Consider the following 113,085-nt stretch of genomic DNA (forward strand, 5'->3'; position numbering starts at 1 on the left):
TCTCAGGACAGATGAGGGGGATTACATCTGGGTGGCTGCCTCCTCACCAGAGAGCTTCACCTCTTTTCTGTTACCCAGCTTCATCCACCTTGCCATAAGAGTCAACAAGATTCAAAGTCATTCAATCATAATTCCCCGACTTCTGGTTGGAGTTTTTGACCCAAGCTGATTCAATCAGAGTACTCCTCCAGGACTTTTAAAGATTAAAGCTGGAATATATAATCTTTCCTTGTTGAAGTAATAAAGGTAGAAAAATGCAAATCTAGGGCCACTAGTGATCATGTCTTCATTATGGTGGGACCCATGATGGGCCACTGAATATACCATCAGATCAGAACCGATGCATTGACACTGACTCTCCCAAATGCCACTAGTATGGCTCACAGCTGAATCTTTCTCTGGACAAGGGAGCTGCCTTGTCCTTGGTTATCCAGCCAGCCACATCCAATAATTAGTTAATATAGAATTATAAAGACCTGATTCCTCTGCTTCAATTTGGGAACCCCTTGAAGAGCTATCCCAGCTCCAGAGATCCCAATGGGATGGGATGACACAATTGTGAGGGCACTGTAGCCCAACTTTTCCCTCCTTCCCCACTTGCTTCCTTCATTCTCTCAGAGCTGTTGTTCAAGCAGATCTCCATCTGAGATTCTGTTTCCCCAGGGAAACTAATCTGTGTCATTATGGAGGAATTTCATCTGCTGAAGGAGGAAAGGGGGCTAAGCAGAGACTATAGAGATGAGAGACACCCATATGGAATCCTGACATCACTTATGGTTCCCCAGTTCTCCTCTTCTCTTAAATCTTCTGATTGTGCATAATTATAGAGTTCTAAATAACTCACCACCCTTACAATGTGATGCTTAGACCTGAATATAGTTGTCCAAGGCTGGACCGACTAGACTAGCATATGGGAAGATTTTATACCCATTGAACTTCTTAATTTAGCTGGACATTAGATGAGCTTTTTAAAAGCCCCAAAATCCTATTGGTTTATTGGAACCTGTTCAACAAAGACTCCTACATTTCCTTCTGTTGAGCCAGCTACCTCTCCCTGCATCCGAACATCATTTACTCATTCTTAAAGAACTGCCTACACTTTATGGCTGGCAGTATTTCTTAGCTTTTTAAACACATGCACCAAATATGAGCAAAGATCTGGAAGAAGCTGAAGGGTTGGGGAGGGAGGAGGTTGTGTTTTGCAGTTTATAGTGTAAAAACAATAAGTTATATGGAACCCAATTTTTCCAAAACTGCACACACTGTTTAACCATCCTATGTTCAACCCCCTTAAAAATTGTAGAAGATATCTCTTTTATGACAGCTTGGAGTTCTTATAGTTCTTATTTAGAACTTTAAAGCAGAGCTAATATGTGTAGGGCACATAACAAAAGTTCCAGAGATATTCCCTTTGCCAGTAATGCAGCTAGGTCTGAAAGTTCTATCCTCTGGTGACTAAGTTCCAATGAGAAAAATTGAAGTGGTAACAAACTTGAGCAAGTTTATTTTCTTTAATTTCTAACCATAAAATGTATGGATCTGTATGGGACTTTGAAGATCAGCTAGTGCCAGACTGGCAACACGCCCCACTCTCCTGATGCTTCCCCTCCTCCAGAGCCCTTGGCAGACATTGCTATGGCACCCAGCATTCTCCTCATAGAACTCCAGTGCTGCTCCTTCCAAGGGCCTTCTTCCCAAGGGTCCAAATGATGTTCCGCATCAGACAACCATTTACCAGTTAATTGGTCTGGAAAACTAGACAAACTTTATTAGCTTTTTTTGCCCCGATCACCCCCCTACTCTCCTAAAGGGGTGAAATCGTTGACCTAAATTTATATAATGCTTATTCATCAAGCTTAAACTCCTGATTCCCAAATCAGTGCTCTTTCTTTTTTTCCCTTAATTGAAATTTATCCACTAATTTCGACCATTATATGCCCACAGACTGGTCAGTTATGCGGAATTCTGGACCGAACTTCAACCAGCTTGTCCTCCATTACCGAATGAGTATAGCTATTGCTCATGCTGCTTACGACAGATATAGGAACATAAAGGCCATCTGAAGGAAGAGAGGTGGTCAAGCTGGGCTCCAGTAACCATGGGGTTGTAGACGCTTCAATAATAATAATAAAACGCTATAACAAATAAAAACATGTCCTGCACCCAATGACTCACAGCTCTAAGCTAATCCCACAATGGCCACACCTCAGTATTAAAAACATGAGAGAGAGGGAGAAATACATTTCCATGTATGTCTATCTGTTTGGTAACCACAACAACCAGCCACAGATGGGAAGTGACTCCCTAACAAATAATTTTGTGTGAAGTTAAGACCATCCCACTGGCTCCTGAACTGTCACCTGGGGCCTGGAAGAAACAAGTGGCCCTAAGGCTATTTAGGCTCCTTTAAAAATGCTAATCCTCTCCAGTGCCAGCACAATTCTTTTTGTGGTTAGAGGATGGCAGCACTATAGGTGGGATGGAAAACAACCAGCTAGCATGAGGTACCCTAGGAACCAGTCCGAAATTACAGGGTGATGCGTCAGGATCCGGGAAATAATGGATGTGGTGAGTGGGTCATTCTTTCTCCTTGGCACTAGAGAACACACCTGGAACTCCAGCCTCCATCCTCGAGGGTCTGAATGCCAAAGCAAAATGAACTTTAGAGACACCAGACACAATCACACCACTTAATAGATTATTAGAATCAGGACCAGAGAGGGAAGAGACCCAGCCAAGGTCACACAGCAATTATGACTGATGTTTCCAAAAATAGATTATTGCAGAAGTAAAACAAAACTGGAAACATGTAAACATCAGGAGCAATAATAAACTGAAATAATTCATTCAGTGAAACACCACTTGGTCTTGAAGGAAGAGAGGTTGTCAATTTGGGCTCCAGAGCTGCTCACCACAGGATGGAGAGATTCCATCTCCCACCTACATCCACAGCCCTACCCCACCATTGGGTCTCCCTTTTTCCATCTCTGACTCTTTTTTTTTTTTTTTTGATAGTCATGTTACATTTATTACTCAGTTGATAATCGTGTTACAGTAGAAATCGTGTTTCATTTACTCCTCTGAACATGACCTTGAAAGGTTTGCAGATAAAGGTGCATGAAAGAACCCCAAACTTACAGATTCCCAAAAATGTGATTAGGCAAAATAACAAGATAGACATTGAGAGTGGGAGGCCTTGTTCAGTTTCTTGCATCCATTCTGTTACTCTTACTAAAGCAAAACGCTAGCTATAAAGTGACTCACTTTGGGAAACAGACTTTGTGACTCAATTCTGATCTCCAAACACTAGACTGATCACCTCATGACTTAAGGAGGTTTCACTCATCTGTCAACAAGCTGAATGAGAAGGAATCCCTTTGCATAAAAGATAAATAGGCAGTTTATCCATCAGTGATAAGTAGTATGAAATAAAAGACAATGTAATTTTTAAATTCAGTACACATTAAACTAGGATCGATGTCAGACATACTGTCTTCTCATATCCTCATAACAACCCCACTGGTAAAGATGATTATTCAATGTATCTAGAAGCTAAGGGTCAGAGATGGTACGTAACTGGAAATGAAGTTTGGAAGAGGTTAGGTGACTTGTCTGAGTGGGCAGAGTCAGGATTGGAAGCCAAGTTTTCCTGGTTTCCTCTGCGCCATACCCTTGCTTCCCAAATCCACACCCCTCTGCAGCTTTTTCACATGGCCAAGGTGACACAGCAGAGGTGAGCTGTCACTCTCCTATCTCAAAGGCACTCCTATCTCCTACCTGTTATGTAATCACCACAACAGCTCTGTGGAGGGTTGGCAGAGAATGTGTCAGATAAACAACAACGAAAACCAACAGATTTCACAAGTAAAAATCCCATGTGAGGCAAACACTTCTGCATAGGAGCCTCAGTCTTCCTCATCTGTAATATGGGGATAATAAGAGTGTCTACCTTATAGGTTTGCTCTAAGGATGAAGTGAGATAATGTAAGTGAAAAGCACTTTGTATAAACTGCTAAGTGTCATTTGACAAAAAGAGAATGAGAGAGATGGCAAAAGGACAAGCAAAATGCTGACCCAATGAACTGGGTCTAGTGTAAAATCATTGCTTGCTTCACAGCAAGAAATAATAGTGACATATTATATCTGCATAATGCCTATAGTTTTATAGCTTATACAGAGTTTTTTAGAATACAATTCTCTTCAAATCAATAGCCAATAGCCATGATTTGAACCTTTTCTAAAAAAGATGAATTTGGTATAGCCATTTACATTGTGAAGCTATACTGTATGTGTGAGGTAAGTTGTGGCAGTCTAGGTTAGAAATTATATGTAATTCTAACAAAATTCTTCTGAAATAGGTACTGCTTCACAGCTAGTGAGAGGAGAAGCTGAGCTTTGAACTTAGGCCTGGCCTGACTCTCAGGAACCCACGATGCACACCACTTTCTCAGAGCACCACAACTCTGCACCCTGAACAGGAAACAGCCACATGTAGCCTGAGGCTTGGGACATAAAACCTCCTTCCCAGAACTTGAAAGAGTTGCCCTGGCGAGGAGGACATGATCCTTTCCCTGGGTCTCCAGGGCTCATCTCACACGACTTTCTCTGGCCCCTGTGAGTAGCTCCCCATGCTGCTCTGAGTCAGGCTTCTTGGTTCTCATTTTTCTTCCTAACATATTTTCCCACAGGGTTTTCCTGAACTTCTTCTTTCCTGAAATTCTCACCTCACCCTGAAGGACCCTGCCACCTCCTTTCTCCCTAACCCCACTTCCCAATTTTCCTCTAAGCCTGTGATTCCTTCTGTGAGGTAGCTGGAGAGGGCGGCCCTAATCTCTCTCCTGAATGTGTGGTTGCCCTCCCCAGCCTTGGACAAGGAGGCAGCATAAAGGCTTAGGGAGTGGGCCTTCTAGATTGACTCCCTGGGTACAAATCCAGGCTCTGCTCTTAGGGCTGTGTGACCATGAGCAAACAAGTTGGCCTTTATATAAGCTTCAGAGAGACACGTGTGGAGGAACCGCCATGGAGGTTAGAGGAGATTATGCTTTGACAAGGGCATATTACAGAGCAGCTAGTACTGGTGGCTTTGCTTGCATGACTGGTTCCATCATTGATGTTACCCTTCTACCACCCCATCTCCAGTCTCTGGGACGCCATCTTTTCTTCAGCCAAATTTTCCTCTTACTCATCCATTTCAACCTCCTTCAAGAACCCAGTCCCAGGACTCTTCTTCCTGTCCATGGCATAATCTAATTCCTCTTCCACCCCACCCACCTCCTTGTAGACCCTTCATCTTTGTTACTGACACCTCCACCCCTGGCAGCCAAGGCAGGACATCAATCTGTCTGTCTTTTCCTATGCCTCTATGCCAACCCATTATAGTCACCGTGGTCTTTGGACTTTTCCTAAATGGCCTCCCTGGCTTCACCTTTCCTTGCCATATGTAATTGTCCTCCCTATTGTTCACCCCACAGCCTTCCTCATCATACCACTCCCTTCCCAAACTTACTCCTTGGTTCTTCTGTTCCCCATCCATGGAGAGGCCTTTTCTCTTTCTGCAGGGAAGGGAGTCGTCCTTCAAAACATGACTTATCCAGGTGCCTCTCATCATTTCCAGTCAGTTTTCAGTTTTCATTGTCTGCCCAGTTTTCAAATTATATTATTATATGTTTATGGTTTGCCCCAAATGAAATTACAAACATCTCAAGGGCATATCTCACATGTCTGTGTATCTCCTTACAAGTCCTAATAGAAAGCCAGATACAGAAAATGCCTCTGAAAACATGCATTGATCGATTGATTAAAAAATCAGTCTGCAAGCCTTAGAAAAAAGAAGTTATCTGTGTTGAGAATTATGTTAGCTAACAGTCGCTCAGTTCTTGCTATGTCCTAGGCAATCGACTCAGTAAGGAGAAAATAAAATGAAATAGTATCTACCATTGTGTCAAACATCTTACGTGCGTAGTTCATTTAATCTTCACCATAGCTATATGCAGGAAGCACTATCATTATGCCCTTTTTGTAGTGTCAGTTATTAAAGCAATTAGCTCTGTGGGAGAAGAACATAAACAGAGGCTCATTTATTCCACTAAGTCATGCAAACAACCAGAATTTGAACCTTGATGAAACATCTTTTTTTCACTTATGCAATAAATATTTCTTGAATTCCTGCCATGTGCCAGGCGTTCTTCCAAGCTCCAGAGTTACGATAGTGAAAAAGTGAAACACATTCCCTTCCCTCTTGGGTCTTACTTTCTGGTGAGGGAGGCAAACAAGAAATAAGTAATCTAATGAATCTACAACATAATGTGGGTAGGGCAAACACTATGAAATAAAAGCAGCAGCATGTGGGATCAGAAAGTGGGTAGTGGAGAAGTGAGGGCTTCAGGTCCAGAGGTCCAGGAAGACCTCACTGGGCAGGTGATAAGTGAAAGACCTGAGTGAGGAGAGAGGTGAGCCATGGGAGGATGTGGTCAAAGAGCATCTCCTGTGAAAGAGAGAGCACGTGAAAAGACCCTGCAGCAGGAATTAGCTTGGCATCTTTGAGGAAGGCAGAAATGTTACCAAGGGGTGAAGCAGCAGAAAATTATGCTGAGGAGGTAGAAGGGGTGGCTCACTGGACCCTAAGGGTCTGTCTCTTTTTGCATATTTCAAGAAGCCCTTGGCAAGTTCTGAGCAGAGAAATGATATATGTAACTTGTGCTTTTAAAATATTACTGTCTAGCCAATTGTTACACAGAGCTATCCATGATAGACCAAGTGGTTTCTGAAATAACTAAAGTTTTGTCGCTAGTCATGGTTCATCTGGGGTGATTTCATTAAGGGGCAAATGTGGTTCTGAGACAAAAGAAGACAGTTTGGCTCCCAAGAAGGGGGAAGCCATTCTTGAAGATGGTAAATACATGTGTGATGATGAATGCAGAAGTCAGGAAGTTGTGTAAGGTATCATTCCCAAAGTTTATTCTATTAACATTTATTTCAAGGTGTGTGAATAAATGTTACACAATAAAAGGTTGACTCAGCATGGGAAATGCTCTGTTTAACAAAGGTAACCAGATCTCTTTACTGGAGGGCTTCTCAGAGTCTTCAGGATGATTCTCCTTAAGACAAGACTGAAGTTGGCAAAATTCCCCAACATTATTTGACCACAGGACCCTTTTCACATAAAACACACATTGGGAAATCCCAGTGTAAGGATTTCCTCCTAAAACCAACTAAGACTGTTCAGAGATGAAAACAGGGATGTAATGAGTAATAGTATTAGACCTTGAAGTCAGGGATGGGGCATTTTTTTGTTATTATGAAGCCAATATAAACTTACAAGTTTGACAAAATTCATAACAGATAATTACCTGAGAAGGTCACTTTTGCTGACCTGTTTAGAACTGTAGGATAAAATAGAGGTCTCCAAACATTCTAGGGATTTTGTAAGATGACTCATTTACAGTGTAGAAAGGAAATACTATGATATATACATTGTTTCAAAAATAATAAATTAATATTCTAATATTTACATGGATTACATGGATTAAAAGTGACATATGAATATGATTTATAAATATATATATTTGGCTTGGATGTTCAAAAATGTTATAAGCAGGGATGCATGATGAAGAAAAGCCTGGAGACTGCTGGATTAGATAACCCATAGAAGGAAGTGTCTAGTGCATGCACCAAGGCTGTGGTTGTGGAAAGGTAGAGAAAGGAATAAGATCAAGAACCTGATGGAGTGGGATTTAGAGAAAAGAGTGTTGGGAAGGTGGAGGTGACATCAGCAGCAACTATGAAAAATGGCTGTGGAGTGGAATGAATGATGAGGCCAGGAACTCTGGAGATGGGTTTTCACAAAGTGCATATGATTGTGTAACCACCACCATCATGAGTTGGGTAACCACCACAAAGAGTTTTAAGAGTTTTAAGGACAGCAGTGACACAGCACATTTTTCATTTTAGAACTATCCTCCTGACTACATTATGGATAATGGATCAGAAGAGGCCAAGAATAAAGATAGGAATGGAAGATAGCAGTGGCCTGGACTGGAGTAGTAGGATTGGACATGGAGGAAAGTGAATACCTGTGAGAAACACAGGAGTTGTAAAATCTATGGACCTTAGAAACCATTGCCTCTTAAGGCTTCTAACACATAAACATGGGTCAAATCTGAGTGACCCTCTGATCATCTGAGATTTTTAGCAAAGACTTAAAACCCCTAATTAGGTGGAACACAATATTAAATATCACCAATAATGCGTACTTCCTGACTGTAGCTCTTTTTTTGTAACCTGCTCTGGCCAGGAGTCACTCTGTTAGTCTTAACAACAGTGCTAGTTATAACTGAACCTGAGAGAGTTACATAATTTTGAGGCTATATCATGAAATTGGGCTCAGAATGAAAGATTTCCTGAAAAAAAGTGATGAAGATGGGTGTGCTTAAACAAACTTTCTGTGTGCATTTGAGAAATTTGGATCATTTTCAATAGTTATTTACCAACTGTGGGCCCTCTTGAGGAATTAGTGCCATTAGTACTAATTCCACAGCCTGCTATGTTCATTTCTTAAGCCTTCCTTCTCATCATTTTGTTCTTTGCTCAAAGGTCTTCTCTTCAGAGTGGCTTTTCCTGACCATCTTGTACAAAATAGTAACCATCTTATACCTGTCATTCTCAATCCTTCATCTTGCTTTTTTTTAGCATTGTCATGAAGAGTAAATGAATTAATACCTGTAAGGCATTTGGAGCCTAATGTTTAATAAATACTTATTAAATGGACAGTGTTACTAACAAAGCTTATAATAATAATATCCTTCATGATTGGCCCCCATATTAGTTTGCTAGTTCGTATTCATTGCTGTCATAATAAAGTACCGCAAACTAGGTCACTTCAATGACGAGTTGATGGCTTGACAGTTCTGGAGGCTAGAAGTCTGAGATTCAAGGTGTCATAAGGATTGGTTCCTTCTGAGGGCTGCTAGGAAGAATCTAATCTGTTCCATGTCTTTCTTCTAGCTTCTGGTATAATTTGCTGGCAATATCTAGTGTTCCTTAGTCTGTAGTACTTCACTCTGACCTTTGTCTTTGTCTTCTCATGATCTTCTCCCTGTGTGTATCTATCTCCAAATTTCCCCCTTTTTATAAGGACACAAGTTACACTGGGTCTGGAGCCCACCCTATTCCAGATATGACCTCATTTTAACCAATCACATCTACAACAACTTTATTTCCGTGTAAGGTCACATTCTGAGGTACTAGGGGCTCCGATTTTAACACATAAATTTAGTGGGGCAGGGGGGTATCTAATTCAACCTGTAATATGCCCTGACAGGTGTCTTTATCATGTCTGCCCATAGTATCTCTTCCATCAACCTCAAATACCCACCAATTTGTTTGGCAAAGTAATTCCTACTTGTCTCTCAGGTTTAAGTTAGATCTTACTTTCTCAGGGAAGTCCTCCTTAATATTTTGCCATTTTACCATTTTAGATTTCGGTCTCATACTCTCCCAATGCCCCCATGTACTTACACCCCTCCTAACACTTTTTACTTTGCTCTATACTTGCCTATTTACTAACCTGTCTACCCACAAGGCTTCAAGCACCTTGTACCTAAGAACTGTTTAATATTGTGTTCCATAACCCAGATGCATCTCAAGTAAATATTTGTTGAATAAATAAATGTTAATGCCTCTTCCCATATTCTAGACATCACTAATTTTGATTCTATGAATGTTTAGAAGTAGAATACTACAAAAATTAGAGAGTAAAAGTTTTTAAGTAACACATCATTAGAGTTTACTTTGAAGATGAAAAACCATGCTAGGTATTTCAAATAAAAGGTATTAAGTACAGGGAATTCATCACACAGTTGTTGGAAGTTTATACAAACAAAAATAAAATGATGAGGAAATTTAGATATGAGTAACTGCAGAAAGTAGTTACCACCTACAGCATTGAGATAACAGAAAGGAAATGGAAAGGCTACCAAAAACTAACATTTATAGGAGGGTCCCATGCCTGTCTGATGCTTATACCTCAGGAAGAGGAGAAACCATGTGGCTGGAACTCAGACTTCTTAGTTGGGAAATACCCACAGCTTATAGTGGGGATGCCAAAAGGAACTAAAGATAGAACACTAACTCTCCTTTGCTGCCAGAAGGAAACAACAAGATACCCAGCAAGAAAACCTATGAAATGTAGTTAGTAGACTTCCAGCACTAGCATCATAGAACAGAGATAGGAAGGTGGTATTGAAGATGAGATGCAACAGGTACATAACCAGCACAAGTAAAGAACCTGATATAAAGGTATACTGATTTCATGTAATTAGGAAACAATGCTGCTGCTGGTTTTCTAACTTTATATATGTCACTGGTTGACCATGTCCTTGTCTTTCTTTCTCTGAGCTTTGGATTCTCCATCCATGGAAGGGGGAAAGAGCTACACGATCAAAGGGCCTTTCCAAGTAGGAGCTGGGATTTGACAGAAGCACCAGGGAGTTGCTGAGGACTTCTGAATGATGTTACTCTAGAGGCTCCTATCTCAGGCTTTAGCCATTCAACAAAATAGGGCATTTCCTGTTTCCAGTTTTGCAGCTACTGTTTACGTGCTCCAATAAAGGCAGAGGAAGGAAGCCAGGGATGAATTTCTTCAATGTGGTGACTGTCTTGGCCAAACTGATTCCAAAATGTGCCATTAAGAGGAATGTTTCACTGAACTTGGAGCAGTAAATGGAAAAATAACCAAAATGATGGAGGGAGGAGGGGTGAAGGGAAGGAGGAGCAAGTTGGGAGGCAAGTAGAGAGAGCATGTGATTTTCACCACAAACAGATCCTAAATTTACCATGCATCGGATTCACAGCAGCATTGTATTCTCCAGTTCTCTTTTCCTGGCATTGCCTCTCTGCCTTTCAACAGGCATGGCTCTTTTGAAAGTTCGTTATAATTCACAGAGATGGGGTTCAAATCTCTATTCAGCCACACTCAAGCTGGGAGACCTAAAACAGGCATTTATTTTCGCCTCCTGTCAGCCTCTATTTCCTCCCTTGCAATTCTGCCTGCTTCTAAAGACCATGAAGATTAAATGAGCTAATATATGTGGAAGTGCTTCCTCAATCTGGGTGCTATTCATAAAAGTGTAGTCATTTTTTGAAAATGTATTAGGCATTAAAATACAGTTATAAAAATGAGCATAGTTATGAGTTTTGCACTTGTTTGTATGTCATACTTCAACAAAATAGTTACAAAAAAGGTAAAACTATAAGAAGAAGTAAACGACCATTTAAATTTATTTAACTTACGAACTAATGGTAGTAACGTGATAAGTGACTGACTTGGATAATAGAGACAATAGTAAGAGTAAATATATAAGCAGAGCAAAGCGCTCCATATTTTACATCCACGGCTAAAATTCTGCAGGTATCGCCTTTCTTTAAATTCTAGCTTTGCAAAATAAACCTATGGTTATAGTAGAAAATTTGGGATCTATAGGAAAGCAAAATAAAGAGAGTAAAAATAACCATAATTTCAGCCCACATACAAAAAAAAAAGTAATCTGTGAATTGTAAGTGCTACTCAACTAGCTGTTTCTTTATTCGTTTCCTCCTCCTCTCGTTCTTGACATGCTCAGAAGTCGAGAATTCTTATGAGCCAGATGGGGCAGCAACGCAGGGGCCTGCAGAAGGCAGGAGGGTAGCACAAACAAATGGAACCATGGGATGAGTCACCACAAATGCAATGATAAATGACAGCTGCCCACTCAGTCTGAAAGCCGGGGGACTTCAGGGAGAGGCGGAGATGGCAAACTCCAAGCCATGTGCCTCAAGGGAGCAGACTTTTCTCTGCTGCAACTTACTCTTTTCATATTTCCAGTATGGCTGGGTCATTGACATTACTGAGAGAAACTGGTAATCTGGAACGCTATGTAAAAATACTCAAATTTTAAACGTTAAAGCCTAATTAATTTTTCACACTCTGCAGCCACACCAAAGACATCTATAGGCCAGATGTGGGCTGTGAATGCCAGTTTGCAAACACTGCTAATGACAAAGGCAGTGTGGCCGGGCGGGCAGAGTTCATTGAAGGTCTTAGGCTGGGAAACCACAGGAGCAGGTTTGTAGTTCAGAGAATTCCTGGGGTAGCTGGTATGAAGGAGGGACTGGAGCAGGGAGAGACTGGAGGTGATGTAAATATAATTCTTTCAGTAAGTGATGGTTGGTGCCTCAACTAGAGCGAAAGAAAGAACCTGGAGTGAGAGAGGAAGGAATGTGGTGTTGGAGAGATGACACAGGGAGGGGCTAGGAGTCCAAGGGGGTGCCCATGCAGCAGTTTCCCCTGTAGCCCTGGGGACCCACAATTCAAGTTTGAAGAACAAACTTGTTTTTATAACAGACAACCAGAAATGAGAAATTGCTTAGTATTGGGGAGGCTTCTCCCAAAGCAGCAAAAACATGAAACAAGTCACGGATTATAGAGCTTGAGGGCAGGGCCCTGGAGGTGCTGAGCACAGAAGGAAATGTGGGCTGAGCGGCTTCAACCAGAGGTCAATGGAACAGAAGGGAACCAATGTGAGGTCAAGTCCTATTCCTTGAAGGGATTGCTAATGCTTAGTCTGAGGAAGAAGAAACATAAGGAAAATGGAGCTTGCTTGCGAAGATTACTTATTGAGCATCAACACATTCAGGAGTTCCAGCTGGTGTTAGATCTGGGGATAGAATGACAAACAACAGCAAATAAAGTCTATGTTGTTTCTGCCCCAAGGGAGTGTTTTGAAAAATATATTAATAGAATGATCTCACAAATAAAGGCAAAGGTGCAAGGCTGAGATAAGTGCTGGGAAGAAGAAGGGCTCCGTGTTCGGAGAGTATGTCCCAGAGGGTGGGGACATAGACTTCCAGAGGAAATGACAGTAACATTGAGAGCTAAGAGATGAGCAAGCCTGTATGAGATAAACAGAGGGGAAGGAAGGACTTTTAGACATTAGGAATAGCATGTGCAAATACCTGACTCACAGGAAGGGCTGAGAAGGCCAGCATGGCTGCCACACACTGTGAGAGACATGCAGGGCTGTCTCCAGAGGCCCATGGGCTGTGGGACAGAGGAGGGATGGAGCTTGTTCTGTGCGGTCCACAAATGCATCCATTAGGGGTACTGCAGGCACAGTTATTCTCAGAGACTTACGATGGAAGTGCTTGGAGTTTCTTTATTTTTACTTCATGAAAATAAGTAGCTGGCATTTATTCATTTTCACCGTGTACCAAGCCCTGTCTAATTAGTTGTTTCATGAATCCATGCAATAGTCTCAGGTGGTAAGTGCTCCCCTTATCTACTGCTATGTAATGAACAATCTTGGCAGAGCTGGGGGCTGGAGTAGGTTGGGTGGGAGGATCTCTCTCCATGCATGGTTAGTTTGGGCTTCTTCATAGCATGGAGGTCTCTGGATAGTATACTTTCTACATAGTGGAGGTCTTTCCCCAAAGAAAGCAGTTCTGGTGAGACAGGCAGAAGTTGCCAGTCCCCTAAAAGCCTAGCTCCGTAACTGGCAGCATCACTTTCACTGAATTCACTGGACATAGCAGTAACACATCAGACCAGGTTCAAGGAGGTGGAAGAATAAACTTCACTTCTTGATTAGGCAATGGCGTGTGCAACAGGATAGAAGGCTATCTTGGAGGATGGCTATCTTGGAGATAAGCCTTTATACTATCCTCATTCTACAGATGAAAGGGATCAAGGCTAATAGACAAACTTTCCCAAGATCATAAAGTCAGCAGCAAGTGGCAGAACTGGGATGCAAGTCCAGGTCTATCTGATTCCAATACATTCTGTCTTTAGTTACTGTCATGTTCCTTTCACAGAATAGGATGGGGCCATGAGAAAAGCCCTCAGCTAAGAGTTCTGGGTTCTGATCCATGCACTGACTCCAATTTGTGTGTGACAATTATAAGCCACTTCCCACCTGTGGGCCTCAGGCTTCTCATTTGTGCAGGAAGAATCGGGACCCTTGGTCTTGCATGGCAGCCCCAGCTTTAGGATTCTGGGGTTTTGAGGGTCTGTGCTGCATCCTCAGGGCTTGTTGGTCACTGACCGGCTGCTTCACCCAACATGTCAGCTGAGTGAAGCACATCAGCATGTCAGCTCCCTGCAAAGGGCAGGGTTGTCTGTTCTTTTTTCCCTTCCCTCTTAGCAACGCTCTGCTTCGCTCCTGTGGCTGTTCTGTTTACCCAGTCTCTCCTGCACTTTCCAATAACCAGTAAGCAGCAGCTGAGGTCTCTCCCCACTCAACAGGCTCCCCTGAGTGACTGATTTTAATCTTGACTCTGAACCTCACAGAGGCTGAGACCAACATCTTTTTATGAGATAGCGCATATCAGTATTTTCTGAGCTTTGCAAATAATTGGTAGCCCAAGAGCGTATTGAAGGAACATTCATATAAACAAAACAAAACATTCAGTGTTCTTGTTTTGTTCAAACCAGCAAACTATACACACGACTGCAAATCACTGAGGACAGCAGTTGTGTCTGAATTATTCACCATTGTATCAACAGCACCTTCCAACATGACTAACCCAGAAGAGGTAATCAAACCGTTACACTTTGTGGTTGCATCAGCAAAATTTATTTAAATCCCTGACATTTGAGTCCTTAAATATCAATTTTATGGTTCAATTCGCCCATGAAAATATTTGAGCACAATTTTTCTCTTTTGTCTATTCTATTATAGTTACCGATAATTTTTCTCCTTATTGGTTTTTGTGAATCTAATATTGTTTTTCCCTAGGAATATCCCCTTTTCCACTTAAGCAGCTGAAATTTAAGCTTGCCTTTAGGCCTTTTACTCTTCTTCTCTGGCTCAGCTAAAAGGTAAAAAAAAAAAAAAAAAAAAAAAAATCAGTAACAGAGATTGAGAATCAGAAATCATAAATTCTAGACCTGTTTCTCCTACTACTTCTGTGATACTTCTCAAATTCTTTCCTCACTAAGGACCTGTTTCCCTGTTTGCATTGAGAAAGGGTTGGTATGTCAGTGGATATTTTTCAGCAGTGGAAAATTTGCACAAACACAAATTTATGCAGAAGCAGCATACAGAAAGCAGCCAGAAGTGAAGCAGCACTGGCTAGAATGGGGACAAAGGCCTCCCACCCTGCTTGGTATCTGGCTGCCTTTGGGGCCCCTCTGCCAAAGTGGGGCTCTGCCAAGCAAGGTAATCCCTCAGGGCACTCCAACTCTGATACAGAATGATTTATAGCCCTGTTAATCCACCGGACGGTCAAAAAGGCCCATATCAGCAGACATACAGAGAGACATGCACTCGCACACACTCAGGACAAAAAATAAGCCCCAGAAACTGCTTGAGCAAGCTCGGGCTTTTCTCTACCAACTTCCTCATTTGTTCAAGTTTTTGCCATCTTTGTTTTCATTCTCTGGTTTCTTCTCACATCCTTCCTCTTTTCCCCTCCAAGTTACTAAAAACTTCTAACAGTTTCTACTTTTACTTCTTTGCTGTTATCTGTTGCACATCCCTGCCCCACCCCCATTCTCAGTTGCTGTAGTCACAGAATTATTACTGAGCTTGTTAACTTTTGCTTCAGTTGCTTCTCAATTTCTCCACCCAAAAAAAAAAAAAAAAAGAAGGAAGTGAAGGAAAGGACTCTTGTGCCATGACACCATATTTTAGAAATCTGTGGAGATTAGTGTTGGTTTTCAGTTTTGTTTTTACTAAATTGCACTTTTAAGTAGTTGTTATGGTAAAAACTCAAACAAAACAGGTGGATACCAAAATGAAAGTAAAAGTAGATTGTCTGGGCCGCTGCACAGGTCCCATGTCCCAGTCCCTGGTCCCCTGTGTTATATATACATTGTTAACTGCTTCTACTTTCAAAAATATGTTTGCGAATATAGACACATGTGTTACTTATATTAAAAGGTGATATTTTATGTAGTTTTGTTTCAACCTTTTTTTTTTTTTTGAGATGGAGTTTCATTCTTGTTACCCAGGCTGGAGTGCAATGGCGCAATCTCAGCTCACCGCAACCTCCACTTCCTGGATTCAGGCAATTCTCCCGCCTCAGCCTCCTGAGTAGCTGGGATTACAGGCACGTGCCACCGTGCGCAGCTAATTTTTTGTATTTTTAGTAGAGACGGGGTTTCACCATGTTGACCAGGATGGTCTTGATCTCTTGACCTCATGATCCACCTGCCTCGGCCTCCCAAAGTGCTGGGATTACAGGCTTGAGCCACCGCGCCCGGCCCTGTTTCAACCTTTTTTACTTCATGTCTAGGAGATCTTTATGTATCAGCACATGTATCTGGCTCATTCTTTGAACTACAGCATAAAATTTCATTGTACCTTAGACTAATTTACTGAATTTATATACATATATTCCTATGGTGAGCATTTATGTTGGGTATATGCCACATACAATGGATTATTTACACAAATGGAAACATGCTACTCACACTTGTACAATTCGCTTTTTTACTTCTTGACGTATTTTAGATATTGCTTCAGATGAGCTGGTACAGAGCTACCTTTCTAAAAAATAATAGGCTTCCAGCCTGGACAGTATGGTGAAAACACATCTCCACAAAAAATACAAAATTAGCCGGATGCAGTGGTCCCAGCTACTCAGGAGGCTGAGGTGGGAGGATCGCTTAAGCTTGGAGGCAAAGTTGTAATGAGTCAAGATCGTGCCACTGCACTCCAACCTGGTGACAGAATGAGACCTTGTCTCAAATAATAATAATAATAGACTTATTTTTTAAAGCACAGGTTCGCAGTAAAACTGGGTAGAAAGTACAGAGATTTTCCATATACTCACTGCCCTCACACACACACAGCCTTCCCGACTATCAGCATTCCACACCAGAGAGGTACATTTGTTAGAACTGATAAACTTATGCAGAAAAAATCATAATCACCCAAACTCCACAGTTTATGTTAAGGTTCATTCTTGATGTACATACCAAGGGTTTTGACAAATGCATAGGGACATATCTTATATCTAACATTATGATATCCTATAGAATAGTTTCACTGCCCTAAAAATAATTTAGCTGACTTTCTGCTCTCCATGTACTCATCCTTCCCTCTCCCCAGGCCCAGGAAACCACTGATCTTTTTAATGTATCCATGGTTTTGCCTCTTCTGGAATGTTATATACACTCATGTGCCAATTAGTGACTTGGATACATTCTGGGAAATGCATCATTAGTCAATTTCATCATTGTGCAAACATCATAGAGTGTACTTAAACAAACCTAGATGGTATGGTGGTGTAGCCTACTGCACACCTGAGCTGTGTGCTACAGCCTATTGCTCTAGACTATAAACCTGTACAGCTTGTTACTGTCCTGAATACCATAGGCAACTGCAACACAATGGTATTTGTGTAGCTAACATAGAAAAGCTACAGTAAAAATATGGTATAAAATATAACAAATGAAACATCTTTATAGGGCACATAGCATCAGTGGTGCTGGCAGGAGTGGAAGTTGCTCTGGGTGAGTCAATGACTAAGTGGTTAGTGAGTGTAAAGACCTAGGACATTATCATACACTACTATAGACAGTCTAAATAATGTATGCTTAGGCTATACTGGATTTATAAATAAAATAATTTTCCTCTCTTCAACAATAAACTTAGATTAGTATAAGGTTTTTACTTTACAAACAATTTCTTTTACTCTTTTCTAGTAACAGCTTGAAACAATAATATAGCAGAAGAAAATTTTTTCTCCCCTTATATCCTTATTCTATGAGCTTTTACCTATTTTAATGATTTTTTTTTTATTTTTTACTTTTTACATTTTGTTGTTGTTGTTGTTAAAAACCAAGACACAACCACAGCATTAGCCATTCGCTTAGACCATAGGGTCAGGATCAAAAAAATCAACACCGTCCGTCTCCACACCTTGTCCTACTGGAAGGTCTTTAGGGGCAATAATACCCATGGAGCTGTCATCTCATACAATAACAATGCCTTCTTCTGCAATACCTCCTGCAGGACCTGCCTGAGGCTCCTGTTGAGATGTCACTCTTCAGAAATGTGTTCATGGTGGTCTGCTTCATTCGTTTCTTTTATTCATCACAGATTTGCTTGTAAACAGATAATGCACCATGAACATACCTCTCTACTAATGAAAATCATCTTATGTTGGGGTCAACATTTCCCAACATTTTAAGGAGTTTGGTGAGGTCTGCAAAAGCTTCTGCCTAAGCCCATCACCGTGAATATCCTTGGGGGCTTTCTTTTTTTTCCTCCTGTAATTTCCTTTTCTCTTGCCTCTTCTTCAGCTATGTGTTTCTGTTCAGATTCTATTGAGTAGCTCCTCAATAGTCAATTCCTTAGGACCTCCTCAATATCATCCTTCTCCACACCCAGGTTAAAGTCGTTTGCCATTTCAACTAAAGCCTTGGGAATTTTTTGCAACCTCCTCATCCTTAGCAAAGTTTTGAAGTCATGGATGAATCTCTTAAATGTCTCTTTCCAGATACCATTTATACACTCCTTGGTGACTTCACCCCCAAGCTTAACTAAGGTTGTTGATGCAGTCATAGATATTGTATTCCTTCCAGAACTGCATCAATGTCTTTAAAAACAATCTTTCTTATTTGCAGCAATAGCCTAGGCAGAGGGCCTCCTCAGGCAGTAAGTAGGCCTTAAAAGCTGCTATAATCCTTTGATCCATTAGTTGGAGCAGAGGTGGTGCTTGGAGAGAGAGACACCGGTGTGACATTGGATGAAGATAATCAAAAAAAGAAGGACGTGCAGGAGTATTATCAAAAATAAGCAAAACTTTGAAAGGTGTATTATTCCCCAAACAGTACTTCTCCATTTCACTGACATAATTTAAGGAGGACATCTTGGAAGAGGAGCTGGGTCATTCATGACTTCTTATTGTTCCCACAGTACACTGCAGTGTGTGCTTACTGATATGCTTGAAGGCCCTGGGGTTTTCACTGTGCCAGATTACAGAGTATTTCAATTTGTAGCCTGAAATATGGCCCCCAAGTAGGGCCGTTCCTTTTAAGGAAAAGCCTTGAAACTTGGCATTGACTTGGCATCCTTTTGGATGAAGGTCCTTGAAGGCACGTTTCCAGAATAGAGAGGTTTCATCCATATTTGCTCTGGAAAGTAATTTTGCTCCACAATCATCTTATCTAGAATTTCCAAAAGTTATTCAGCTGCCTTCACATCAGCACTGGCAGATTCACCAGTAACTTTCGTGTTAGGTAATAAGTAAGAATTCTTGAATTGTTTAAGTCAAGCTTGTCCAACCCACTGCTCAAAGACTGCATGCAGCTCAGAAAGGCTTTGAATGTGGCTCAACACAAATTTGTAAACTTTCTTAAAACATTATGAGTTTTTTTGCTATTTTTTTTTATCATTAGTGTTGGTGTATTTTATGTGTGGGCAAGGCAATTCTTCTAACGTGGTCCAGGGAAGCCAAAAGATTGGACACCCCTCATTTAAGCCATCCATAGCCAACAATAAATTAAACACCATGGTTGGGGTTAGCCTTTTATTTCTGTATCTCAAATAAGATTGTAGCAATGGCTGGGCATGGTAGCTCATGCCTGTAATCCCAGCACTTTGGGAGCCTGAGCTGGACAGATCATGAAGTCAGGAGTTGGCAACCAGTCTGGCTAACAAGTGACACCTCTCAACTAAAAATACAAAAAATTAGCTGTGTGTGGCAGTGTGCACCTGTAATCCCAGCTACTCAGGAGGCTGAGGCAGGAGAATCGTATGAACCTGGAAGGTAGAGATTGCAGTCAGCCCTTCTAGATGGAGCCATTGCACTCCCGCCCAGGTGACAGCGCAAGACTCTGTCTCAACAAAAAAAAAGCATTGTAGCAATGGTAGAATAGGACATGCCTGACTGGCAAGCAATAACCAAGACTGATTTTCCACCTCTATGGCCCTTAGTCACTTTTAATTTTGTTTCCAGGTCAATCATTCAATGTGGCCACTCCCTGACAACATTAACTGTGGGTTTTGTACACTTAGGGGCCATGATGAACAAAACAACATGAGATTAAATCAAGAACATGAGAAAATTAGGCAATTAAGAGACATGTAAAATAAGACATGTATGAGGCTGCTGCTGATGTAACACAACATATTGTTCTGCAATAAATGTTTCCTTTATAGGGAGTGCACTCTAAAATAATGATTAAAAATATAGTGTAGCAACCTGAGTTTTTATTATCATTACCAAGTATCATGCATGACACATAATTTTATGTGCTATACTTTTATAAACTTCTAGCACAGTTGGTTTTACACCAGCATCACCACAAATGGGTGAGTAGGGCATTGTGCTATGACAGTATGATGCCTATGATGTCACTAGGTGATAGGGATTTTTTTAGCTCAATTACAATCTTATGGGACCACTATAGTATATGAGATTCAGTTGACTGAAACATCATTATGCCATGGCATGACAGTTGCTGGAATAGTACAGTTTGCCAGCATTTCAGATTGGTTTCATTCACTTTGTGATGTGCACTGAGATTCCTCCATGTCTTTTCATGTCTTGATAGCACATTTTGTTTTAGTGTTGAGTAGAATTTATTGTCTGGCTGTATCACAGTTTATTAATCTATTCACCTAGTGAAGGGCATCTTGGTTGCTTCTAACTTTTGGCAAGTATGAATAAAACTTCTATAAAGATCCATTTTGGCATAATAATCTACAGTATGTCAATACATTAATTTATTTAGGCACTCTCCTTTGACATACATTTAGGTTAGTTCCAGTTTTGGTTTCTGTTGTTGTTATGTCAAACAACACTGCAATGAACATCCTTTATGTATATTGTTTATGTATTTGTGCGCATGCACCTGAAAGAGAAATTCCTAGCACTGGAATTGCTGAGTAAAAGGGTATGTGCCCTTTAAGTTTTGAAGGAACACTAATGAGGTCTACTAGTGTCTGTTTCCAACTTCAAGTTTTTGTAATACATTAAATTTTTCCAGTGTGGTAGATTTAAAAAAAGAAAAGTTTCTTGTTGTTTATGAATTTTGCATGTTGATCTATTCACTTCTTTTCATCCTTCATTGCCCCCACTCCATGTGCTCCCACAGCTTATCACACACCCTCCCCTGTATCCCCTGAATACTCCACTTGTCTGAGGTCAGTCCTGTATTTTCTAGTAATAACAATCACAAAGCCCTGTAGGAACACAGCTCTTCTCCTGCAGTCAGTCCTGAAGTCTTAAACACATTTGTTCATTTGATTCTCACCACCAGTCTGGGAGCTGGCAGGAGAGGAGTAAAAATTTGCTTTGCAAATGAGAAAACAAAGGCCTGGCACACAGCACAGACCCATGGGTGCAGCACCATGTCAAATTTGCTTCTTCTCTTCCGCTTGCTTGGCACAGGACTGCTGAGAACATCTCTGTGAAATAGTCTCATTCATCTAATTGTTGGCTGTTTTACAGATTTAAACTTTCCAAGACCTCTTCCACCTTCCTCCATGATTTGTCTTGAGCCTCAACTCCTCACCTCAGCATTCATGGGCTTAAAAAATATCTGGCCCAACTCACTATTAATATTATTTTACTGTTTTCTTCCTCATATACCTGGTGCCCCAGGTCTCCTGGAATACTTGCTGTTTCTCAAGCATAGTTCAAAGTTTCTCACTTCCATGCCCCAGTTCATGCTGTTCCTTATCCCTGGCATTCCCTCCTTCCATGCCCTACTACCAACATTACAGGCATCCTTCAAGCTCTGCTCAACAGCTACCAGCTGAGTGAAACTTTTTATGATGTCTCTTCGTCTTCCTTGACAACACTAACAAGACTAGCTCTCAATTGAGTGCAAATCCCTTTTTTATGCCTCTTTTATAGCCTTTATTATACATCCTGTCACATCATAACTAGCCTTTCTATCTTCGTCATGTTACTGTAAATCTTTGAAAAGTAGTACCACATGAACTGCTAACTATGCCCCCTTGAACTTACAGGAGGATCTGGAAATAGTGGCTTACTGGTTTTCAAAACTCTCATACATATATTTTTCCAACATAACAAAAATTGAATTATTTTTATAATCTTATATGCAATTTGTTTTTTAATTTTAATTATAAAGCAAGGACAACTTCCTGAGTCAGTGCATTTAGATCTATTCAATTCTTTTTAATAACTACACATCACAACATATGAGTTTCTACCAAGTTATTAGCCATTTCCTCTTTCTGAACAATTAACTTTCCTTAATCTTTCTTTATTACAAACAAAATTGAAACAATATCTTTACATACACACCTGGTATTTAAGGAACTAATTTCTAGCAATGACGTTTCTAGGTAAAAAGATATATACATTTTTACACTTTAATAAGTTTTGCCAAATCACTGTCCAAACAACTATGCCAATTGATTTTTTATTTTTATGCAACCCCATTCATCTCTTGGCTGAAGATTCCTTGTTATCCAGTGTTCACCTGCTCTTCTTGGAAGGCTTCCCCATGCCTCCTCCTCAGTGCTTACGTGGGGCAATGGAGTACTGAATCAGTCCTCTGTTGCCCATAAACTCAAGTTTCTAGCCGTTTCCTCTTTCTAAACAATTAATTTTCCTTAATCTTTCTTACAACTAAAATTGAAACAACATCTTTTTTTTTTTTTTTTTTTTTTTTGAGACGGAGTCTGAGTCTGTCTCCAGGCTGGAGTGCAGTGGTGCGATCTTGGCTCACTGCAACCTCTGCCTCCTGGGTTTAAGCAATTCTCCTGCCTCAGCCTCCTGAGTAGCTGGGACTACAGGCACGTGCCACCAAGCCCTGCTAATTTTTTTGGTATTTTTAGTAGAGATGGGGTTTCACCATGTTGGCCAGGATGGTATTGATCCCCTGAACTCGTGATCTGCACTCCTCAGCCTCCCAAAGTACTGAGATTACAGGCATGAGCCACTGCACCTGGCCTGAAACAATATCTTTACATACACACCTGACATTTAAGGAACTAAGAAACTCAAGTTCCTAGCTCAATCGTAGTATTTACTCTATTACATGGAAGTCAAGTTTATGTGCTAATCTCTACTACTAGCCTGTGTGTTTCTTACAGGTAAGGACCCTGCCTCCTTGTTCATTTCTTTATATGTTATAACCCCTTACACAGTACTTTAAGAAGCTTAAGTTGTGTCTGTGTGTGTGTGTGTGTGTGTCTGTGTGTGTGTGTGTGTGTTGGGAGTGGGGATTTGTGCAGGAGATGAGGAAATAAGGAAAGAAGTGTTGTGAATGGAGGAAGGGGCACAAGCAAAGCCTGGAGGCTCACAGCCAGTGACTTCCAAGCCCTAACATCCTCCCTCTCTTTTTAGAAATTGTGACCAGGGTAGTTGGCCCTACATCTTGGTCATTTGGCATTTTTCCCATAAATGATAGGAAACTGCTGCCTCTTTGCTCCAGTAGTCTGGTAAAACTCAGCTGTGAGACCCTCAAAACCAGGGAATTTCCTTTTCAGCAGCCTGAGCATGCAGGCTCGATTGAGCCTGGACTGTTGCATCTGAATCCTGTGTTAGTGGTGCAGAGTGAGACTTTTGTTTAGACAGAGCTAGGTTCCTTCTCTTCCTGTTACCTACAGTGTAACCCAAGGCAAGCTGCCTGATCACTTCAGTGTTTTATCTGTAAAATAGGAATAACTGTGTCTATTTTGTAAAGTTGTACAGAAGAAGGGAATACGTAAGTGGCCAAGCCCAGCTTCTCGTATATAATATACGCATGATAAACAAAAAAACATGCTTTTTGTTTTTCAGACCCCCTTAACCACCACCAATTAACCACCAAGGTGCCAGGCACAGATCTTAAAGATCACTTGATTTGACTTTATCACTTTACAAGGGAGGAGACTGAGTCCCAGAGAGAGGCAGTCACACAGTAGGTGAGAAGGCCAGGACAAGACTCTCCCTTCCCCAGGCCCAGGGCACGTTCCACCACCTCATAGCGATTAAACTTAGCTGGGGCACCTTGACCTTCTCTCCTTGACCCAGTGAGATCTCTCCCTCTGTGCCTCCCAGAAGAAGGCACTGCTTCGGAGAGAGGCCACCCTGTTTCCTTTCCTTCCTCTGTCCTTCAGCCATCATCTGTTTTATCAACTCCCATTGTTTCCCCTTCCTCCCTGCTCCTTGACCTCCTCTTCTGAGGCAGATGCCGCGTGATCTCCACAACCATTCTACTTCTTCTTTCCTCCAAGCCCTAAAAAATGCTGTGTAATTCCCTTTCTTAAGCTCTGGCACTGGGCAGTTTGCACTTACGGGTTCTTCAATACAAGAAGTTGTATGCACTATCTCTCCCCTGTGGAAGGTTTCCTCAGTGCCATAGTCAACAGAGCTTCCATGGGTTTAATATCAATAATTAATTCAGCACCAACTATGTGCCACGTCAGTTCTTACCACTTTATAGACCTTAGCTCATTTGATCTTCATAACAACCTCATGAGGTTGTGAGATAATATCAACAGCCCCAATTTACAGACAAGGAAAGTGTGACACAGAAAGATTAAGTAACTTGTTTAGAGCTTTATAACCAAGACTTGGAGAAAGAAGGACTTAGAACCAAACAGTAGGCTCCAGAGCTGCTTCCAGGATAAGACTACACTGGGTCTTTGCCTTTGCTTCTTCCCCTCTCTGAGCTGCTTCTCCCACTCCTGACCATTTTCTTTTGGGAGCTTTCCTTCCTCAATCACTTGCCTACAAATCTTCATCTCAGAGGCAGCTGCCAGGGAATCCAACATTTGGACATCCCTCCAAATCCACCCCAAATGTTACCAGTGTTTGTAGGTTGATGCAGACAAAGAATTTTTTCCCTCTTAGATGAATTTATTTATTCATTTGAAGGACTGCCCTTGAAGAATCTAGTTTAATTTCCAGAAATTGGGGTTGTCCCAGGAAATCCAAGATGATGATAATGATGATGACGGAAATAACAATAAATACTTTTTTTTGAAACAAGATGCTAAGTTCCTTAAATGCATTATTTCATTTAGCAATCCAAAACATCCTCAGAGAGTACTGCTATTCAGGGAATGCTTCCACCATGATCATGACCACCCACAGATACATCATTTCAATTTCTCAACTCCTAATCATTATGATGTTTTTAGCTTCCATTTTGATGTCACACCAAAACCTCAAATTCAATGTGGTCATATCTGAATTCATCACCCCTTCCTGTCCTACAGCCACACTTAGTCCGCTGCTTTCCTTGCACCCTGCTTAATGGCCTCCACAACTCTCTTGACTCATCCCCCGACCCCCCAGCCAATCCACGTTATGCTGATTTGTTTGTTGTCACGTCTCTTGGTTCTCTACCTTCCTTTTCAAATCTAGTTTTTTATGTATTCCATTTATTTCTTCCATAACCATCCAAGACATTTTATCCTCATTTTACACATAAGCCCTCTGAGGCCCAGAAGCCTAAAGCATGTTGCCTGAAGCACACAGCTGGTCAAGGACAGTCATGATTGCAAACCAGATTACTTCCTCTGTCTCCAAAGCCCATGCTCCTTGTATCACACTGCGGTGTATCCCATTAGCACAAGTCAAGGGCTCAGATACCTGCAGGTAAAATGAGAAATTATTTTAAATAATTTAGTAACAGCACTTTAAATAACAGTGCACTACTTATGAGTTATTCCCTTTTCAATTTTCTTTCACTATTTTAAAATAAATGGAGAAAGTCCCATTTGATGCTAGAATACCATTAATATCCTAGCACTTGGGAATCTTCCTTTTCAATAACAAGAGAGAGGCCTGAGGCTCAGAACTTTGGCAAGCAACAAAACCTAGCTAGCATTTACTAACATTGTTTTGTCTTCATGGTTACTTTCTATTTATGGCAAATGACACCAGTTTTCCATGTGTGGTAATGGCAGGTCACATAAAATTTTCTTTAAAAATAAATGTATTAAGATTTAAAAATGAGTCAATAATTTAGAAAATCATAGAAGTTTTAAAAGTAAGTCAATAATTTAGCAAATTATAGAACACCTGCTCTTCAGAATAGCAGAAATTACAAGATGAAATGTAAATAGCTGAAATATTGAGTGTAAAAAACACAATCAAGTTGTTGTGTAGGATATTGGCAATTTTTTTTTTTTTTTGAGACGGAGTTTTGCTCTTGTTACCCAGGCTGGAGTGCAATGGCGCGATCTCGGCTCACCGCAACCTCCACCTCCTGGGTTCAGGCAATTCTCCTGCCTCAGCCTCCTGAGTAGCTGGGATTACAGGCACGTGCCACCATGCCCAGCTAATTTTTTTTTTTTGTATTTTTAGTAGAGACGGGGTTTCACCATGTTGAGCAGGATGGTCTCGATCTCTTGACCTCGTGATCCACCCTCCTCGGCCTCCCAGAGTGCTGGGATTACAGGCATGAGCCACTGTGCCCGGCCAGCTATTGGCAATTTTTGCTTGTCAACTCCATGGTACCTCTTCAGAATCAAAAACTTATCTCCTCAATGGCCCTCAAAGCGCTTTCTTCCTGCTTATTCGGTTCAGAGTAGAAAGGCCCTTAGACAGATGTCACCAAGCCCCCACCTCCCATTTCATAAATGAAGACTGAGGCTCAAAGAAAGAAGGCAACTTGCTAAAGTTTGCATAGAACATGATAGCTGTTTTGGGACGAGCATCTAGGCCTCTTAATCTCCCATCCATCCACTCTCCATTGAATCAAACCGCTTCTATCACATATATACATGTGTACATGTACATATGTGCATATATGTATATATGAATGTGTGTGTATGTATATATATATACATTCACCATCACACACTGTTCATTCCTATACCTGAAGGAAACTCAAGCAATCCCTCTCAGATTCAGCAAAAGAAGATTCAGTTAAGCACTGTACCCTAAGGTGTCCATTGCATTGTATGTAATGATTTAATTTCTCTTTTATGTCCCTAGAAGGGTAATAAATATGTCCCAGCTTCAGGAATAATAATTTTCTGTAGGGTTTAATTATCTCGCAAAATCCCAATTTGAGAAAAGCTGCCAGAGTTTAACCCCTTTGAATTCTGATTCTCTTCAGGCCAAGGAGCTTTTGTATGGCCAACTGAAGTCTCCTCTTGCTTTAATTTAATGCCATCTCCTTTTGGGTAGTGCTTCTAAGATGTGGAGAATTTATTAGCATGTCTCATAAAACTCTAGCGTAGCAGGAAATTAAATTCATGTGGTATAATCAGCTGTTTGGAAAGCTTTGCTGGTTGCTCTGCTCTAAGTTACAGTTGCCAAGGTGATTGCAAATTGATTGTTTGATGAGTTGTTCTAGCATCTTTCCAGGTATTGATGTTAAGTTTAGATATAGACAAACCTAAGCATGAATAAAAGAGGCCTACCATGATGGTAAAAGGGACTCTAGACCCAAGGGAACAAGGAATGTTAAATCTGAAGAGGTTTTGTTTTCTAAGGAGAACTTTAACGGATTCTCCCAAAAGCTAGGACAGAGAAAAGACTTTTAGTGGCCTCAAGGGGGCAGACTTAAGATCCATGAGTAGAGGTGAGATGGATTTCAGTTGTGGAAAGCTAGAGAAACGTGCACCTACAAAAGGGGCTGGTGAGCTTACCCTCACTAGAGATAGCTCTGAGTTTTGGTGAGTACATTGTGTAAAGAGCTGACTAGATTGTGAGACGCTTCATTCAGAAAACGCTGACATCCCATCTAGCTATATTATTCAATGATAATCGTAATTTTCCAATCATTCTTCTTTATAAAGAACCAAGTTTTGTTTCTTTTTCAATTATTTTTCACAGAATTCCAAATTAAAAATAAATTAGCAATTATCCATGTTCAAAGGGTCCTTTCATATGTATGATTAGATAGGACCAATATGTATTCTATATATATTTTTTATTCAAAAACGAGAAACTAACAGAAGGGTTTTTCTTCTACAGCAGCATGCTAAGCACTTGACATGCATTTAATCTCATTTAATGTAAATTTAATGGGATAATGCTGTACAGAGACATTATTAAAGACAAGCATTTTAAACCATTGCTTGAAAAGAAATCTACAGATGTTTCGTGCTTCAGGATCATGAACAAGAAGGACTGTCGTCTAAACCAAGACCTATATAAGATTTTTTCCTAACTCATTTAGCTGTTGGTATGAAGGCATGCTCTGGCACCATGGAACTTTACTCCTATTCAAATATTCATTAGGTAAATCCAAATGTGGGGTTGTATTCCTGTTCGACGGGCAGGAAACGACAAATTAGTGTCTTAAGGGATTGACAAAATATGTAATTAGATGCTATTAATTACCATAAAAGAGCCTGCTTATTCTTAACATCAGATAAAGGTGCATTTAGTCTACTAAGAACTTTCCAGTTCAAACGAAGCATTAACTCTCTAAGGCCATATGAACAGTAAGCAGTGCTACTAGAACTCCTCTGCTGGGAAATAAAACAACAGCATTAGGCAGGGAAAACTTGTGAGGCCAGGAGCGTACCTGGACTCCTAATTTTCCTTACCGCTTTGAGCTGGACACTTCCTGTTTTTTCACTTCAGTATCCTCATTCGCAAACTGGGGGAAATAAACTAAATGATGTATTAAGCTCGTTTCCTGTCTAACTTTCTCTAACCCTATAATTACAAAGGAGGTCAGGAGAGAAGACTCTTTGTTAGCAGACAACATCTTGACATTTCTACCAGCTTGGTGAAGTAGCAGAAGAGAGAGAGAACATCCACTCATAAAGTCTGGAGGGCAAAGGCCCAGAACTTCCTAGATGACATAAGCAGTTTCTCTTTCTTTTTTTTTTTTATTATTATTATTATACTTTAAGCTCTGAATTACATGTGCAGAACATGCAGGTTTGTTACATAGGTATACACATGCTATGGTCGTTTGCTGCACCCATAAACCTGTCATCTACATTAGGTATTTCTCCTAATGCTATCCTTCCCCTAGCCCTCCACCCCTCAACACACACAGGTCCCAGTGTGTGATGTTCCCCTCCCTGTGTCCATGTGTTCTCATTGTTCAACTCCCACTTATGAGTGAGAACATATGGTGTTTGGTTTTCTGTTCCTGTGTTAGTTTGCTGAGAATGATGGTTCCCAGCTTCATTCATATCCCTGCAAAGGACATAAACTCATCCTTTTTATGGCTGCATAATATTCCATGGTAGCCACATTTTCTTTATCCAGTCTATCATTGATGGGCATTTCGGTTGGTTCCAACTCTTCACTATTGTGAACAGTGCTGTAATAAGCATACATGTGCATGTGCATATGTCTTTACAGTAGAATGATTTATAATTCTTTGGGTATATACCCAGTAATGGGATTGCTGGGTCAAAACGTATTTCTGCTTCTAGATCCTTGAGGAATAGCCACACTGTCTTCCACAACGTTTGAACTAATTTACACTCCCACCAACAGTGTAAAAGCGTTCCTATTTCTCCACATCCTCTCCAGCATGTGTTGTCTCTAGATTTTTTAATGATTGCCATTCTAACTGGTGTGAGATGGTATCTCAATGTAGTTTTGATTTGCATTCCTCTAATGACCAATGATGATGAGCATTTTTTCACATTTCTTGGCCTCATAAATGTCTTCTTTTGAGAAATGTCTGTTCATATCCTTTGCCCACTTTTTGATGGGACTGTTTATTTTTTTTCTTGTAAATTTGTTTAAGTTCTTTGTAGATTTTGGATATTAGCCCTTTGTCAAATGGATAGATTGCAAAAATGTTCTCCCATTCTATAGGTTGCCTGTTCACTCTGATCATAGTTTCTTTTGCTGTGCAGAAGCTCTTTAGTTTAAGTAGACCCCATTTGTCCATTTTGGCTTTTGTTGCCATTGCTTTTGGTGTTTTAGTCATGAAGTCTTTCCCCATGCCTATGTCCTGAATGGTATTGCCTAGGTTTTCTTCTAGTATTTTTATGGTTTTAGGTCTTATGTTTAAGTCTTTAATCCATCTTGAGTTAATTTTTGTATAAGGTGTAAGGAAGGGCTCCAGTTTCAGTTTTCTGCTTATGGCTAGCCAGTCCCTCTTGATTTAGTATTTGTGGGTTTTGAAAAAGGAGTTTCCCAAAATATTCAGTTAAACTTTTAAGTGACTTATGTGTATATCTAAATACGTGATCAATTACTATTTGTCTTAAAAGGATTTTCTTTGTTCTTTTCTTATTATAGGATGGTTAAACAATATTCTTATTTATGACATAACTTCACAAACAGGAAGGAGGTTTTTAGTTCCACAGTTTGGGTAGATGACGTTGCTGCATAACAAACACTGCCTCTTCCTAAATGCATCCTACCAGAGGCAATTCTGGAAAACACAAATATGAGGTAAGTACATTTTGAAAACTATGTGAATATAATAGAACCTTAATTAATATTTGTGGCTTTTATGGGAAATACTTGTTTTCTAAGGCATCTGTCTTGCAAAAAGTCAGTCTCTGCTATGAAGGAAGTTTAAGAGGACATGTAGGTTAAATTCTGTTTCTTAGCTTTACTTCCAGAGTAAACACCCAACTAACTTTTGCCCTCAAGTTTTTTATTGTTCTTGTAAAGAAGACTAACAATATATTCTAAACCACTAAGTAATTTATATAAACTTCACTTGCAACCTATATTTATGTGACATATATATGTGCAAAAGCACTTTCATATTTACTACTATATCATTCAATTCTCGTTCACCCCAATGGAAGGGACTTTATGCCCCTTTATGGATAAAAGAAATTAGGTACTTTGTGATTTTTCTTAAAAAAAGTGAACTAGCAAGCACCAAGTTAGGTCAATCTGGAACCTGGGTATTCCAATTCCAGTTGTAGTGCTTCCTCCCTATCCACCACTCCTGTCTACATGTAATTATGCAATACATTGAAAAGATTAAAAGATGGGTCATGGACTCAGGCAGACCTGGGTCAAATCCAGATTCTAGCACTGCCCGGCCATTGCCCCTGGGCAAGCCATTTTCCTCTTTGAGCCCCATTTGTGAATTAAGCTAAAAATAACTCCCACCCCCATGGGACCGTGGGAAGAATTAAATAGACTAATGCATGAAAAGTACATAGCAGAATGGACCATAAATGTTAGCCATTGTTAGTTATTATGTAATCTACAAAGTATGTTTAGTTACACTTCATGAATTACTTTCAGTTTTTCAAAGGCACCACTAATACATGGGAAATCAAACCCTGAAAATTAATTTAACTTTAGAGGTAAAGTCACATGCCAGATGCAAAGGGTAGTGTTTTGTGAACAAAGATCTTAGTTTTGAGATTTGGTCTTACTTTATTTTTTTAAGGGAGAATTATCTTTTGCTTTCTATAGTTTCAAAAAGTTCTTAATCTTAAGACATTCTTAATACTCTGAATCATATGAATTTGCCGTTTTGGTAAGTCACAGACACCAAATGGTGGCAATTTCATATGGCTCAACCTGAAAGATTAACAAACTATCCAGAGGATGAAAGGATTTTTTTTAGTTGCATTGGGATTACTGAAGAAATTGTTTGAATTCTCAGTGCATCTCCTGTCCAACAGATGAGTGAGTGATGCCACACTCTTATTAAGAGTTAAAAACAAAACGAAACTAAAACGAAAGCACAGAACTTTCTCTCTCCATCCCAAAATACATACATCCTTACCCCCTCTCCGAATGAAATCCAAAGGGTAAAACTGTCTTGATGCCTGCAAATTCCCAAAGAGGGCACCGAAAGTACTTGACAGTGAGTGTGCTGAGGAAATCGGCAGCTGCTGAAGTCACCTCCTGCGGTCTTGCCAAATGTCTGAAAGGGAATATACTGGGTTACTGGGTGTATGTTGGGAGAGGGGCATTATCAGCGCTCAGGTGGGGGAAGTTTGTGAGTACCCAGATAGAGACATCCGCCTCTGTGTCGCTCTGCATGCCTCTAAGCCGGCTTGTGTTTACTTTTTGTGTGTGTCACGATGCCTTTGTGCTTCTGGTGCTTCTGTGTTTGTTTCTGGCCGCGTTTCTGTGTTGGACAGGGGTGACTTTGTGCCTGACGGCTTCTGTGTGAGCGCGCTCGCGAGTGTGCCTGCGGGTGCCCTGGGAGGGTGTGTCTCCGTGTCTATGGCTGTGGTTCCGTATAAGTCTGAGCATGTCTGCCGGGGTGTATTTGTGCCTGTATGTGCGTGCCTCGGTGGGCACTCTCGTTTCCCTCCGTATGTGGGGCAGTGCCGGTGTGCTGCCCTTTGCCCTGAGACCTCAGACTGCACAGGCTCCCAGGGCAGGCAGGTAGCGGCCACAGAAGAGCCAAAAAAGCTCCCGGGTTGGCTGGTAAGCACGCCAGCTCCAGCTTTAGCCCTCTGGGGCCAGCCCGGGTAGCCGGGAAGGAGTGGTGGCCCGCCCGCCAAAGAGCAGCTGGGCCCCGCCCGGGCCAGCCCCGGGAGAGGGAGGGTGAGGGGAGGGGAGGAAAGCGGAGGGGTGCCTCGCCCCTACGGGGCTGCCGGCGTGCCATTGGCCGAAAGTTCCCGCACGTCACAGCGAGGGCAGTTCTCCTAAAGTCCTGTGCACATAACGGGCAGTACGCACTCCGAGGCGGCTTCTCCAGAGGGCGGGCTGGAACTGGCTGGCATCGTGAGCCCCTAGCACCCGACAAGCTAAGTGTGCAGGACGTGCCCCCACCACACCCACCTCACGGCCGCTGAATGAGGCTTCCAGGCGTCCGTTCGCGGCCCTCAGAGCCCCGCCGGGGATCCGCCCGCTGAGGCGCCGGCAGCCAGTGCGCTCACCTGCCAGACTGCGCGCCATGGGGCAACCCGGGAACAGCAGCGCCTTCTTGTTGGCGCCCAATGGAAGCCACGCGCCGGACCACGACGTCACGCAGGAACGGGACGAGGCGTGGGTGGTGGGTATGGGCATCGTCATGTCGCTCATCGTCCTGGCCATTGTGTTTGGCAATGTGCTGGTCATCACAGCCATTGCCAAGTTCGAGCGTCTGCAGACTGTCACCAACTACTTTATCACTTCACTGGCCTGTGCTGACCTGGTCATGGGCCTGGCAGTGGTGCCTTTTGGGGCCAGCCATATTCTCATGAAAATGTGGACTTTTGGCAACTTCTGGTGTGAGTTTTGGACTTCCATTGATGTGCTTTGCGTCACGGCCAGCATTGAGACCCTGTGCGTGATCGCGGTGGATCGCTACTTTGCCATTACTTCACCCTTCAAGTACCAGAGCCTGCTGACCAAGAATAAGGCCCGGGTGATCATTCTGATGGTGTGGATCGTGTCAGGCCTTACCTCCTTCTTGCCCATTCAGATGCACTGGTACCGGGCCACCCACCAGGAAGCCATTAACTGCTATGCCAAGGAGACCTGCTGTGACTTCTTCACGAACCAAGCCTATGCCATTGCCTCCTCCATCGTGTCCTTCTACGTGCCCCTGGTGGTCATGGTCTTCGTCTACTCCAGAGTCTTTCAGGTGGCCAAAAGGCAGCTCCAAAAGATTGACAAATCTGAGGGCCGCTTCCATGCCCAGAACCTTAGCCAGGTGGAGCAGGACGGGCGGACGGGACATGGACTTCGCAGGTCTTCCAAGTTCTGCTTGAAGGAGCACAAAGCCCTCAAGACGTTAGGTATCATCATGGGCACTTTCACCCTCTGCTGGCTGCCCTTCTTTATCGTCAACATTGTGCATGTGATCCGGGATAACCTCATCCCTAAGGAAGTTTACATCCTCCTAAATTGGGTGGGCTATGTCAACTCTGCTTTCAACCCCCTTATCTACTGTCGGAGCCCAGATTTCAGGATTGCCTTCCAGGAACTTCTGTGCCTGCACAGGTCTTCTTTGAAGGCCTATGGGAATGGCTACTCCAGCAACAGCAACGGCAACACAGGGGAGCAGAGTGGATATCACCTGGAACAGGAGAAAGAAAATAAACTGCTGTGTGAAGACCTTCCAGGCACGGAAGACTTTGTGGGCCATCAAGGTACTGTGCCTAGCGATAACATTGATTCACAAGGGAGGAACTGTAGTACAAATGACTCACTGCTGTAAAGCAGTTTTTCTACTTTATAAGAACGCCCCCACCAACAGAACACTAAACAGACTATTTAACTTGAGTGTAATAAACTTAGAATAAAATTGTATAGAGATATGCAGGAGGAGGGGCACCCTTCTGCCTTTTTTATTTTTTTAAGCTGTAAAAAGAGAGAAAACTTATTTGATTATTTGTTATTTGTACAGTTCAGTTCCTCTTTGCATGGAACTTATAAGTTTATGTCTGAAGGGCTTTAGTCCTAGAGGACCTGGGTCTGCTATGTTTTGATGATTTTTCCATGTATCTACCTCACTATTTAAGTATTAGGGGTAATATATTGCTGCTGGTAATTTGTATCCGAAGGAGATTTTCCTTCCTACACCCTTGAACTTGAGGATTTTGAGTATCTTGGACCTTTTAGCTGTGAACATGGACTCTTCCCCGCTCCTCTTATTTGCTTACACGGGGTATTTTAGGCAGGGATTCGAGGGGCAGTTTCAGTTGTTTTCCTGAGCAAAGTCTAAAGTTTACAGTAAATAAATTGTTTGACCATGCCTTCGCTGCACCTGTTTCTCCAAAACCCCTTGACTGGAGTGCCGTTTCCTCCCCCACTGGAAACCACAGGTAACTACTTGTAATAACTGCCCATGACTTAATGTGGAATGATACGGAATGACATGCACAGATTGCTTAACCCTTTCATTTGCTTTTGAATCTGTTGCTGCAAAGCTGCGTCTCTCCTGACACTTGTGCTCCGAATCAGTTCTGCCTGCTCTTAGTATAGCTCAGCTCTCCCTATGGTTATTGTTCTGTGTTGTTACCTCAGCAACACTGACTCATAGAAACGGCGTTATAGGCATATGTTTTCTTCCCTTCACGCACCCCCACTGCCCACCTTCCAGTTCTACTTGTTTCATAACTGCTTGTATTTATGTCTTGGCCATGTCTTATAGTGGAGCTCTTTGTACTGCATCAGGGCTTGGAATTTTAGGTACAAGGAAGATGTTCCTATGAAAAAGCTACTCAAACATGGCCCTGCAATCCCACGGAATAATTAAAAGGCATTGGACATGGGGAGAAAAGCTGGAGAACATGTAACTGATGGATACCTCATGACCTCAAAACAGAATTTTAACCCCTTTTTCTTCCTTCCTTTGGTCCTTGTTTTCTTCTCCCATTGACTCTCCTCGCTTCAGTCTAAACCAAGGTTCTGAGCCCTGGCACTATTAGCATTTTGGACCGGATAACTCTTTGATGTTTAGCACCTCTGGTCTCTATTCATTGGATACCAATAGCACCCCCAGGTTATAACAAGCAAAAATGTCTCCAGACGTTGCAAAAGAGCCCCTGAGCTGTGAATTCGCCCCTGGTTGAGAGTCACTGGTAGAAACTGTAAAAATCTAAGCAGATACATACATTCTAACGCAAGTGCTTGATGGTGCAGAACCTCGGAGAGGGATTTTCATAGTTTGCCTAGGTCAGAACTCTTTCCATTCCATCATTCTGCCTTCAAAACTTGCTTTCTAGCTGCCCAAATAGTGACCACGAAATGTTAAGAAGCCTTTAGGTCTCTACATGAGTTGTTTGGGAGGGTTTATCAATGGAGTGAGGTCTGTGGACCATTCTGTTTGTGAAGAGATAATAATACTGTCAAGAGACCCTTTAGGGGAAATCACAAAAGTAAACACATTTCTTCTCCCAGCCCCTTTCTATTTTTGGCCTGGGTGTCTGAGCCAGAGCTTGGCCCAGGTTTGATGAAGTAGATCATCCTCCTTGGCAATGCCAGGCTGGAGCTGATCAGCCTGCAAGGTTCATTGCCATTTCACTGGCTTATGAAGCTGACTCCCCTCTTCCTTTCTGTCCCAGCCAAGGTCCCCAACCAGAAAAGCATTGTCCTTCTCTGCTTCCTGTTGGCTCAATGATGAGTGTTTGGGGGAGCACTGAGCTCTCAGGAGAATGTTAGTTGCCTGTGATTTTGGAACATGCCATAGCAGATTGGAGAGTGTGTGTCATTCAGTGTTTTTACTTTTCTCCAAGGCTTTTCATACCTATTATCACATTCTCTTTCTACTGCTCTGGTCCCTACACTCAGAGATTTGGACAGCTTCTTTTGCTAATCTTTATGCTCCCGGTAGCCTCATAGAATCTCAGACACGGAAGAGCCCATAGAAAACATTTAAAATCTGAAGGGACTGAAACCCTGTGAGGTGAAGGACTTGCCCAAGGTAAGCAGCCAAGGATGTCAGAGTGGGATTCAAGCCAGGGAACCCGACTATTCCAGGAACTGCTGCATTCTCTCCAACACATTGGCACTGAGTTCTTTCCTCACTCTCAATTGGGGCTGCAACATAACACATTCATTTCAGCCAAAATAATTTTCATTTGGGTCCTTAACACAAAATTAAAAACATAAACACATAATCGGCAATAGGAAGACAAAAAAAAATTGCTCATTTAATGCAACAAGATTCCACTAGGATATCTTCTGCTTTTAGGGAAGCTGGGAGATTCCTTAGCTCTTTATAACTGGATGTTGGTGTTGTATATATGGTCTTTTGCCTCAAGGAACATCTAATGTAATTTCTGTTAAAAATGTAAGTATATTAAAAAAAAAACTTAGGTATTAATGTTAATCCAGATTCCCAGCTAAAAGGAAAGTTTAACCATATTCAGATTCCTGTGGGAATACTGTAAGCACAAAAACTTGGATTCTTTTTAAGGGTCCTCATAAGCAAGCATATTCTAGGCATATCTTAATCCTTTACTTTCCACCTCTTTGTTGTGTTGCTTTGTTTCTTTTGGGGGATTGGATTTGTCAGTGTCTCTTCCTCTCTTTTGCTGGCATGCTGGCTACCTAAGGCTTGTGTTTTATTCATCATCATAAAGTTTTCTTTGCCTGGACAGCAAGTTCTCAGAGTCTGTCAAGTAAGAACTTTTTTCTAAGATGCAAGCTGACAGGTGTGAACAGTGGCAGGACAGAGTGAGCCTCCCCACTGCAATAATTAATGGGAAAAAGAATATGGAGAAAAGGGAGCCTGGGAATAGCAATTGTCTTTACATGATTCTTAGAATGTTTCCGATGGTGAACGTACTGCCAAATGGAGCCTAAACCAGAATCCATCAAGGTATTTATGGAGCACCTACTGTGTGCAGCATTAGAAAAGTATAGGTTTCAGTTTCTGCCTTTTGGAGTATGATATTAATGATACTACGCAGATACCTTTTATGGAATCTTACTAAATGTTAATGACACCTGTTAGGCATTATGTCCTCTCCACAACCGTATGATGTAGGTAGCATAATTGTCTTCATCTAAGAAATGAGGGAGCCGAGGTTCAGAACGGTTCAGTAACTTTCCAAAGCCATAAAACCAACTAATTGTAGAGTCAGGACTAGAACCCAGGTCTCTGTGATTCCAGGATCCATGGAGCCTAGCACCCAGGCAAACCAGGAAGCAGCACGAGGTAGCTTAGAATCTGTGCCAGAACAAGTGTAAGAACTGGAAATGCAATACCTTGTTGAGAGAAGAGGGAGATTGCTGTGGGTTGAGGCAGGGAGGAATGTTCCCTTCCAAGCATGTGACTGCAGGGCTGCTGGCGACTGGGACAAGAAACCAATCACTGAGTGCCTAGTTTGCTTCTCCAAGTCTTTCTTTTGTCTTCTTACCAGAGAATCAGACTAAAATGGAAAGAGGATATGAAACTTTAAAACGAACACAGCAGGGTAAAACAGAAACACAGGATGCCCTATGTCCTAGCAAACTCTCAGCCCTAAAGTTAGAAAGTTCTCCTAAATTAAGTAGGTAGCTAGACTCTTAAGGAAATTTGATAGGCCTGGGTAGCTGTATAGGTATGTTGTCCATCTTGAGCTAGGATTCTAGAGCAAGGGAGATGATTTTCTGACAGCAGAGAGCAAGGAAGCTTAATATACTTTGAATGATACTTTTCTTTGACAGTATAACCTCGACTAAATTCAGTCTGTGCTAATCCGTACTTCACTGATAGGGCAAATATAATTTGAAGGAGGGATTTTTCTAAATGCGTAAGAGAACAAACTTCTTAAGCACTTGCAAGAACTTGAGAAATTCTGCTGTGTTATGCATGATAGGAGGCAGGGTGAAGAGAAAAGAGCCCCCCAACCTCCCACCCACCCCTACTCTCTCTCTCTGAAGTTGGGTAAGGCAGTTTTCCTCAGCGGACTTCTGTTTGCTCATCTGTACTTTGAGGCCAGTACAGGTACCATCTAAGCTCTGTTCCACTCTGAATGAACAGTTGTTCATTTAGAGACTCGAGACTAGAGGTAAGCATTTCTATTTCTAATTAGAGTTGATGACATTTGCCATATAAACAATGAATATTCTGAAGGTGCAGCCTGCAGAAGAGAATGCTGTGAAGTACTACTATTTGGTGCATGATAATTTCTTTTGAGAATGATCTGGGGAAAAAAAACAATCCTGGTTCTGCTGAATACAAGAAGGCAAGCAGGACCTTACAGAAAGGCAGATTCCAGCTCAGGTATAGGAAGACTTTCCAAAGAGGAAATAGATGATCTATCAGAATAGTGAACTTCCCATTCTTGGAAGCATTCAAGAGAAGCCCAGATGAAGCTTTGTTCGGGATGAAGCACAAGGCCTCCTGCACTGAGCAGAAGGCTGAGCTAGGCTCTTTCCAAATCTGTGATCTTATGTCCTTGAAAACAATAGACCTGAATGTTCTTAAAGCTTATTCAAACTGTTCCCTAATTCCAGCTGGCCTTCTCCCCAACTCCTCTGGATTTCAGAGGTTTCACTGCATTCCTAAATGAGAAACCTCCAGGGGAAATCAGGATCTCAACAGCCTTTGGCCATGAGGAGAAATCCAGAAATAGAGCAATAAGGTTAAGCAGTTTTCCAAACTATTAGACCTTTTCATCAGCTGTTCTTCCCATGCCTTTTGCAAATGACCTACTAACTCCCAGAGCGAGAATAATAAGAGCTGCAAAGTCCTCTCTGCAAAGACTGTTACATCCTCTCTACCCTCGGAATCATTGCACTTCCTGTGATCTTTTCGTTGCCCTTACAGGGCAGGAAGGAATAGAGGCAGGTTCCTGGCTGGCACTGGAACACTTAAGCTTCTAGCCCCAAAGCCTGGAGACCTGGGGTCTGTCATAGCCCAGCTACTAGGAGTATGGGTTACCTCAGGCAGGCCACTTCCCTGCTCTAGATGCATATCATCGTCACTAAAGAGAGATACTTTGGTTTATATGGGTACTCTGTTTTCTTATTTCTCTAAAATTCTATCAGATTTAGGAAGCCTTTAGTACTGCACATCTGAATGCATTGCTTTTATTTTTAAAAGCACATTTTTTTCTTTCTAAGAGGGTAGTAGATATTTATTATAGGACATTTTAAAAGTATATGAAAGTACAAAATGAGATGATTCATGCTTAATATCACCACCTGAAGACAATTGTTCCTAAATTTGATGGCGTATATGCGTCCAGCCTTTGTTCTAAGCCTAGCTATACAAATGTACATAAATATATTTTTAAATGAAAATAGAATTATATTATTTATACTGTTTTGGATCCACTACTGATGCTTTTACAAATGCTCCCTTGAACTTATTTTTATATATACTGTGATACAGTTATTATAATTCCTGTTTGCCCATTGTCCTGATTTTATAGGGTGTTCAGGTGCAAAAGAACTACCACTCCTGGAGAGATTGAATCATAAGGTCTCAGTTGGGGTCTAAGAATCTGTATTTTAGCAAGTTCCTCCAGGTTTTCCAATACAGATTGTCCATGGATCACATTTTGAGGAACAAGGCTACAAAGATATAAGCTTTGCATAAACCAGATAGAATCCCTACTCCTGTCCCTTGCTAGTGGATGAAAAAGATGTTTCTATACTTACCTTGTTGAAAGCACACTTTCTACACGTGGGCTTTAATCTGCTTTCAGAGCAGAGGAAACTAACCACTGAACACCCAGGACAGAGTTCTTTCAACATTGTCAAATGCCTCCTACCCAGCCTGTTGATTTGTGTAAAAATAAGTCTATTCAGGTCACATAGTGACCAATAACTTCTGTTTGGGAAAGTGCAACAGTAGGTTTCTATTCTTATAGAGAGCCTCTTGTGATAATAGTAACTGCTAATAGCTATGGAGTGCTTCTATGAGCCAGGCATTATAATTGGCAATTCTTGTGCATGCTCTCATTTAGTATTCACACCAACTCTAGGAAATCGTGCTTTTATGTTTGTCATCGTTTTATAAATAGGGAAACTGAGAGTATCAGTGGTTAACTCAGTTGTCCAAGATCACATAACCCATTGGAGTGAAATCAAGGTATTCTGAACCAGAGTTTATGTGTGTTTTGCCACTAGAATAGGCTGTCTTTTCTCGGTTGGGAATTAGGTAAGAAAGAAGGAAGGAGAAGATTATGAGAGGATATTTTTAATGGGTGCATTTTGTTCTAATTCTCCATGGAATCTTCTCAGAGGGGCCTCATTAATTTATGCCCCTTGAGACCAAGAAGCAAGCCCTACTGTGTAGGCAGGTTGTGATTAAGCATGAACTAGGAAACAAGATTGTACTTGGACTCCACATCTCTGTCTTTCACCATTATTCAGACACAGTTTCAGTGAGCTTCCCCCACCAGATAGGAGGGCAAAAAGAGGCACTTGGTAACAGCACGTTAGTTTGCATTGAGTCAAATCACCACTTTCAGGCCAGAAAGCTCTTGACATCTGGAAATTGGGTGCCCTTCCCATGCCCCTGACAAGGTCTGTGTCAGCATCTGAGGTTTCTCGTTAGAGAATATCAGGGTGAGATGGGCCATAACAGAGCTTGTAACTCCTTATTCCTTAGTGCACTGGCTGCAAAACCTGGGCTCAAGGTGGCTGGGGTCACTGGGCAAGGTAGTACAGGGCCCGAGGGAGCTTTGCTCTCTGCTGGCTTGGTTTATTATTATTTTTTTTCAGTGCTGTGAGGGGAAGACGGGAGTTTTTAAATGTGTTTATATATCCAGGAAAAGAAAACAGCGTTTAAAATCATAACAGCAACACCCATGACAAAGCAAAAGTGAAATTCTAGGGAATGCTTGCTTTTTTTTCAGCCACACCATACTGATTTTGTAACCTAAGGCTTGTGTTCCAAAGCCACAACTCTGTCTGGGGATTTTTCTTCATTTCTTCAATTCTGTCTCTAAAATGAATGCCTAGTTTTGTTTTTATAAAAATCCATTTAGATTATTTCTAAATATCACAGACAACCTTGATGGTCTGTTGGTGGATTTTCGTTGCTGTTGTTTTATTTTGGTTTGTTTGTCTGAGAGGTCCTCACAGTTCCTGTGATATGTATTGCAAAAATAAGTCTGTTCTGCTCACAATGTTGCTCACAAACATTCAAAGTGGGTTTCTTGTTTCATTTTCCACATCGTCTATAAATCCAAATGTTCACCCAGCATCCTTAATTCAAAAGGAGAGACGGTCAATCTGAAGGACAGAGTGGTGCCGGCCTTATAAATATCTTTTTATAGAATTGTGAAAGGGCTAGTGGTGTCAGTTTAGGTATAAGTTTCTTGATATTATTTTATTTTATGGCAGTGGGTCCCTAACCTTACAGAGCATAGAAATGATTTGGGGGAACTTCTGAGAAAATGCACATTCCTGACATCCATTCTGAGATTCTGAGCTAATAGGATTGTGGTTGTGGGCCAGGAATCTGCATTTGCCACAACTTTCCCAGGAGATTGTAAAGCAGGTGGTCCAAGGATGGCAATTCGGGGCCCTGGAGATCACACTGTCTTCCTCTTCCCTTCCTGCTCTACAGCACAACAAGTAAGCATATAAAAGCTGATTCTATATGGCGGTATGCATGCACACAAAGAAACACTTGGTCAAATAAGCAGAATCCAAATTTTCCTGTGTTATCAAATTTAAAAAAGAAGATGAAAACAATTTGCAAATTAACATAAAAGAGGAAGGTGATAATAAAACACCTTGAGCAACTAGGCACTTAATTAAAATTGTGTTTTGTCACCTACATGGCATTAAACAGTGATACCTCCAATCTCCCAATAGCATCCCTGTCACCTAGACCCTGGCCCTTTGCATGTAAATGGGGAGGTAGCAGCCCAGGAATAAAAAAGAATTTTCTTCCAGTGGTAGGTTCCTAGTCCAGTGCTCCTTCCTCCACCACACCCTGCCTTGGGTTAAGTCAAATCATACTAAGGTGCATGTAGATCAGTTCACCTAATGCACATAAACTCTCCTTCTTAGAAACCTGAAAGGGGACCCACCCAGTTGCAAAGAAAAATATGACTCACACATATATATACACGTCCACAGATGCACACACCCAAATAAACACACACATAGACTTTTACATTAATGCCCAGATCAACACAAATGCACACACATGCATTTTCATATAGATGTTGTCTAAATCTAGGTTATTTTGTGTATACTGCCATATGATTGAGTGCAAACATAAATGTAGGATGTAGATATACTCAGTATACATCTTCCTTAGACAGAACGCTCTTCCTTAGATATATTCTGGCATAGGGATCCCTAAGCAGACGTCTGTGTGCTCCAGGTAAGCAAATATGCTGTGTCATGTTATCATGGTCATGCTGATACATAAATACACACAGACTCATATGCTGACCCCTCTTCCTATGTAAGTGTATACACTTTTGAATCAATACATGTCAGTAAGGTTTGGCTGTGTCTCCACCCAAATCTCATCTCCAATCATAGCTCATATAATTCCCACATATGTGGGAGGGACCTGGTGGGAGATAATTGAATCATGGGGGCAGTTTCCTTCATACTGTTCTCATGGTAGTGAGTAAGTCTCAGGAGATCTGATGGTTTTATAAGGGGAAACTCCCTTCACTTGGTTCTTACTCTTGTCTGCCGCCAAGTAAGATATACCTTTTGCATTCCGCCAAGACTGTGAGGCCTCCCCAGCCATTTGGAACTGTGAGTCCATTAAACCTCCTTTTCATTATAAATTACCCAGTCTCAGGTAAGCCTTTATCAGCAGCGTGAAAATGGACTAATACACATGTGTATCGAGTTCTCATTATATGCCAGGAACTGTTTGGTGCTGAAAATCAGTGGTTGAGCAAAAGCAGTGGATCCTTGCCCTTACTACCTCTGCATATAATGGAAGAGGTACATTTTAAAAATGCCTACCAAATGGCAACTATAGTAGGTGGTATGAAGAAAATATGAAATGTTTTGAGGGAATCAAGATAATTCTGGGAGGTCAATAAATGTTCTCCTAAAGAAGTAAAGTATCAACAAATACCTGAAAAATGACTGTCTAATTCCTAGAAAAACAGAAGAGGGAAGAACATAGCACTTAGGGAGAAAAGCATGTGCAAATGGCCTGTGGTGAAAGGAGACCTCTGGGTAAGAGGGACTAAGCAAAGGTCAGTGTAGCTGCTGTGCAGAGACAGGAAGGGCATATTGGGGCAAGGGGTGAGCCTGCAGGAGGCAGACAGGGTCACACTATGAAGGGCCTTTTAAGCTTCATTAAGAATTTGGATCTTTAGCCTTAGAGCATTTAAAAGCTGTTGATGTATTTGCAGTGGATTTCAGATTAGTATTTTGAGAGAACATCTCTGAAGATATGCTTACTCATACGAAAGCATTTTCATATAGATAAGTCCACACAGATGGGTCCTTGTGTGCACGTGTTTGTGTTTTCTTAGAAATGCATGTAAGTATTCACTCACAAGCTCTGCCTCTCAGAACACACCTCTCTGTATTTAAATGCACAATATATATAAACCTGCTAGGTGTTGGGAGACAAGGAACACCGTCCTCATGGGGTATCATTAGGCCTAAGCCAGTCTTTGGGGTGGGGTGGTGGGGAGACAAGGGAAATGATCTATCCAGCCTCAACACTCTGCCTTTGTAGCTTGCCTGGGCTTTGCTGCTCGGCCTCATGCATGTGCCACCAGCTCTGCTCCCCTTCCTCTTGGCTCAGAGTATCCAGGGACAAGGTGGGGTTTCTTCCAGAACATGATCATTAACTATTCTTGGCCAGGGCAAGGAGGGGAGGACGAGCAGGCTGGGTTACATAAAGATTGCCTTGTGTCCTCTCAGAGTTGTAAGCAAAGCCTCTGCCCAGCTCCAAGCCTAGAGTCCTTTTTGCATAGAGTTGATAATACCGAGAAGTAAACACAAGTAACAATGGCGGAAAATAGAGGTCTTCAGATCCCGGTGGGGACTGCAGTGGGACCAGAAATACTGCATCCCATAAGCAACCACTGCATGAAATGTTTCACTGGAGGAAGACACAGACAAAGCCCGGTAGGAAAGCCTATTCAAGGCAAGATATCTGTCTGTTTTCCTCATCGCCTTGGCACAATAAACACATGTACACACATATTTACACATTAGCAATTTTTCCTTCAGTGGGTGTAGCATCTCACAGCAGAGGAAGCAGCAAGTAATTTGTGAGCCACAACAGTCTGAATTATTTTCCATCCAATGAAATAGAACGATATTTGCGTACATTTTGCTCCCGTTTACTAGCAGAGTCAGCAAAGGCTTTAACCAGAGCCAGTGATAGTCTCCAGGGAGATCAATAGAAACATTCATGCAGAAGCAAAGGCTCACCTGAAGCTTTACAGGCCATAAAGACGGTCTCAAATGATTTGTTCTTTAATTTATTTATTTATTTTTATACACAGCTCATTGTCTCACCCAGGCTGGAGCACAATTGCACAATCATAGCTCACTGCAGCCCCAAACTCCTGGGCTCAAGCAATCCTCCTGCCTCTGCCTCCTGCGTGGCTGGGACTACAGGTTCACATCATCATATCCAGCTAGTTTTAGTTTTTTGTTGTTGTTGTTGTTGTTGTTTTAGTTTAGTTTTTATTTTTTGTAGAGACAGCATCTATCTACGTTGCCCAGGCTGGTTTCAAATTCCTGGCCTCGAGTGATCCTCCTGCCTCCACCTCCCAAGCCCCAAGCAATTTTTTTATATTCTAAAGATTTCTACCCACTGAGATTTTATGTTTTCCAACGTGAGCTTAGAAAACATTTTCTTCAAAAATTTAAAGGAATCTGATAGTGTAAGTCGAAGTTCTTTTCATTTTGCTTTAGGGTATGTGGGGGACATACTTCTTTTCCCTTTGTTGGCTGCCCTTTTATGCTAGCAAGAAACCAGATCCAACACACTGCTGAAGATCGTAACACTCAAGGGGGCACTGTATGATAACATTTCCCCATATTGACCCGTAATTTACAGGGGGCAGTTTGTAAAGGGCTTTTATATCTGCCGTCTTGTTTAATCCTCACAACTCTGAGTCAGCGTAGTTGTTCCCATTTCACAGATACAAAGACTGAAGTTAGAAGACCTGCTGCAGGACATGGAGCAATTATAATATATGGCAGGGTGAGAACCTGAATTCAGTTTTTCATGTGCGGGCTCAGAAAGTAACACAACCTTTACTACAATCTGCTGGCCTCCTAAGACTTAGGGTTCTTCTCAATTTATTCCTCTACCTCCTGGTACATTTTTGTCTTATAAAGTCAGGGTTAACTCTCCCCAGCACTGAAGCTACAGCTGCCAAGTTGCAGGTAAGTAATTGCCTGCTCCAGGGAAGCCCCAGGATGCTTTTTCTGTTGACAAGCCCCAAGCTTGGGTGAACTCATATGGTTGGTAAGCAACAGTGACTCTATCAACTGTGGCTTAGAACAAAAGCTCTGAGCCTTTCGAGGTCCTTGTGGTAGCCAACAAATGCACTATCACCAAGTCCAAGCTGTGGACCATGTGCTCTTCCCATACCTATCCTCCTGGCAGCTTAAGCTCTTCTGAGGCTGTTTTTGTACACTTTGCCTAATTCCTCTCGGGTCAGAGTGTTTCTGTGGGAAGACCCCGTGTGATCTGACCCAATCCCACACCCATTTGAAACAGCCCAGCCAGTTTTAAGGGCCAAGTTCCACACTTCAGTAAAAATTGCAGGCTCCTCTGGGAAGTTATTCAACTTTTTGAAAACCACTAGTGTTTGGTTGAAATGTTTTATTTTAGTCATAGCAATTAGATGTTCTTGTTTTGCACACACATCTTCCAAAAGAATTGCCTTAAGCATAGGTGAACAGCCTATAATGGGTTTGGGAAAGCTGGGGGTGAATGACATATCCCAACTGTAAGAAAAGATTCTGCTGACAACCTCTTCTCCTCTGAGTGTCAGCTTACCTGTTTTACTTAGCTTTCCACGCAATGTCGTGACTAATTCTTTTATTCATTCGTTTAGAAATTTTGAACACTTACATATGCCGGAACCCATGCTAACATCTGGGAATATTACAGTCATCAAAATAGAAATGGTTAATTCCTGCCTTTGAATTTCTTATGGTCTTATGCAGAAGACAGACAAAGAAAAGGGAATTATAAAGAAAATGTGGATCTTCTTTTCTAATCCTAACATTCAGGGAAACTTAAGTATACTTATCCACAGGGTGAGGGATGGGAAATTGGCATCCAGATTTTGCCAGTAGATTCAGAAAGATATCTGCTATCTGTCAACCTCGAAATGGTCTTTAATTATTGCATAAAAATATGATTATTTTCTCTTTAAAAATGCCTCAGGAAAAAGTAGAGTCTAAGGTAGCTCCCAGGATTCTCAATGTCTCAGTCATGGTCTGCTTCCAGAATATCATGTCCAATTCTGAGGGTTACATTTTTTAAGAGTAGAATGCATACAGCTCACTTCTAAGGTTGTCAGATTTAGCAAATAAAAATACAGGACACTCAGTTAAATTTGAATTTCAGATAAGCAGTGAATGTATTTTTCATATAAGTATGTCCCAAATATTGCATGGAACACACTTATAGAAAAAAATATATTCTTTGTTTATCTGAAATTTAAATGTAACTGGTGATCTTATATTTTAATCTGACAGCCCTAAAGAGAATTATAGAGAAGACAGTGAGAAAACCTCAATTCTATATCTCAAAATGAATAGTTGGAGAAGCCTGGCTTTTTAGATTAGAAACAATGATATTAAGAACCTAGATTTATGTAGGGAAGCATTTTCTGAGCATTGTTCCTAGTAGTATATATGGAAAATAGTAAAAGGTACAGTGGGAGGAAAATAAAAATTATGGTGAAAAGTTCGAGAGGACAAAAGTTTGGAAAACAAATGAGTTTTTGGAGTTCATTTTAGGCAGTAGCATCCTAAAACTTCTGAGAAGTTTTGCAGGAAGCATACCTGGTTGACCTGATTTAACCTGGCTTGCCCTCAGAATTCTATTTATGGGTTTTTGTCTGTTTGTTTGGGTATGTTTGTTTTACAAGGACACCGGGTAACATCGTACAAACCTACTGCTCTGCTCAGCACACTTTGGGGAACGCTAGTACAAAAAATGAAAGATGTCTTCAAATATCTAGAGTGTCAGCATATTCTCACTTATAAGTGGGTGTTGAACAATGAGAACACACGGACACAAAGAGGGGAACGTCACACACTAGGGAGTAGGGGGCTAGGGGAGGAATAGCAGTGGGTAGGGGGTCTGGGGAGGGATAGCATTAGGAGAAATACCTAATGTAGATGATGGGGCAATGAATGCAGCAAACCATTGCCATGGCACATGTATACCTATGTAACAAACCTGCACGGTCTGCACATGTACCCCAGCACTTAAAGCATAGTAATAATAAAAAATATATCTAGAGTGTTGCTGGTTAGGGAGGAAGTGGACTTGGTCTAGTAAACCAAAGGGTAGATCTAGACCTAAGTCATGGACACATCTGGGAGACAGATTTGGCTCAATATGAAGACTAGAGTTTTCTAACAATTAGAATAGTTTGAAAGGTAATGAGCTCCCTGTTCCTGGAGACATACAAGCAGAAACAGAATGCTGTTAGGGACACTGGAAGGAATTCTTGCTGTGTAGAAAGTTCTCTGGGTCTGCTGTGAAAAGCACTTTCAAACAAAACATGAATGGGGTCTCCACCAGCAAACTTTCTTTAAAACTATGCCCCATGTTCTATATCCCTTCCTTCATCCACCTTTAATATGTTTCCTTCCAATCTAGAACCCAAGGAGATTGGACTTCAAAAGTGAATGATCTTTGTTCTGATAGGGCCCTTTTTATACTCTAGCCCAGCTACCTTGGGTCATCCACCCTGAGACTCTGGCAGTGGCTCATAAACTTCAGAGGTAACCTAGAGGTCACAGCAGACCTTAGTGGCACTGCCCCACACAGTATCCGTGGTAGAGTACAGGATCATCAGGCATTTGAGGCACACCGCATAATGGAATCCTACAGAGAATCAAATCCTAACCTTGCCCCTTCCAGAGTCTGCCGAGCTTTATTTCGCTCTGGAATAAAAAAAAAAAAAAAACGGTAGCAGGGAGGGCGGATGATGATACCTGCATCACAGTATTCTGAAAATTAAAAGAGATTAAGAGGACATCAAGGATTCTGCAGAGGTCCCAGTACATAGTGGATGTTTAGTAAATGCTTATTTAATGTATGCTGTGTTTGTTACCTTCATCGTAGTAGCAAACATCCAAAGAAGTTGAAAGACTTCTTTTAGAAATCCTCTAATTAGTGTGCCAAGGTTTCAGGCCCCTGACAAAGTAACAAGCTGGAAAGTGTCTAGACCATCTTCCTTTTGATAATACATTCTTGAGAAAAGAAACTAGCACACGTGTACTGAAGAACAAAGGTTTCCTTCCTGCTGTCTAGAAAGAGCACTGCAACTGGAGGTGGAGGGGGGTCAGGTTGCTTCAGTTCTTGCCTTAAGTAACTCTGCAACTTCATCCATTCTGGACTCCAGTCTCTGCCTATAAAATTAAGGGGCTGGATTCAGGTTTCTTCTGGGTCCCATAGCAGTGCTTTTTGAATTGGGTGGTAAACGCAGATATTTAGCAATGCTATTGGTCCACCATTATTAGCAAAGGAAAGATCACACCAAACCTAAAACCATGTGTGTTTGTGTGTGTGTATAAGATGCCTTGACATCACTTAGATTGTTTCCTGTTCTTGTGCCTGTCTGCAGGTTTGGCAAATAGACCCAAAATTAGTTGTGAGGGAGTGAGATGACCACTGATTCAGAATGGGGAAAAGTTCATTCAAGTCCCAATCCTGACTCTGCTGGCAAAGCTTGCTTTCTGTCACTGTGGATGTGGAACTGAAGAGAGACCCTTGTTTCTATCTCCACCGTTGTCTCCCCAACTTTCATGGAAAGGATTTGGTTCCAGGATCTCCCAGTTCTTTGTCTCATGGGAAAATGTCTCTCATCTATTTTCGTTTGAATTTGCATTATCTCCACACAGATGATTATCTGGCTGACTCGAGTTTTGCTTATTTCTTTTGTTTGATCTGCTCGGGTTAATAACGCAAGCTCTATGGCCAATTTTAGCGCTTCTTGGATTATGGGAGTGTAAAAATTAAGGTGTTTGTCATGGTTTCAGTCAAGGATACTTGTCTTCTCCTCCCCCACTGTCCCTGGAGAGCCTTTCCACTTTGGCACAAGCAAATACCCTCCCCTCCCTAGATCCCTCCCCAAGTGGAGTCTGGTTTTCACATTAGCTGAGAGGAGGCCCTGAAGTCAGAAATCCTTGGCACATGAGTCACTTTGTCTCTTTGTGCCTCACTTCCCCCAACTATAAATAAGTGGAGTCTCGCACTTTCTCATCTCCCACTGTTGGAGGGCTCTCAGTGGAGGTGGTTTTGTGCAGACCAAAGGCTCCTTCCTCACTGGCACATCTCTGCCTTCCAAGGTGGATTCTCTTGACTATGAGGGCCCAGCAGATTCTCTAATAAAACAGTGCATCTCTCTGTCTCCCGGCTTCCACTCCTGCTCCCCTCCAAGACCCCTTCATTACTGTCTGTGTGACCTTTCTAAAACGCAGCAGGCAGCCATGGCTAAAAAGCCTTCCGTGCCCCGCCCCTACCTTGAGTAGAAAGGTTTCAGCAAAAGGAAGTACAGTGAAAACTGACACAGAGGACTAATAGCACTCCCACACACATGCCGATGTATGGCATAGATCCATCTATTTGGATCTATAAGGTGGAAGGCAGTGTTCTGAGAATAAAGAGAGGCATAAGAGTTGGCCCCTCTGTCTGAGTTTACATGCTTTTAAAGGTAAACAAGTATACAAATATAATGTCTTTATTTTTTTAAGTATTGGAAGTACCATAGAAATCACTGACTTTGCCCAACTGCCCCATCTTACAGTTGTGGAAACCAAGGTCATAGAATTGGTCAATTACAAAGAAAATGTGTTTCCTAATAGGTCTCCCTGCCTTCAATCTGCCTTCACCACCAGGAGTCTCTGCACCAAGTCATCATTCTAAGGGGTGTGCCACCCATCATTCCCCACACAAAACCTCTCTGTGCCCTCTAATGCAGGTCGACCAAAGCTATGATGTCAGCATGGTCAGGTCCCTGCAACTTCGGCTTGTAGTCATGGCACAGTGTGCTTCTGCCACCTGGCCTTCTCGCTGCTGTGTGAACACACTAAGCCTTAAGCCTTGCCGTTGTGTCGGAGGGGAGAATTCTCCCAGATCCTCAGGCTTCTTTGTATCATTCAACCTCACTCAGCTCAAAGGGCACCTCCTCTGGGCTGTCCCACCCCCACCAGACACCGAAACTCGACTCACAACACTCGTCACTCTTTCCCATCACCCCGATTGAGTGCCTTTAAAGCAAGTACCACTATCTGCATCACTGCTCATTTATTCATCATTCATGTTTATTGCTTGTGTCCAATCCCTGGAGAGAAAGCTGCAGGAGGGCTGGGATTTGTCTCTACTTCCAGTGTCTAGAACACAACTGGTTCATAGTTGATACAGAAAAAATATTCATTGAATGACTAAACAAACAAATACATATTGAAGGGAATTTGAAAATGCAGGATAATATAAAAATACAAATAAAAATCACCCATGACTCCTCATTCTGGTATTACTTTCTTTAACATTTTCTAGTATTTCTTTTTTTCAGGTCACTTTTCTATTTGTATACATATGATATAAGGATGCATTTAATAAAATTGAGACTATGCTAAATTATGGTTTGTCCCTTGCTTTTTTTCATTTATTATATGGTATTTCCATGTGTTAAGAAATAATGTTTTAAAGTACTATTTTAAGTGTTACAGAATATTTCATATACATTTGTCAAAATTAAGCATTTCCCTATTGTTGGACCCTGATAACTTATTTTTTTCTTTTCTAACTGATCTCCCCTCTCCAAACCATTCTAATAGCACTTGGCTTTTGAGATGCTTGTGGTAATTATTCCTAGCTGGAAGTGTTTGGGTAAAAGATGTTCATTTCTTTCCAGGAAGAAAGAAATCCTTAATTTCTCTAATCCTTCTCTAAAATTAAGGAAGAAAAATCCTTAATTTTGTATGTTTTCTGTGGTCTCTGTCAGTGGGGATTGACTTGGTTGATGACCCAGTTATTAAGTTAAAGATTTGTGGTTAGTAACAGGTTGAGTTTCTAACATTTCCTGATTGAAAGATAAACTAACATAAATGGAGGGATGGAGGTAAGTCCCAACCACATCTAATGCAGACTTTTAGCCAGGAACATTTTCCTGTGGAAATTAACACTCAGGAACAGAAAAGCAAAAAGTTTCCAAATCTTCATAGACTTATAAAATCTTAGCAAACTGAAAGGAATATTGAAGGTAACTAACTCCCTCACTTTAAGCAGGAAATTAGGACAGAAGGGGGCACTATGTTGCCCAGAGTCTTATCACAAATAATGGTGTAGCCAGCCCAAGAAGAGAGAACAAAGCTCTTCACACCTCAGAGCAATCTCCACACAGATGAATTGAGATTTTCCTGCATAATGAGTTTCAGACTGTAGGTGACCCCAAGTTAAAAGACAGAAATTTAAATTATAATGTCTTAGAAAAATCTGTTGAGGAAGAATTGTAGTTGATTGTCCTATTATTAAGCTCACTGACTTGGGATACCCTGCATCCTAGTTTCCAAAATTTTTTAACACACCCTTAGTATGTGTGCATGTATTGTGCCCAGATTATACACATGCCACTATAATAATACACTATTATATTTTTAAACATACAAAAATAAACATTTTACCAAAATGAAGAAAAGCAAAACAAATAGCAGTTTTATTATTTTTCCTTTATATCTGTAAGCTGCCTTTTCTGCTTCCTGAGGGGCCTGCAACACATTTTGGAAACTGCTGCTCAACATCATCCTTTTGTACACAAAGGGTCATGACTTATTAGTGAGCCGTGAAACCAATTCAGCAAGTTGCAGCCATCATATTTTAAATGAACTATAATACAACAGATAAAAAATAATAAGTGGATTACAGGTGGTAAGGAGACTATTGTTTAGTGTGTCACTTAATGACAGGGATCTGTCATACAACATCGTATAGTATATTTACACAAACCTAGATGAGATAGCCTACTACACACCTAGACTACATGGGATAGCCTGTTGCTCCCGGGCTACAAACCTGTACAACATATTACTGTCCTGGACACTGTAGACAATTGTAACACAATGGTAAGTATTTGTGCGGCTAAACATACACAGACGTAGAAAAGACACTGTAAAAATATGGAATAAAAGATTAAAAATGATACATCTTTACAGGACACTTACCATCAATAGAGCTTGCAAGTCTGTAAGTTGCTCTGGGTGAGTCATTGAGTGAATGTGAAAGCCTAGGGCATTACTTTACACTACTGAAGACTTTATAAACGCTGTACTAAATTTATACGCTCAATTTGTACATTAAACTTACAAGGAATTTATTCTCCTGAACGGAGGACAGAAGAGAGAGAGAAGGAAGGAGGAAGAAAGGTGGAAAGAGGAAAGCTAGCAGGCAAGAGCAGAAAAGAAAGGAGGAAGGAAGGGTGGGAAGGAAGGAAGGAAGGAAGGAAGGAAGGAAGGAAGGAGGAAGGAAGGAAGGAAGGAAGGAAGGAAGGAAGGAAGGAAGGAAGGAAGGAAGGAAGGAGTGGAAGGAGGGAGGGAGGGAGGGAGGGAATTTGTACACTAAATTTGTACAATTAAGACTGTAAATATTTTTCTATCTTCAATAATAAACAGCTTACTGTAACATTTTTACTTTGTAAACGTTTTGACTTTTTAAAACTTTGACTCTTATAGTAACGCTTAGTTTAAAACACAAATTGTTTGTGTTGTACAAAAACACATTGTGCAGCTGTACAAAAATATATTATTTTCTTACATCCTTATTCTATAAACATTTTTCTATTTTTAGGTTTTTTTTCTACTTTTAAATTTTTTTGTTAAAAATGAAGACACAACCACAAACATTAGTCTAGACCTATGCAGGGTCAGGATCATCAAGACATGATGAGATGATAGGAATTTTTCAACTTTATCATAATCTTATGGAGCCGCCATCGTATATGCGGCCCATTGTTGACTGAAACTTCATTGCGCAGTGCATGACTGTACTTGTGGAAATAAGTGAAGTGTGGTTTGGATGGGGGGAGACGGCATATTGGGTGGCTCTGTAAAGTGTGAATGCACCCAAATCAGCAGTTTCATATTTATCCTTATATTACTTCCATCATCTCTAACCTCACCACCCATCTTCAATTTAATCCACACAATACCCCTGTGATAAAGATATTCCTACCCACACCATGTAAGTGATCAAACTGTGGCATAGAGAGGTTAAATAACTTGCTCAAGTTTGTATGGCCTGGTACAGGCAGGATTTAGGCAGCTGAATCCACAGATGCTGCTGAACCACCAGGAGACCTGCTGCCTAGGTAACTGCAAAAGGGGCACCAAGGGGTGTCTAGGGCCACAGGCTGGGTCCCACCTCTGCCAACCAAGTTTTTTAGCCCTTCCTTCCCTCCCTCCCTCCTTCCTTCCCTTCCTTCTTTCCTTCCTTCCTTTCTTCTTGCCTTCCTTCTTTCCGCCTTCCTTTCCTGCTCTTGCCTGCCAGCTTTCCTTTTTCCACCTTTCTTCCTCCTCCTCTCTTCTCTCTGTCTCTTCTGTCCTCCATTCAGTATTAGTTTTTCATGAACTAGATTTTGGGAAAGATTTCTTGGAGCTAGAGGGGATCTTAGAGATGACCTACTTCAACCTCCTCATTTTTGAAGATGAGGAAATGGAGCTCCAGACAGGGGAAGGGTGTCACCACCAGCTTGTGTCAGAGCTAAGGTGAGAACCCACTTCCTCTTCCTCCTCATCCATCAGTCTTTCCTGTGAACCAGTTTTATGCTGCCCTATGAACAGTTCACACTTAGCAGAGCCTGCCCCTGGGCTCTCTTTCCTTGAGTGCTAAGAATTCATGTTAATCCTCATAGAGAATTGAGAGATCGGAGCCTTCAGTAAGTGCCAACCAACATTTACGGAGTATTGTCTGTCAGAACAGTGCTGTGACAGTGCTGGGGATAAAACAACACAGACACGGGGGCATCAGCCCCAACCCCCATGCTGCTTTATGTACTCTCAGAGCACAGGGACGCCTCAATCCATGCTCTTACCACAATGACTGTGTCATCTTTTGATTGTCAGTCTCTCCTACTAGACTACAAACTTCCTGACAGCAGAAGCTCTTTACCTTTCTTTGTTTTCTCAGCACTCTGTATCCTATTGCACAAGTCAGGACCTGGCACATTATAGATGCTCCATATATAATGGTTGAATAGATGAATAATCTTACCTCCTCATTTTGTCAGTGAAGAAACTGAGGACCAGAGAAGAATGACTTGCCCAAGACTACAAAGCAAGTTAGTGGCAAAACTGGGGCCAGCAACCCAGTCTCCCACGCCGAGTACCATCCAACTCTGTTAAAAAATTCCTGCATAATGTATGAAAAAGAAAATAATTTAAAAGAATGATCTTTCCATGTTTTCCCACTTTTTTTTTTTTTTTTTTTGAAATGGAGTCTCACTCTGTTGCCCAGACTGGAGTACAGTGGCACGATCTCGGCTCACTGCAATCTCTGCCTCCTGCCTTCAAGCAATTCTCCTGCCTCTTCCCAAGTAGCTGGGATTACAGGCATACGCCACCACGCCCGGCCAATTTTCTTGTATTGTTAGTGGAGACAGGGTTTCACCATATTGGGCAGGCTGGTCTCAAACTCCTGACCTTGTGATCTGTCTGCCTCGGCCTCCCAAATTGTGGGGATTACAGGTGTGAGCCACCACGCTCCACATTTCCCATGTCTTTTACCCAGTTTTTAGCCACTTTCTTTTCTTTTTTTTAAGGCAATTGCACTTTTTCCTATATTTCAGCTTATTAATATCTTCCCATCTAAAATAAGTACTGTGGTTTAAAGCCATAATGATGCAGTTTTTCTGTGTGACTCGGTTGTATGTGGCAGAATGGCTCACTGGTACATTTTATAGACTAGAAGGACCTATTTCTCTCCTGTCTAGGTCTAATAGATACTAAGAGATGTAGAGATAAACTAAACAGCCACTCTGGCTATGTTTGTTTTACCAAACAAACATACTAAGTCTGCAAATATTTGCTGGTGTTTAGTATATGCCAGGCACTGTGCTAGAGTCCCAAGATCCAAAGATATATAAGCTCAGTTCCAGATGAAAAGGCTCTCACTGTTTAGTAGTAACATGCACATACATCCACACACACACCCACGTCTGATATGCTGTCTTAGGGGCTCCTCAGAGTAGTAAGTTCCTAACCAGGTGACTCAGTCTGAGTCCAACCAGGAAAACCACTCTAAGTCTTTCAAAATAAGGAATATAAGGAATTGGATGCACAGATAATGAAGAAGCTGAGAAGCCAACTGAGATAGTAAAGCACCACAGATATTAGCAACAGCAGGAAGATGCTACTGCTCCTGAGCCTGGAGGAACACAGGAGCAGATAGCGTTTGGGAAGCCAGGACATTTGTCAGGAGCACGTAAGGCACTGAGCATTGAGCACATGAAGCCATTGCTGGCGATGCTATCAGAAGCAGAGAGAGAAGAGAAGAAACACCCATCTTGTCCCCTGCTCTCTTTCAGTCTTTTATCATTGACTCCCATTAGCCAAGCCTGCCTGAAGCAAGAGGGTAAGTGATCTTGTAGTGTGCAGGGCCGTGGGATGCTGAGTGGAGCTGGAGAATCATGAGGAAGGGAGCCAAGAGCAAGTGGCAGCTGCATGGCACACCAGGTGACCTTGGGTAAAGCACTTAGTCTCTCAGTGTTAGTTTCCTTGTTGGTAATTTGAGAAGAATAACACCTCTCAGGTTTGTTATGAAACTTACGTGAAATAAAGTATGCGTAGGCATTTTACAAGCTTCAAAAAGCACATATACAAATGTGAGGACTTTTATTCTTTATTTTCATTCAATGTTTTGGATTTTAGGCTCTGGGGAAAAAAGGAAGTGAATGGTGTTTGGGTGTCACCAGGAACTGCAAAATGCCAGGATAATTATCTATGCAGAGGGAAATATCCTTTAATTTGACTGCTTGTTATCTCATTCTGTCTCTCTGCTCCATCAGTCTGTGAAAACCACTGAGTGATTTTGAGGAAATTGGCACATAACTGAAAGGATGTCAGAATATACTCTCAATTCTATTTGTAGATGCGTCCATGGCTTTGAGTCAAAAAGTGACAAGAAATAGGACTCTAGAAATTACTTCAATATTATTTATTCCACTCTTTTAATTTCACAGAGGACCAGAAGGGAGAAGGGATATGGGCACATGGCACAAGCTCAATAAATCTCTCTTAAAGGATTTACACAATGACACATGCCAGCTTCTTGGCTGAGAGAGACATAGAGCCCTGGAAGACCCTCACTCCTTCTTGGCTAGCCCTCTCGTCCTTGGACTTTAGGATTTCAAATTAGTCTTATATAATAGTTTATGCTTTCAACTTTTCCTTCTTCCTCTTTCATTATCATTAGGCTTCCTTTCTTTCCTTTTAGTCTTTTATCTCTTCTTTCTAATCACTTTAACTCCTCAATTTCATGGATGTTTTCCTATATACTATGTTAATGGACACTGAAAGCTTAGCATTAAGCTATTTCTATTTTAATTTGGGAGAGTGCAAGAGTTTCTTCAATAGCTCAATTCCCCTTTGTATTATATCAGAAAGTATGACAAATTCTTTGATTTCTCCCAACCCCAGGGCTTACAGTGAAAATCATAAAGTATGATTCTTTTTTTTTTTCTCTTTTTTAAGACAGAGTCTCTCTCTGTCACCCAGACTGGAGTGCAATGGTGCAATCTCAACTCACTGCAACCTCCACCTCCCTGGTTCAATCCATTCTCCTGCCTCAGTTTCCCAGGTAGCTGGGATTACAGGCACTCACCACCACGCCCAGTTAATTTTTTGTATTTTTAGTAGAGACAGGGTTTTGTATGTTGGCCAGGGTGGTCTCAAACTGCTGACCTCAGGTGATCCACCTACCTTGGCCTCCTAAAATGCTGGGATTACAGGCATGAGCCACTGCACCCAGCCTGATTTTTTCTTTCTACTGACAGAAAGTCCAGGCCAAGCCAGAACTGTTGACTAAATGCTGGGGTACTCTACCTGGCTCATGAGAATGGCAGTAATTCTACCTGATACAATGTGGTTTGACTCTCTAGGCAAAAGTAATCCTATTTTCTTTAATTTTTTATGTGTTTTTGGGCAATTGTTAAGTGAACAATAAAGTTTAGGATGTGTTCCTCGCTGTGGAAAGACTGTTTTGATTGTCTCTAAGTTTCCTTCTAGCTCTGACATTTAAGAAATCAGTATCATTCCACCAAGGAAGGCCTCTTATGGTCACAGAAGCACTAAGATAGTAATGATTCCCAGAGTGACTCATGGAATTCCCAGCGGTCCACTATGAATTGACATTTTACGGATGCAGAGACTGTGGCATCTTAAAATGTCATAGCTGGAAGAGTGTCAATCATTATCCATTACCAGTACATCAAGGAGTTTGGGATCTGAAGCTTATTGGTATCTGGTCACTGAACCCTTCAACAGAGATTTATTGTTATTGTTCTCATACCATGTGCCAAGCATTGTACTAGGTCCCAAGGTACAGTAATAAATAAGATAGATGAGGTACCTGACTTCACATATGCAAGTGAGGTAAAATGCATGATAACAAGGAAACTGTAATAAGAAAGATAATAGTCTGTAATAATTGCTTAAAAGATATGAATAATGTCATGGATTGATTCACTATTTTCAATGGACAGTGAATAACTTGTGGGGAGGGAGATGACTACAGAAGTGACTCCTAAGACAAGATCTGAATCTTGACAGGAAGCCAACTGTGGAAACCAGGGTTTAAAAAAAAGGTAGGCAGAGAAAATGAGATATGCAAAGTCCCAGAGGCAGGAAAGAGTCTGGTATAGTTCAGGAGTGGACAGGCAGCCAATCTGACTATAATTAAATAGAAGAAAATTAATATGAGGAGTGGCTGGAGGAGTTGGTTTGGGCCACATTAACCTCATAGGCCCTAGTAAGGAGCTTTGGTTTCATTCCAAGCGTGGGAAGACTTTGAAGGCTTTTCCGCAGTTAAGAGACATGATCTGGTCTACATTTCTTAAAGACACCTCTGAATGCAGTGAGGAAAATGATTTGTAGGAAAGAGAACGAGGCTATTGCAATAGTCCAGACCAAATATATATATATATGTATATGTATACACACACACACACACACACACACACACACACAAAATTGGAACAAGTGGAACTGGAAAGAAATAGAGAAGTTTGAGATATGTTTAGAAACTAGAGCCTGTAAGACATGCTAATCACTTGCATATATGAACTGAGAGAACTAAAGGAATAAAAAAATGACTTCCAGATTTTTGAGCAATTGGCTGGATGGATGTATTGTTACTGATGTAATGAACCTTAGAGGTGGGTGGGATACAGAAAGATGTATTTGCTTTAAAGGCAAATGGGGAGTGGACAGGTATGTTGACAGCATAAGAACTGGAATAATAGCACATATCATCCATGCCTTTAAAAGAATATGAAACTTTGAATTTCAAGCAATGGTATTCAATAGGTATGACTTTGCCCCTAAGGGACGTAGACCCCAGGGGTGTTGCTAAACATTCTCCAACGCACAACACAGCTCCCACAACAAAGAGTTATCTGGCAGAAAATGCCAACATGGCTGAGGTTGGGAATCCCTACCTTACAGGTTGTCTTTTTGGCATTTATGCAAATGAAGTCCCAGAGAAGATGATCCTGGAAGGTGTCACTGCAGATAGAATGTGAGGAAGGGGCCTGGATTAGCCTCTGTGTCTGAGGCTGGTGAGAGCTGGTAAGTTATGGGGTTTGCAGAGTTTTCTAAAAGTGGAACAGTCTCTAGGAGAGGGTCTGAACCCTCTGGGGCCTTGAAAAGAACAGAACATTGATTCAATCCAATTAGGAGGCCCTGGATGCAGTGGGAGATGAGTTGGATATGTCATCTAATGAGAACTTAACTAAGCAAGAGGATTGATGGCTTTGAGCTTGGGCAAAATCAGGGATTTCCAGGGGGAGAAAAGGAGACTGGGAATCCTAAGGGACATGAGGAGAGGGAATGGGAACTCCTCTTTGAATCCAGGTTTGTTGGGGCAGGTGTTCAAACTAGAGGTCATTTAGAGTTTATTAGTTCTCATGCCTACCTGCACAGTAAAATCACCTGGAAAGATTTTCAATGTACTAATGCTGTAGCTGGGCCCCCACCCCAGAGACTATGATTGAATTAGTCTAGCCCCAGCACTGGAATTTTAAAAGGTACTCCAGATGTTCTGGGTTGAGAACTACCCTTCTAAGCATTGTACACTCTGATGTGTATGGGGCCAGACAAGTAAAAGAAAAAGGGACAGGGTAGGCCCTGACTGAGTGGGCAGCCTCTGCTCAATCATTGCCCACTCTTGCCTTGTGGAAATCTGGGCTGTGTTGCCAAATCCTCCTGTCCTCTTGTTTTTTTTTTTTTTTTTGAGAAGCCTAAAATCCAGATTTTTAAAATATTGGCTCTAAATATTTTAAAACTCCATGCCAAACAAAACATGTCTGCAGAGTACATGTTGGGCCTCTGGGCTGTCATCTAGCAACCTCTGACCCAGCCCAGTGGTTTTCACACTTTTTTTTTTAACCACAAGAGGTTTTTTCCAAACAACTTGTTTTGTAGAACTGTTATAAATTAGATAAACTTAAGCAGAACCTTGGTTTAGAGCAGGACAGACACTCAGCCTCTCATTCCAGCCCAGGGAAGTTCTTAATGCTGCTCCTGAGACTCTCTGGTTCTGGGGAACCTCTCTGGTCCAGTTACCAGATGAGAAAACTGAAGACTTTATAATTCAGTCCTGGAGCAGAACCTGCCCCATAGGGCCACTTAGAAATAGGTGTGGGGATATTTGGAGTTGTCACAGTGGCAAAGTTGGCACTACCCAGTACTCAGTGGCTGGGAGCCAGGAATACTAAACCTCCTGCAATGTCCAAGACAATAAAGACTTACCCTACACAAAATGCCAATCACTCCCTGCTGGGAAACACCAGATGTGGAAGTGGAGACCCAAGAGAAGGAACATCATCTGGCATGATCATGGCAAGTGCACCCTAGAACTTTGGCCTCTTCCCCAAATGCTTAATTAAGGACTTTCATCTGCACCCATAAGAATGGGTCACTGGCAGAGCTGAGTTGGCCATACTCCAAAACACAGGAGAAAAAGAGATGTTTTTAAATTAAACCCAAGTAGCCTCTTGAGGTGGGACAGCCATTATGTTAAAAAGCCAAGTGCTAGATTTTGAGAAGCAACTTGAGAGGAAATGGAGACTGCAATACCTTCAGCCTGGGCCAGGTGCCAGTGGCTGGCACTGGGAGGGGGCAGATGAGCTGTAGCAAGGAGCAGAGGTGCTGGGATATGCTGGAGCTGCACAGGTTTGTTGGCTCCATGGGTCATTTAATCCGTAGGCCAAAAGATGCCAGGTTCAAAAATAGGATGTGGGAGTAAAAGGTGAAAGGAGGGTGTCCCCAGCACTACAAGGAAATAGAGCCAAAAGAAAAATCATCTTCCTATTTTTGTCATCACAATGCCACACATTGTACAGAGTTTCACTGTTTGTAAAACCGTTGCAACAGGATCACCTTCTCAAGGACCGCCAGGCAAGGGGAGAAGTATCCCTATCTTACAGACAAAGAAATAGAGCCTCAGATTCATGCTTATCTGGCACATATCCTTTCAAGATCTGAGTTTATTTGTTCATGCTTACTTTCACCATCCACATGATGAAAGTCAAGGGAGGATTCCTATTCTCAGTGTGTAGATTAGACTAGCAATTCCCAAACTTTGGTAGGCATCAGAGTTACCTGGGAAACTTGATAAAAACACAGCAGGCCAGGTTCGACTGGAAGAAAGCCTGGGTCTCCCACATGCTATCAGCACGCACTCCAGGTGATTCTGATCATCACCAATACCCCAACGGGTCTAACCCGGGTCAACAAGACAAGACCATTTACAGAGTGCTTGGATGCCACAGCAATGTCAAATTCCTACATGGGTATAAATGTTTCTCCTCTCAGCTAGTGATCAGCTGAGACAACATCCAGTGGTATGCTAGTTACCCAGCTCTCCATGAGGGGGGATCCCTGACTTGTAGTGTTTGCCTATTTCTGTGGTGTGAATACTGATGTCATGGCCGGTTTCAAAGTACTGAGGTGACACCACTGAACATGGAGTCAAGAAGAGGTATACACACCCAGTTCTTTTGAGACAGTCTGAGCCAGCTTCAGCACACATCTTTTGTGTCTCATGTCCAAAGATGGTGATCTTTCCCCTAAAATATCCAGAGCTGGGATGTGGGACAGGCTGATGACAGTAATAAGGAGTGCATGTTCTATAACATTATTTTCAGGGGACAAGAACATCCATTACTGCTATTCACCATTATCTTTGAAAAGCAATAGACATAATTTTGAATTTCAACTTTGTGACTATTGACTGTGTGATGAACAAGTCTCAAACCTCTCTGGGCATCCTATTTCCCATACTGAAACTAGAGATAATAATACATTCCTCAAAGAAAAACCATAAAGGCCCAAGGAAGTGATACCTGTAAAATAAGTGAGACAGTACTTGGCAACTAGTTGTACACAATAAAGGTTTGGGCCATTCTCTTCCTCTCCCACATCCTTCACATTTTGAAACCTAGAAAGTACCATGTAACTCTTTCCATCAAGATGCCTTGCTGATTCTAGATGACTTCTTGAATCAGAGACTCAACAAGGGCAAGTGCTTTGCTCAACAAGTCATAGGCAGCTGGTACGGAAGCCACCCTACATGAAAACAAATTGTCACTAGGTCATAGTTTTCTTTCTGCAGACCAACCTGGGAGCCAAGCTGTGGAAATTTCTGCATGCATGCATTGGAATGATTTTCTCACGGTCACTATTCTAGCAAAAGTTTTGATAGAGATGTCTGGAGGCATTTTGCCTTAACAGACTGGGCTTTGGAATTGGGCTTGTCCTGCAGCAGGTTGCTTGCACCTTTCTGTCACAGATGACGGAAATATTTAAAGCTATGGATTGTGTCTCTGCATCCTCTTCCCCTCACACCAGCTAATGCGTTTTTCATTTCTCTTGGCTGGCTCAATTTCCCACATGTTCTCCCAAGCTCTTCCTCTTCACTCCCCAGGGCTTCCCACAACAAACCTGCGTGCTTTGGCGTCTGAGTAGGAGGGGCTGCTGAAATTCATACCGGATATGTCTTTGGCTGTGTTTATCAGCCCCAGCCCAGGCTCCCTTGGCTGAAGGTGGCTGAAGCAGAGGGCTTTGACTGTTCAGGCGGCCCCAGCCTGCCTGCACCCTATCCCTGAAACCAACCTGCCCATTAGGCCTGAGGGGATGGACTCTTCCAGCTCTGCTGTCTGTTCGAGAAACCCTGGGCAAAGACTTTCCCTTCTACACATCAGTTTTCTTATCTGTGAAAACAACAACAATTATAGTATCTTTGTTTTACGTGAACCACTTTTTCACAATAGTCCCTTTACCGGTGGCTTCCTGTTTAATCTCCACTACAGCCTGTGAAGTAGGGGACACTATGACAGGTCAGTAATGGGCAGAGCTAGGACAGCAGCCCAGGTCTGCTCACACCAAGAGTGAACAGGAAATTTTGCCCTACGCATTAGCGGTCTGTTTCATTTAAATGAGGAGGATGGGCTGTGTCTCTCTTTTGCTGTGTAGAACCTGCTTCATTTCCTTGCCTCCTTGTCTTCACTCCTATCTTTCCCTTTCTTCCTATGAAAGTAACTTTGCTCTCTGACAGCCGGGGCAGGGTACCTGGGCACACACAGTGTATGTGTGAGCCTCACAGAGCAGAGGGCTAATTAGAAGGCATTCACTCTTTAAACTCCCCATCTGAATTCCTGGTTAGAAGAAGCAACAGAAATTTTCCTGCTCTTTTCTGTTCTTTTATTTTTCCTTCATCTGTGTACTTGTGCCTTGCTACCCAGTACTCCTTTTGGACATGGGATGCATGCATTTCTTGTGTTTTTGTTTTCTTTCTTTCCCATTCCTTTTGGTAGAGAGTCAAACAGAACAAAATGTGTTTGAATAATTCAACAGTTCCACAGACATCTAGGCTGGACAGGGACCACAGAGAGAACTTGCTTGTCCCATTTAACTGTTGCTCAGGTATGTAAAGAGGTGAGCACTTAGAATCTACAAAACATTTTAGGAGATGTGGTTTCCCAATGTATCCTGAATATCCCACTCTGTACCCTACTATCTCCATCAATCAAAGCCTTCTCTATCTCTAGCTGGAATCAACTTCTCTTTTCTAAATGCAAACCCTATCTTTCATCTCAGTAACCATGCTTCTACTAAGCACTTCTCTGTGTTGCTGACCCAGTTTTCTTGGATTGTAAATTCTTTAATTGTAAAGACCAATTTTTAATCTTATTTTTTGTGTGTTCACCATTGCAGCTCCCACCATCACTACTGAATAGTAATCATAATGACAGCAGCTTCCATGTATTAAGTGTTACTCTTTATCAGAGACTATTCCAAAAACATCTTATCGAATCTGACATCAGCCTATTGAGACACATAGATTTACTTTTAAATAACTTTCCAAGAATTATATAAGTAAGAGGCTGAGCTAGGATTTCCAAACCAGGTTTGTCAGATTATTTAATTCCCAAGCTGGTGTTTCCAAGTTCTGTGATATTCTGCCAAATGTAGTGGCTGAGAGAAAAAACCCTCCACAAGGAAATTCCAAGGTTGCCTTGCTAAGATTCGGAACTATCTGACAAAAAAGAACAATTGCAAGGTCATTTCATCCCATCCTTTCATTTCACTGATGAAGGAGTTAAAGGCAAAGGGGAGAAAGTGAGCCAAACCTGCGTGACCCAGACAGTGGGTAGCTCAGCATAACACCCAGCCTCACCCCATTTCCCCTACTGCCTGCAACCTCTCGGCCTCTCACTTTCCTAAAGAGTTTATGATATGATACGCTGGACAGGAATTGCTCAGTATTGGAAAGCTTAGGCAGGAAGAAGGTGTGGGCACAAACATATATCATACTTCATGATCATGCTGTATAGGACACCAGGGACACCCAGCTTCCCCGAAGTTTTACTTTCCTGAAAAGTTGTGCGTAAATGAGATGTTGCTTTCCCTTTCCGATAAGTCAGCCTCCAGTGGGTGAGTCAGCTTGGCTCATGGCTGGGAGTCTGTGCCATGTGCTGGTTGTCAGTTGATTGTATGTATATGGACTTTAGGATATACAGATGACATATACATATCATTGCTTACTGTTTGACCGACCATTGATTTTTATACCAGATAATTCTTTGCCGTGGGCCTGTCTTGTTCATTCTAAGATGTTGAACAGCCTCCCACGCTGCTGCTTACTAGATGCCAGTAGCACCTCTCTTCCCCCAGTTATGACAACTGAAAATGATTTAAGACATTGTAAAATATCCCCTGAGGAAGAAAGCACCTGTATTAGTCCATTTTCACACTGCCATAAAGAAATACCTGAGACTGGGTAATTTTTAAACAAGAGAGGTTTAATTGATTTACAGTTCCGCATGGCTGGGGAGGCCTCGGGAAATGTACAATCATGGCGGAAGGCAAAGGGGAAGCAAGGCACTTTCTTCACAAGGTGGCAGGAGAGAAAGAGATAGCAAAGGGGGCAGCATCAGACACTTATCAAACAACCAGATCTCATAAGAACTCACTCACTATCATGAAAACATCATAGGGGAAACCACACCCATGATCCAATCACCTCCCACCTTTGACATGTGGGGATTACAATTCAGATTACAATTCTGAATTGGGTAAGGATACAGTCAAACCATATCAGGACCTCTAGCTCATTTGGTCTCATCTTCCTCTGAGTCCTTTGGTGAGGAGGGAAGTGCTAATTGGTGTAGAGAGCAAATATCCAAAACTCCAGCTAGACTCTGTGTTTTAAGGATGCTCTGCTTGGGATTTCAAAATATTTTTATGGTTTTCATGTATTACATCCCTGCATGCCTGCTATGTGTCCAACAGTAACTAAGTGTTTTAATCAATTGTTCCCCACAAGAATCCTGCAGGACAGCTATTATTGTTCCCATATGTATTCCTTGCAGTTCTCCAGAGAAACAAAACCAATAAGGTGTGTGTGTGTGTGTGTGTGTGTGTGTGTGTGTGTGTGTGTGTGTGTGTGTTTTAAAAGAGATTTATTACAAAGAATCAGCTTATGTGATTATGGAAGCTGACAAGTCCCAAGATCAGCAGTTTGCAAGCTGGAGACCCAGAAAAGCTGATAATATAGTTCTAGTCCAAAAATTGACAGGCTTGAGACCTGGGAAGAGCCAATGTTTTAGTTCAAGTCTGACAGTAAAAAGAAACCAATGTTCCAGCTCAAAGGCAGTCAAGCGTGGGAATTTTCTATTATTGGGAGGAAGGTCAGCCTTTTTTTCCTCTTCAGGTCTTCCGTGGATTAGATGGGAACCACCCACATTAGGGTGGGTAATCTGCTTTACTTAGTCTCCCAACTCAAATGTTAATCTCATCTAGAAATACTGCCACACATAGAATAATGTCTGTCCAAATATCTGGGCACCCCATAGCCCAGTCAACTTGACACATAAAATTAACCATCACTTGACAGGGCGCAGTGTATCAAGCCTGTAATCCTAGCACTTTAGGAGGCTAAGGCAGGTGGATCACCTGAAGTCAGGAGTTTGAGATGAGTCTGGCCAATATGGCAAAATCCTGTCTCTGCTAAAAGTACAAAAACAAGTCAGGTGTGGTGATGGCACCTATAAACCCAGCTACTTGGGAGGCTGAGGTAGGAGAATAGCTTGAACCTGGGGGGCAGAGGTTTCAGTGAGTGGAGATTATGCCACTGCACTCTAGCCTGAGCTACAGAAGTGAAACTGTCTGAAAAAAAATTAACCATCATTCTATGGTTAAACTGGGTGTCAATGCATCTTATGGAAAGAGCCACACAGCTATAAAGCAGAAGAAGAAAATGTCAAGACCAGGTTTGTGCTCTTAACTTCCATATATGTGAGTTCCTCAAACCAGTAGATCTGTGCTGGATGTGTGCTGTACTTTTTCAAGTGCATGGGGTAAAAATAGAGCTTGAGAACCACTTCTCTGTGCACTGCCCCTCATTGGTTGGCTATCTCAGAATCACTGATTATCAGGGTTAGAAGAGATCATCAGGATAATCTAACCCAGTGAGACATTAATCTGATGATCACACAAATAAATGAATAGTGTGCCTGTAGTGAGTTACTCTGATGGAAGGGTGCATATGATTGGGAAATAGATTTGACCTGAGTCAAGAGAGGCTTGCCAAATGATTGAATGGGTAGGGATTACATGGGTAGACAAAGTAGGATGGCCTTTGAAGAAGAGAGAACGCTAGCATAACAAGGAAGGGCAACATGACCCAGCTGGCTCTGCAGAGTGGGTTCTTTGGGTTGCTGCAAACACATCTCAGACAGACATACCGGATGTGGGGTCTTGGAAGTCCTATAGAGTTGGGGCTGAGAGTGAGGAAGAGTGACTGTAATAAAATCACAGAAACCCATCCTGTCCCACCTCTCATTTAATAGGAGAGGAAACAGACCCAGAGAAGTTACTTATCCCAGAACACACAACTAGGGAATTGCAAAGGTAGTGTGAAAACTTGGATCTCCTGCCTCTGTCTCAGTATGTTCCCAAGTATCATGCCACCTCTCCACAATGCCTGGAATTGCCTGACCCTCCCTTTACCCCAGAAGGAGTCCGCAGCTCTTGGAGTTTCAGAGTTCTTGTCCACGTCTCACACAATCTCCTGAAGAGTGGTGAAAATACTCTACTAAGTCACTGAACTCTGAGCACAGGACCACACCCCGGAACTGCCACATAAGAAAGGGGAAATCCATGCATGGCCTTGAAGTACTGAATCAGTAGCTGAAAATACTAAAACAATTCGTGACCCATAGAAGCACAAGTTACAAAATGGTAGTCTGCAGGTCGGATCTACCTGCAGATGTGTTTTATTTGGCCACACAATGTATTGAAATGTGTTTAAAATGTATTGATACCATTAAAAACTTAGATTTTGTATTTTTTAAAGTTCCAGTCTTCATTCCTACCTGACAACATTTCCCTGGAGCTGCTGCCTTCCCCTCCTGACATTCCTCAGGTGCCCACCTGCTTCCTCTGTTCCCAACCCCAACTCCTGAGGTAGCAGGTGGCGTCTGCAGCCCAGGGCTTTACAGACATGCAGCACAGCATGCCTTCCCTGCCCTGGCCCAGGACAGCTTTTCAACAAGCTGCAAACAGTGACCTTGAGATGGCTCCTCTAGTCTGCAAGCCAGCTAACATCAGTCCTGTCAACTGCTTCTCCCTTGATAGGGCTGTAGTCTCTTCCTGTCCTGTCATCCTCCTTCTAGACTGTCTCCCTCTGAAAGGGATGCATTCAGATTTAAGCAATGGGCTCCCCGGGTGGCTGATCTAGGTGGAAGGGTTAAAGCAAGTCTTTATATTTTTACAACATTCAATTTCAACTTGGCAATCAGAGCAGCACACACAACGTCAACCCAAATCGCAAGAGCCCTCATAACATACAAAGTTGATTCTCTCTTATGATTCTAGCGAAGTAGAATAAACTCCCAGGGGAAAACATCAAATCATTTCCTGAGACTATATACAAGCAGATCTCTAACAATGTGGGAGGAATGACAAGCATCTTGAAAAAATTTTTTCTGTTTATAAATATAAGCAGAGAAAGGACTCTAAGGAAAATACTTGTAAAAGTCCTTGTTAAATAACAGCAATCTAACTGGCTCTATGAAGTTACTGCTGGTTCTCTCTGCTACAGGAATGAACTCAGATGAACTGTTTCAATTGTTTTGCCCTTTGAGGTTAAAATTGCACTGGTAGAATGCAAGAAAACTAATGGAATTATAGAAAGAAACACTGGCCTGGGGATCTGGTACCCTGGAGGCTTTCCTTCAATCTGCCTCTGACTATTGGGAGCTCATAAATGGGTCACCTGACATTCTGAGCCTCAGTTTTCTCATTGTGCAATAAGATTGTTGAATCAGATTAGAGAGTCCACAAATGAGAGCAGTGCATCCAAAACATAAGCCATTTTTGCATAGCCTTTTCTAGAGCTCCCCTGACCCATTAATCATTTAATTAATGCTCCTTATTAAAATGAATTAAATTCTAGCATACTTTTTAGTTCAGTCCAAGTGGAAACATTTACAAGCCCATGGGTATGATGTGTTAACTGTTATTTTAGTACATGTTAAAATAAATACTCAGGAGTTAAAATTAAAAATAACATTTTTCCATATACCGCCAAAAATTGTCTTGTTTCTATGGATCACCTTAGGAACACCAAACTTTGGTTTCATGGATAGACTTCAGGAGGGCCTTAAATATTCTGAAATTCTAATTGTAGTTGTGTGTGTGCGTGTGTGTGTGTGTGTGTGTGTGTGTATTTTTGAGAGAATGTATATATTTTCTATGATTCTCAAAGGTTCATCTCTTCCATTAGAAAGCTGAGAACTGCCAGGAGCAGTGGCTAACACCTATAATCCCAGCACTTTGAGAGATAGAGGTGGGTGGATCTCCTGAGGTCAGGAGTTCAAGACCAGTCTGGCCAATATGGTGAAAACCCATCTCTACTAAAAATATAAAAATTAACCAGGCACGGTGCATGCACCTGTAATCCCAGGTACTTGGGAGGCTGAGGCAGAAGAATCACTTGAACCTGGGAGGCAGAGGTTGCAGTGAGCTGAGATCGTGCCACTGCCCTCCAGCCTGGGTGACAGAGCGAGACTCTGAGAGTAAGAAAGAGAGGGAAGAAAGGAAAGGAGAGAGGGAGGAGGGAGAAAGCTGAGAACCAAGAAAGAAAGAAAGAAAGAAGAAAGAAAGAAAGAAAGAAAGAAAGAAAGAAAGAAAGAAAGAAAGAGGAAAGAAAGAAAGAAAGAAAGAAAGAAAGAAAGAAAGAAAGAAAGAAAGAAAGAAAGAAAGAGGAAAAAGAAAAAGAAGGAAGCAAGGAAGGAAGGAAGGAAGGAAGGAGGGGAAAAGCTGAGAACCATTACCTCCAGTGGGATTGCTAAGAATCTGTCTGACCCTTCTTAAGAAGGGTCTGAGCAAAAGGACTGCAAGTTCTTAGTAACCTGCTTGGGGCTCTTTTCAGCAAATTTTCTCCCATCCCTCTTTTTCAAAAATCTCCTAAATGGTTAAGGAAACACTGCTAAGTTCCTTGGTGGGGTGGGAATGGAGAAGGCTTCTCTCAAACCGAGCCTGGGTGTGGCCTAATCCTGGCTTCTCTGTGTCCCACGCAGGTTAGTCTCGGAGGTGCTGAGTTGGCAGTATCCTGGAGGAAAGAGCAGTTTTGCTTCAAGTGATCTCATAAACACTTAGCAAAACCCTTCAACACCCGAATAATACAGAGTACAGCTTCAGCTGATCCCTTCCTATCTCTTGGGAGGACTTGGAAGTTCAGTTCCACAGGACGGCTGCAGGGAGAGGGGCAAGAACTGGGGAACATAGTATGTCCCTCCTGCACTGCTTTACCTGGTGGGACTCCCTGCTACTTCACCTGCTTATTTTGCAGCTTGCTGAATTTCCACATGTCTGACCTGAATTGTTAATGGTTTCAATGGTCTGGATATAGGAAAAGACCCATAACTTTCTCAGGCCCTGGAAGTGACGGGAGCTGCTGCTGTAAACTGACATAAATATGAACACACCAGACCTATCTCAGAGTAGCCTTGATCTTGCCCTGCAGTAGCCAGATAGGGAACTTCCCAGCAGGAGGATCAGAGTTATTCATCTCAGAGCCCGGTCCAAAGAGGTGCTCAAAGAGCAGTTAGTGAATATGCAATTAATGTAGAATGAATGAATGCATGACAACCACTGCTGAGGTCAGTCATATGTGCCATACGCAGACATGAAAAAGATAATCAAAGAAAGCTTTGTGGTAGAGGTGTCATTTGAATGACCTTGGGGTCAGATAAAAATTTCAGCAACACAGGAGACTCTACTGTTATAGAGTTAAACACACAGGGGCTCTGGAGTCTAGCATCTGATTGAGTTTGAATTCTAACACCCCTCATGTACAAGATGTGCCTCTGTGCAAAATTCTTAGCTTCTCTACACCTCAGGTTTCTCATCTGTAAAGTAGGGATAATGACGGTACCTACCTCGAGGACTGTATGTGAGCATTAAGTGAGAGAAAGCACATAAAGCACTTAGCAGAGAGCCTCAGTGATTGAGCCTTGTGATCACATCATCATCATCATCATCATAGCAATCATTATCATTGAGGAAAGTGGAGAGGATATTCCACAGGAAGGGACTTGAGGGAGTGGAGCAGCCGGGAGGCAGCCAGTTTGCTTATGATTTCCATAGGTTCAACTCACCCAAGCTATTCTCAGCTAAAGTTTGCAATCCTGCTAACAGACTTCAGTGGCTTCTGGGGAGCGTTGTAGCAGGAATGATCAACCGCTTGCCCTCATCAGCAGCCTCTGTCCTGATTGGCTGTATTAATCCATGCTGCCCAGTGGTCTGGCTGTGATTTCCTCCTCCAACAATGAGGACTCTTACTCTGGAACACAGCCTACAGAGTGCAGCAATGGGAAACCCCTGCATCTGTGGACCCTGGACACAGATCCTCTCCATGGCTGTATTTCCCTTGAAGAGAGCTCAATAAGGACACCCAGAAGCTGCAGTGCCAATCAACATCAAAGAAGTGGTCAGGGTGCAGGAAGAGCCACAGAATTGCCAGAAGCTATTGCTGAACTTTTGTTCCTAGATGGGGCCAGTTAGGCCTGCATGTCACTGCAGCAGGCATCCCTCAGTGCTGTGAGTCCTGGTGGACCTTGTTGATTCCTCATACATTTCTTATCACCCCATGTGAATGAGACTCAACTGCTTCACATTTTTTTCACTACACTTATCACTGCCTGATATTATATTACAGTAGTGAGTTTTGCACCTCTTATATTAAGACAGTGTCTGCCACATAGTAAGCACTTAGTATTTGCTGAAAGTTGTAAAAATGCATCAGTGAGTATCCCACAGTGCCTGGCAAATAATAGTTATTCCATAAATAGCTGTCAAATAGTGAGCATTGGCCTCTGTCCGGGGAACAAGGATGAGGGTGATACAGATGGGGAGCATTTTGTTCAGGGAAGCTTTTCTGGATGCGGCATTTGAGCTAGACCTAAAAAAATGGAGTAAAATTCCACAAGGAAGGCTTAGCAGTGGGGCATTCCAGACAAAAAGGACAAGTGTTTAGACATGGAAAGCACTGGGAACGTTGGGAATAGCTCAATTTGGCTGGTGGACTGAAAACACAAAGAGGAATTACAAGAAGCTATGCCTGGAGAAACTTCCCCAGTTCTAAAGGGTCTCAAAGGCCATCCCAAAGAGCAGGGGCCTGGCTCCCTCAGGTGGTGGAAAGTCAATGGTGGTCTTTAAGGAGGTAAGTAAGTGGGCTGACCAATGCATTAAGAAGATTAATACAGCAATGTCTTAAAGAGTGGTTTTGAGGTGGAAGGGAGACAGAAAACAAAGATCTGAAGCCAAAAACATGGAGAAACTGTAAACAAGGCTCAGTGCAACACCAGATGTTGGTTGAACACAGTCAGCAGGGAAGAGGAGAGTCAGAGATAAAGTTGAAGTGCCTGCATGGCTGGCTGAAAGAAGGATGGTGCTGCTGCAGCCTGAGCAGAGGTCAAAAGAAGGAGCAGAGGGGCCTGGGGGTACGAAAAGGAGAACGGTGCAAAGACTCATCCTATCATCACCCAGATTCCCCATTTGGTGAATGCCTGTAGGCATAAAAGTGCCAAAGTCTCACTGACTGTTGGAAACGAAGACTGAAACTCCACATGTAGATGAGGAATGGATGAATTTCGAGAGTCACCTCCATGGAAGGAGACTACCTAGGCCTTAGGGTCAGCACAGTTTCTGGAATTGGGTAAATCTAATCCCAGCTCTTCGTCTTCTTGTGTGTATGACTTTGGGCAACTCTTTTAACTCATCCAAGCCCCTGCTTTCTCACCTATAAAATGGGAATGATAATAAATCTACCTCATAGAGTTTTATTTAGAATTAACATATGCATGGTATTTACTAGAGGTAAAATACTCAATATGCATCAACAATTATTAATATTATCTTATTTTTATTTAAGGCAGAGGTTGCAAATACGAATGCCTTTATAGGCTAACTGGGAAGAAAAATGAATTAAGCCAATTCTCCACCTAAAAGGAAAGTGCCTATTCATCTTCAGCAAATTACTCTACTTGGGAGTTTTGATGAGGTTGTCACACTGTGCAATTCATTAAGAGAAGTAGGAAATCTGGACTTTGGAGGGTTAAATTTTTCCATTTTAAACTGTTGAGTCTACATTTAAATTACAAGATAATATTGTGGAATTCAAGGTGTACGGATTGAACAACATGTATGTGGAGCTGGTATATCCCGTGGGCTGCAATCTGTGAAATCTGATTTAAAACAGGCTTCCAGCTTGATGCAGAGATCCTTGGTGCCCTTTTGGAAAATGGAGCTGCCCCTTCATTCTCCTGAGATACTAAGCTCCAACCTCTCCCACGTGTCAAACAACAGGCATGCAGTGAATAACTCGATTGTCTCCAAGCCTGAAGTTCTGCGATCTCTAGTGTTCAAGGATGTGGAGTCTGGCATGAAGAGATCATTTGGGGAGGGCTGAAGGGCCGAGGGAGATGGCCAGAGAGGCCAGACCTGGTGGCAGCCTGATATGCGGCAGCGAGGAGAGGCCTGGAGTTATGTTCCTGCTGTGGATAAAGACAAGAGAAGTGTTGAAGCTAGCTAGAGACAAGAAGCAGGTTATCTGACCTGACTAGTTAAACCACTTTACTAACAATTACAGCTGAATCAAACCAAATATGAATAGGAACGTGTGTGTGTGTGTGTGTGTGTGTGTGTGTGTGTGTATGCCACCCACCTGAGCCGGGTGACAGAGGGAGAGAATGGGCCTGAGTGTGTATCTGCTTCATCTGCTTGTTTTTCTCAAGTTCGTTCCTGTGTGGCAGAACTTTCTAATCTCTTGTACTCACAAAGAGGGAAATATCAGCTGCAGCTCTGTTTCCAGAAACCTTCATAGCACCACCTCCCTGCACCCCTCTGAGCCACCTGATCCCTTACCCCCAGGTTTTCAGGGTCTGCATGTGTAGCCATACCTCAGCGTTCTAGAACCCAGAGTGGAGACGTAGAGAATCCTACAAGCAAGCCTGAGTGTTAGAGCCACCAGCAGGCTCAGACTCTCTTGCCAAAAGATGGCTGCTATTCCAGGGCCTGCACTGCAAAGATGGGCAGGTCAATGCATGCCCAGCAGGGACAAAAGAAACACTGCTATTGTACCAGCTGATTGAGGTGGGGATGCTGGGAAGGCAAGATTATTTTTCAGTAAAGTGCCTCATTAGCCCAAAGTGAACATTTGGTTTCCTCTACTTCACTGGAATATTTGACTTTGAATCCATGTTTACTTTCTACCTCTGAATCGATGTATCCTATGACTCTGTGACAAATGACATTTACAAAAAGAGGTTTTCAATATATTTTTAGCAACAGAGCTCTTTCTTTAAAATGATATATTACTCTAGACCCAATATATAAAATATGTTTTGTAATTGAGTGATTAACATGTTCTTTGGTTGATCTGAATCTTTATTTTTGACGGTAAAGCCTTTGTTACTTTCAAAATCTCAGAAATGCCTAACAGGAAACTTCAGATTCTTTGGAGCATGCTGTAAAAATCACTGATAGAGTCCTCACTTTCTGAGGTGTTGGGGTTCTGAGTGAGGAGAATTCACAACTCTCATCTTTAACAATGTGAAATGAAGATGATAGAAGGGAATCACAGCATTTCATGGCATTTTAGTGATAACATTTGAATGGGAGGTAAGTCACTTTGTATATTGGAAAGAGAAAGAATTGTGCAGAAAAAAAAAAAGGTCAGGACCCGGTGTTCTGGTTTTGGCTCTAGGGAGTGTTGACTCTAACCATTTGAGAATTGGCACTCACTGTGTGCCACTGGAGAAGGCCCTTCTTGTCTGTGGATGCAGATCCTCCATTTGTAGGCATCACCTCACCTGAACATCTAGGCTGCTGCTCAATGTGTTGACCCAAAATGCTGCACTATCACAAAACTCTACGGGTACTCAGTGTGCCACAAAATAGACCCATGCCCTCTACACTGCCAAATGTATGTACTGATACTAAGCTGTACAGGGTAATTCCATACAAAGCAATGGAAATGAATTGTTAGAAGGTTTCCCGTGGTTACATGAGGTACAGCAGAGGAGCAAATGTGGCCACAGTTAGAAGCGCCAACCTGGAGCTAGCCCTAGATTTTAGTCCTGACTGTATCAATTACTGGTTATGTGACCCAGGCAAGCCACTTACCTTCTTGCCTTCTCCATAATAAGATGAAAACAGCATGGCAGTGACCTTCCAGGCTGCTAAGTGAGTTGATTTACACAGCACCATGGAAAAGCCCTCAGGTTTTGATTGTTCCCAGACCTGGATTCAAATTCCTTTTCTTCCACAAATAAGCGAAGTACTTTGTAAACCTCAATTTTCTCATTTGTCAAATAAGGGTAACTATTAAATCAAATAATATTTGTAAGACACTTTAGTTAGAACTGTACTTGTGATATAGTGAGCACCTCCCAAAAAAATGATGTGGCCAAGGGTAAAGATACTTGGAAGCAAACAGTGACAGTTATAGACGAAGAGCCCAGCTCGAGAATGAGGACTCGACTTTCATTCTGCCCATGCCACATGTCCTGGGTGACATCAGGAGTGCTCTTCTCTTTCTGAACCAGAGTATCTCCATCTGTACAAGAAAAATGGTGCACTGACAATCAGATTCTGATATTCTCTGGTTTTATGGTGGACTCTTTCCTTCCAGTCACAGCTTCGTGGAGGGATGTGGGAATCAGTGTCAAGCACCACAACTCAAATGTCTTTAGGATTAGGCATCAGGCATCTTCAAAGTGATATGACCATCTTGAGTCACATTTTTCTCAAGACAGTTACAAAATTGACCTATTAAATATGAAAGAATATTCTTCACATCCTCAAAAAAAATGTGATCACTCTCATTTTTCTTGAACCACTGACAGCCTCAAATTTGGAGAGGGGGCACCCTGAAGTAAATGGGACACTTAAGTGCCATCTGAAATGGCATCTGTATTCAGCAACAGTTCATTGTTGCCAAAACAGAATGAAGGCCCAGTGCTACTAAATATCGCAGATTTTTAAGAAAAGATAGAAATCAGACTTCTGTGTGTGTGAAATCTTGGGGTCATTATAAGAGAGCAAATAATTCAAGATTTTTTTAAAAAACAATACTTTTGCAATCTGCATATTCAGTTCATTGGTAGCATTTTGCCATTTCAGATGTGACCAGTTCCTAAAACATAGCAGCAGGTGTTGGATGATGGGGTCTGATGCTCCCTGCCTCCACCCCACAAAAAGGAGGATTCACAGACGAGGCCTTAGACCTTGAATCAGACCTAGAATGCAGGATCTTCACTCCAGATCATACATGCTCATCATGTTTGGTAGGAACAGAGTGAGTATCTGACCTACAAACAGCTCTCCATTGTTTTCAAAATGTAAGATCTATAGAAATCACTTGGGAATAAAATCACCTGGGGAGTTTGGGTAAGATGTCTCAGGAGCCACCCACAGAACTTCTGCCCCATCAAGTCTGAAGTGGGCCTCAGGAATCTGCCCAGATGGTTTCACAGCCTCCCTTGGGGAAACTGATCTCAGGTCTAGCCAGGGGCCAATGGCTGTAGAAGTTCCGCCAAATGTGGAGACTCACTGCCAGCAGGTGATCAGCTGAACCAATTGCTGCACTGAAGGGGAACAGACTGAAGAGTGCTGATTTGCCTTTTTAGGGGAGCAGGGACATAGACACACTCATGTTACTCACTTACTAGAAGTTTATTTTAAAAATGCACAGAGAAGTAAGGAAACCATCTGAGCTGCAGAAACCATCTGAACTGCAGAATCAAACCCCATGGAGTCCACAAAATTGTTCCACCATTGGAATGTTTTTCACTCTTGTCTCATCTGTCCATAAGCATTGGACTTCTGTGTTTCTGCCTCTTCTGATCATGAGCATTATTCCTATGCCTTACACTTTTCTCTTGCTCTCCAAGAGAAAAGGTCTGTTTGGTTCAACCAGTCGCTTGTCAGAGCAGTGTTCCTGTGGACAGAGCATGAACACCTCAGAGGCTGCTGGCCAGTCCATAGCTAGTAGGCTTTGGGTCAAGCTATTCTGTATTGCATCAGCTGTGGCCAGGATGCCAAAGTCAGGTGATGCTAAGCATCCCAACCTGTGGCTCAGGAACCTCTCAGAGAAAGGCTAGGGGATAGTAGGCTCCTGGCATGACCAACTGCTATGATATGGTGGTGGAGAAAGGTAACCAAAATAGGCAAAGAAAGAGAAGCTCCATGAGTATGAAGAGACAGATGTGCCAATAAGAGCACTATACCTTAGCTGGTGACAGATGCTAGTCAGGGAGAACAGACCAGCCTAGTTGGGGAGTCTGCAAGTCCTGAGTTCTTATCCCAGCTCCACCATTCTCTGGCTGTGTGGCCTTTGGTAAATTAGCCTCTCTGAACTTGAGCTTCCCAGTCTTTGAAAGTGATTATGATGTCTCACAAAGGGGTTTTGAGAGTTAAATGAAATGCTGGGTATAAAGCCTTTAGTGCCAAGCCTAGAGTAAAACAAAAGATAATATTTCTTTTAAAAGAGAAAAAAAGAAACCTACAGAGAGTTTCTCTTCCCAGAATACATCCTTGAGAAGAACAGAACAACATTGCAAGAGGAAACCCAAGCTCTGTGGAAACATCAACCATTGTTGTTATTCTCCAAGTACATAAAGTAGACGTGGATTAAAGGTGGAATTTGGGGTGTTGGAGGCTGGAAAGAAAAAGAGCCTGAGATCAGTAGGACACCTGTGGATGTGTCCCCACTCTGTCATTTTTGTTACTAACTCCGTAACCAGCCAAAAACAGGGCCCTTCCTATGTCTGGGCTTCACTTTCCCCATTTGTAAAATGAGGGGGTTGGGCCATCTGACTTCAGAGGGCACATCTATCTCTAAAGCTCCAGAATCTCAGAAGGATCAAGAATGGCAGAAGAAGAAGAATCAAAGATCTAGTCAACTGACCACAGATTCTAGAAGGGCTGGGTTTTTTGTTGTTGTTGTTTTGTTTCTTTTTTTTGCTTTGTTTTGTTTGGGGTAATGCACTCTGAAAGGTAACTTTAGGCTGGAATAACAGATTTTCTGGGATAAGAATGTTCAGGTGGGACCCAAGGACGGTCTTCAAGAACCTGGAGCCTGGAGAGGATGTGCATCTGGAAGCAGGGGTAAGCTGGTTCTGTGTGATCTGAGGTTGCAAGGCAGGCCCACCCCATTTTAGGAGTGACCAGTCTGACAAGCAGAGGAGTCTTCCCCACATGCTTCAAAACACATTCTCTAGCTTCATTCAGGTCTCTATCCACATATCACCTCCTCAGGTCTCTACTTCCAACCCTCACCTAACTCAATGTCTGTCTCTGACTATCCAGTATAAAATGCCACCTCTGTCACTCTCTAGGCCTTCACCTGCGTCTGCCTTTCACACTGCTCTACAAGCCATCATATGTTGTCTGACTCCCTCCAGGGAATGTCAGCGCCACCAGAGCAGAACATTTGTTTGCTTCAACTGCTGAAGCAAACAAAACAGCTCTTAAAACAGGGCTTTAAACATAGCAGATTCTCCATAGATATTTGTGGACCTCTCCCTAAAAAAAAAAGGAAAATAAGTCCTAAGGTCAGTCAGTAAGTATAGTATTCTCCTTTGTCCTGGTGAACAGAACCTGAAATTAAATACTTCATTTCTAATTGTAAACATTCAGAACTCAACCTGTGGAAGAGGAAAGAAAATGAAGGAGCAGACGATCATCCCCTTATTACTGAAAAATTTCCCCTCTATACTAAAAACTTTCCCTCCCCTGCCCAGGGAGGGCAGGGAAGATCATGTGGGGATCTGAGCTGAGAACAGGGGTTCTCTTCTGCAGCATATTGTAACCTGTGAAGGATCTCCCCTTTATTCTGGAGGCCCTGTGCTGGCCTTGGATGAGGCTTTGAAGGCCTGAATATTCAGGAACTGTCCTGAAATTTCCCCTCTTCCGCATCCAGCAGGCCTGCCACTTTCAGGAACTGTCGATTGTCCAGGGAATATAAACAAAAGAACAAAGGCAAAGTTGGCTCCTTGAAAGAGAAAAAAAATCTCAGACTGAACTGAATATATAACCCACTGGGAATTTAAACACCAGAGTGGTATGTAAGAGGAACCTGATTACAAACTCTGGGGAGAGGTCCCAAGAAACCAAAGAAATTCCATCCTGGTTCTCAGCTCCTGTTCATAAGAATTTCATAGAAGGGGAATGAGTCTCCAGAGCTTGAGCTTCTAGCATAGCAACCCCGCTGCCAGTTGCCTCTGTTTGCTCTGAGATATCAGAAGGGAGACTCCAAGCAAGCTGGCTTTGATTTATCTAAATATAGTCTCTTTTCCGAGAGTACAGTGCATCAAGCAAGGAGTCCTGGGGCCAGGATGGCATCTGGCATTTTTACTTTATGAGCTGCATGGCTTTTGGCACGTTCCTTTCCCTCTGCAGGCCTCAATTTCTCCCTCCATTGCGAAAGGAATCCAGACAGCATTTGAGCTCCTTTTTCTCTGTTCCTTCAAACTTCGTTGTCTGAGGCCTCCAAGGCTTCAGTGTATTTTCCTGACCTGTCCTGTTCATCCTCTATACTTCCTTTTCTGTTTGCAGAGAAACTCTCCCTGGCTTAATGTGGAATTGAACCCCAGAATGTGGAACAGCTCTGAGTCTCAGTCATAGACACCTAGGAGGACTCTCACTGCTGGTCAGACAAGTGCCTGGACTTTGGGTCACCATCCCTCTCTCTTTTGACACCACTGCCTGTTTTGCTAAGTTCCCCTCCATGGCATGTGACAATGTGATGTCCCAAGGGAGAAAAGTTGCCCAAGAAGGGCAGCTTGGCTTTGGGTGAGAAGGTGGTGTTCTCCCAGCATATGACTGAGGCTATAAGGGGATGCTTGCCTGCTGAGCACCATCACTTTCCTTGCTTAGAAATGGAAATAAGAAGAATCCTGTTCATCTCAAGACTTTATGGGAATCAGATGAGAAGAGGTTCTGGGGAAAACTTTGATTTGCTATTTAGACACTTGAGTCCAAGATTTCCAGCCACTGCCTTGACCTCCTACCTCTCCGGCATGCTATCTCTTCACTTCACCCACCCGGGTAACCTCTTCAGCAATAACAGAGCACCTCACAGTATGGGCTCTGGAGTCGCACTGCTGGGCGTTTCCCACTGGCTCTACTCTCACCAGCTGTGTGATCTTAGGCATGTTAACTGCCCTCTCTGATCTTCAGTTTTCTCAACTGAAAGTGGGGATAAAACAGAACCTACCTCAAGGGTTGCTGTGAGATAATGTATGAAATGCACTTGGCACAGCACCTAAGATACATTCCTACTGCTATTATTTCTTTGAAGATTCTCAGCCCGTTATCACTGATAGGATCAGTGGGAGACTGAATATAACTAATGTGACCAGTAGGCATCCTGAACACTGGCAACTTAGTCGAGGTGTGGTCCACAGACCTTTGGCAGTCCTCCACATCCTTTCAAGAGGTCCACAATGCCAAAATTATTTTCAGAGTCATACTACTTGGCCTTCTTCCACTGTGCTGACATTTGCACTGATGGTGCAAAAGCAATGGTGCCCAACTGTGCAAGTGGTCATTGTATTCTTTACCCTGATGCATGCCCGGTGGGGGCAGGAGGGAGCCAGTTTCATTTAAAAATGTCTTGTATTAAGCAGTAAATATTGTTATTTTTATTAAATTTTGACCCCATTTTTACTTGAAAGAATGACTAACAGACAAACTGATTATTCAGATGTGGGCATGTAGCAGATATTTCCACAGAAATGAATGAAGTAAGCCTATCGCTTCAAGAATAATCACTACTGATATTTGTTGCCAATGACAAAATTCAAGCTTTCAAGTAAATTTTAGAAAGCTTGTATCTGCCACCGCACACTTGTCAGCTTCCCAATAATTGAAGATATTGTAAATAAGATTGATAGTAATATTAATTAATATGTTTTTTTTTATTGTAGAATGAAATATATCAACATTTGGAAGACCTGCCTAACTAATATTTTTCCAATGATTAATGTACAATGTTACAAAATCATGCCAGGGTAAAAGATCCTTTTAAAGTGTAAGTTGGGCGAATGAATCGACTAAAGAAAAGTTCGTTGATAAGGTTGCAAATTTTGCATTGCAACTAACCTTTCAGAAACTGCCACAGCGTTCCATGTAATATCAAAGAAAAATATCCATTACTATCTGAGATCGCCATTAAAATATTCCCCCCTTGTCCGGCTATGCCTCTGAGTGAGGCCAGATTTTATTTATATACTTCAACAAAACATCTCATTGCAACCAATTAAATGCAGAATCAGATGAGAATCAGGCTAACTTCTATTAAGCCAGAGGTTGAAGAAATAAGCAAATGTAAAATAATGCCATTTTATGAATATTATTTTTGGTTTTTGAAAAATTTTCATCAGGAAATGTTAATTATGTTCCCATGTCATGGTTTTATTTTTGTTACTTTTAAATGAATTAAAGCAATATTTTAAATTTTATATTTTAGCTTCTTATGTGGTAAATATTACTAGATGGAATCGACATAAATGAAATCTGTGTGTAGTTCTCAATCGTCTTTTTAAGAGAGTAAAGAGCTCTAAGACCAAGAAGCTTTAGAACCACTGCTGTAAATGTTTGAGAGAGAAAGACAGCAAAAGACAATAAAGAGAAGTTCCCGTGCTAAGCATAGGAAGTGACAGTCCTACTGTGTGCTCTGTTTTTCAGCTCATACAAGGAACACTCTGCAGTTCCCTGTCCAACGCAGAGCCCACAATTTAGCAGGGATACTGACAAACTGAACATTATTCTAAAAAGGGTAACTAGAGGATAAAATTATGTCCCCGCAGGAATAATAGAAGTAAGTAGGTAAACACCCTGAGGCTGGGTGCTGTAGCCCACACCTGTAATCCCAGCACTTTGGGAGGCAGAGACAAGTGGATCACTTGAGGTCAGGAGTTAGAGACCAGCCTGACCAACATGGGAAAACCCCATCTCTACTAAAATTACAAAAATTAGCCAGGAGTGGTGGCACGCACCTGTTGTCCCAGTTACTCAGGAGGCTGAGGCAAGAGAATCGCTTAAACCCGGAAGGCAGAGGTTGCAGTGAGCCGAGATGGTATCACTGCACTCCAGCCTGGATGACAGAATGAGACTCTGTCTCAAAAAATAAATAAATAGGTATATATATATATACCCTGGAATACTGGGCAGCCATAAAAAAGAATTACATTCATGTCCTTTGCAGGACATGGATAAAGCCAGAAGCCAGCATTCTGAGCAAACTAACATTGAAACAGAAAACCAAACACTGCTTGTTCTCACTCATAAGTGGGAGTTGAACAACGAGAACACATGGACACAGGAAGGGGAACATCACACACTAGGGCCTGTCAGAGTGTTGGGGTTAAAGGGGAGGGAGAGCATTAGGACAATACCTAATGCATGTGGGGCTTAAAACCTAGGTGATGGGTTGATAGGTGCAGCAAACCACCATGGCACATGTATATCTATGTAACAAACCTGCACATTCTGAACATGCATCCCAGAAGTTAAGGTAAAATTTAAAAATAAATAAATAAATAAACTTACCCTGGTAAACAAGGCAAAAATAAAAATAAAATAAAATTTATAGAATTATAATAGCTTTTTTCAAATCTCTGAAAGGCCATCAGAAAAGTCGACCAAAGGGATGAATAAGAATGGCTCCACATACGTATTTTGCTAGACTAAGATTTTTCTTTTTTCTGTTTTCTCCTCTCTCATTTTCTAATGATTCTCCCTGCTCTAAAATGTTGTTTCTGGTCTCTTTTCATTCCCTTCTCTTTTTCTCTTGCTTTTTCTAGCTTGCTTTCTTTTTCTCTCTCTGCCCCCTTTCTCTCTTTCCCTTCCTTTCATTATATTTCTTCCTAAATTACCCAAAATATAAAATAAATATGTTTTTTCCAAAAGATTTTGTTCCTCTTTTTTATTAAAAAGGTGTGAGAAGCAGGAGAATGAGGAATAAGAGGAGGGAGGAAGAGGGAAGGAGCAGGGGAGGGCCAAGGGGGAGGAGATGGGGGGAAAAGAGAAGAAAGAGGAAGGAGAGGAAGAATAAAAAATAATGATCCGTTTTTGTTCCACCTCTGTAACCTGATGTATTTAATAAGACAAAGGTGTAATTGATGGTGGTTCCCAGGGAAGGAACAAGAGCATTTCCTCCCAGCATGGAGAGCAGAAGGGTGAGTAAGGCCGAGCCTTGGGCTTTGGGTGTTATTTATCCCAAGTTCATTAGGGAGAAAGAAAAAGTCAGAAAACAGTGAGTTTTTTACAGACAATATGAGGCAAATAGAACAGAGAATTTTAGAAAATTTGTGAAAGAAGACTTGTAAAAAGATTGCTCTTCTAGGAAAGGAACTTAAGGAAGTAATCTAATATATAGACCTAAAACTATGCACAAGGATGTCTGTCACAGTATTAATTAAGATAACAAAGAACTGACATACTCTAGGTGTCCAACAGTAAATGGTTAAATTATTTCTGAGACACAAATGTAAATTAATAGAGAAATAAATAATGGCATGGGGAAATACAAGATGACGTTCAAATTTTAAAAATGATGAAGATACCAAATTAAATATATGCAGTAATTTAGTCAATATCTTTTTATTGAGCTGCAACTTGCACTATAGCAGATATTGGACATTTAGTGGTGTGCATAATCCCTGCCCTCATACAGTTTACATTCAAATAAAAAAGGATTTTAAATAATTAATTAGACAAATAATTAGTTGAATGCCTTTTGTTCCCTATTTCAATAAAGAGACATGAATTTATGAAAAGCTATAAGGAATGGTAATATACGAATGGTGGATTTTTAGATGGTAAACTGTAGGCACTCGATATATTCCTTGTAAGTTATGTATTTTTTAAATTTCCTAGAATAGGAATATATTACTTTTTAAATCATCTTAAATAAGAAAAAATATCTAAGGAACACACTCTTGCAATTAAATTCTAACCTTCAGCTTCCCTTCCTTTCTCCTTTACATTATTAGACGTTAATGACACCTTCTACCTCTATGACCTACCTAGAAAACCAAAACAGGCAGTGGCCTCATTCTCTCTTCAAAAAGTGCTGGACAAACAGAGGAGTCAGGTATGCAACAAGGCAAAAGACTGGCCCTTTTCTTATGGAATTCACAGTGAGAAGATGGGAACAGGTGGGTAACCAGTGCAACCATTACTGGGCACTATGCTGAGCACTCCATATGCCTCATCTCATTTACTCTTCACTGAAAACTATAGAATAAATTCTGGTTTTAGACCCACTTTGCAGATGAGGAAACTGAGGCTCACTGAAGTTAAATAATACCTTGCAGGTGGAAGAGCTGGAATTCAGACTCCCATGGCTTGACTCCAAAGCCTAAGCCCTAAGTAAATCACCAGGAAGAAGACAGAGCTATGAGTTCAGCTGTTCAAGGTCCCACCAGGAAGAGGACCTAGCCCAGACCTAAGTAGGAGAGGAATCTTCCTCGTAGAAGCAACTGTCCCTGAGCCCTCAAGGGTTGCAGACAACTGCCTATGGACTGATTCTGGGAAATGAAAGCTCAGTAGGACTAACATGTGGAATACTGCAAGGGATTGGGGGAAGGCAGGAAATGAGGCCAGATAATAGGCAAAGAACAAATCATATAGGTCCTTGAAAACTCAGGACATTTCAAATTTATCCTCAAAAATGTTGGGAATCACTAACGTGTTTTAAGCAGGAAAACATCAGGGTCAATTTTCTACTTACAAAATATAATTCTGGCAACTTGGAGAATAATTTGGATGAATCAAGACTGAAAGTCAAAAGGCCAATTAGGAGGCTATAGCGATCAATCAGTAGAAAGATGATGTGGCCCGAAGCAGGATAGAAGCAAAAAGGAAAGAGAAAAGATGTCTGGTCCCAGAGGTATTTTGGAAGTACAGTTGGCAGATGTAGAGGAGGTGAGAGAAAGGCAGAAAAAGGATGCCAAGATGTTTCTCTAATAGTATGCCAATTGAAGTGCCAGTCATTGAGAGACAGCACATGGTAGGATGCCGTATTTTATTTAAAAATAAAAATTTTATTTTTAAAATTTGAGCATTACCTTGTATTTCCCCATGCCATTGTTTATTTCTCTATTAATTTACATTTGTGTCTAAGAAATAATTTAACCATTTATTCACTTTAGGACAGCTGGGTTTGAATCTCCATTGTGACATTTAGGTGGCAACGCCCAGTAAGAAGGCAGTATGAGAGTCTGAAGGCTCAGGAGAGGGAGCTGGGCTAGAGGTCCATCTAGCTAGTGGGTGAGCCTTGGAATGGATGAAATTCTCCTGGAAGAGGTGTGTTGTGAGAAGACAACAAGGCTTATTTTATTATCTGAAAAACATCAACATGTAAGTTGGGGAAAAAGAATAAGTAAAACAAAACAGGAAATGAGCAGTTGCCAGGAAGGTAGAAAAAAAATGCCTACAGAGGACAAATGTGATATCATGGAAGCTGCAAAGAAACTTTTTCTGGAAGGCAGATGTGGTCAGCAAGCAGAGAAAAAAGGAAGTTGTCAGTCACCTTTGGGAAGCCAGCTTCAGTGGCAGAGGGAGGGTAGAAGCCGGAACGGAGGGTAGCTGTCCAGCAGGCGAGTACGTAGGAGGGAGTGGAGATAGCACCTGCAAGCTTCTGGAAGCATGGCTGGAAAGGCAAGGAGGAAGAAAGAGCTGTAGCTGGTGGAGAATCTGGGCTAAATACTGGTTTCTTTTCACATCACAGCTGCCTTGGTTTGTTAGATGAACTAGACCAATTTCTCTTTGCACGCACTAGAACTGATAAGTGGCACTACTATCAATCAGGAACCAATGAGCTTCTCTATCTTCTGATTTCTCTAGGAAGATACCAAAAATAAAGATTATGCAGAATCTCACAACATTTGATTTGGACTCCAAGAAGGCTGCAATTAACCTTTTGATTCTGTGTAATAATCAAATGTTATTATCACGTTGATTATAATAACACCAGCTAACGCTTGTGGATCACCCACTATGTGCCATGTGCTGTTCTAAAGGCTACGCATATAGCTAGTCTGATATTCACCACAACCCATGGGATAGATCATTATCTCTATTTTACAGATGCAGAAATTGAGAGAGAGTTGAAATAACTGGTCCACAATCACAATCACACCGCAAGCAAGTATTGGAATCAGGATTCTTTAAGGATGCTTCTCCCCGACTTATCCCAGGGACAGAGGGAAAAAAAAGAAAATTGAAAAGGTCTGGGGCAGAAAAGGGTAATTCTGAGGTTGCCCGAACACTTCCATTCCAGAAAAGTCCTGGCATGAAAGGAGAACAAACTGGTCTGTGGGTACTCTCAGTTCCTTTTCCCTACTGGGTCAGGAGCAGACAATGATACTTCCTGAGCCAAATGCTCTAGGCCTTGCTGGCACCAACCACATAAATACATATTCTTTGAAATTCTAGTTTTCTGAGGGCTGCAGCACAGAGGTGAGATGAATATTCTAAAAGGACTACTGAAGAGTGGAAAACACAAAGTCCTTCTTGTAAATGGTAGTTCCAATTTGATTTTATATCTGCACAGCTTTATACCATTTGCTGAGGGCCTTTATACCATTATCTCATTTAATCTTCATGGCAAGCCTAAGAAAGGCAAGCCTTGAGAGGAGCTATGAACCCTGGAACTTTACACATCTTCTCCTCTCTTGTGGAAACATTCTTTCTTCTCTCCATTTTTTTATATAATTGCTTGGCATCTAGCTTATCATTGCCTATGTTTTATTTTACTGGGTTAAAGGGAAGGACAGTAGTAAGAATCTTAAATATATATATTTGGTTTTGAACTAAATGAGATAATGATCTATGTCTCTTCATAGGAAGAAGAAACACCAATACCAACCCTTCCCCAGCTGCCTGGGCACATCAGAAATACCCAAGGATAAGTGACACCCAAGTTTATGAGCTTTGCATCAGTCGGATTCAGTCAGGGGTAGATTCGTTATGACTGTGATGGAATAAAAAAGTTGTGATATGAATTAGATGCTATGCAATTATGGCAGAAACTAGGAAAGTGAAATTCTGAAGTGATATTTAAAGGATCAGAAAAGGATTCACAGTAAATCTGAAAAGCACATATAGCAACCCAAGTGGGCTCAAAAGGGATAGTGCAGGAGAGGTCTGTGGGAAACCACTGCCTCCCAGAGGCAACTGCGCTGGGTGTTGCAGATGAGATGATGGGCCTGGAGCTGCTGGTTGTCAAGAGGAAGAGCTGGATCCTACCAGGTACTGCTATGCCTGTCACTCCATCTGACCACATGAGCTTCAGAGAGTGATAATGGCCACTGCTTCACCTCTGCCTTCCAAATCTTATGCAAGTATCTCTTGCACAACTCTTGCTTGAGACCATAAAGAAAAACATACATAGTTTCTGGTTAAACCAAGCAGACACAGTAAAATCCAACACACATCATTGAGAAGAAAAAGACAAAGTAAGGGTTGACTAACATGAGAAGAGATTTCAACCTTGTCTTTTCTTACACCTTCTGCATGCCCAGTGTGTCAGCACATTTTATAACACTGTACCATTATCTCCACAACGGCCTGTGCATGTATGCCCTCTTCTCTGTCCCCATGGTCATCACCCCCATCCAGATTCTCCTCACCTCTCCTCTTGAAGACTCAATGTCTTTCAAGTCCTCCACTCACTCTGTTCTCTCTGGCTTCTTCATCTTTTACACTTGATTTTTCTTCTGCTAGGATGTTCTTCCCCTCCTTTATATGTTAGGTCTTATTTTAAAGATCACTGTATTTTGGAAGCATTTTGGATCTCTCAAAAAATCTGAATTAGATGCCACACTGATTTTCTTCTCTATTCTAGTACTTATAACATTTTAGATCTTATTTAATTGTCTGTCTTCCTCTCCATCCCCACCAACTAGGGCCTGACACATAGGGATTCAATAATTGTTAAGTGATTGACAGAATGAATGAATGGATGGATGGATGAGTAAAAAAGTCTCTCCATTTCCAGTGTGTATTCTCTCTAATATCTTCTATATTATACATTGAAATGATCTTTCTGAAAACCTGGACTTCAGTGCCTTGTCATTGCCAGTGGATAAAATGCGAAATCCTCATCTGTGCATTCAAGAACTACCACATATAGTCCCAGCCTACCTTTTCTAAGCATCTTCCAGTATTTTTCCACAAGTGTCCTCTATACTTCAACCAAACTTATCAACAAATTGTTCTCTGAAGAAGAGTAATTATTTGCAGTACTAATTTTAAAAAACAACTTTTATTTATTGAGCATATGCAGTGTGTTAGGCATTGTAAGATATATTTTATCATTCTTATCTTAATGAACTATTAAAATACTCTTATGAAGCTCTCGTCTCTTGCCCTTATTTTAAAGATGAGAAAACCAAAGTTCAGAAAAGATAAGTCACTTGCCCTAAGTCACTTGGCCAAAATCACATAGCTAGTAGGTAATGAAGCCAGTATTTAAATTCATGTATTATCCAAAGTTAAGACTATAACCATTCCACTCTACCATATCTTCCTGCAAGAAGTTTTCAATAACTGTTCATTGAATTATTTAACTAACTAGGTGACTAATATAACCTAAATATTTTGTATAGCTTATGTCATTAGCATTCACACAACAGCCGTATGAGAGAAAAGTTACTATTATTCCCAGATTATAGATAACAAAAGTGAGACTCAAAGAAGTAAAGTAACTTACTCTAGGCCACACATTTTAAAAGGGGGAAAACTGGGAATTGAACCCTGGTTTGTTTGCCTGCAGGCTGGAGCAACTAGCTATTATGCTACACCACTCCTAGTTAGAATCACCAACTGCTGCAGCTGGACTGGCCTCAAGTTACCATCTTGTCTCAAGGCACTCACTTCATGGATACAAATAACAATTCCCAGGAAGGCTAAGTGACAGCAATTGATTGTGGGAAACCAGGACTATGGCTTGGTATCCAGTGTATTTTCATTATAAAATCTGTCTCCTTTTCTGACCCAAAATTTATCCTAGGTGAGAGCCAAGGCTTGCCCATTAGACAACAGGGAGCACAACCAGCTTACTCAGTCTTTGCTCATTCTGTACCTTTGCCTATTAAAATTCAACTTTATTCTGCTGGTCCTGAGGATGTCTGTTTTCTGTTTTACAAGAATATGAAGAATTTTGAGTCAGAGACACATCATAATACTTTCCAGGAACTTCAAAGCAAAGAGACAGACATTGCTGATAGGAACGCTGTGACCATTAGACAAAGGTTCCATGAAAATAAGCTCTCAAGACTTTCTATTTATACAAGGACTGGAGCTGGTGAGTCCTGGAAGTTGAATGTTTAACCTAAGTGGACCCTAGGGAATCGTCACCCTCCTGGAAGAGAGAGAAATTCAGGAAGAGCTGAGATGCTATAAGAGCTGGAGCCTATCTACTTGGATACTGGAAGTTGAGTGGGGCTAGGGAATAGCACAAGAAAGCAGAGGCGGCAAAAGGGTTTTGGACTAAAGAGACTATGAATTTTTTTCACTCATTTAATTATTTCTTTTGTCAAAGCATATGTACGATACACCTACTATGAGCCACACTTTGTATGAGAACTTAAAACAGAAGGGCTTAACCTAGGCTAACATCTCAGAGAAAACTCCTGTATTAGTCCATTTTCATACTGCTATAATGAATTGCCCAAGACAGGGTAATTTATAAAGGAAAGAGGTTTAATTGACTCACAGTTCAGCATGGCTGGGGAAGCCTCAGGAAACTTATAATCATGGAGGAAGGCGAAGAGGAAACAAGGTACCATCTTCACAAAGTGGCAGGAAGGAGAAGTGCCTAACGAAGTGGGAAGAGCCCTTATAAAGCCGTTAGATGTCGAGAACTCTCTCATTATCATGAGAACGGCATAAGGGAAACCATCCCTATGATCCAGTTACCTCCACCTGGTGTCTCCCTTGACAGTTGGGGATTATGGAGTTTACAATTCAAGATGAGATTGGGTGGGGACACAAAGCTTAACCATATCAACTTCTCCCCCAAGGATAGGAGTTTTCTCTGAGATAAGAAACTAAGAGATTGGATAAAGACAGATACAGATACAGATAGCAACTGTTATGGCCATGGGGTGAGAAAACATAATATTTTGGAGGAACTGAATGAAGGCCGTTGTGCATAGGGAAATATAATGATGAAATGGGATTATGAATTGGTTAGCAGGTTCAAATAGTGGAGAGTCTTTTAGTTTATTTTGTGAATTTTTATAATTAGAATATGGCAGTTTTAAAACTTGGTCCAAAAATTCCACCCTCCTCCTATTAAGAAGAGTTTTCCTTCTGTCTCCTTGAATTTCAGCCTTGTGATGCTGTTCCAGATTCTGGGCCCAGGCAGGTCTCAAGACCAGGCAGTTCTCCTTCTACTTCCTGGATTTGGGGACACTTTTAGAACTTAGCCACCATGTTTCTAGGCAGTGCAGGCAGCCTATGGAGAGGCCTGTGGATGGGAACTGAGGTCCCTGACTCTGAGCTTGCAGACAATAGCCAGCACTAACTTGTCAACCATGAGTGAGCCATCTTGGAAGTGGGTTTCCATTCCCTAGTAAAGTCAATTTAGGTGATGCTGTAAGAAGCAGAGATGAGTCTTCCCTGCTGAACTCCACTTAAACTGTAGAAGAAATTAATGTAGATAAATGATTGCTAATATTCTCAAGACAATAAGTTTGAAGTAGTTTGTTAAATAGTAATAGATATCAAAAATATAGTTAAATGAGAAAGCATTGAAGAATGTTGAGTTTTAAGAAGTTTGTTTCTCATAGTTTTCTCTTCATATAATGGGGTATATCAGAGTTTTTAATTCATAAGGTCACTCTGAGGACTGAATAATATAGTAAAAGTAAAGTGCTTCTACAGTGTTGGGTAGTGAATAAGCCTTCAAGAAGTGTACTTATTATTGTTACTTTTTGAATTTAGAGAATAGGATGATTTAAAAAAAAAACCTATTCCAGGAGTCAAAGGATGAGTTATTGGTCACATGGATTAGAATGGCAAAAGCAGTGATACAATGTATGGATTGGGGAGTTATTTAGGGTGTAGAAATTATGGGCAGTCATAATTAATAGATATGGAAGCTGAGGGAGACTAAAAACTCAAGAATAACTAAAGGATTCTGGCTTGGAACAGGCCAACAAATGTAGCAGATAACTATATTTTGCTTTTCATCATTGTTTCACTCTCCAGGTAATTTTTTTCCCACTGTACTTCTGAGAAATCAACCTGCCTCCACTCTTAATCCATTTGGTTTGAGCAGAGTGGATTCACTCCACTCCTCCTTCAGTTAGTCATATTACCCAAGCCTTGGCCAGTTTCCCAAACAACTGGTGCCAGGCTTGGTACATGACCCAAACAGGCCAGTCAGAGCCAACAAGACTCTATTTTAGGGCATTTTATTTGTTTGAATTTGAAAAAGGAGTCGATCTCTTTACTTTGGATCTTAAGCCTGCAACTTTTAACATATAAAACGAGAACTATTGCAGCCATCTTACATCTGACCATAGAACCAACACAGTGAGTGAAAAGAAAGAAACTAGAAGGTGATGGCATTGTTTAAGCTCTGGATCAAGCTATACCACTTGAGATAAATCACAAGATCTTTTAGTTACATGAGCTAAACGATTTCTTTCCTTCTTTTTCTTTTTTTTCACACAAGCCAGTTTGACTTGGGTTGATAAACACTTGCATTTGAAACAGCCTACACTGATACATTAGTGATGAGAGGGAAAACTGTAGAGAGGAGTTAGGGTTGAGCATAAATTGGAGTGAATTGAGGCGTAATTTAAAGCAGGAGAAACAAATGAAATGCCTAAACCAGTAAAAAAAATTGTGGTCATCTCCCACTTTATTAGTCATCAGAAAAATGCAAATATATCATAATGAGACACCATCATACATCTACCAGAACAACTAGAACCAGAAAAAAAGATAATTTCAAGTATTAGCAAGGATGTGGACTAGTTAGAACTCACACACTGTCAGTGGTATTATAAGTCTATGCAACTATTTTGGAAAACTGATTGACAGTATTAGTTTACCGCTCAAGCTGAATGTATGCATACCCTATGATCCTAGATGAGTAACCAACAGAAATACATGCACATAAGCACCATAAGAGGTACACGAATGTTCATTGAAGGTCTATTTGTAATAGCTTCAAACTGGATACTACTCAAATCTAAGTTAACCATACTTAACCAATAGAAAAAAAATTGTGGTATATTTTCTTAATAAAATACTATACAACAATGAAAATTAATGAACAGTAAAGCTCAAAACCAGGCAGAACAAATCTATAGTACTATAAGTCAGAATATTCATTAGCCTTGGCGAAGGTAAGTGTCTGGAAGGAGTGATGGTGGAGGGACTGAGTTCTGGTTGCACGAGTGTGGTCACTTTGTAAAACTTTATCTACAATTTCTGCATTTTTCTGAATATTTTATATATTATAAGTTCAAAAAATAAAAGCATGGGTCTGAGGAGCCATAAAACAGTAAAGCTGGAAAGGAGGCTGGAGAGCTGAAGTGGGGGAAATGATTGATTTCATGTCTAGTGTCTTCAAATTTTGGAACCCAGAAAATGGGAGAGACTAAATAAACCCAGAAATGGGTGACCTTCTCTTAAAAGATGCCACTCTTTGATGTTGGGGAGGCCAATGTTGAGCCTTCCGTGATAGGGCAAAGCAAGACCAATCAAATGGAGCTGTCTGCTGTCCTCTCTAAGAATCTGGCCCTTGTCCTGCAGTTGGGAGCTGTGGGAGCTGCAACCTTGTTGATCTAATAGTCTAGGGTCCCTGATAAAGTTGGAGACTGCCTTTTGGGAATTGTTTCAATAAACTTTGGAGAGTCTTGTGGGGAAAACAGACAGAGGCATTTGTTTCTTTGGAACTCAGGCTTGAAAATTCTCCAATCAAGTCTCACAGCTTCTGAAGAATAAGGAATTTCACTTAATTTCCTGTAGAATCAATAGATGAAAGAGACAGAGAGAACAGCTAGTTATGTTCCATGAACTCCTAAATTCCAGTTTCTTCATGTCTTGGATTCATTCTCTCCGTCTCATTCTGGCACACCTATCAAACGTAAATTAGGTCTTTTCACATAGTCCCATATTTCTTGGAGACTTTGCTCATTCCTTTTTATTCTTTTTTCTCTATTCTTGTCTTCCCGTTTTATTTCATTAAGTTGGTCTTCAACCTCTGACAGCCTTTCTTCTGCTTGATCAATTCGAGTGTTTAAACCTGTGCATACTTCTCAGAGTTCCCATATTGTATTCTTCAGTTCCATTAATTCACTTATATTCCTCTCTAAATTGTCTATTCTCATTAGGATTTCATCAAACCTTTTTTTCAAAGTTCTTAGTTTTTTTTACATTGGGCTACAACATGTTCTTTTAACTCACAGAAGTTTCTTATTATGCATCTTCTGAAGCCTGATTCTGTTAATGGGATGCGCTCATTCTCGATCAAGTCTTGTTCCCTTGTTGATGAGGAACTGTGATCCTCTTCAGAGGGAGAGGAGTTCTGATTTTGAGTATTCTCAGCCTTTTTACGCTGGTTTCTTTCCATCATTGTAAATTTATCCACCTGTCGTCTTTGTAATTACCAACTTTCAAATTAGGTCTCTGAGTGGACGTCCAAGTTGTTAATTCTCAGGGCCGAAATATGAGCAACCCACTGCACCGGCCAAAACAGCGGCATTAAGACTGATGGTGCTTTTCTGCTCAGGAATCTCCAGTCTGGCTTCCTTCTTGAGTCCATAATAGATGACTCTGCCTTCCCGGAGCTCCAAACATCAGTCAGAAGGGGAACCAGTCCCGTTTACTCTGCACCAAGAGCTGCTTTTCCGAGGTGCCAGCAAAACTGCTGCACCGGCCACAGGAGTCACGATGGCGACCCGTGGGGCTCCTCCACTGGGAATCTTCTGCTCCGTGAGCGACAAAAATTTGTCTGAAAGTGTGGCGTCCTCTCAGTCTCTGAGCTTTCACTGGGAGCTGCAATCCCGAGATGTTAGCGATCAGCCATCTTGAATCATTCCTGAAAAGGGAACACTTTTACACTGCTAGTGGAAATATAAACTAGCACAACCTCTGTGGAAAACAATGTGGAGATTCCTTAAATAACTAAAAGTAGATCTATCATTTGATCCAGCAATCCCACTACTGGGCTTCTACCCAAAGGAAATGAAGTCATTATACAAAAAAGATATCAATCAAGTGGACAAAGAAATTGTAAAAAATATATATATATACACACACACATACATACACACACATATACACACACATATGACACACATACATCATGGAATACTACTCAGCCATAAAAAAAGAACAAAATAATGGTACCTGCAGCAACCTGGATAGCATTGGAGACCATTATTCTAAGTAAAGTAACTCAGGAATGGAAAACCAAACAGCATGTGTTCTCACTCATAAGTGAGAGCTAAGCTGCGAGGACACAAAGGCGTAAGAACAACACGATGGACTTTGGGGACCTGAAGAAAGGATGGGAAGTCAGGGAGGAATACAAGACTACACACTGGGTACAGTGTACACTACTCGGATAACGGGCACACCAAAATGTCAGAAATTACCACTAAATAACTTATCAATGAAACCAAACACCACCTGTAAAAAAAAAAATCATTGAAATAAAACAATACTACTAATATAATACTCATAATCATTCTATGAGGTAAATTTTATTATCCCTGGTTTACAAATGAGGAAACTTGCCCAAGGTCCCAGAGCTATGTGGTGGAGAAGAGATTCAGTCCTACCTCTTGAATAAATAAGGTGGAACAGAAGAGTAGTTCTGGACTCAAACACAGATTTTGTCATTTATTAGAAAAGCTATACAATAGTATTGACTTTACTTAGAGACAACTGACCCACTGTTTTAATGTGTAGTCTAACTCTATGTTGGCCCTCCTAGCCAGGCACAAACGAAACATGATGCATATGGAATTCAGTATTTCTGAAAGATGTGCATGCCTCACAGTACCAGTGGGAAACTACTCTTGTAAACAGCATAGTTTTTAACCACCACTACCCTCACGACCACTCCCATCATGGCAAAATGCCCGAAGTCATTAGGCAGTAAGTGCATCAGTGTTTGAAGTGAGTCTCAAATAAAAGTGCAGCAAGCCAGTATGCCTTGCTTTCTGATGGCAAGACCTCACCGAATTGCTTATTTGAAGCCAGCATCAGAAAGAAGGGAGAAAGGGGTGATGGATTTTCCAAGGCATGCAGTGAAACAAATACCAGAGCGTGGAGAATGGCTCTTACTACCTACTTCTCTAGCAGCCTGGGAACACATCCTGGGGCATTGCTTTTCATCATCTAGTATACTTCCTTTATGCCCTGAAATTTCCCTGGGGATCCTGGACCCTCAGGGATGCATCATACAAGCCTCACTCTTCTACCTAACCTCTGAGTTTTGCACATTGCTACACAGTTATCCCATCTCCCAACTGCCTGTTGGCAAATGCACAACACTTCAATCTACCCAGGTAATGCTTAGTGGGGAAATAGGATGTCAATGAATCCAGAGAACCTGTGATGATGATATAATGACTTGGCCGAGGTCACCCTGTGATGAAATTAAAAATGAAACTCAAGCTTGGTGTCTGTACTGACATCTGTGGATAACCCACTAGTTTTTGGAAGCTGACTTGGACATCTTAGGAGTGTCAGGTTCATAATGCACTTGAGGAGCTTAACTGAGACAGTGTCTTCTTTTTTCCTTCCCTCTTCTCTTTGAGAAATGTAGTCTGGTGAGGAGCAGAGCAGCTTTTTCCCAGGCATTCAAGTTTGAGTTGGTTTATTTCTGGTGCACTGGGTGGGGCAAGCCAGGAGACCCAACTAGGATACCCCATCCTGCTGCTAGGAATAGAAGTAGGAGGCATCCAGTTTTCCACTGATTGGGAGCCCAGGCTGAGTGACTACAACAAAGCCTCAAATTAACATAGATCAGCAGAGGGGAAAGTGTCCCAGACAAGGATGATGAAGCAGATGATGACAATAACAAAATAATAATTATTATTGTTGTGGCAACTAGAATTTATTGTATTTTTCATGCATTAGCTCATTTAACCTAACCTAACATTAGTATCGATATTACATGTGTACATTTGTGGAAATATAGGCACAGAGTGATTAATTCACTTAAGTCATATAGCTCAAAGGTAGAAGAGCTCAAAAATCCAATGTCTGACATCAATAGCTGAGTTAAAGGATTTTTTTTAGACAGAAAATTTTTATAAATGCAATCTGAATTAACACCCAGATGACTAGATGTGAGTCTATAAAATAAACAAAACCAGAATGGCCCTAACTACCATTCTGGTTGGAGGGGAGAAAGGGAAGAGGAGGTGATGCTGAAGCCTTACTCTCTTGGCCCCTCAACCATGCCACTCCTGGAGAGGAAGAGAAGCTTCTGTAGAACACAGTTTTAAACTACTGTTCATCACCATCACCCTTCTTGTTTGTTTGTTTGTTTGTTTGTTTGTTTTTGTTTGGAATGGCTACATACATTTTGATGTATTCAAACACCAAAAGGACATTGCAATTAAAAATATGCACTATTCCTTCATGAAACAAATAAATGAATTTCACAGATGGAACATGCAGTCAAAAAAAGAGTAACTAATGTTTGTTTTCATTATAAGAAATTTCAGGAACTGGTAAAGCCAATCTATGTTGACAGAGGACACAGGGTGACTGACTAGCTTTGAGGGCATCTGTGATTTTAAAATGTAAGAAAACAAAAGTTGGATAAAGAAAATGACTTAATATTTTATTTAGAGTCAAGTGGAATTCAAAGTTTCCATCTCCTACAGTATTTTTACAAATAGCCAATTTCTTGCAAATATTTCCTGAAAGCTTTCTGCTTGCTAGGTGCTAAGTGCTCTTTTAGACCCCAAGCACTCGATAGTAAATAAGAAAGATAAGTTTATATTCTCATGTTGTCTGTATTCTAGTTGGGGGATATTGGCTGTAAGAAAATGAATGAATATATGAATAAATCAATTAAGAAAATACCAGATTGTGATAAGTAAAATGTAGAGAATTAAAATAGTTAAGAGATTACAAATGTGGCTAGTTCAGATTGATGATTAGAAAGAAGTGACTTTCAAACTAAGACCTGAGGGACAAGAAGTGGCCAGCCACATGACAGAGAAAACATATTCCAGGCAGAGGGAACATATGTATGATAACAACACTTAGTCAGTATGGTGGAGCACAGTGAGCCAGAAAATAGTGGTACAAATTGAAGTCAGAGTGGTGGGAGGCAGCCAGAACACAGAGGCCTTGCTAAACTGGGAAGTTTGAATTTGTTGTAAGTTGAGTAGGAAAGCCATTAGAGAATTTTTAGGCAGGTGAACAAAGTGACATGTTTATATTTTGAGAAAGTCACTCTGCCTGCTGTGAAGAAAATGGATCATAGCAAAGCAAGCGCGGAAGCAGGAAGATCTATTAGAAAACAAGTGCCTAAATCCAGGCCAGATATAACAGTGACGTGAACTAGAGAAGACTGGGAATACTAGGGATGTAATTTGGAGGGATTTGTTTGTGGATCAGATATAGAGGAGAAAGGGAAAGAGAACTTCATGCAGATTCCTTCATGAACAACTTAGGGAATGTGGAACACCAGGAAAAAGCATATATGTTGAGAAGATAAACCAAGGAGACCCATTTGAGCAGGTCAAATTTATGATGCCCCTCAGACATGCATGAAGAAGTTGAACATCCAATAGGATACAAATGGTTGCCCGGTGCGGTGACTCATGCCTATAATCCCAGCACTTTGGGAGGCCGAGGCGGGTGGATCACGAGGTCAAGAGATTGAGACCATCCTGGTCCACAAGGTGAAATCCTGTCTCTACTAAAAATACAAAACTTAGCTGGGCATGGTGGTGCGTGCCTGTAGTCCCAGCTACTCGGGAAGCTGAGGCAGAATTGCTTGAACCCAGGAGGCAGAGGTTGCGGTGAGCCGTGATCGCACCATTGCACTCCAGCCTAGGTAAGAAGAGCGAAACTCCGTCTCAAAAACAAACAAACAAACAACAACAACAACAAAAAGAATGGTGTCCAAAGGAGAGGTTAATATTGGGCTTAATTTTACGAATTCTCACATATATAAGTAAAACCATGGAGCCAGATGAGGTTACCTGGATAAAGAGGAGATAGAGAAGCTGAACAGTGATCTGGGGCAAGCATCAGGAGAGAGAGCAAAACAGGAGCAAGCAGAGGTTTCAGAGAAGGAATGTCCGGAGAAGAAGGAACACAGAAGAGCATAATTTCATAGCAGCCAGAAGAATGTTTCCAGATGAAGGGAATAATGACCCGTGTTAAACACTACTAAGGCGTCAAGTAAGATGAGAAGAGAAAAGTGATTTGGATTTAGCATTCCAAGCATGCTCAGTGGAATAGTAGGACTGACTGCAGTGGGTGGAGGAGCAAATGTAAGATAAGGAAGTAGCAAAAGATTACAGATGACCCTTTTGAAGTAGGAAGTGGGACTCAACTCCGGAGGTGGGGCTGAGACACCAGACCAGATTCAGGACTAGCTGAAACAGGGAAGAGGAAAAAACAGCTCTCTGTGAGACACGCCCACCAGTGCCATATCAGTTTATCATTGCCATGGCAACACCCAGAAACTGCTGCCCCTTTCCAATGGCAACAACCTGACAACCCAGAAGTTACTTCCCTATTTCTAGAAATATCTGCATACTCTTCTCTTTAATTTGCGTATATTAAAAGTATAAATACTCACTTCTAATGATATGCAAATTAAAGAGAAGAGCATGCAGAAGGCACTCAGAACTGCCTCTGAGCTGCTACTCTAGGCACATTGCCTGCGGCGTATCCCTGCTCCAGAAGGAGCTGTACCTCTGTTGTTGCTATACACTGCTGCTTCAAAGTTGCTGTCTAACACCGTTGGCTTACCCTTGAATTCTTTACTGGGTGAAGCAAGGCAGCTCCATGAGCTAAGCTTGAATTTTGGAGCTTGCCTACCCTGGATCACTTTCAGAAAGGTTTTCTGTGGAAGAAAGCAGAGAAATTAGATGGTAGCCTAGAGGACGATGTAAAATCAAGGAAGTTCTTCTTTCTGTTTGATACTGCTTTTAATTGGGGACATTTGTGCTTGTTTATGGGATTAATCCAATAGAGAAGAAAAGAATGAGATACAGGAGGGATTTTTTTACCCTTGAGAGGTAAAAATGCAATTGAGAATATAGGAGTGGATGAAATTCAGAGTGCTAGTGGAAGGGGCTTCATTTTTCTTAATGGAAAAGTAATATTTTTAGCAAAAAAATTTACATTGTACAGGACTTTTCCAAGTGTACTTGGCTCTAGTAATCACCCTCTCCCTCAAGTCATGCAGCAACAAAAGAAAAAAATCCCTCCCTGCTTCCAAATACTCCATGTGGGGCACAATACTGCTCCATTGAGAACCAACTAACAATTTCCCATCTGTTCCCTCTTCCTTGCCTGCCCCAGCACTGGGGAGCAAGTCTCAGGGCCAAGTAAAGGGATTCTTAAGCTGATAAAAAGATCAGGGAGTCTGGGGAAGGATGATACAGGAAAGTTCTGCCCTGGGATCAAGACCAACAGCTGGCGAAGCCCAGTTGGTAAGCTATTCTGAGGGCCTCCTGAGAACCAGTGCAACTTTCCAGTGAGAGTAGTTGCCGGCCTTCAAGATTTAGTGTTCCATTCCTCTGCCTCTATCTGCAATAGAGCAGCTTGTAGCTTCCACAAGAACCAACTAGAAAGCTGGAAAAAATAAAATCTTAAAAATCTGTTTGAAGCCGTCAAAGAGCAACTGGGACTTAAGGGACAAGATTCTAAAGAGGATATGAACCCCACTTCTGATTTCCCCCTTTGGGACATTTGCTGAGTCTTAAGCTGCCAGAGCAAGAGGCTAAAAGGCCAAACAGAAAGCGTTATCAGTTTTAGCAGGCTCACAGTACTCTGGAAACAAGTGAAATCCAGGAGCAACCAAGTAAGAAAGGGTCTGATAAACACCTGAAGATCTCACTTAGAACCCCTGCAGGGGTATAGGCTCACCACAGAAATGAGGCAGAGATAGGGCAGGCTTAACAAAGTTCACAATCAACCTTGACCCAGCTGAGTTCTAATCATTGAATTACTCTATCTGCCTGCCAGAAAAGAAAATCTGTCTTCTTGCATACACCAAATACAACTTATATACCAAGAAACAGTACCAAAAGGAAAAACAGATAATGGAAACCAATCCTGAGGTTTTCCAAATATCAGACTTATCAAACATAGACTTTCAAATAACTGTGATAAATACGTTCGAGAAAGTAGATGACACGCTGGAGAATTTCACCACCGAGTTGAAATCGACAAAACGAAATCAAAAGCATATTTTAGAACTGAAAGATCCAATAACAGAAAGGCCTCACTGTTCTGTGACCACAATCCCTCAATGTCTATGCTTAATAGAGGAATCCAGTCCAGGTGGCTGGGGTTGGGGGTGGGAGAAAGAAAAGAAATATTGGCTCATATTTGCAAGGGGATCCAAATACTGGCTTTTTCCTCTGCCCTCCAAATATTGGACTGAGGCCCTGGTCACGAGACTTCCATGTTGGTTTAAGTGGTGGTTCTAAAATGAATTTTTGAAAAAAAAAACAACTTCGGATGTCATAGACATGGATCAGGAGCCAGTGAGGGAGACAAGGGGCTCAAGGACTTGCTTCCTCCTATCTGTCTGGCATCCGCTGCCCCTTATATTCAGTATCCAAAGCCCCTTTATACCTTCTCAGTGAGTAATCATCTAGCCTTGTCTGGAGACCCGTTGGGGCAGAGCAGCCAGCAGTTTATGAGACAGCCCACTGTTTTTTCCCTTCTGGACATCATCTAATAACACCTCCCAGGGATCTTGTCCTCAAATGTCTAAACCTCTTGTACTGTTCACATATCCTTTTCGGTCTAGTTCTGCCTCTCTCTCCAGCCTCATCTCTTCCCACTCCTCATGCGTTATATTCCAGCCACACTACATGTCCTCCAGATCCTTGCTGTATCAGGATCCTGTTTCCAAGTGCTTGCGTTTGCAATCTGCCCTTCCAGAATGCTTTTACCCACTCACTCTGGGCTCACATAATTCCTTCTTCACCTTTGGTCCTAGCGTTGATGTTATATTTTGGAGGAAGCTGCTAGTAATTCTTCCCCCAATCCAATCTAGATTAAATGTGCCTCCCAAGTTTTCCATAGTGCATTACAGTTCCCCCATTACAGCAAGTACCACCTTGGACTGTAACTGCCTAATCACTTGTCTGTCTATATTTATGTGTAGACAAGGATCATTGCCTGTGTTTTTCATTGTAGGCATAGAGAAATACACCAGAGTGCCTGGTGTATTTCAAGGGTTTGTTAGGAAGAAATGAATGAATGGGTGGTAAAACAGTTAGCACAGCACCTGCTGCATACCTGGCATTCATTGATTATTTATTGATTAGGGATCCAGAGGCTTGGGACAGCATCTAGGTCTGTCATTAATTATAGGATTACTTGTAATAAAGTCACCTCTCTTTCTTGGACCAGCTTCACCATCTATAAAAGAAGAGCACTGGGTCAGCTCCCAAAAGACCCTTCCAGATTTTCTTTCTGTCCTTATGCACTAAGAAGCCCAATATCAGCTAGGCCCTATATGGCAAGGCAGTGAGACACCCAGAGCCCTGAGCCACGGTGCTGTGTTGGCAGCACTTACAGACCCAACTTCTGGCTGTCAGCCTCTCACTGTGAGTCCAATCTCTGCTTGGCTAGGAGACCTGCTGGGAACTTGCGGGAACATTCTGAGGAAATGCAAACTTCACTCATCAGCAACAGGGAGCCTGTGTGAAAGGAGGCTTGGGGTGTTGCCTGAGGATACATGCCTGAAGCCAAGTCCCAGATAAATACAGCTTCAGTTCTCTGGGCCCATGGAGCCTGTTCTTCTCAAGGAGAGGCCTAATGTCTTAGATACACAGCCATTGGCTCCAAGCACAGCATTTCCTAATCCCTGTGGGACTCTATATTATCTATGCTTGGCCCCATAATGGCTTAAACAAGTTTAGAACAAGCTCTCTGCCTTCAGGTCTGGAAGTTTAAAAAGGCTGAATGGTATGATAGACGGAAGTGCTTAACTCTGGGAGGATCAAGACCCAAGTCTTACCTGCCTTTGCAAATAACTAACTCATAATGCCACTCTAAAAATGGCCCTGCCCCTTTCTGTGCCTTAGTTTCCACACCTGTGAAATGGGAGCGCTCTCCAATAGCCCTTGGGCTGCAACACTCAGATTCTCTGACAAGTTTGAAGGTTGTCCCTGACACCCAAAGGAATCATGACAATGGCAATGCCTCTGTCTTCACCTTTCATTACAGTTATTTTATAATGCTCTTTCACCACTGTCTGAGTTGGGCCCCCAAACAGATCTGTGAGACAAATTATGGGACACAGAATAAACCATTTAATTTCTGTTTCTTAGAGGAATATAAAACATTTGGCTTGCAAGCTTTTAAGACAGGATCACAAAAGATAAAACTATTTAATAAGTACAATGTTCTAAAAATATCCTTTACTGAGACAGATTGGTGAAATTAAAAGAGCACCAGCTTAAAGATCAGGAAGCCAGATGCTGCTCTCTGCTCAGTTCCAGCCTCCGCCATGTGGCCTTGGGGAGGCACCTCCTCAACTTGAGGAGTTTTTGCCCTTTTTACAATGGTATCTATAAGTTCTTCTTGGCTCTGCTATTCTGGAATTATCTTATGTAGAATAAGTCTTCCCAAGCTGTGTGGGGCTTTTCCTGGTAGATTTGAGTGACGTTTTGTGTGTTTTGTTTTGTTTTGTTGTTTGCTTACCCTGCTACTGCCAGTGCAGTCAACACTACAAGCAAACAGCAAGCTCGGAAACATTTCTCGCCAGTCAGGTCAGCACATCCCATTATGCAGGTCTGGTGCTCAATTTTATTAGATCAGAAGACTGATTGTGGAGAAGGCTCAGAGTGGCCTGAGTCAGTTGCTCTACCATGAGGTTGGAGTGTAGTAGATTCAACATCCTGTGTATATCTCCTGATCAATGGCTAATCCCATCTTCCAAATTGGAAATGAACCCCACAGATAGTCTAAAATCTAGTGGATGTCCCCCCAAGTACTAGCCAGCAAAGTTATTATTTAATGCCTTACTTCCTAAATCATACCAGTGGAAAATTAAGACCCAGGGTCACGTGGGCATCTGTGAGATTGGGCATGCCAGATTCTGAGGTTTGCAGGCCGTGGATGCAGGCTCTTGACAAGTGAGGTTAAGTAGTTGCGCCTGTGCTCTGCACCCTGCAAATGACAGTCAGTGTTAAGATCGTTTACAAGAGAGTTTTAAAAAGAGGAGAGGCTCATTGGAGAAAAGGTAGGGAAGGAAATAAGAAAGTAGAAGAGAAATAAAGGAAAAGCTAGAGGAAATGAGAATACAAACCATGAAACGCTTAGAATACCTCAAATGAGTCTCTGCATAAAGAAAGCAAAGGTTCCAAAAAGTTTGAACCATACTGACTACTCTATCTCACTTCTTGGAAATTTATGTCCTGCAATAGCACATCAAAATCCTTGTAAAGTTCTGTGATTAAAAAATAAAATAAGTTTAACCTAGTCCTAGCAAACTTTTTGACGATGGAATCCAGTTTTCTCCCAATGCTTATCAACATTCCTGGAATAACGTGTCAGAAAAACTGACCTAAAGAAACCAAGTATGCTGGAGTGAAGAGGTATACAGAGAAAACTGATCCCTACCTGTAAGGAGCTTACAAAAGAGAGATGAGACTTGCCTAGATGCAGAATCGGACAGGTATTAAAGAACAGTTAGAGATAGAGAGGGGACCGTTATTACCCAAGTAAGTGGTACAGGCAGCACGTGTTGTGCATTCATTGGTTTATCCACCAGCTTCTGGGACACCTGCTACATACAGACACCATACTGTACCCTGGGATTCACTGTGTGGGCAAGGGAGACTGACCTTTCCACCTCTACGGCTAACTTCTAGTGGGGACAGAGAGACACACAAATTGACTGTAGATGTAAGTAAATATAGAACTGCACGTTGTGAAAAGAACCCTGAAGGTAACAAGGAGCAGAGTCTCTGAGGAAGTAAGAGGGACATCTGCTTGCTCTGGGGTCAACAGTGATGGGCTTTCCAAGAAAGTGACATTTAAGTTTCAGCTTGAAAGATGAAAAGATTCTTCATCAACTAATGGGCAAAACAGCCAGCTAGCATCAAAATGACAGTATCAAATTCACACATAACAATATTAACCCTAAATGTAAATGGGCTAAATGCACCAATCAAAAGACACAGACTGGCAAATTGGATAAAAAACCAAAACCCATCAGTGTGCTATATCCAGGAAACCCATCTCACATGCAAGGATACACAAAGGCTCAAAATAAAGAGATGGAGGAAGATTTACCAAGCAAATGGAGAGCAAAAAAAAAGCAGGAGTTGCAATTCTCGTCTCTGATAAAATAGACTTTAAAGCAACAAAGATCAAAAGAGACAAAGAAGGTCATTACATAATGGTAAAAGGATCAATACAACAAGAAGAGCTAACGATCCTAAATATATATGGAACCAATACAGCAGCACCCAGATAGATAAGGCAAGTTCTTAATGACTTACAAAGAGACTTAGACTCCCACACAATAATAGTGGGAGACTTTAACACTCTGCTGTCAATATTAGACAGATCAACCAGACAGAAAATTAACAAGGATATCCAGGGCTTGAACTCAGACCTGGAAAAAGCAAACCTGATAGACATTTACAGAACTCACCACCCCAAATCCACAGAATATACATTCTTCTCAGCACCACATCACACCTACTCTAAAATTGACCACATAATTGGAAGTAAAGCATTCCTCAGCAAATGCAAAACAACTGAAATCATAACAAACAGTCTCTCAGACCATAGTGCAATCAAGTTAGAACTCAGAATTCAGAAACTAACTCACAATTGCACAGCATCATGGAAACAGAACAACTGGCTCTTGAATGTTGATTGGATAAACAATGAAATGAAGGCAGAAATAAAGAAGTTCTTCGAAACCAACGAGAACGAAGACACAACATACCAGAATCTCTGGGACACATTTAAAGCAGTCTCCAGAGGAAAATATATAGCAATAAGTGCCAACATAAGAAGAGTGGAGAGATCCAATATTGACACCCTATCGTCAAAATTGAAAGAGCTGAGGAGCAAGATCAAAAAAACTCAAAACCTAGCAGAAGACAAGAAATAACTAAGATCAGAGCAGAACTGAAGGAGATAGAGACATGAAAAACCCTTCAAAAAATCAATAAATCCAGAGCTGGTTTTTTGAAAAGATCAACAAAATAGACAGACCACTAGCCAGACTGATAAAAAAGAAAAGCGAGAACAACCAAACAGATGCAATAAAAAACGATAAAGGGGAAATCACCACAGATTCCACAGAAATTCAAACCATCATCAGAGAATATTACAAACAACTCTGTGCACATAAACTAGTAAACCTGGAAGAAATGGATAAATTCCTGGATACCTGTGTCCTCCCAAGCCTAAACCAGGTGGCAGCTGAAACTATGAATAGACCAATAACAAGGTCTGAAGTCGAAGCAGCAATTAAGAGCCTACCACACAAAAAAAGCCCAGGTCCAGATGGGTTCACAGCCAAATTCTACCAGACACACAAAGAGGAGCTGGTACCATTCCTTCTGAAACTATTCCAAACAATCCAAAAAGAGGGAATCCTTCCCATATCATTTTATGAGACCAACATCATTCTGATACCAAAACCCAGCAAAGACTCAACAAGAAAAGAAAATTTCAGGCCAATATCCATAATGAATATAGATGCAAAAATCTTTCAATAAAATACTGGCAAACCTATTGCAATAGCACATCAAAAAACTTATCCATCATGATCAAGTAGGATTCATCCCAGGGATGCAAGGCTGGTTCAACATACACAAGTCTATGAACATAATTCACCACATAAACAGAACCAAAAACAAAAACCACGATTATCTCAATTGATGCAGAGACGGCATTTGACAAAATTCAACAGCCCTTTATGCTAAAAACCCTCAATGAACTCGGTATTGATGAAACATATCTCAAAGTAATAAAAGGTATTTATGACAAACCAACAGCCAATATCATACTGAATGGGCAAAAACTGGAAGCATTCCCTTTGAAATCCGGCACTAGACAAGGATGCCCTCTCTCACCACTCCTATTCAATATAGTACTGGAAGTTCTAGCCAGAACAATCAGGCAAGAAAAAGAAAAAAGGGTATAGGAAAGGTGGAAGCCAAATTGTCTCTATTTGCAGATGACATGATAGTATACCTAGAAGACCCCATTGCCTCAGCCCAAAAACTCCTGAAACTGATAAGCAACTTCAGCAAAGTCTCAGGATACAAAATCAGTGTGCGAAAATCACAAGCATTCCTATACACCAATAACAGACTTAAAGAGAGCCAAATCAAGAACTAACTGCCATTCACAATTGCTACAAAGAGAATAAAATACCTAGGAATACAACTTACAAGGAACATAAGGGACCTCTTCAAGAAAAACTACAAACCACTGCTCAATGAAATAAGAGACGACACAAACAGATGGAGAAACATTTCATGTTCATGATTAGGAAGAATCAATATCATGAAAATGGCTATACTGCCCAAAGTTATTTACAGAATCAACGCTATCCCCATCAAGCTACCATTGACTTTCTTCACAGAACTGGAAAAAACCGCCATGAACTTTATATGGAACCAAAAGAGAGCCCGCATAGCCAAGTCAATTCTAAGCAAAAAGAACACAGCAGGAGGCATCACACTACTGGACTTCAAACTATACTACAAGGCTACAGTAATCAAAACAGCATGGTACTGGTACCAAAATAGAGATATAGACCAATAGAACAGAACAGAGTCTTTCAAGGCAACACAGCATATCTACAACCATACAATCTTTAATAAACCTGACAAAAACAAGCAATGGGGAAAAGATTCCCTGTTTAATAAATGGTGTTGGGAAAACTGGCTAGCCATGTGCAGAAAGCAGAAACTGGACCCCTTCCTGACACCTTACACTAAAATTAACTCCAGATGGATTAAAGACTTAAACATAAGACCTGGCACCATAAAAACCCTAGAAGAAAATCTAGGCAAAACCATTCAGGACATAGGAGTAGGCAAGGACTTCATGACCAAAACACCAAAAGCATTGGCAACAAAAGCCAAAATAGACAAATGGGACCTAATGAAACTCCACAACTTCTGCACGTCAAAAGAAACAGTCACTAGAGTGAATCGGCAACCAACAGAATGGGAAAAAATTTTTGCAGTTTACCCATCTGACAAATGGCTAATATCCAGAATTTACAAAGAACTCAAACAGATTTACAGGAAAAAAACAAACAAACTCATTCAAAAATGGGCAAAGGATATGAACAGACACTTTACAAAAGAAAACATACATGAGGCCAACAAACATATGAAAAAATGTTCATCATCATTGGTCATTAGAGAGATGCAAATTAAAACCACATTGAGATACCATCTCACGCCAGTTAGAATGGCGATCATTAAAAAATCTGGAGACAACAGATGCTGGAGAGGATGTGGAGACATAGGAACACTTTTACACTGCTGGTGGGAGTGTAAATTAGTTCAACCATTGTGGAAGATAGTGTGGCGATTCCTCAAGGCCTTAGAAATAGAAATTCCATTTGACCCAGCAATCCCATTACTGGGTATATATTCAAAGGACTATAAATCATTCTAATATAAAGACACATGCACACGAATGTTCATTGCAGCACTGTTTACAATAGCAAACACCTGGAACCAACCCAAATGTCCATCGATGATAGACTGGACTGGGAAAATGAAGCACATATACACCATGAAATATTATGCAGCAATCAGAAATGATGAGTTCGTGTCGTTTGTAGGGACATGGATGAGTCTGGAGAACATCATTCTCAGCAAACTGACACAAGAACAGAAAATGAAATGCCGCATATTCTCACTCATAGGTGGGTGATGAACAATGAGAACACATGGACACCGGGAAGGGAGTACTACACACTGGGGTCTATTGAGGGGGAGCTGAGGAGGGATAGCCTGGGGAGAAATGCCAAATGTGGGTGAAGGGGAGGAAGGCAGCAAAATACACTGCCGTGTGTGTACCTATGCAACTATCTTGCATGTTCTGCACATGTACCCCAAAACCTAAAAAAAAAAAAAAAAGATGAAAAGAAGCCAGGCATGATGCAAACGGTGCAAAAGGATCAAAATATACTTCGCAGAGAAAGTTGAGGCTGTGGGCTTGGCCTCAGAGCCTAAGTAGGTTAGAAAGGGAGAAGCAGGTATGCAGTCATTTATTGATTTAAGCAATGTGCTATCAAGCCTCTAACATGAGCCATCAAGCTAAGTTTGCAGCAGTGAGCAAGGTGACAGGCCTTGGCTTTTCTAGAGCATTCTATGGGAGAAGATGCAGAAGCAGCATAAGCATGCAACAAAACGATCTAATTTCAGATTTTGGACAGTGCTACCAAGAAAATAAAGAGGAGTAATATGTTAGAGAGTGGGGTGGGGGTGCGGGGAAGAGACAGTGCTTAAAGAGTCTATCAGAGATGGCCTCTCTCTGCATTTGGTACTTGAACTGAAATCTGAATGACAAAAAGGAGAGGGCTATATAACAAGCTGTCTGGGAAAAACACACCCCAGAGAAAGGAAGAGGCAAGACCTGAGGTGGAGCATAAGCCCTTGTTCCAGGAATCCAGGGAAAGCTTCTAAGCAACAGGAGGAGCAGCATGACAAATGACAGGGAGGGAAGAAAGTTACATTTTCTTCAAGTATCCTTTGGCTAAAATAGAGCTCTCAAGCACAGAAGTGAAGAATGAAACATTTGGAAACGTAGGCCGTGGCCCCATTATAGAGAAACTTGAATGTCAGGGTAAAGAGGTGAGACAAGTTTCCACCAAGGTTTTCAATGTCACATACAAGACATTATTCCCAGGCACACACACTCCTACTAGCATCTCCGTAAGTTTTATTACTTTTATTATTACACCTACACTTTTTATTATTACCCAGAAAAATGCTGTAGGCGGGGTAAGAAACTGCAGTCGTTTGTGAATAACTATTTATAATACTTTTAAAATGGCAAATAGGGCAGAAATTGCTTACTGTCCCCCAATATCTACTCTTTCATTCTTCCCTTCTGGGATTCCCTGTAGCTAGGCTCAGCCATGTGACTAAGTTCTGGCCAATGGGATGTTGTAAACAGAAGTAGAAAAGTCAGATTCTGGGTTGTGTCCTTAAGGGAGAGGGTGTATCCTTTATTCCCCTCCGCCTTCTTCCTGCTCTCTGGATTGTGGATCTGATAGTTGGATTTCCATTCAGGATGGTGAGGACATGGAGACATTCCTAGGGATGACAGAGAGCTGGAAGAGCTTGGGTCCTGGATGACTGTGGAGGCTTCATACCAGCCGTGAACTGTCTACATGAAGAGTTTTACATGGCAGAGAAGTACTTCTCTCTCTTTAAGCCATTGTTCTAGGTCTTTGTTAAATACATTTAAAGCTGGATGCTAACTAATATAGCCACTTCATCAAAGTTGTAGCAATGAATAAGATAAGCCTATTGGAATGCAAATGAATTGAAAGGTATATATTAAAAAGATAGCCCTGAACCCATTCTACACATACATTTTTAAGGTAAATTTTTCACAAATATCTGTACTTTCAAATGTTTTCAAATTTACTTGCCACACACAACTGACAATAGATCACAGCATCATTTGTGTCACAACACTAAGGTAGAAAATGCTGTGTATAATGCAAATTGGTAACTCCATGAAGCCAAGGACAGCTTCCTCTCCAGAGCAGCTGGAACTGAGGTCCAATTGGAAAGCACGTGATTCCTTAGTCAGATAGAGTGGCTCATACCTGTAATGTCAGCACTTTGGGAGGCACAGGCGGGAGGATCACTTGAGATTAGGAGTTCAAGACAAACCTGGGCAACACAGCGAGGCTTCTACAAAAATTTTTTAAATTAGCCAGGCATGGTGGTGCGCTACTGTAATCCTAGCTATTCTGGAGGCTGATTCCCTTGAGCCCAGGAGATTGAGGCTGCAGTAAGCTATGATCGTGTCACTGCACTCTGGTCTGGGTGACAAAGTGAATACATGATAATAAATGAATAAATAAATCATGCAATTCCCATCAAAAGCAATGTGGCCTGTGGATTAATGTTGGCGTCCTACAAAGTTAAACATAATCTCTACCATATGACCCAGCAATTCTACTACTAGGTATTTGCCCAAGGGAAATGAAAATATTTGTCCAAACAAAGAGTTGTACATGAATGTTCAGAGAACTTTATTCAAGTAGCCAAAAAAGCTGGAAATAACCCAGATGTCTAACAACAAGAGAGTGGATAAACAAATTGTCATGTGGTACATGCAATGGAATGCTTCTCAGAAATTAAAAGGATTGAGCTACTAATAGATACAGCATTGTAGATGAATCTCGAAAATTTTATGGTGAGTGAAAGCAGCCAGATGACAGAGTTTCCTGGATGATTCCATTTACAGATCCTAGAAAAAGCCAAACCTATCTGTAGAAACAGATAGCAGGTCGGTGATGGCCTATGGCTGCCGATAAAGTGGGACTGACTGCAGAGAGTCACGAGGGAACTTTCTAGAATGATATAATTGTTCTATATCTTAATTGGGGTGATGATCTAACAAGTGTATACATTGGTCAAAATTCATCACTGTACAGTGAAAATAAGTGCATTTTATTGTATGTAATTTATATTTTAATGAAGTTGACTTTTAAAGTACTTTTGAAAAATTACCAAGCTAAACCAAAAAAAAAATGCTTTAAAGAAAGAAGGTAAATAATGATTTTAAATATGAGTCCTAATTTAATGTCAAGAGTGTGGATGCTCTGAATTGCATCAGTATTTTTAAAGCAGACTGTTTCTCACATGAACTCTGGATAGCTGTGCTCCAGGAGGAGAGGCAGTAAGGACTGATTTTGAAAAAGCAGCTCCAGGAGCTGCCAGTGGATAGCAGGGAGGCGAGGCAGGAGTGCATGGAGGAGCAAAGAATTGATGGCGTATGACACACCCTAGGGCAGTGCCCAGTGATCTGTGAAGGGCCAGGTGCCTTTTGTTGCTGTTGCTTGCTTGTTTATTTGTTTTGCAAACCTAAAAAAATTCCATCTGCTAGAGGTCACAGAAATGTAAAATTGCTATGAAAGTTCGACTTATTCTCCATATACGTGCTAATGTCGTCGAGGATCATCAGTGACGTGCATGGATTGGTGCTGGTGCGCAGAGCACACTTTCAGCAACACTGCCCTGGGGGCTCCTGGAACTACTTGGGGTGCACTCTGGAAGAGCCTGAGGTCCTGTGTAAAGCCGACAGAGGCAGAAGCCAAAGACAAGTGGGTCACGATTATAAGCGTGGTCCTGTTTGTACACAGTGGGTGGTGAGGGCTGAGGAAATGTGCTTACAAAGATTTCAGAAGAGGTACAGGAGGATTACAAAGCACTGTTTTGGAAAGATTCATCTGGCAGCACGCCAAGGATGGTCGGGCACAAACAGACTTGAACCCTGGGGACTGGTGAGGAGGTTGATGCAACCGACCAGGTGGGAGGTGGGTGACCGGGACTGAACCACAGTAGAAGCTGTGGAAAGGAGGAGGGCAGAGGAGGAGGAAAGGAAGGGTCAACAATGACTGGCTACGTGTCAGGGGCCTGGCGATGGAGACAGGGTTAGAACTGACCTGTGACACAGGAAGGGGCAGATATTCTGAGGAACAAGGGGAAAAATGGGAAAAAAAACTTGAGTCTGGGGCCTCCATCTGCTCTGGGAAATAGGAAGTGGGCTCTTGGGTGTGCCAGCGCTTCCTGCCCTGGTGGCTCCTGAGGGCTGACTCTGCCTGCCTTGGCCCCCTGCCCAGCAATCCCTGACCCACTGCCACCCACAGCACCACCCACAGTGGATGACAAAGGGAGACAAAAAGAAGGGTGCCTTTGTTTATGCCATTGCCCCGTGCCTGGCATGCGAGCTTCCTCTCACCTGTTCTCTACCTGTGACTCCTCCTCACCCAGGCCCAGTCTTGATATCACTGCACGAGGAGCCAGGCCCTGCTGTATGTGACCATGACACTCAAATGTATTACAGCACATATGTCGCATCACAAGGCAGCTGCTCATACGTCTGTCTGCCCTCCCACAGTGCAGGTTCATCGCAGGGGTTGGATTCAGCTTCCATTTCAATAACCTTTAGCACAGTGCCTGATGCAAGTCACTGTGCTCAGGAAGCAACATAAACAAGTGAGGACGGAGCACATTAAAGGAAGGACAAAGACAGGCAGAAAGGTCATGTGAAGTGGGCTCAGCTGGTGTGGAGGTGAATGGGAAGCAGAAGTCACACGGACTCTGCTTTTCTCTGCCCTGTGATGCACGTATGTCAACTATTATTTGAAACTGAACTTCCACAATCCCAGACAATTTAGCAGCTCCTCTCTGAATGAAAACACAATTGTCAGCCCACCCACAGACATTATTGTCTCAATTTGGGCAGCGTCACTCAGAGCACTCTCACCTTAAAAAACCATAGGAAACCGGACTGAGGCTGAAACTGACCACTGATGGGGAAGTCACCATCTTTAATCTGAGAAAAAGCAATAAAGAGAAGCTTGAAAATCCTTCAGGTTGGCCGGGGCGGTGGCTCAAGCCTGTAATCCCAGCACTTTGGGAGGCCGAGGCGGGTGGATCACGAGGTCAATAGATCGAGACCATCCTGGTCAACATGGTGAAACCCCGTCTCTACTAAAAAAAATACAAAAAATTAGCTGGGCACGGTAGTGCGTGCCTGTAATCCCAGCTACTCAGGAGGCTGAGGCAGGAGAATTGCCTGAACCCAGGAGACGGAGGTTGCGGTGAGCCAAGATCGCGCCTTTGCACTCCAGCCTGGGTAACAAGAGCGAAACTCCGTCTCAAAAAAAAAAAAAAAAAAAAAAGAAAATCCTTCAGGTCTACTGGTGCTGAAGTCCTTGATATGATTTCACATCACCGACTGAAGAGGTGGAATAAAAACAGGTGGAATTGTCACAGACCTGAGATAGAAGCGTAGTTGCAATGTGGGATCACCCGCTCCTGAGGACGGGGAGTGGATGGCACTCCCAGAATGCCCTAGGGTGTATGACCCAGTTCATTCTGATGGGTTTGTTCCCTTGCTATAGAGGATGTTTATGTTTTGAGTATCACCTCTGCCCACCACCCTTTGGCAGGAGTTATCACA

The 113,085-nt window shown here is 41.7% G+C and overlaps 1 protein-coding gene and 1 long non-coding RNA gene across 5 annotated transcripts; one reads left to right on the plus strand and one right to left on the minus strand.

Annotated features, from left to right (window-relative positions):
- Positions 1-22,201: 22,201 nt before the first annotated feature.
- On the minus strand, positions 22,202-32,349 carry LOC144581546 (uncharacterized). Of its 2 annotated transcripts, none has more exons than XR_013532487.1 (3): positions 31,813-32,349; positions 31,589-31,729; positions 22,202-25,545 (listed from the first exon to the last, which is right to left on the minus strand). It is a non-coding gene; the product is annotated as an uncharacterized LOC144581546 (long non-coding RNA). The 2 variants fall into 2 exon arrangements; XR_013532488.1 differs by lacking the exon at positions 22,202-25,545 and adding an exon at positions 29,617-30,262.
- A 141-nt stretch (positions 32,350-32,490) lies between these two features.
- On the plus strand, positions 32,491-88,430 carry ADRB2 (adrenoceptor beta 2). Of its 3 annotated transcripts, none has more exons than XR_008478757.2 (3): positions 32,491-33,893; positions 85,774-85,914; positions 86,532-88,430. XR_008478757.2 is itself a non-coding variant. In XM_035288109.3 (3 exons), exons 1-2 carry the CDS (start codon positions 32,714-32,716, stop codon positions 59,127-59,129), a joined length of 1,257 nt encoding a protein of 418 aa, XP_035144000.1. In that variant the 5' UTR covers positions 32,491-32,713; the 3' UTR covers positions 59,130-59,175; positions 69,693-73,258. The 3 variants fall into 3 exon arrangements, 2 of the variants coding, with proteins under 2 accessions (XP_035144000.1, XP_035144005.1); XM_035288109.3 differs by lacking the exons at positions 85,774-85,914; positions 86,532-88,430 and adding exons at positions 59,053-59,175; positions 69,693-73,258; XM_035288114.3 differs by lacking the exons at positions 85,774-85,914; positions 86,532-88,430 and adding an exon at positions 69,693-73,258.
- The last annotated feature ends 24,655 nt before the right edge of the window (positions 88,431-113,085 follow it).

The sequence above is a fragment of the Callithrix jacchus genome, chromosome 2, assembly GCF_049354715.1.
Source record: "Callithrix jacchus isolate 240 chromosome 2, calJac240_pri, whole genome shotgun sequence".
In the NCBI taxonomy this organism is placed as follows: Eukaryota; Metazoa; Chordata; class Mammalia; order Primates; family Cebidae; genus Callithrix; species Callithrix jacchus.

Coding starts and splice junctions, on each gene's coding strand:
- ADRB2 (XM_035288109.3), top strand. CDS start 32,714: ATGGGGCAACCCGGGAACAGCAGCGCCTTCTTGTTGGCGCCCAATGGA. Junction 33,894..59,052: donor AGACTTTGTGGGCCATCAAG/GTACTGTGCCTA, acceptor CCTACCTTACAG/GTTGTCTTTTTGGCATTTAT.